At 40.5% G+C, this 140,362-nt stretch overlaps 11 protein-coding genes across 16 annotated transcripts; 6 read left to right on the top strand and 5 right to left on the bottom strand.

Moving 5' to 3' along the window:
- The first annotated feature begins 16,480 nt into the window (after positions 1-16,480).
- Positions 16,481-22,142, top strand: clcc1 (chloride channel CLIC-like 1). Its single transcript, XM_063495564.1, has 9 exons — positions 16,481-16,637; positions 16,723-16,830; positions 18,487-18,597; positions 18,742-18,984; positions 19,248-19,388; positions 19,493-19,592; positions 19,756-19,853; positions 20,504-20,650; positions 20,808-22,142. The coding sequence occupies exons 1-8, from the start codon at positions 16,506-16,508 to the stop codon at positions 20,579-20,581; spliced, it is 1,011 nt and encodes a 336-aa protein (XP_063351634.1). The 5' UTR covers positions 16,481-16,505; the 3' UTR covers positions 20,582-20,650; positions 20,808-22,142.
- A 1,132-nt stretch (positions 22,143-23,274) lies between these two features.
- On the top strand, positions 23,275-37,274 carry mcoln2 (mucolipin TRP cation channel 2). Its single transcript, XM_063495537.1, has 14 exons — positions 23,275-23,378; positions 23,891-24,044; positions 24,521-24,694; positions 25,005-25,161; positions 25,353-25,431; positions 25,511-25,607; positions 25,704-25,803; positions 26,255-26,367; positions 26,527-26,676; positions 28,522-28,623; positions 28,942-29,064; positions 31,405-31,611; positions 32,781-32,914; positions 36,872-37,274. The coding sequence occupies exons 1-14, from the start codon at positions 23,335-23,337 to the stop codon at positions 36,906-36,908; spliced, it is 1,671 nt and encodes a 556-aa protein (XP_063351607.1). The 5' UTR covers positions 23,275-23,334; the 3' UTR covers positions 36,909-37,274.
- A 2,946-nt stretch (positions 37,275-40,220) lies between these two features.
- lpar3 (lysophosphatidic acid receptor 3) lies at positions 40,221-46,115 on the top strand. Its single transcript, XM_063494732.1, has 2 exons — positions 40,221-40,959; positions 45,790-46,115. The coding sequence occupies exons 1-2, from the start codon at positions 40,221-40,223 to the stop codon at positions 46,113-46,115; spliced, it is 1,065 nt and encodes a 354-aa protein (XP_063350802.1).
- Positions 46,116-59,645: 13,530 nt separating this feature from the next.
- On the top strand, positions 59,646-70,351 carry LOC134643900 (afadin- and alpha-actinin-binding protein-like). 6 transcript variants are annotated; one of them, XM_063496587.2, is made up of 14 exons: positions 59,646-59,745; positions 61,123-61,237; positions 61,457-61,608; positions 61,850-62,053; positions 62,252-62,362; positions 62,495-62,630; positions 62,761-62,836; positions 65,604-65,784; positions 65,940-66,090; positions 66,405-66,541; positions 68,527-68,697; positions 68,818-68,935; positions 69,134-69,266; positions 69,371-70,351. In XM_063496587.2, the coding sequence occupies exons 2-14, from the start codon at positions 61,219-61,221 to the stop codon at positions 69,504-69,506; spliced, it is 1,725 nt and encodes a 574-aa protein (XP_063352657.1). In that variant the 5' UTR covers positions 59,646-59,745; positions 61,123-61,218; the 3' UTR covers positions 69,507-70,351. The 6 variants fall into 6 exon arrangements, with proteins under 6 accessions (XP_063352657.1, XP_063352659.1, XP_063352656.1 ...); XM_063496589.2 differs by having other exon boundaries at positions 68,524-68,697; positions 69,137-69,215; XM_063496586.2 differs by having other exon boundaries at positions 68,524-68,697; positions 69,137-69,266.
- Positions 70,352-71,345: 994 nt separating this feature from the next.
- Positions 71,346-83,550, bottom strand: LOC134642640 (vitellogenin-like). The gene is made up of 33 exons (XM_063494514.1): positions 83,496-83,550; positions 81,421-81,584; positions 81,083-81,334; positions 80,844-81,005; positions 80,614-80,762; positions 80,378-80,540; positions 80,130-80,287; positions 79,884-80,049; positions 79,662-79,787; positions 79,349-79,567; positions 79,047-79,264; positions 78,858-78,955; positions 78,644-78,768; positions 78,474-78,575; positions 78,244-78,363; positions 77,962-78,151; positions 77,658-77,751; positions 75,983-76,168; positions 75,777-75,897; positions 75,494-75,698; positions 74,733-75,402; positions 74,483-74,525; positions 74,260-74,334; positions 73,983-74,186; positions 73,736-73,878; positions 73,521-73,656; positions 73,320-73,443; positions 73,053-73,233; positions 72,883-72,977; positions 72,649-72,743; positions 72,360-72,525; positions 72,104-72,265; positions 71,346-71,437 (listed from the first exon to the last, which is right to left on the bottom strand). Exons 1-33 carry the CDS (start codon positions 83,548-83,550, stop codon positions 71,346-71,348), a joined length of 5,259 nt encoding a protein of 1,752 aa, XP_063350584.1.
- A 17,124-nt stretch (positions 83,551-100,674) lies between these two features.
- Positions 100,675-109,571, bottom strand: LOC134642642 (vitellogenin-2-like). The gene is made up of 33 exons (XM_063494516.1): positions 109,505-109,571; positions 108,933-109,084; positions 108,589-108,840; positions 108,326-108,487; positions 108,087-108,235; positions 107,849-107,999; positions 107,603-107,760; positions 107,361-107,526; positions 107,155-107,280; positions 106,853-107,071; positions 106,527-106,744; positions 106,335-106,432; positions 106,123-106,247; positions 105,890-105,994; positions 105,660-105,779; positions 105,389-105,572; positions 105,198-105,291; positions 104,920-105,105; positions 104,662-104,821; positions 104,373-104,589; positions 104,058-104,280; positions 103,536-103,682; positions 103,226-103,268; positions 102,928-103,134; positions 102,702-102,844; positions 102,376-102,514; positions 102,142-102,271; positions 101,856-102,039; positions 101,663-101,757; positions 101,475-101,569; positions 101,184-101,349; positions 100,881-101,042; positions 100,675-100,784 (listed from the first exon to the last, which is right to left on the bottom strand). The coding sequence occupies exons 1-33, from the start codon at positions 109,569-109,571 to the stop codon at positions 100,675-100,677; spliced, it is 4,953 nt and encodes a 1,650-aa protein (XP_063350586.1).
- A 3,433-nt stretch (positions 109,572-113,004) lies between these two features.
- ctbs (chitobiase, di-N-acetyl-) lies at positions 113,005-119,364 on the top strand. Its single transcript, XM_063494515.1, has 7 exons — positions 113,005-113,170; positions 115,542-115,680; positions 116,529-116,737; positions 117,026-117,197; positions 117,295-117,392; positions 118,216-118,377; positions 118,911-119,364. Exons 1-7 carry the CDS (start codon positions 113,057-113,059, stop codon positions 119,097-119,099), a joined length of 1,083 nt encoding a protein of 360 aa, XP_063350585.1. The 5' UTR covers positions 113,005-113,056; the 3' UTR covers positions 119,100-119,364.
- A 201-nt stretch (positions 119,365-119,565) lies between these two features.
- Positions 119,566-125,380, bottom strand: spata1 (spermatogenesis associated 1). The gene is made up of 13 exons (XM_063495415.1): positions 125,194-125,380; positions 124,077-124,291; positions 123,842-123,948; positions 123,315-123,432; positions 123,072-123,125; positions 122,555-122,963; positions 121,744-121,909; positions 121,604-121,664; positions 121,365-121,482; positions 121,168-121,293; positions 120,773-120,948; positions 119,879-119,977; positions 119,566-119,748 (listed from the first exon to the last, which is right to left on the bottom strand). Exons 2-13 carry the CDS (start codon positions 124,134-124,136, stop codon positions 119,593-119,595), a joined length of 1,650 nt encoding a protein of 549 aa, XP_063351485.1. The 5' UTR covers positions 124,137-124,291; positions 125,194-125,380; the 3' UTR covers positions 119,566-119,592.
- Positions 125,381-125,906: 526 nt separating this feature from the next.
- LOC134643902 (guanine nucleotide-binding protein G(I)/G(S)/G(O) subunit gamma-5) lies at positions 125,907-127,500 on the top strand. Its single transcript, XM_063496592.1, has 3 exons — positions 125,907-126,106; positions 126,250-126,401; positions 127,218-127,500. The coding sequence occupies exons 1-2, from the start codon at positions 126,026-126,028 to the stop codon at positions 126,373-126,375; spliced, it is 207 nt and encodes a 68-aa protein (XP_063352662.1). The 5' UTR covers positions 125,907-126,025; the 3' UTR covers positions 126,376-126,401; positions 127,218-127,500.
- A 131-nt stretch (positions 127,501-127,631) lies between these two features.
- rpf1 (ribosome production factor 1 homolog) lies at positions 127,632-132,515 on the bottom strand. The gene is made up of 9 exons (XM_063496590.1): positions 132,205-132,515; positions 131,335-131,391; positions 130,868-130,948; positions 130,682-130,777; positions 130,149-130,302; positions 129,906-129,988; positions 128,516-128,697; positions 128,294-128,420; positions 127,632-128,077 (listed from the first exon to the last, which is right to left on the bottom strand). The coding sequence occupies exons 1-9, from the start codon at positions 132,430-132,432 to the stop codon at positions 128,036-128,038; spliced, it is 1,050 nt and encodes a 349-aa protein (XP_063352660.1). The 5' UTR covers positions 132,433-132,515; the 3' UTR covers positions 127,632-128,035.
- Positions 132,516-136,009: 3,494 nt separating this feature from the next.
- Positions 136,010-138,596, bottom strand: LOC134643819 (deoxyribonuclease-2-alpha-like). The gene is made up of 7 exons (XM_063496389.2): positions 138,580-138,596; positions 137,726-137,823; positions 137,486-137,648; positions 137,310-137,391; positions 137,061-137,219; positions 136,787-136,978; positions 136,010-136,590 (listed from the first exon to the last, which is right to left on the bottom strand). The coding sequence occupies exons 2-7, from the start codon at positions 137,812-137,814 to the stop codon at positions 136,214-136,216; spliced, it is 1,062 nt and encodes a 353-aa protein (XP_063352459.2). The 5' UTR covers positions 137,815-137,823; positions 138,580-138,596; the 3' UTR covers positions 136,010-136,213.
- Positions 138,597-140,362: the final 1,766 nt, after the last annotated feature.

The raw sequence follows: 140,362 nt of genomic DNA, 5'->3' as shown, positions 1-140,362 counted from the left end.
AAATTTTGCCAGTGGTAGTTCACTCTTTGCAACATAGTACGCTGTTCTAAACAGATTTTTCAGGTTGATTTTTAGTATGTTATTTGCAGACTGAGCAATAATCCCTTTCTTGCATTTCTCATGGGTTCTAATGGGGACCTTTCTTAAAACTACTGGTCCCAGTAACAAAGGCACTTGTGGACTCAGAAATCGAGGGAAACCAACAGCACACCCGGCAGAACATTATGTTATTTACACGGGTGCACATAAGTGGTCCGCATGTGCGCATTCGCTGTAAAAATAAAAGACGCGCACCAGATAAGAAGTTGCAACGCGTTTGCGTCCATATAAAAGGCACTGTTTTTGTCCGCTAGAGTGGGATTTTCATGGCACATTCTGCACCAAATCTCTGTGCGTTCATCATTTGTTTAAAGCCAGCTCACCTCCTGCAACCACTTTTCCTAGAATACGCGCTTCTTTTGTGGTTCGGACTCCATCTGACATTTCTTTGGAGGTGGAGGAACACCAAAGTAATTGCTCAAAGGAGCTTCTTCGACATCTTTAAGAGTTCTAAACAAATGTCTGTCCTCCTCCAGAAAATCTTATGGACGCAAACACGCGTTGCGACTTCTTATCTTGTGCGCGTATTTTATTTTGACAGCGAATGCGCACCTGCGGACCACTTATGTGCACCCCTGGTTATTTAGCTTGTCATATTCCAGCCACAGAAATTCTTTTGTCCATGAAACCAGAAAGCTGCACTTTCTTTTTGCCTTATAGTCTGATTTGTCATAACTTTTCCGTTTTGTGGTAAGCTTTTCTTTGGCTGTCACTTCTTCACCCTGACCGGTCTTATTTGGCTCAGCAGAACTAAAATATATATCCTGCTGCCTTTATACACGCACTCACATAACGCTCAGCGATTCTCTGCGCGATCAACCTCTCACATGTTTAAGCTTCCTGCGAGAGATTTCACTTGTCATGTTTGCATAGTAAACTAACGATTGATAAGACGATGTCAGAGGAATTGGTGCGCAAATTATCGTCACTCACCAATCAGTACTGTCGCTCTCTATACACAGTTCGCGCGATTGCAAAGTGAAAGCAAAAAACAAGCGCAAATTCAAATGCGATTTCAATATGTCACATATAGGGCTGCTCGATTATGGCAGAAATGATAATCACGATTATTTTCACTGAAATTGAGATCTCGATTATTTGATGATATTTATTTAACAATAACAATGTATTGAATAATGGCTTTAAAGATTGTCAAAAATAGTATAAAATAGTGTGCAAATACTGATAACAGTGCAAATGTTTGCAATATAAAAAATAAAATGTAAACATCTATGTTTAGTGAACTTTGCCATGTCGCTCTGTGGTGCAGCTACGACACCAAAGTTTACACGCTATGTCTACTTGATCCACGTCTGACTCCGCGAACCCATAATGTTTCCACACCACTGAAGGGTTTTTTTACCTCTCTTTTCAGCCAACGGCAGTCACTCTCCTCTCCAAATAACTTCTGCTTAGCTTTCCGAGCTTCTCTCTGTTAGCTCCTCTTAATTGTTGTGCCGCGTGTTCGAAACCCAGAGAGGTGCGCTCGATTTGCCACACGGAGCAGCGCGAGAGTAAAGCACGAGGGAGGTGCTAATAATCGGCTCAGTCATTTTTAATGATCTTTGAAAGCCCAGATCGTAATTTAGATTAAAATTCGATTAATTGAGCAGCCCTAGTCACATATTGACAGTGGTTCACCGATGCCAATGACATATTTACCCAGCTACATTTCCGAAGGAATGCAAAACCATTGACATATATTTTTCCTTCCTATGATAGCCCGACGGGCAGGGCAGGGATAGATTCTGGTAGCCCGACTGGAAAAATCGCTAGCCCCGGGACGTCGGGCTAGCGATTTTGCGATCCCTGCATTTCAATCCTGCCAGAGGTGTGAAGCAGTTGTACCAGCTGATAAGTCAGACTTCATTATCAGTGTCATTGCCTAGGCTGGCTGAAATCTCTATTCATCTAAAGGGTGTAACAAAAAGGTTAAAACACAATTTGTTGCTTGAATGAATGAAAATCACTGCAAGCAAACTAGTGACAAAGATCATGGAGGGAACATGAATGTCTGCACCCGATGTAACTTGCACATGTATTAAATGGTGCTAAAGCTATCCACTAAAGAAAGAGAAATATATGTTTGTTTTAATTTTGTTTCATTTTTATTTGTCTTCTTCTTCCTTCAGGGATTTGGAAACAACAAGTAAAGTATACATATTATACACAAAAACAGACTTAAATGAAGACACTGATCTGACACATGTAAAATGTAGCCAATTGTGTTTATTGTTATCATTTTATTATCATCTCTCTACCCTGTGTTCTCAAAAGTGAACACAGGGTAGAGAGATGATGGAGGAAATGAAAAAGAAGAGATTAAAGGACAGGTAGAGGGGGGAGGGGGGGAGGGGAAAAGGAGGGATAGACAGAAAGAAGGAAAGAGACAGGGCAGAGAAAACCCAACAATCATATGACCCCCTATGAGCAAGCACTTTGGCGACAGTGGGAAGGAAAAACTCCCTTTTAACAGGAAGAAACCTCCAGCAGAACCAGGCTCAGGCAGGGGCGGCCATCTGCTGCGACCGGTTGGGGAGGGGCAAGGAAAACAGGATAAAGACATGCTGTGGAAGAGAGACAGTGCAGAGAGGTCTATTAAACATAGTGGGTGAAGAAGAAACACCCAGTGCATCATGGGAATCCCCCGGCAGCCTAATGCTGGGCATACACTGTGCGATTTTTGGCCCATTTTGAGCCGATTTTTCAGTCGTGCGACCGTTTTGGGGATCGTCCCGAGTTTGGCCTTGATCGTGTGTCGTGCATCGTCTACACGGGGTAACGAGGAGCGATTAACACCTCACGACCAGCTCCCGATCATCAATCGTTTGCTCGTAAGAAAATCAAACCTGTTTGAAATCCCGTTGGTCATCCTGAGGGCGTCACCGCAGCGTCTCACACTGCGCACGCGCAAACGCAGAAATGAGAGTGAAAAGACGGAGTAGAACGGCAGTGCGGCGTGTGATCTGGACACAAGCAATGGAGGCACAAACTTCTCACCCCTGCGAGTCAATCAGTTTGAGCAGGAGCTGAATAACGTGACTGAACAAATCGCAGCACAGTGTATGCCCAGCTTATTGCAGCATGGAGGATTCAGGGTCACCTGAGTAGGCCATCAGCCTACTAAAAGGATACTGAAAAAACCCATCGAAATAGTCTTAGTCTTCATCACTGCTGCTGTTGGACTCAATTGAACACCTCCGAAATTTGCACACAGGCAAGTATTCCTCTTCTTCCTCAGAATCCTCTCGGGAACACTTCCTCGAGCCTCCACTTCCACGGTTGTCAAGCTCTTCGTGTGCATCTTCAAAAAGTTCATCACTGCTGCTCTCAGAGTGGTCGTACACAGCTGAGCTGGTCCCCGAATCAGAGTGTGCAAGCCTGGATTTTTTGCTATTACGCTCTTGTTGGTCAACATCTTCCTCTCGGGACCTTTTCGTGGATCCACCAGGCTGCGGTTCTTCTTCTGTTACCTGCTGATTGATGTCCTCATTGGCAATATTACCAACATGAGGACAGCCCTCGCTATCAGTGTCACAAGCAGAGAAGAAGTCAGAGTCATCATCAGAAAACTCCTCGCTCCATCTGATTCTTTTGTTTGGTTCCACATCTTCTTCTTCATCCATCTCTCTAGACCTCCTCCTGGATACACCTGGCTGAGGGTCCTCTTCTGGGATGTGCTGGTCAACATCCACACAGTCTTCAAATGCCTCATCCGAATCCTCATTTTCAATGCCAATAACAACCACAGCATTATGATCCTCATGCTGTTCATTGTTGTCAGCATTGGCATTATTGTCCCTCACATTAATATTTTGAACGATGACATTGTTGTCATTGTCATCATCAATGTCATCGTCATCGTCAGTGTCATTGTCATTGTCATTGTAAAGGTAATCGTCATATTGTTCCAGTACTGAAGCTATTAGCTCATCCAGCATACAACAAATATCATTGAGAAGAAAATAAAGATCGATCAGGAAGCCCCGGAGTCCACCAATAGGTTCGAAAGCTGGTCCATTAACTGGTTCATCAGCTGGTTCATTAACCGGTTCATTAGCAGGTTCCTGATCTCCACTTGCAATTGATCGTGGGTTAACCTGTTGGCCTGTAAGATCATTTAATCTTTTAATTAGCATCCATAACTATCTGCTGAAAATCTGTTTTTCATCAATTTCAAGACTGAGCACATGTGCTTACCGTCACGATTATTTTGAAATCCATCTCCACTTCCACTCATTTTGACTACAAGGAACACAAAACAACAATGATCACTAAACCTCAACTCAGAGTGTTCAGAGAATTTGCTTTTTTGGTGATGACTTTAGGCTGCGTCCGAACGTACACAGCTATGTTTGAAAACGGACGTTTTCCTTTTTCGTTTAAAAAAAAAATCCAGTCCACATGTGCAGTTATGAAAAAATATCTCCTTTCACATGTAAACGCTAAAAACAAAGTGAAACGCTGTCAAGAACACGCCAAATCTTAACCGTGTAGAAATGTTGGCCAATCAGAAGTCTAGAAGCCTTCTGAAGTCTACAAAACCTTACGTACTTCTGAAAAGTTTTTGTCTTTTTCTGGAAAAGCAGCTCATTTGTGTTACTTTCACGTGCCTTCATCGTTTCAAATGTTAATAACTAAAGACAGCATTTTGGCTGGAACAGACTCACAACTTTGGAATGGACAAAATGCATACAGCATACATAAATGTAACTTTTTTAACTACATTTATTCCAAACCGACGTCAGGATTTGGGTTGTGAGAGCGTCTGTGTTGAATGCAGAAGCCACGTCTGATGCTCACTCTGATGCCTCTGTGTTTCTAAATGGAGGCACAGTAACTGTGTGTGTATATGTAAGCGTGTAAAAACTGCAGATACTAAGATTAACAGACACAGTATGTTGTCTACATCCGCCATTGTAGAAATTGATCTCACGTAAACACTAACGTGGCCACAGCGTGACGTCAACAGTGGCGCACACTTTTGACATTGCCTGAGTAAATGTCCGTTTTCCTCGTCCACACCTAAACACAAAAACGTCGTTTTCAAAAATCTCCACCCTGGCAGGAGTTTTTAAAAATCTCACCTTTCAGTGACTCAATCTGCTGCTTAGGTGTGGACGAAAGGCCCGAATGCAGAGACAAAGCTGCGCTTTCAAAAACAGCCGTGTACATGTGGATGCAGCCTCAGTTTCTCACAAATTCTAATAGTTTGTCTCTATTTTCCTAAATGAACAAAATCATCTCAGAAATAATCGTGTTAAAAAGAGCTTCTGTCACTCTAAGATATGATTAAGAACATTTTCTAATTTATGTATAATTTGTCAAATATTACATCAGCTGACAAATAGTTAAGTCTTCATTTGTTTTCCTGAATAATAGATCCACATCATCCTCTCTATGATGGAAAATATAGTCTAGTCTTGCACAATGTAAAGTACATAAATACTGTCCTGGCAGGCAGGAAAATCAGGCTTTATATATTTAAGTAAATGATCTTAAGTTTATAAACTGAAATTTAAGCTTACTTTAGTTCTTGGTAAATTACAGAGCAGTTAATCCTCAGGGAAACGTCGAAATGTCACTAAATAGTGGTCTGCTTTCATACGGTTGCAGTGTCTCTTCAGTTTTGTGTTCATATGCTGATGTTTTCATTCAAAACATGCTTAAATGCTGTGATGTCATTTTAGCATCATAGACTGCAGAATGTGCAGAGATTCTTTTTACATCAAGTTGTTTGCTCAGAGTTTGATGTCTTTTAAATGGAGACAAAAAAACAGACAGAAGTGAATCTGAAAGACTAAAGCAGTCAATGTGTTATTATTTTTATTTATTCTAATAGTTCCTGTAAAGTTCTCCTCTAAGAGATTCATCGTGGCCTTCATGCAGGATTAAAGCTCAATAATGAGGACACACACAAAATATAAAACATTTCTTTATGATTGTTAGGCAAAGTTATCAAAGCATATATCCACTAATATGGTCTCATTCTTGCTCTGCTCCCTAATTTTTCCCTGGAGGCATTGCTATGGCAACAAAACAACATGTTCCAAACAACAACAACAACCAAGCTGTTTCCAGTGCTTAATATTTAACATGTCTTTGTTATAAACTTTATTTGTACAAATCTGTGATGTTGATGTGCACAACGTGGGATTCAGACCTCGGAGGGTTAATCAACAAATCACGAAAAATTAGGTTTAAATTTCTGTTCATGACGGTGCAGATTTCTGACATTTTGTGTACTTTAAGCATTTAACAATTTGATTGTTTCTAATAAAAACTGTGTGAAACTCAAGTTAGACCTGTGTTTGTAAATGAACCGCCCCATGTTGTGTAGCTTTCTGGCTTTTATACTTATTGGGCTACATATTAATTTATTATACAGGCTATACAGTAGATAAAATCTAAACTCACATGTTTAAAGTGTTTAATCAAGTGGGCTACAGACAATAATGAAGTTATGGACTATATTGATATGAAAAACGTGCATACTTACTGCATTTGAATCATTTTAACCATATGTAACCACCTGCGTATGTGTTTGAAAAAAAAAGGCTTTGATTTTGCCACCCCATTTGATTTCTTTGCCACCCTCATGCTGCCCTAAGAAAATTTCTCTAGATCCGCCCCTGTCGAGACTTTCAACCCCAGGTAGGCCAAGCAAGGGCGTAGATTTGGTTTTGGCATTGGTGGGGACGGCTGATTCAACCACCGAACCCTGCCCTGTTTCTTTTTTTTCCTTTATGTCTATGCTTCTTGATAAAAAAAAAAAAGGGGAAATATACTACCCTACATATCCTATTCTACATGCTTTTAAACCATTTAAAATTACAATTCATAGTTTTATATGAATTATATAAACAAATGACTAAGTATTTTAGACTTTAGTTTACTTCAGCCCTATTCCATATAAATCAGGTATCATACAAAAATAAAAATAGCTTCAAATACAGTCATGACAATAAAAGAATATGACTTGAAGGACTTAACAACATTACTTCAGTTATAGTGCACCAACATCTCTGACACATTAGCACTAAGGGAACACTGAATGACCTGGTGGTTTTTGTCCATAAAAGTACTCATCTAAGATTACCACAAAGTAAAAGATCTCTCAGCAAAATTATGCAACATTTTAGGCACTATTGCCCCGATCAACTCAGTGAGCTGGGATTTTTTATTGTAAACATGAACTACTGTTACAACAACAGACATGGACTACTGGTGCCCCACACAACAACTCACTATGTGAAGGAGCCAAACACATGCCTGTTCCTCTCGTTAACTGAGATAAACTGCTGGCATATTTGTTTGACAGCTATACTGTCCTCTCCTGGTGGATATGACAACACGTTATTCATGGTTGCATACAATTTTAGACTGATGTGGGCCAAAGCCTGAAACGACGTGCCGGGAGCTTGCTGTTCTCCCCGGCTGGCAAGCTTTCCAGCACAGAGCCCGACACAACACAAGAGCAGAGAGAGCAGAGTCTTTAAGCATCGAGCCGTGATTGGGGATGACGCTCATGTTTGACGACCTCTCCCTGCAGCGGCACTGCAGGCCACGCCCCGCCATACACATTAACCGGGTAAAATAAATATTTATGCAGATATTTTGCATTTTTTAGGCGCATAGTGCTTTTTTCCAATTATTTTTAAAATTCAGGTCAAGGTTCTGCAACAGGCTCCGAAAGCCCAAAGGCATATAAGGATGACTGCTCAGTTTTTGTTTGCTAAATGGATAATTTAAGTTCTGCCACGGTCTGGCTGGCAGACCGTGGGGATGTGGGGAAGGAGGACCCAGTCGCGGTACTCTGCGATGCAAACAGTGCGTTTATTTACAGTGATGGAAACAATAACAGTAAATCCCCGTGCTCTCCCGTGACTCCCGTGTCGTGTCTTCCCAAAAAGTCCGTGCTCCCACTCTCGTGTGTCCACACACACCCCGTGCCTGCTGCCCTCGGATGTTCCACGCTCCTCCTGAGGGGAAAATAACAGAGGCAGTCGTCAAGACATTTAATTCCAGTAGGCATACACTCACAGACCTAACTAAGCAGAAGACTAACGTGAAGTCTCATGGAATGATCCCGCGCCGGTGGGAGCTCCAAGACTCTCCTAAGTAGCTCCCCCGACGAGCCCTGATCAGCGGCAGGTGTGTAGCTTCGGGTGTGGCCCTGGCCACACCCACCAGGCCTGAAGGCACCTGTAAACCAGTGTACATACACACCTGCATCCATACACACACACACACACACACACACACACACACACACACACACACACACACACACACACACACACACATGTCTGGTTTGCTATCTTCGTGGGGACATCCCATTGACATAATGCTTTCCCTAGCCCCTTACCCCAACCCTAACAATTAAAAATGACTGCCTAACCCTAACCCTTACCCTAAACCTAACCATAACCTAATTGTAACCCTGACAGTAAAACCGCATTTTGAGTGTGAAAATTGCTTTCAACCCCGAGGGGACCTGGATTTTGGTCCCCACGGTGCAGAAAGTCCCCACCAGGATAGTAAAAGTCAGATTTTGGTCCCCACCAGGATAGTACGAACCCGTACACACACACACACACACACACACACACACACACACAAACCCACATCTACAAGCATGGAAAAGAGCAGCAGCAACACCAAAAATACATATAATATCACCAGTCCATGACTGCCCAGGGATCCTGGGTCGCTCAGACCCAGGACCCTGACAAGTTCAGCTTCTTAATTCATTTAAAAGAGACCTTCAACTGGTTGTTTTTCTTTTTGTGATAATTTTTTAAGAGTTCAAAATGTGTTCATTACATAAATAAAATTTCATTTTCTTTGTAGCACTTCATGAATTTCATAAGCAACACGCTATAGTTGCTTATACAAAGCATAACAGTAAAAAACAATGTATGCAATGTTATCTTCATTTTAGATGTCAAAAAGTATTTGCGACTCCCAGTGTTTTCTTTTCTATGGAAACTGGGTCCAAAAGGTTGCTGACCCCTGTACTAGCTTTTTAGCAGCTGAGTTAGCCATAGGCTAACACAACGAACAATGCCGAGCGCTTTGTGAGACAGGTTAGTTAAAGCAACAGTCTTTATCTAAAACTGCGGCTATCATAGTAAATCACACTTTATGATGGCCAGGGGCGGATCTAGAGAAATTTTCTTAGGGTGGCATGAGGGTGGTAAAGAAATCAAATGGGGTGGCAAAATCAAAGCCTTTTTTTTCCAAACACATACGCAGGTGGTTACATATGGTTAAAATGATTCAAAGGCAGTAAGTATACACGTTTTTCATGTAAATATAGTATATATATTTTTCTATACAGTGGAACCCTGACTTACGAAATTAATCCGTTCCCGACGGTCTTTCGTAAGTCGAAAACTTTCGTAAGTCGAAGCACCCATTTTGACTGAGACGATGCTGGCTGTTGACCAAGTTCTTGGTGGCGGAGGTGGTGGAGGCTGAAGAAAGCATACGTATGCATGTATACATACAGCACCACCACGGGGAAAACTGGCATAACATTAGGGTGTAAAGTTCTTGATTTTTTAATTCAAAGATTAATCAGGCTTTAAACATAAGGAGGTAGTGCAACAGACACTGAAGTGCACGTTAAAGACCAAAGAAAACATTATTTTCATTAACAAAAATTTTTAATCCACCAACAGCCCTGGCATCTAAAAACACTACAAGTAAAAAAGAAAGGCAACAAAAAACAATGTATTCATTCAGACATTTTTACACAATTATTAACACTTCAACTTTCTTTGTAATGTCTGCTTGTATTTTAAGAAGTATCGCATTTGGGTAAAAATATTACCAATAACTCAAAATTCGAGGAATACGTGTATATATGTGTCAGCTGTATGCATGCATGCATACGTATGCTGCATGTAAATAACATTCTAAACATTCTAAACATTAAAACTTACATATTTTTTAAACTTGTATATTTTTTTTAATTTTCTATTTTATCTTTTTTTTTAAATATTTTTTGTGCATTTAATGTTTTTTAACTAATCACTACTGCTACTTTCATCGCTTTTCGCCTTCTAAGGCACACTTTCACCTGAAGGTTGACTTGTTGCTGGCCTCTTTGTGAAAAATCTATCCAACGATCTGTCTCTGTCTGAGTCTCTGTCTGCTTTTCAAAATGGATCTGAAGTGGGAGAGGCAGACGTCACCAAAATGCTCTATAGCACGAGCGGTAAAGTTCTTTTCAGGGTGATTTTTTTCGACAAAATCGGCCACCGCGGAGAATGTCCTTGAAAAGCGCAGAGAATGTCCTTGATATCGGCCGATGATATGACAGCCTCCTCCTCCTCCTCGCTGAATTGTTCCTGTACTGATGAGTGCTGCATCGCATCCAACTCTTGCAGCTCTGCCGTTGACAGCTCCTCTTGATGTTCATGCACAAGGTCGTTTATATCCTCCTCGTCAACCTCCAGTCCCAGGGCGGTGCCAAGATTTACGATATCCTCAACCTCGACATCAGGTTGCGGTTCCCCCTCCTCCCCCTCAAAGCCTTCAAAATCTCGAGGGGCAACAGCATCAGGCCACAGCTTCCTCCAAGCAGAATTTAACGTTCGACGACTCAACTCCCGCCATGCCAAAGAAATCAACTTGAGGCATGCAACGATGTCGAAATGATTTTTCCAAAACTCCCTGAGGGTGAGCTGCGTACTCTCTGTTATGTCGGAACACCATGTGAACATGTGTTTCGTGTACAGTTTCTTAAAACTAGAGATCACTTGCTGGTCCATGGGCTGGAGGAGAGGGGTTGTGTTGAGAGGGAGGAAGAGAACCTTGATGAACAAGAACTCCTCCAGAATGTCGTCCTCGAGGCCAGAAGGGTGGGCGGGGGCGTTATCGATGATCAGCAGGCACTTCATGGGGAGATCATTCTCCTCGAGGAACTTCTTGACAGCAGGGCCAAAGACCAAGTTGACCCATTCGACAAAGAACTGTCGGGTCACCCAGGCCTTGGGGTTGGACCTCCACATAACCTCGAGCCTCTCCTTTAAAATTTTGTGTTTCTTGAAGGCACGCAGATTTTCTGAGTGATACACTAGATGTGGCTTGACCTTACAGTCCCCACTGGCATTAGCACACAGGGCGAGGGTAAGACGGTCCTTCATGGGCTTGTGACCTGGCATATTTATTTCCTCTGCGATGATGTACGTATGCCGCGGCATTTTTTTCCAGAAGAGGCCAGTCTCGTCACAGTTGAATACCTGCTGGGGATGTAGCCTTCTAGATTTATAAGTTCCTCAAATTTTTTAACAAATTCTTCGGCAGCCTTGTGATCGGAACTTGCTGCCTCGCCGTGACGCACAACAGAGTGGATGCCAGTCCTCTTCTTGAACCGATCAAACCACCCATGTGATGCACTGAACTCTGGGGAGGTTGGGGGTGCCTCCTGCGAGGACGTCGATGCCGTTGGCTGCTCATTGGAAGCTGCCTTACTTACTAAATCATTATAAATTGAGGACACCTTCTCGCAAATGATCGTCTCTGTGAGGGTATCGCCAGTCTTTCCCTTGTCTTTAATCCAAACAAGGAGAAGACTTTCCATCTCGTCGTGTATGGGGGTCCCCCTTTTGGACATGATGGTGGTGCCCATTGAAGGTTTACCTGCTTTGATGACTACTTTTTGTTTTAGAATTGTTCCTATGGTCGAAGGATTTCGGCCATACTCACGTGCAATAGCACTAAGTTTCACACCTCGCTCATATTTATCAATAATTTCTCTCTTTGTTTTCATCGAGAGCACTTTACGCTTCCTCTTTTCACTCGCATCACTTGCAGGCCTCGTTATGGATGAACGACAGGCTATAGGCTAATTGCTAACTGCGTCATTCAAGTGGAACAGCGAAGCGCAAGTACGGAAGCCAAGGGGTTGTCACATGATTCGGAAGGCAAATTGTTAAATGCTTAAAGTACACAAAATCTACACCGTCATGAAGAAAAATTTAAACCTAATTTCTCGTAATTTGTTGATTAACCTCTGAGGTCCAAAATATAATTGGCCATTTTTGACTCCTTTTGATTTTACATTTGTATTTCACCTTAATCCAAATTTAGAAACTGGTGTATACTTTAACATCCGAACTTTCAACACGGGCTGAAAGTAATACATTTGAAAATTCAATTCAATTCAATTCAATTCAATTCAATTTTATTTGTATAGCGCCAAATCACAACAAAAGTCGCCTCAAGGCGATTCATAGGTACAGAGAAAAACCCAACAATCATATGACCCCCTATGAGCAGCACTTTGGCGACAGTGGGAAGGAAAAACTCCCTTTTAACAGGAAGAAACCTCCGGCAGAACCAGGCTCAGGGAGGGGCGGGGCCATCTGCTGCGACCGGTTGGGGTGAGAGAAGGAAAACAGGATGAAAGACATGCTGTGGAAGAGAGACAGAGATTAATAACAGATATGATTCAATGCAGAGAGGTCTAGATATTCATAATTCATAGATAATAATTACATTTTAGCATTAAATATATTATTCTTATTGAAGCGCTTAAGCAAACTAGTGGATTAACCATTATAGAAATATAAAAAAAGATTTGGGTAATTACCAGTACTGGGGAGCGCAACCTTAGACTTGGTGATAATCTAGTAAATTTGTATTCCTCTGCGTTTATGCTTATTTGTTAAAAGGCTTTGAAGAAAATCCCTGTCATAGGGAACTGTAGTCTGGCCTAATTTGTCGAACAATAGGGATTGCTTTCGTTCCAGTTAATAAGTTAGTTGTTTTTTTGTATTTTTTAAAATCCCAATCAGTGTGGATTAATGAGAAGAGTTTTTGTTTGTTTGTATCTTTGCCAGGTTCAGTCTCCTCTCAGTCCTCTCACTTCATCTTGCACTTCATTACTCTCCTGGCCTCAGGGGCGCTCTTAGCCTGTTTGGTGCCCTGGGCGAAGACTCGCTCTGGAGCCCCCACCGCCACACACACACCCCACACACACCCCACACACATACACATAAAACATATAAGGTTTGTACATTAACATATTTTATTGTAAAAACTGTTGTTGGAACCATCATCATCATCACCTTTTTTTTATAAAGCAACCACAGCTGACATAGGAACTATATAATAAAATTACATAAGATATAAATAAAAGCCAAATAAAAGAAAAAGTAAAATAATTAATGAAATAACTAATTTTATTACAAGAGAAAACTAAGTCTCACTGAGGTTAAAAGCCAAAGAATAAAAGTGGGTTTTAAGACGTGATTTAAAAGTGGACAGTGTAGAGGCCTCTCTAACGTGCCAGGGCAAATTATTCCATAATTTAGGACCCACGACAGAAAAGGCCCCTCCCCCTCTGTGCTTCCTCCTGGAGCTCGGTACCTCCAGGAGCAGCTGGTCAGCTGACCTGATAGACTGACAGGTTGTGTGGGGATGAAGAAGCTCAGAGATAAGGCGGGGCAAGACTGTGAAAACATTTAAAAACAAACATGAGAAGTTTAAAATTGACTCTAAAAGACACAGGCAGCCAGTGCAGAGAGGCTAGCACGGGGGTTATATGCTCTCTTTTACAAGTTCCTGTTATGAGTTGTGCAGCAGCATTTTGAACCAGCTGCAGACGTGAGAGCAACGACTGACTGACCCCCACATAAAGTGCGTTACAGTCGTCCACACGGGAAGAAATAAAAGCATGGATCACTGTTTCAAGGTGCTGCTTAGAAAGAAAAGATTTCACTCTTGCCAGTTGCCTTAAATGATAAAAACTGGACTTCACCAGTGCTCTGATTTGATTGTCCAATTTAAAATCACTGTTCAACTTAAAACCAAGATCAGTAACAACAGGTTTAAAATAAACTTCCTGGGGTCCCAAATCTACAGAGGAGGACTTGCAGGGACCACTGGGTCCAAACACCAACAACTCTGTTTTTTTTTTTTAATTAAAATTTAAAAAGTTTAGAGCGAACCAAGCTTTAATGTCATCTAGGTCATCTAGGCATGTCAAGAGAGGTTTTATGGAGATGCCAGCCTTCTGCTTCAGTGGCAAATAAATTTGGCAGTCATCGGCATAACAATGCAGAGAGAGCTTCCTTCTAAGGATGGAACCCAGAGCCAATAAATACAGTAAAAACAGCAGTGTTGTGTTTTTACTGTCTGCCGCTGAATATAGTGAAGATGGAGGGTTTCAATGCAAAATGCACTGGATTAAAGAAAATGGATTAGATTGACAGTTGGAAAGGTATGCCACTGCCAGTGTTGAACAGACATAGCATTGGTATTCTGTGAAAATCTCCTATATCTAAATTATTAACTGGCTGAGAAAAACACTTCTTTTACACATATTAATCATGTTTAGCGCATAACGTCTGCCTAAGCTTAGGCCTGTATTTGATTTCCTGCAGAGTGGTTTAGAAGCACCTGGACTCTTCAAGATGACCCCTGTAAGAAATACTATGAAGTTCTTATAGTTGACCCTCTTTTGTTGGTATCACCAATCAAGGTAGGTCACTCTGTTCAAGTTATTGAGGTCTTGCAGACACATCACTACTAAACACATGATTTAAATTTGTCTACCATTCTGGACATGTGACAAACATGTTGATAGTGTAGGACAGGGGTCAGCAACCTTTAACACCCAAAGAGCCATTTGGACCCAGTTTCCATGCAAAAGAAAACACTGGGAGCCGCAAATACTTTTTGACATCTAAAATGAAGATAATGGATCGCATTTATATAGCGCTTTTCAAGGCCCTCAAAGCGCTTTTCAATTCCACTATTCATTCACTCTCACATTCACAGACTGGTGGAGGCAAGCTACAGTTGTAGCCACAGCTGCCCTGGGGCAGACTGACAGGAGGGAGGCTGCCATGTTGCACCATCGGCCCCTCTGGCCAACACCAGTGGGCGGTAGGGTAAAATGTCTTGCCCAAGAACACAACGACCAGGAGAGAGAGCCCGGGGATCGAACCGGTGACCTTCCGGTTACAGATACGCTTCCCGCCACACAGGGGATGCAGGGGACGCACCTGAGCGGCACCCGCAACCACGCCTCACCGCCTTAACGTCTGCCGTGATATGTTTACAATGGGACTTCTGCTCCTGAACCTCTGCGCACAGCGTCTGCAAATCGGGGCTGTACGAAGTCACTTTCATCTTTACGCAGGACTGTAAGCTGTCATCTGTGAGGCGTGAGCGGTGTTTGTTTTTAACATAGTTCACGATGGAGAACAGCTGCTGACATAATGTGGATCCGAAGATCCATAATTGGTCTACCTGGAGTTGAAAGTCTCGATAAATGCATGCCGTTTCGGCGAGTATACCGGCTTCCGCGAGTGTGATGCTTATTTTGAGCGGTGAAAAAATAATAGAATATAATTTGATTTTTATATTTCAATATCACAATAATCTTTCAATTTAGAACTACAAGTTAAAAAAGAACTAACATAAATAAAATACACTTAAGCTAAATACTTCTAATTCATTTTCCCAAACCACGCGGAGCCGCACTATAAGGACTAAAGAGCCGCATGCGGCTCCGCAGCCGCAGGTTGCCGACCCCTGTCCTATACCATAAATCAGTAAGAGAAGGTACGACCTCTCTCATGACCTTAGGATGTGTGGGTATGCCAGAGTGCTCTGGGAGGCACACAGAGTCTTTGCAGACTGCTAAGGATCAGGCATCCTATCAATATGCAATTGATTATATAACTCTAAGCATATATGAGTATATGTTTCTAAGCATAAATGACAATCCAACAATATAAACCTATCAGTTTTTATGCTCACTGTGCGCCCCCGTCGCTTGGCAGTGTACATTGATAATGATGCTCCATCCACTGGCACCCATCCATTTTGGCGCTGCACCTCTCAGCTCTTTTTGTAACCTCATGAGTTGCACTGCTGCTGCCACAGCTGGGTTGAAGACGCATTTAAATAACCTTCCAACAAAAGTGATCTTAAGTTAAATAACATACACCATTGCATCTCAGCATTATTTATTGTGCCTACATCCTACATCCTGTGCCTCTGACGCTTTATCCCACCCCATTTAGAGCTTTCTTGGATTTATTTGAATATTTCTTGAAGGCACCAAAACAGCTCTTATAACCTTTTTGAGATGTCAGTCATCAAAACTAAATTAACCATGAGCCTACAAACTTAAATTGCACTCACTTGCATCACGTGGTTGTACAGTAAAGCGATTCCTTTTATGGTCACGTCTGTTTGTTTTGTTTCTGCCTCAGCCTGTTAGACTACCTTTAAGGCCATGTGTGAGTCAGTGAGGCCAAAGCTGCTTTGTAGTTGAGCCTTAAACTTAGCTAACATTGCCAGCTATAGGTGTCCACCTGTGCTTGTTTTCACTGTCAAGGAATTAACACTGGTTAAGAGTCTGTCTTCTCCCAGCCAGGATGCTCCTTATTGCTTTGTTGTGCAACCTGTTGCTCACTGCCGTGGGCCAGCAGGACGAAGACGAGTGGGTCGACCCTTACGACATGACCAAGTATGATGGCAGGACCAAAATGATGGGAAAGCCTACTGAGGTTGGGAGATTTTTACTCTGAGTATAGTGAAGACGTTGTGTTGTCCAGCTCAGACACTTAGTTTGCGTGTGTGTTTGCAACGCAGCCAGCAAGCTGTGACAATCTGGGCACTGAAAGACGAGAGTACAATCAGGACTCCAGCCAGACTGAGCCGACGCCCTGCAACAAGCAAGTGGAGGACTTAGGGAAACAGGTTGGTGTTTCGAGGTTTTAAATAAGAAAAACTATTTTCAAATTGTCTAATTATACACCTCCAGGCTTATCACTCTTCTAACTGGTACACAAAACATGAACGTCAACCGTGTCTATGGAGGCCATTTGAGTAAGGTGAACTCAATGTCATGTACAAGAAACCGGTTTTACATGTTTTGAGCTGTATTCTGTCAGAGCGGTGTTTCCCAACCCTTTAGAGCAGCGGTCCCCAACCCCCGGGCCTCGGACCGGTACCGGTCCGTGAGTCGTTTGGTACCGGGCCGCGAGAGTTGAGGCTCAGGTGTGAAATGTATGGTTTTCAGGGTTTTTATCGGTTTTCAGCGTTATTTCATTATCGTTTTTATCGTTAACTCGGTTTTCCTGGGTCTTTTCACGTGTGTTATGAATAAATCTTCTTTTTTCGGTACCAGTACTAGTTTTATTTTGTTGTATTTATCCGCGACACCTTAAAGGCCGGTCCGTGAAAATATTGTCGGGCATAAACCGGTCCGTGAGGCAAAAAAGGTTGGGGACCGCTGATTTAGAGCCACGTCACATAGAAAAATCACAACACCAAATAAAAATGTCACAAAAGTTATTTATTATAATATATATTTAAAATCTACTCTTAAGTTACATAGTTGTGTTTAGTTGAACACAAAGCTGATATTCTTGCAGGAGCTGAAGGAAGACACACGAAGATCTTCCTCAGCAGCCCTGAGTCTCTGTTTTGGTTTTTGGGTTGTTTTTTTTTTTCTCGTCTTGATAGCAATCATGTTTATAAAACCCATAGATGGGTTGTGGAGGAAGGGAGCAGATCTGAAATAACTTTGTTTGCCAGAAAGGGAAAATAGTCTGTGTTCTTGTTTTGAAGTCTTGGGTGTTTGGTCTAGAAATGGCATTTACGTTTATTGGAACCTTGGCACTGTTTGACAGTTTTTCAGCAGCAGGCATAGTGGAATTGGCTTGGTTGGTTCCCCAGTACTTGTGAATCCAATAGCAAGATGAGTTTCATTGTATTATCTTGAGCTCTCCTTTTGTTTTTTTCTGACCACTGCTCGTGCCTTCAGGGCCTTCATCTGAGTCTTCTCCAGGACTCAGGTCAGATTCACTACTTTTTCTTTTCAGATATTTATCCATCGCTATTACCTGCGGCGCTGTCTCACTGGCAGCATAACAATGTACTTTCGTAGATCTTCTTCTGTTTTACTGGCGGTTGGCAACCCTCTTGTTTTGTGCAAGATGTTGCACTGCCCTCTAGTGGAAGAGAATGGAATTTTTCTGCCTATTACTACATGCTGCTCCCTTAGAATACCCATCTGGAGAAATTGGATAATCTTCCATGGCACACCTGATGATTTCTCATGGCAAACTTCTGTGGGGCTGCACAGTGGTTTGGAAATGCTGTGGTATAACAGCCATCTGTGGGCAGACCGTGGTTAGCAACAAGACTCAGGTAGGCTGAGATGTTTAAATGATGGTGAAGTGTTATTACCGGGCTCAAAGTGTATCGAGAAGATATCATTCAGATCCTTACACCACCAACCAGTCTTAAAACAGAACCTGTGGTCTTTCCCATAAACCCAGAAGCTTTGACTGGGAAATAGGAATTTATTCAGTACAGGCACTTCAGATATTCTGCTTTGTCTTCATTCAGATTGAAGATCATAAGAAGACGATCGAGCTCATCTCACAACAGCCAACATGCAGCCCAGTGTTCAAGAGATTTCTTAGCAGACTGTTGAAGGCAATACAAAGAGCTGGTGTGGTAGGTGGTCATCTCATGTTTTATGTTGAACTATGAGATTTGTCAAACATATTGTGCTATCATATTTACTCTCTGGTTTAATAATTTTACAAGTGTGTTGGAAAAAAATGTGCAATTTAAGACACTTCTCCCATTTCTCCCCAGCCCAGTGACTCCACAGATGTCTTTTATGATGCCAAACTCAAAATGTCCAAACAAGCCATGGAGGAGATCCAGGCACATCTGGAGAGTGAAGACAGATGTAGACCAGGCGCCCTGGACAATGCCATCAGTCAGATACTTGTGGACGTTAAACCGCATGATTATGGGGCCTGGAAGTGGCGATTTGAAGACACCTTTGGGGTGGAGCTGCATACATTATTGAAAGTAACCTCAGTCTTTATTACTGTGAGTCCACTTTCTCTGGTTAGAGGCCAACTCCCCCCAAATCTCTTGTCTAGTATTGTCTCCATGAACAAGAAGGAGAACTGTCTGTTGATTTCATGTACACTCAGTATGGTTACATGAGAAGTTGTCAGTGCCGATATAAAAACAAATGTAGCTTTTACCTTTGACCCCCTTCTGTTTTGACTTTTCTTAATGCGTCTGCTGTGTTTTAATGGTTTCTATTTTCTGTAACCACTTAAACTGTACTCTGCTCTGTTCTCCAGATCGTGTTATTTATCCTGCTTGTAGTAGTCATTATCAGGATCCAACTGCTGACAAAGATCTCCTGGTTTGTGCTGTTCCAACAACTGTTTGCTGTCTGCTTATTCGTCAGTGTTATCTGGAACTGGTTTTACCTGTACAAGGTAAATAGGAGCCCCTGCAGTTTTCAGTGGTTTCAGTTCAACTGTAATTCAGTGTTTTGACTGTAAAATAAGACGTTTTTAATAAATATGTATATTTTGTTCAGATTGCCTTTGCTGAGCATCAAAGTAATATAGTGAAGATGGAGGGTTTCAATGCAAAATGCACTGGAGTGGAGAAAATGGATTGGATTGACGGTTTGAAAGGTATGCCACTGCCAGTGTTGAACAGACATAGCATTGGTATTCTGTGAAAATCTCCTATATCTAAATTATTAACTGGCTGAGAAAAACACTTCTTTTACACATATTAATCATGTTTAGTGCATAACGTCTGCCTAAGCTTAGGCCTGTATTTGATTTCCTGCAGAGTGGTTTAGAAGCACCTGGACTCTTCAAGATGACCCCTGTAAGAAATACTATGAAGTTCTTATAGTTGACCCTCTTTTGTTGGTATCACCAATCAAGGTAGGTCACTCTGTTCAAGTTATTGAGGTCTTGCAGACACATCACTACTAAACACATGATTTAAATTTGTCTACCATTCTGGACATGTAACAAACATGTTGATAGTGTAGGAGTTTGTGAATCAGTTGCCAGACACACAGACCTGGAGACTTGCTCACGACCATACGACAACCACTAGTTGTGAGATAAAAAGTAAAAGTTGTGCCTTTTGAAACATCTTAACTGCAGCACTGAAGCACAACTTTTACTTTGAAGGCAAACCGTCACTTTTTCAAGTTGTGCAACTTCTCGGCTATTAGTTAGCAAGTATTTACAGACAGATGTGAAAACTTACAGCCACTGTGGCAACCGGCTGAAAACCAAAGTTGTCACAAGGAGGTCTGTGGTACAGCGCCGCCTTTGCAGCGACCAGTTGGGGAATACACATTTTTCCCCACCAACCAATGTTTAAATCACATCCGATATGGTTGAAACCTCACTGCTTTGCTTTCTAACTATTAAGCTGACACATACGTTTGAGACTTTTCTACCTTTTTCTAACTGCTATATGTTTTCCATGCAAAGTCTTCCTAAACTGTGTTCCTTTGTATGAGTTTGGACTTTCTGTATGTATGTACAGTTTTATAACGTAGACATGCTTCTCTGTTTAGGCGATCTTATTTACCATCACAACCTTCATCACAGAGCCACTGAAGTACTTCGGTCAGGGATTCAGTGAATTTCTTTGAGTGCTCCTCAAAGATCTTCCGGTTACCCTGCAGATCCCAGTCCTGCTCACTACCATGCCTGCCACTGGGGTAAAAACTGTTACCTTATTCACATTATAGAGCTTTCTATAGATGGATAAGATTAATAAAACAGGTCTCTGTCCAGAAGAGCGCAGTCCTAGGAGCAGAAAAGATGCTGCACAGGACCTTCAAGCTCCAAGGCCTTTTTTATGATTATCTTCTTCAGGTGATTGTGTATGCAAGTGTGCAAGCAGCCTTCCAGAATGGCATCATGGCACTTTTACGCCGCCCACAAAGGGCTCCACCACCACCAGAGCTGAACAGATAACCAGAGATGCTGCACTACTCAGACCTGAGCTCCCAGAAGAGCAGAGTGTCGATGAGGTGACATCCCCCCACCCCACCCCACCCCCCCTTTATAAAAGAATTTTTGTTTAGATTCATCCAACCAACTTAAATATCAAATTAGACACACAATAGTGGGTTTTAGTGGAGACTAATGTCCTTATTATTTAATGCCTTCACTGAGATGAAGGTAAATATTCACGTGCAACATAAATTGGTAACTTAATGTTTAATGAGTACTTTTTATTGATATTTTTGTCTTTTGGTTTTTTTTCTTTGTTTTTGTTTGTTTTGATACCTGCTGAGCTCGTCTTAGTTTTTTTTAATGCATTATTGGCTCTACATTATCATTACTGTTTGTTTCTTAGCCTGCACCTACCCACTCGAACTCTGCGCTCCTCCAGTCAGATGCCTTTATTAGTTCCACGCTCCCAGTTCAAATCTAGAGGTGACAGGGCTTTCTCCATTGCCACCCTGAGACTCTGGAACAGTCTTCCCTCTTTTATAAAATCCTCTTCATCCTTGGAAGTCTTCAAATCGAATCTGAAGACCTAGCTATTTTCCAAGGCTTTCAGATCTCTCTGACACCACTTTTATTCTGTTTCAGCTACTCTGGTCTTTTATCTCACTGGATGATGTTTGCATGTGTAGACACGTATACATGTATTTTATGTTCACATATGTGTGCTTGTGTGTGAATGTGTACATATTATTATTATTTTTTATTTTTATTTTTTTACAAAAATGTATGGATGTCACAATGTTTCTGTTTTCATCTTATCTATTTTAATTCTTTTTATCATATTCCTCTGTTCAGCACTTTGGCCGACACTTGATGTCTTTTAAATGTGCTATATGAATAAAGATGACTTGACTTGACTTTCTGCTTTATATATGCTACATTTCTGTTGCTACCACAACATAGACATCTGTGCAAGAACAGTGGATTTTAGCCATAGTGAGCTTGATGGAGCTCGCTCAGTATAAAAAGCAATGAAGTGGCTGAAATCCAGTGCATGTCATCGACTGTATCTTCACGTCATCATTTCATTTTTGTCATTTGAGGACGATGATTTACAGTTTTCCCTCCTGTCTGCTGGATGCAAGCAGTCGGCTGTGCCAAAATATCAACTTCAGGAGCTCACAGGCGTTCCAGCTCTGATCTGTGGAAGTCATATTTGATATCAGGAAGTTGACTTTGTTGCTCTGTGTTCATCAGTGGACAAATAAAGTTTTGTCACATCCGTCATGTTTCTTTGTCCAACGTGAGGTTTTGGAACAGAAATTAAACACGGACCCTGCGTTTCACATTTAACACACTGTAGCTGTCATCTTAGGTGGACGCCAAGCAGCAAAAAAATATCATGAATGTGCTGGTTTCTGTTTAACATAGGACCCGTCTTCCTCTGACCTCTTAGAGGATATGCTGCATGTATCTGTGAGACTTGGATGTCAAACATAAGGCCTGGCAAAGACACTGTTCCAGCCACTAGATGGCTTTGGGAAAATGTGAAGGATGGCATAAATATTTGGAGTTTAAAATATTTTTTAATTTAGGTTTTATAGCTTCTCCTTCTGATAAAGACTTCCCCCATGGCTATTAATACTATATCAGTTAATTAAATTAAATTACAAAGTACCCTGTTTTTTCACTATTGATCATAGAAACAAAAAATGGCATCTTCTCTGAATTAACCAACTTTTTCATGTTTAATTACAGGAACATCTGGGCACTGAGCTATCAGGGTTTTTTCAGTAATTTCACACATTTCTTTTATTTTGAGCCCAAAGAATCACGCTGAAATATTTCTTTCATGTGCTACAGCACCGTTTCTGTATCATGAAGAAAACCTGAGATGTACCATTGAAACATCTCAGTGGTTAAATGCGTAGTTAAACTTCATTTCATTGACTGAAAGGGGAGTTTGGTGAATTGTATGTTGCGTCCAATGTGAAATGAGTTTGGCATTCCTGCTTTATAGTATCATGTGTGACGTGACCTACAGACTCTTGCCTGTGAAACATAGAAGTATCTTATGTCTTCTGTGGAGTTTGTTCCTTATATCAGTAACTGCTCCAGGTTTTAATCAGTTCAAAGGTTTTACACTGACACACTGATTTTCACATACACAGGAACGTTTCATTATTATTTTATTTTTTCTATTTAAATCTAGTTTCTTAACAATATTATGCTTCGGGCCTTTCCGTGACCACTCGTTCACTCGTAGATTGCGCACCTGTGCCGCCTCAAACCCATTTCCTGATTGGCTGACTGAAAGCGTCGCGGTCTCGCGGAGCACACGCGCGGCAGAGCAGAGTTTTCTCTGACTCTCTGCCGGAGCTGTCCGGCTGACATTTAATAATCTCCCTTCAGTCATTTGGCTTTTTTCCCACCTTGCTTTGCAACAATGGAGTTATTTTCTCGATATTTGGATAGAAGCAATTCAGTCAGGTAAGCGTTTTATGTCTAAATAAGTTGCGTTCAAATATAGTTTTGTTACCTCGTAATTCTGAAATGCCGCATGTTAAAATGTAACAACTTGTGTCTCGCGTTAAAAACAACCGCGAAACTCATCTGGAAGCTTTCATGACGTGATCAGGGTTGAATTTAACGTGGCGTTTTCTAACTTGGAGACTTGGATTTGTATTGTTTATGGTTGACAAACAATTGGGGGAAATGGTGAAAGTACATTTATTGAGCTAACCTTGAACTTCGTACACGGATCTCTCTGTGTGATTGATTACCAGTCTGGTACACCGCAACAACAAGAACTGATAAAATAACTGTTTTTCTTTTTAAGTTTCACTTCTGCATTCTCAGCCTTATGGCTGCTTTCTTCTTCCTTCGTAGAGGAACCGTTTAACTCCTCTCACCATCCGTTCATTTCCACATGTTTTAACTGTGTAGCCCACAGCACTGCGATTTGTTTCTGTCATCTGCATGATGGTTGTGTTGTCTTACAGCTCTGTCATAACTCAAGACATTATAAAAGAGGAGAGCCTCAGAGATGACCTGAGGTATTATTTCATGAGCCCCTGTGAGAAGTACAGAGCCCGAAGACACATTCCCTGGAAAATGGGAGTCCAGATCCTGAAAATCATCATGGTCACCACACAAGTATGTGCACTGGGAAATATGTTGGGAAAGACCAGGAAAGAAGCAGCACTCAGAAGGGGCTTCCTGGAACTGTAATCTGTAATCGAAGGCATGCAGCCAAGAGCAGTGTGTATATACACATGCTTACACTGAGGGTCCTGCTTAAAATGGGAGAATAAAGGAATATATTTATGTTTGTCTTTATTTTGCTGCTAAATTTGTATTGTTTCAGAAGCACATGGCCCTAAAACAACAAAAACATCTTTAAAGCACCTTATCTCACGTAACAGTTTAAAACTACTTGTAAATGCGTAGCTGTAGGAGATTGCGCAATAATCCATGTCCATAATGACTGAAGTTTGGGATAATCTCCTTTTAAAAAGGCCCAACCAACTGAGTGGTATGTCAGAAATGTAAAGCTACTATAACATGTGTTTTCCACCTCAAAAGGAATAAGACGCGTATATGTTCAATCTCCTTTCTTGTTTTCCCCACAGCTCGTCCTTTTCGGCCTCAACAACCAGCTGGTGGTTTCCTATAAGGAAGAGAACACCATGGCGCTCAAAAACCTTTTCTTAAAAGGCTACAGCGGGGTCGATGAGGACGACTACAGTGTTGCCGTCTACACAAAGCACGACGTCTATGAAAGTCTGTTTTATGTCATGGATCAGGCAAGTAACAGTGACTTTTTTACTGTAGTATTATGAAGTGTATGTAGTGTTGAGTTTTACTATAAAATACACACATCAGGAACTCCAACACTGTGATAAGAGGACTCCAATCCAATGTTCATATAAACATATCTGGTGTCATTTAAGCATCACATGAGTTGGAACGGCTTTATTTTTTGAATTTCTTGTTTTATCGTGTTTCACTGCGATATTCCAGTTTTCAGCTTCTTTATATTGTCTCGTCACCCTGGAATGTTTTCTGTTTTGTTTTTTGTTTTTTAATTTTCCTAAAATTCCCTGTTGTGTACAGTACAGTCAGCTGGACCAGCTCTCCGTGGGCCCGATCAGTTACGCAGAGGATGAAAATGGCAAGCTGCTGCCCCTCACCATGTGTAAAGAGTACTATAGGAGGGGCAGCGTGGAGCCTTCAGATGAGACCTATGACATCGATGCTCAGCTGGAGACGGGTGAGAGGGAAAATTTGCATGTCAGTTTGCTGTTATACACGGCGAAGTTGGTTTCAGATTTGCCATTTAGATAATTAAGATCATAGTGTTGTTAAAATTTAAAATTTAGTATAAGAACTAATTTTGAGAGGGAAACAAAAGCTGTGTCTGTGTTTTTTACACACCACATATATGTGATGGGTTTTCTTCAGTTTGTATGTCACACGATCCAAAGACTGCAAACCTGTGGAGAACAGAGAATTCATCCTTTTTTAATCTGGATTTTTACAGGTATGCTGTGCCCGTTTAAAATATTTACATTACATGCTGGCATCCCCTTTTTAAATCAAACATTTCGCTGCTCTTTCAGACTTGTCGACATCAAAATAACCTTCCAGTTGAAGGGAATCAACCTCCAGACGGTGCGTTCGCGAGAGTTACCCGACTGCTACTCCTTCTTTGTTACGGTATAAATTTCTTGGCATTATTAACGCCATGTAAAAGCAGCAAACACAGCTGGATTGAAGCACATATAAACACCTGGATCCCTTTTGATTTGATAGATAACGTTCGATAACCAGTGTCACAGTGGAAAGGTGAAACTATTCCTGGACATAGACGCTGAAAGCAGCGCGTGCCGAGACTGGAAGATATCGGGGACGGGTAAGGTGAACTTCTCTAACCAAAGCAAAGCAAAAATGAATAATTAATGGTAACAAGTGAGAGAGGAATGAGACAGGTTATGGCTTTGAAAACTGTTTTTCACATTTGAGTAAAACAACAGGTCAGCCTGCAAATGCATGTTTGGAATATTTGTAAAAATATCAAAATGTTGTCAAGTTTTGAAGAATCAAACTAAATAAAAATAAATCTTATTTTGCGTGAGACCCTTGTGGTCCAGTTTATTTTGTATTGCAGCAGCTTGTTCACCACATTGTTAGTGTGTGGAAGGATTTGTCTCCAAACTTGTACTAGGACTGGGCAGTTTCCTGTAACTGAGGCGTTTGCTTTCAGACTTGTATTATCAGTGTCAGAACTGTGAGTGTGAGGGAGTTGAGAGTGATAAACCCTCTCACACCCACACTTGTTCTTTTTGTGTGTGTGTGTATTTCAGCTCAGAAGAACACACACTATCTGCTGGTATTTGATGCCTTCGTTATTCTGATGTGCCTCACATCAGCCGTGCTGTGCACTCGCTCCATCATACTGGCCGTCAGGTTACTCCAGGTCAGCAACACCATGCAAGCAGTTACCTTTTCTTTTTTTTACATTAACTTAAACATCGTGGATAAAGACACATTCATTTCAGGAATTGTGCGGGTTTTTTTGTGTGCGTGTTTGTTTAGTTTTTTAAATTGACTGAATTTCCATTGTTTTATTTTGAAGAGGTTCTCCAGATTCTTCCATGAAAACTTTAATCGGAAAGTGTGCGAGGACGACCAGAGGGAGTTTCTGAACGGCTGGTACTTGCTGGTCATCGTCAGCGACCTCTTGGCCATAATTGGATCGATTCTGAAGATGGAGATACAAGCAAAGGTAAAATGAATAATCCCTTTCTTTCTTGCAATGGTGTTTAACCATACCCCCCATAATTCAGTTGTCATTTAAAATGTGTCAAATAATTGCAGAAGATTTGAAAATATATATCTTGAAGCTGCTACTTCAATCATGAAACTGATCAGTGATCAGCTGATCGGCTTTTCTGTCGCGAGTCCGTCTCTCTTCTTTGTTTTTGGCCCACTTTGCACCAGAAAGAGGAAACCAGCGGCTGAACAACAGCAGCACGTTTAACCTTGATAAGCTGTTGTTAGAATTTATTTAATATTACTTTCTAGACCAGGATCCTTTTCTGCGTAGCTGACGGCTGGTAACTGTGCAGGGGCGGATCTAGCAAAGTTTAGCCAGGGGGGCCGATAGGGCATTAACAGGGAAAAGGGGGCACAAAGAAATACTTTTCTTTCTAATTCTCATTTAAAATGTCTAGCTTTTAATAAATAATTATCTGAATCTTACAACCAAAGTTTTAATCTGATGTAAAATGTATAGAAGTCCATTACTGTATATAGTAACTGTTAAGTCTAATATACCCTAGTAAGCTATAGTACTTTTTCCTTTGGGAAGATACCATCTGTGCAGTCTGCAGTTCTGTTGAAGAAAGATGTTGAATCTATTTAATTATTGCAGAAAAATAATTGATTTCTGTGCATTTTTGTTTACACGTGCATTTGATTAAGGTTGATTACGTCGATTAAGCATCATGAGGTGGAAGGCGTGGTTCCCTTTTCTTTTTTTTCTTTTTTTTTTTTTGCTGGGAGTTTGCAACCCTATTAGTTAGGTTGTTTAATATTTCTGCTTAGTACTCTGTAAAACGCCAGAATAGGGAGGATAGAGGATTTAAGTTTATTAGATTGATCAGTGTTGCTGAGCTATGAAATATTTTGGGTGCCGTGTATTTTTTTTGCATACAGGTATAACTGAATAGCTTTAGTGTTTGTTTGTTTTTTTTGTTTGTTTTTTGTTTGTTTTGTTTTTTTAAACGTGAGTATGAACTTTTACAAAATGCAGCAAGATATTTTAAAAAAATGTTTTATTGATTAAAAAATACACTATATCGGATTCATATCGGTATCGGCAGATATCCAAATTTATGATATTGGTATCGGACATAAAGTGGTATCTTGCCATCTCTAGTGTATAGGCAAATTTTTATCATATTTCATTATTTTGATTTTATTTTAATGTTTTATTTATATCCACCGATGTGAGTGTTTTAAAGAGTTAGAAACACTCATTTATGACCAACTTTACTTCTTTTGTATAATTTGTCACTGTAGGTGAAGCTCTACTATTATTTACTACAATAACTTTTCAGTGGAGGTTAAGTTGTCTGATTGCAACATTAATTCACCAGTTAGGTTTTAGTATCTTATAATTACATTGTTAGACTTATAAAGGACAGTTTGGACCTTTAATCAAACATGACTTTAAATTCCAAACCAAATTTCAGCGTGACTGACGATACTTTGCACTGCGATTCGGACGTTGATGTTAACTTTGAGCGGTTGGACACAATCAGAAATTGCAAAATCAGTGAAGCCGTCCTTTAAGAAACCTGGAGTTTACATTTATAGTTTTCTTCTCAGTGCACATGCATTAAAGCATAAAAGCATGTTAAGGTTTATCGTTCCTTGGCTTCACATTCACTTTGTACTTTGAACCCCAATAAAATAATCATCCAGACTATGTCATTTACTGCAATCATACAGCAAAACCAGCTTTACTGTAATATAACTTATGTACACTGTGTGTAATTATGTAACAGAGTTTTCTAGAACTATCATTTCATTCCTAATCATGGACTTTCTCTGCTCTCTTCTGTAGAACCTTACAAATTATGACGTGTGCAGTATCTTCCTGGGGACGTCTACATTATTGGTGTGGGTTGGAGTGATCAGGTACCTGGGATACTTCCAGAAATACAATGTGAGTCCATGCTCAGCACGACTGATGTAAGGCATTAATGTTTTACATTTATGATCTCGAAGTTTGAAGTCTGTTTCATGTGAGAACTTTCAATGAGGAGCCGCAAGATACTAAGCAGGAGCTCACCTCATTAAGCTTAATGCAACAGTGATGGAGAAACTTGTATTAATATGCTGTGAGAATGATATATTTATTTTAATTCTCATCATGCACATGTGTATACCTGTATCAGTCCATTCCACCCTCACATAAATCTTTATTTGTTGTCTCATAAGGTTTAAAATTCACTTAAAAACAGTATATTTCTTTCAAGTTTAGGTGCTGATCCTAACCATGAAGGCAGCCTTTCCGAAGGTCCTGCGTTTCTGCTGCTGTGCTGGCATGATCTACCTCGGCTATACTTTTTGTGGATGGATTGTACTGGGACCGTACCACGAGAAGGTAACTTTCTAACTGGTTTTGAGGAAATCACTATGATGGGTGTGACAGAGATGCAGGGGAAACAATCCAGGGTTTATGTTTTTTCTTTCTCACGAAATACTGCTGACGCTACAGATATTGAATTAAGGAACTCCCAAAAGTGCACATCTTTTAAAAAAAATTGACTTACAATAGTGTTTTAGGTGATTGTTTTTGATCGTGTCCCAGATTCAGACTCTGGATGACCTGTAGATGAGATATTCAGAGTTTGAGTTTGATGAGTTTTATGAGATTTGCAAATCAGTGATTTGTTTATTTGACAGTTTACTTTATGTTTTATTTACTTCTTTGGAACTGTGGTTGTACGTTACTTTCATTTTTATGATGACTGTCAGATTGGACTTGGAGAATTTAAATTTTAACTTCCCCATCAGGTTTTCCAAGCTGTTTCTTTCAAATTGCTATTTCAGCATGTTGCTCTTCAAACTGAACAAAGTGTACACATGGCCTTTGGCTTCCCTGTACAGGAGCAGCTAGAGTTCACAGTGCATTTATAAGACTCTAAATAAAACTGCCACTAGGTGTCAGTGCATGATAATGCTTGTTTTGCTTCACTGGCTGCTTTTCGCTGCTTCATTGGTGACCAGGTTTTCAACATTGTACAGTGATTGCTGCCACATTCATAACACTTTCATTTGTACACTGATGTATGTGCACCCGTAGGTGAGAAGGAATGAATCAAATGATTGATGATTAGCAACAGAATTATGCCACATTCAGTTTTGGGCCAACTGCCCCAAAACGGAGCAAATATCTCAAACTGAAAGAGGCTACAAGAAGCAGTTTCCTCCAAATTTATGCATACAAGTATGAAACAAAGTTGAACGGCTCATGTTTTAAGAATTTGTGGAGATTACAGCTGGACTTGACCAACATTTGGAGCACTTCTTAAAATCCTGAAAAACTCTAACCTTAACTGGGAGCTCCCCAGACAGTGATCTGTATGTTTAGCTGTTCTGGCTTGTTAAGATAAATTATTTACGGAAGTCTGAGCAGAAGTAGGCGTCTAAACACGGCAGAGCTCCTAATCTGCAGAGGCAGATGTGGGAAAGCCTGAGAACAGCTGCCTCACATCTTGCATCTCACTGGCTAAATTGTTGATAATCTTGAGCTGAAGAGGAGTAACTACTGTAAATATATTGTGAGCTGATTTTTATGTTTGCCTTTATGTCACTTCACTACCTCCCATGTTTAGGAATGCCTGTCTGTGGAACTAACTAAGCATCCATACGGTTGGTGCACTGAAGGCATTCAAGCAGGTCATTTTAGCTGTTAAGTACACTTTTCTCTGTTTAACAATGAAATAGACTCTTATCAGGCCCACAGGAAAAGTAAACTGTTACCCGACTACCATTTGTGCAACCAGCTCTGCTATGCCAGCGTTTCACGTCAGCCGTGTTACAGTTCTTTACGTTTGCGCAGCGATGCAGTCAACGGAGACTTTTAGGATATTTATGTTGCGGTGTTTCGGGGAGTCCCCCGTAGTGACCTGTAAGCGTTTCCAGGATCCTCAGGTTATTTACAGAAGGAAATCAACAGGGGATGACCCAGACTTTCCTTTCCACACGTCTTCAAGTGCTGTCAGCTGGATCCATAGTGTCTGAGAGTGATGTTGTTTTTAGATCCTATCTCATTCTCGTGGAACATGACTTCTTTCTGTTTTGTGTCTGGCTTTCTGATTGGTTCTTTTAACCAACTGTCTCCCTTTTTTCCTTTATTGCATCATTCCTATCAGTCTTTCAGTCTAACTCATTGTCTTATTATTAAGGTCCAGCGTTTCTTTTAATACAACCAAGTACTTTTGGAAACCCGAAGTTTTCTTTAATCTCTGATCAATACAATCAAGGCACAGTGAAGCTGGCCTATAACTGAGCATTCAGGCTGTTTTCTTAAACACTTCTGTTGCCTGTTTAATATGTTGATGGTAGTAATCTGAAGTGACTCATCTTTCTGTGATAAACTGGGTTTTGACCTAAGACTTAGTCATTGTCATTTGTTACATTAGCTACTTAAAAGATCAAAACAGTCTTTCAGTGTGAAGAATTTTTATTGCAATTTATAAGAAAAATAATGTCATGTCGTTCTTTTGAAGTTGGTGATTAACACTTAATTGCATTTTATGGCATTTTTACAGACCAAATGTATAACATTTTATTTTATTTTTTTTAAAAAGGAAGAAAAACTGCAGTAATGTAACAAATTTCTTTCCATCTTCTCATTTGTTTTGTTTTCCAGGAAATCTCAAATTTATGTGGATTTGTTAACTGCTCACTGCACTGTTATTTCCCTCTTTCTCTGTAGTTTGAGGGCCTGAGTCTGGTGGCAGAGTGCCTGTTCTCTCTGCTGAACGGAGACGACATGTTCACCACCTTCGCCCAGCTTAAGGACAAAAACACCTTGGTGTGGCTCTTCAGTCGGGCTTACCTGTACTCCTTCATCTCCCTGTTCATCTACATGGTGCTGTCGCTCTTTATCGCTCTTATAACCGACGCCTATGAGACCATCAAGGTACTTCTGCGTTACCGAGTGCGAGTCATTTGAAAACTGTGGCATTTTGTCAATTAAACTCTTGGCTCTTGTTAGACCTGACAGGAGTGTGGAAAATGTGGACTAAAACTGAACAACAATCCTTACTGTACTTTGAGCTTTCTGCCAGCAAGACAAAAGGCATGTTCACGTCTCTTCTGACAGAACCACAAAAAAGGGATGTCCCTGTGTGAGATTGCCACTCTTCAACCAAATGCCACATCAGTGTTACAGGTTAAGTCTAGCTACGTGACAAAGAGAAGGGATGATGCAAATTGAGTGCATTCATATGAGAAGTGAAGTAGTGTGTCCTCACTCTAGGTTGGGAAGCAACTCCTTCAAGTTGAAGGAGTTAAAGTGGCTTTAGGGTCCTGTTCATGAGTCGGGGAATGAGCGGGAGATTGACAGATGGATTGGTGCAGCATCTGCAGTAATGAGGATGCTGTAGCTGTCTGCTGTGGGAGGAGATGGCATTGCTTTGTCTATTAGCTGCCGATTTACTGGGTGATTTATGCCCCCCCCCACCCACACATGGCCACAAGCTGTTGATAGCAGCCAGAAGGAGCTTCCTCAGTAGGGTGTCTGGGTTCTTTCTTAAAAAGGGTGAAGACCTTAGTTATTTAAAAGGGGCTCAGTAGAACGGTACTTGGGCATCTAGGGTGCCTCCTGCATGAATCCAGGTTAGTTGTTTGTGGTATGACCACTTGAGTGGAGATCGTGTGTGTGTGTGTGTGTGTGTGTGTGTGTCTGTGTGGGCATCGGTGCTTACGATGAACCAAATAAGCAGCAGAGGAGGGGGGGGGGTTGGTTAAGTGCATGTTGTGCTCTTCTTACATCTTACTTCCTGTCTTGCTTGTCCCTTAGGCAATAATGTAATTGCATCTTGCTGAGAGGAGACAACAATCAGTGAATATCACATCTATATAAAATTAATTTATTTCATATTTAAATTATGAAGAAAAATGTGAAGAAACCAGTCACAATGTTTCTCAATCCATGTTTCAGTCATTGCGGTACCTGTTTGTAGTTTTGTGGGCTTGAGTCTACAATATGCATTAAATTGGTGTGCATTTCTCAAATCTAGCATGGAAAAAGTTTTGTCCTCTGACTTTGAATGTGATGCATTTTGGACTTTTTCTTTTTGCTAACAGAGTTACCAGAAAAATGGGTTCCCGCAGACCGACCTGCAGAAGTTTCTCCACGAGCCGACAGAGCTGCCTAATATAGAGGAGAGCGATCAGACAGACGTCAGCGTCAGACACTCTGTACTCTGCTACTGCCAGCGGTATGATTCTGTTCACAGTCATGTTGGAATGCTGGTTTAATATTTAATCTCTCTTCACACACTCAGCCACACCTGGAACCTGTTCTCTACAAACATCAATGTAACATAAGAGGTATTGTGTTTTAAATACCTGCTTAGAGTTTGTTAGCCAGTGAGATTTAGGATTTTATTATAGTTTGACGGTTGCTTGTTGACTATTAGGGCTATTACTTGGCTTAGCTTATTACTTAGGTCTTAGCTTGAGAAGAAGATGTAGTCTTAACCTCTTAATTCTTGGCCATCAATCAATATCTAAATCAACTGATGGTCAAAACAACTGTCACTTTTAGTTACTGTTAACATGAATGCTGACGGTCATGCTGGCAGAGTGAAACACATCTCTGGTTCTTGGGAAAGATTCATTAAGTCTTTGGAAAAGAGCTGGCACCAGCATCAAAAGTGAGTTGATCAGAGAAATGACGAGGAAACGCCGTTACATTCTCACTCTCCCTTTCAGTCGTGTACAAATAAACAGGATTCATGGTAACATTCAGAAATGAAAACAGAGTTTGTGTCGCTTACACCTTGTTGCCATGATATACGGACACCGTACTCCTCTGTATGTCGGTGTTTTCTTCTCATTCCATTTCCATGAGCCAATCTCCATCATCGGCAGGCAGCAGACTGCAGCGGAGTTTCCTCCACGCTGCGGTTTGGCTTTGTCTTACGTGGTTTGAGAGCAATGAAATTAGTGGTGGGAGCTATGCTGACACACCCAGTGATGGGCTGATTACAGAGAAACTGAGGGCCTCCACACTGTGAGGAACACCCCTGCCCCCACCTTCCCCTTAAACTCCCAGCCGTTCTTACCTCTTCACTGTGTTACGTCCCTGAATGCACAGGTCACGGTAAACACTGTGATTCAAAATGAGCTGAAAAGGTTCAGTGGTTAGTCGAAAACGGTTTTGAATGCACTGGAGAGACTGGTTTAGCGGCTGTGTTGTGCGTGGTTTTATTAGAACGACCTCACACTGTGTTCTCTCTTTATCATTTACTTAACCTCTTTTTGGTTGTCTGATAACATGAAGTGTTTAACATGCCTGAGAAATGTTTCATTTTATTTCCCGTTATCGTTTAAAACGGCAGCGCAGTCCCCCGTTTGCGCCCAACAACACTTCCTCCATCACAGTCAGCACATTACTCAATTGTGAAGTTGATGTTTCTGTTCAGGAGAATGTTTTGCTGTAAACGGACACCAGGATTGGTTTCTGTAGCCATCATCACAATCATTCCACTTCAGAAGCACGAGACTGTTTTGTGACTGAGTGCATGAGATGTTGTTTACTCAGTAAAACAACTACTGTTGTATAGAGCTGTGTTTCGCGTTTGCCACCAAACTGTTATTTTTTTCCTGCCAGAGCTTTGAATGTTTGTACACACTGTAAAAATGATCTGTAGCTGTGTACTCATTGGAAAAGTCCTGGCATTGGGAAAAGTTTCCTTTGCTGTATGTGTTATGATGACATATTGGAGCTTAGACAGTCTGTTTCCCCCCTCGGGGCTCTTCAGTCATTGTTTCAGCAGACATTAACACGCCGACTTTGAGGGTTTTGTTTTGGGCTTGTTTTTGGATGTTTGTCAGCCGTTTTCTATCACCCAGCTTTCCTGGGATTCCAGCTCTGGTTGCCTTGAGTGTTTAAGGAAGTCTAGTTTCATTTACAGTGCCATTATGTACTGATGTGTAATGTACATCCTCTGTTGAAATTGGTGACCATCTTTTAAAGTTGGTTCAATTTTCTTATTAGTACTCTTGTACATTTGCACTGACTATATAATTGCATTCATTTGCAGCCTTTGACCTGGCTAAATCTCATTTTTTACAAGCATCCTTATCTTACTGTCCCAGCAAAAATTAGATCAGTGTTCTCAGTTAACGTTTTAATGTCTTACTGGGTGAAATTTCATCTGGATCTGTTACCTTGTTTGGAAAGGAAGTTGGGAAGTGATGGTGATCCTTGGGTTGGATTTAAAACTTGTTTACCAAAAGCGTCAGGTTTGTTATCTCTTGTATATTATGACTCTTGTGAATTCAATTAAATGTAATATAATGTATATGTGTGACAAAGGTTGTAAACTTAACAGTATTTGGACTTAAATCCGTCAGCTGCAGTCCGTCAAAGATTATTCCTGAAAGTGGGTTCAACAAAATGTTGACTCCCATCATAAACTCTGAGATCAGCAACTCAGACTTTTCAGTTTCAGAGCAGGCTGATCAGACTCCACCTGGAGTTTCACATGCACGAGTAGGAAAAAGAAAGCAGCAGTCAGCGGAGCTCCGATACTATGATTCACCGTAGCATTTGGTAAATAAAAAGCAGAGCCTCCATTTTAATCCGGTGTACTGAGGAATATGAATGTGTCAGTGTGGATCATGATGTTTATCTTAAAAACAGGACAGGTGAAGGGAGTCATTTTAATCAGCCTGGGGCACTCTGTCATCATCAGACAGAAAACATTCATGTCTTGTCATTGGTTTCGCTTTGACAGTCACCACCATTGCTAAGCCTCATATCAGAGACATTACATTCATGCAAATTAATTGTATCCTGTGTGGTCAGGAGGAGGGATTTACACTCTTTGTTATGGTCAGTGTTGGGGTTAACACAGAACACTTTTAAGAAAAGTATTGCATTACATTACTGATTTACTCCCAGGAGAAAGTAATTCGTTGCACTGAAAAAGGTCCTGAAAGGCATACACATCATGAAACATCTCATAATTACCAGTTAAAAATGTAAAAACCTGCACAAAGATGGAGTGATTCTACATAGAAGTGGAGTCTGCAGGCTGACTGTGCATCAGTTTGTTACCTGTTGAAGTTCAGGGTCTTTGTGCTGGTCTGGGGTCTGCATTCACTCAGCTTTTACTCTGGGTTCTTGGCTAGCTTAGCATTAGCGTGCTGTCTGTGCTTGCAAAGAGCTGAAATATGTTAGCAGCATAATGTCGTTGTTTCTGTCCTGTATGCAGTCTGCACGTTACCCTCGTGCACTCGTCCTTTTGTACAATAAAAGTTTGTTTGAAAGGAGGAGCCACACTGTTCATCAACAAGATTTTTTTTCTCCTTTGACAACAAAATGATTAGATACAACTTCCTTGCTCACTTGGTCTCATCATCATCAAAATCCGGCTCAAAACTGGAATCCTACTGTAAATTTTCTGCTTACAGCAGATCATAAAAATGAAGGAAAATTATCTAAATGTTTAAAAACAAAGTGTTTAAACTTGAAGTTTTCTTTGGTGGGTTTACTTTGATACAGTGAAGTGTGCAAATCTTTGCTTTGTGTTACTATCAAACCTGCGTGAAGGTGAAATTACAGATTGGAGAACAAGCCCTTAATGATGCGTGTATGGGAATTATCCCAAGAACATTACCACGATAGTGTTGCAAGATTATGCCCTAAAGTGAGAATTCCTGTCTGCTTGTGTAACACGTTGGATGTATCATCCCAACATAATATTGATACACTTGGGAATAAGTGTTGCCTTGGTTGCTACATTTAGAATGGCATGTACCCTGGATTTGAACAACCCGTGTAGCTTTAATAAAGCTGGAGCACATTTGAGAAAACCTGGGACATGCAAGGTGATTCGTATACAAGCATGTAGGAGTCCCATAAATAGGATACTGCCATTATTTAAGATCGTACACTGCTTGCTTTGCTTGAAACTAGAGGAGGCCGATTTTGAATACCAGTAGAAACCACCTATTTTTCTTTGTTGAACTTGGTTCATATCATTTATGAGTAAACAAAGTTTCAAGGGGATTTACTGTTAACATATTGGTGCTTTCTAAAGAGAAGCATTAGTTAACCACGTAATCGAACATCTGAGTGAAAAGAGGCCTGTGCTGTAGTTTGTCATGATGAAAGGTTGGTGGTTTTATGGGTTCTTTCTCTCTCCTTCCCTCTCCCATTACAGAGTTCCAGCAAATGATGATGTCATACTTATCAGCTGACGGCTGCCCCGCCTCTGGATGAGACAGTTTAGGGAGGAAAATGCTGGGAACAATACTTCACATGTCTGAGACAAACTTCTCAACGCTGAAACACTGAAAAATCCTGGAGAATGTAGACTTACCTGAACAGGTGTAATATCCCGTGAGGTGCAATAAGAAAGGCCACATGAGTTCCCTCCACTGAACGGGAGTCAGGAGCTCAAGATGCGGAGCTGGAACTGGGACTAAGAAGAAGTGGTTGCTTGGATTAATTGTATACGTTTATAATACTGCTTAGATGTTTATTTGGTCAAGGAGTTTGGTTGAGTGCTGTTGGGGAATGTACAACATTAAAGTTAATTTATTAAGTGTTAAGTAAAGATTGCAGCAAGGCTAATCTTCCTATTTGTCCCTTTTTTATTTAAATGTAATCATGTCACTGGTGGGAGTGGGGGGATGAGTTTTCTCTGAAGTGCACAAACATGTTTCCAGCAGAGTTGTGATTGAGTAAGACTAGTTTTGAATGAACACACAACGATGATTCAGCTCGATCAGTGTAGAAACCAGCAGGTTAAAGGTAAAGACAAGCTGGAGCATGACTTCTGTTGCAGAGCTGTGCTCCTAGTTTGATAAGATCAAAGCATCACATTTCTCTCACATTTTCTCAGCTACGCTGGCCAATAGGTTGCCTTTTCTTTCTTTTTTAAGTATTTTATCATTCAGCTGTTTAAAATCTTCAAAGCTAGTTTACAAATGAGGCAAAGAAGATATCTGCAGACTCTTAAACGTGCCTGGATCATGAAGTTACAGACCCCTGGACAAAAATGTTCGATGAGCCCTCGCTCATTTTTGTTTTGTGTTTTTTATTTCCTCCTTCCTCTCCTCCTTCTCTTCCCCTTTCTTCAGTAATCAGATGCATCATACAGGAATGTGTGCATATATGTTCACAGAACAGTTTTGAAATAGAGAGCACTGCACCTTTTAGTGAAGAAATATCAAAATACAACTTTTGTAAAAGCTGTATTATCCTTACACTAAATGAAACAGCCAGAGATTGTTTAAAAAAAAATGATGCTATGTTTTCGTGCACAAGCAGCTGTTATCATCTTCGTCTTGGTTTCTGCCCCCAACACACCACAACCCTCAAGATTCTTGCCAATCTCGCTCATGGATGATTGTTCATTGTTGTAATGGAGAGCTTTTCTTGGGAAAAGGCACGTTTGGCATGTGTCCACTGAAAAAGGAACTTTTTTTTTTTCTTTGGTGGGGGAAAAAAATCCTGCAGGTAAAACAGAACTATTCCCTGGATGCTAAAGGTTTCAGGTCATCAATCCATTGTGATTAGCTTGCATGTCATCTAACTGACATCTCAATAACTTGATTGCAAGGTTTTCATCCAGAATTATTTACAAAAATGAGTCAGGAACACACATTTATTCACATTTCCTCTATTGTGCCCATGGATTTGGGAGTACCTAATCCACAAGATATCTAACTTTGGGAGAGCCTACTAGCCTCGGCATTGTAGGGGAGAAAAGGGGCAGAAAAAATACATACTACTATATTCTATCAATTATGCCATCCTGGTATGATATAAACAAGACAATATGGGTTAAAAATCTAACGTCTAAGTTGATACAGTTTGGTATTTCTTTTATACGCCTCTTGGTTGGGGCCCCATCCCTACGAGAACCCCCGGGCACAGGCCCTGAATGGCCATTGGATAACCTGAGCCTGCTTCTTGAAACCCCAAAGGAACAAATCCCTTCCAAGGATGATTTACCAGAAAATCAGGTAATGGTGCTAAACTGCAGGTTAATTGGTTTCAACTTTTTTCAGTGCTGACTCTAATCAGTTTTCTGACTCAAGTAAAGTTGCATTAAAACTAGTTTAAGATACTGTTGTGTCAAAAAGAAAAGTGCCTATGCAGGAAAAATGCCTCACCTGTAATTAATATTTTATCAGACATATTTATTATTATGTCTGTATTGTTGTTCAAGGTGGAGCTGCTTCTAGCTACCGCACATAGTCTTCTGTAGCTCAATCTAGGAGCTGGAGTCCTTCCAGCGCTACGGTTCCAGTGTATATGAGACGATTACTAGAGAGCAAGGGTCAAAAAAAAAAAAACAGGTTAAACGTCACATTTTACCCGTGTGATGCTTATAGGAATGAAACCAGATGAGTTTAAAGGAGAAATGTATTTGTGACTGACCTGGTAAAAATTCATGGACATGTTAAAAGTGACAGGGACTCCAAATAAGACGTCACAATGTTAAGATGGAACTGTATCCGCAGCTGTCACGTAGTCTACCTGATAAACTGCTGGTTCATTCAGATCACTGACTTGTTATCGGTTTCGTTTGGTCATCGTGCGCTCGCGGGGTCTCGTCCAAAGCAGCAGTGAGCGTGGGTGGCTCCACGCTCACGCCCTCTGCGTCACGCTGCTGAGACCTGGGGAGGAAGACGCTCTGCTCTCACTCTGTCCTGACAGCGGCGCAGTGAAGTCACCTCCCTCCGTCCTCAGCCGAGGACGCACAGCGCTACAGGAGAAACATGTTCATTAAGTCCAACTGAGGATTTCGCAACTTTAAGTCTGCTGACGCACAAAGGACAAACATTTCCCACAGGTAAACTCACCTGGCTGTTTTTTTCCCTTCTACTCGATCTCCTGTAATTGCCTTTTTTGTTAACTTCTTATTAGTTTCGACTAGTTTTTCTGTGGTTTCTCCAAGTGCTTATCATTTGTCTGTCCCGCTGCTAGAATCTCCTCCCCTGGCTTTGCTGCCCACTGGTTTCCAAGTCGGACCGGTTGTAGTAAAGTTTGAGTGAACAAAGGAGTCATGAAGAAAAGTGTACCTTGCACCGTATTACAGTCAGCTCTGGTTTATTACCATGTATGCAGTGTTTACCCTAAGAAATGTTTGCATACATAGAACTTTCAGATGGGGTCCATATGATTTTCACTCTGATTTTTTAATATATGGTCATGCCCTTCAGCTTTAGTAATGAGGGTTTACTGTGAGTTTAGTTTTGTACAATCAGAGCGGCTCCCGGTAAACAGGCTGTGGCGTGTGCGCTTTGGAGTCAAATGAATGAATCTCTTCCTAGGCTTAGGAGGAGAGAAAAAAACTCAGTCTAGAGATTTCATCACAACAAATTTGTAGAAGACTATAAATGATATTAATGAGTTGTGCTTTTTTATAGCTGGTAACTAAGACTGCATAGATGCAACATGAGACAAAAGGTTTAAAGAGTCCATCGTATCGACGTGGATAATGAAAAGTTCTGCTTTTAACGTCTTGGTTTTCCCATTTCACAGACCTGCCTTTTAAAATGGCCGAACAGAACACCTGTCATTACAATGAGACGATGAAGTTCTTTTACAACCAGAGCGGAGGTGATGATAAATGGGACACCACTCAGCTCATCCTGGTCCAGGTTGTGGGCTCCATCTTCTGCTGTTTCATCCTGGTCTCCAATGTTATGGTCATAGCTGCTGTCATTACCAATAAAAGGTTTCATTATCCTTTCTACTATCTCCTTTCCAACCTGGCTGCCTCGGACTTCCTCGCAGGGATAGCGTACGTGTACCTCATGTTCAACACGGGCGAGGTGTCACGGCAACTTACTGTCACTGGTTACTTCATCCGCCAAGGTCTTCTGGACATCAGTCTCTCAGCTTCACTGGCAAACCTGCTAGTCATAGCTCTGGAGCGCTACATATCTGTTATGAGCTGGAAAGTTCACAGCAACCTGACGAAGAGGAGGGTGACGCTGCTTATTGTGCTGGTGTGGGCCATTTCCATCTTCATGGGGGCTGTGCCCAGTCTGGGCTGGAACTGTATCTGCAACCTGAACACATGCTCCAAGCTCGCTCCCATCTTCAGCAGGAGCTACTTGATCTTCTGGTCTGTCTCTAACCTGGTGGTGTTCCTCATCATGGTGTCCATCTACCTGAGAATCTACGCCTACGTTAAAAAGAAGACGGCGATGCTCATGCCACACACCTCCGGCTCCATCAACCGCAAGAGGACACCCATGAAGCTCATGAAGACGGTCTTGGTTGTGCTTGGTAGGTGCTACTCATAAAGTAGTTCCCCGAGGAGTATCGCTGATCAGCGGATCATAAAAACACTATTGTGCTTTTTAAAGTTGTCACAAACTTTAGGAACTATTTAGAGTCTCTGCTGAAGATACTTGATTATAATCTATATGTTCCTGACAAGATGGAAAAGCAAGTTATAAAAGGGGCAAAAAAAATATTAGAAAGTGAATCTCTGAATTGCTGCGTTTGCCCAGACAGCAGCCATTCGGTGCCCTCACATCTGAGAAGCTGTAGCCTCAGAGTGTTTAGAAATAATAAGAAATAACTCTTAACTTATTTTTTAACCGCTGGCACATAAATTCATGATTTAGTGGTACAACGCTTGTCATAATACCTTCTCCCCTTCTCAGTCGACTCCATCTTAGACGAGGGCCTCGGATATCATTACTTGGCTCCCTTTGTTGGCGTTTTGCAAGAGGATACCTTTCAATAGAGGCTCAGTAATAAAATCAGACCCTTCCCAGTGCTTTCTATTGTAAACGGTACAATAGGAGTGTACAAGGATATTCTACTGGAGCGCAACTACAGACCATTAGAAGTTACACTGTTTTAAGTACAGTACTGTGAAAAAGTCTTGAGCCACCCCCCACTTCTGTACTTTGGCTTAGAAAATGGGCGGCAATTCATTGAAACATGTGCAAACGTGCACAGAGATATAGAATATGAGTCAAAAACAGAGTTAGTACAAACTTGTAAGTCAATTATGTGGTATGACCACCTTTATTCTTCAGCACAGCCTGAGCTCTCTTAGACAAGCTTGTCATTCCTTTAAATGGTCTTCAGGAATAGTTCACCAGACTTTGAAGGACATTTGAAGCTATTCTTTGGAAGATGCCTTTTGTTTGAGGCTCTGGGGCGGCCATTGTGTGCTGTTTTATGCTTGTATGCTTTTACTGCATTGGCAGCATGTTTTAGATAACAAGTACGTCACTGCCAATTTGATATTTTCCAGATGGTTGAATGGTTGATCAAAATCTGAAGGTATTTTGACATTTTGACAAGATTCCCAACACCATTGACTGACATGCAGCCTTAAACCATGGCAGAGCCTCCACCGTGTTTTACAGATGGCTGTAGACACTCGCTGCTGTACCTCTCTCCCGACCACCTCCTCCACACCACATCCTTTCCCCCCAGCTAACAGCTCTTAGTAAATCGCCTTTGTGGTCCAAACATACCATTTTATCTCTGTCAAACTGTGTTATCATTGTTATTTTACATAGATTCAGTTCAGGAATAAACTGTTTTTGTGACAGGCTGTTGGCAACAAAGTGCCTAAAGATACAATTTAAAATAGCTTCTTTATGCTTGACACAACAATAGTTTATCCCTTGAGTTAGCTGCCTCAGTGTTAGTTGGCTTAATAAACAAAACATTCCTTTGAAAATGGTCAGGTACGAGGACTGGAATGAACTGATTGAAAAAGCAGCCAGTGTCCAAAGACAAACTGTATAACACAGTCTATGTATAGTAAGTTACCAAAGCTAGGAATGCAGGCCAGACTGATGCATTTCTGATAGCGCTGCAGGTCAGACGAGTTCCTCAGAGTTCAATATGATTGCTTTTTGTTTTGTGTGCTCTTCAGATAAAAGAGAAGGTTGTAGCGTCACACTACAGAGAAATGGTCTGGCATTGATCTTTCTCAGCTCACGCAGCCAGATATCTCAGTGCTGAATGTAGTGTAGAAGATGTTTGTCTGTTTAGACACTTTATTGCAGATGGCTGTGTAATTATCTCTTCCTGCAAGGACACTGCTTCACAGCCTGTGTGGCGTACCATCCACCACACCACACTGGTTTTCAGTGAACGTCCCCTCCTCCCTACCCAAAAAAGGGAAAAAAGAAAAAGAACCTATACTTGGGGACTTCGGCGATTGCTTTCAGATGCACTTCTCCATAGCTTGTTGAAGTGTAATCACACAAGTGTAGGTTCGTCCCTTCAGTATGTTAATTTATCTTTTGATTTCCTTCTTGCTCTAAACCTGTCTCAGCTTTCATAGGGCGAGATATGGTATACATCTCCTGTCTATCACAGGGCTAAAGCCCTTCACCTCTGCTCACAGTAGCAATAAGCTTCAACAGTTAACACAGAAACTTACTTACTTAAAACTGTAGCTGGAGAGTATGTAACACAATTATTTTTAATGATTATGCTTTATGGGAAAAAGTTAATGAAGCTCTTATGTAAGAAACAATTGGACTATCAAAACCTGTAGGGCATGGAGTCAGGTCCAAGGTAAAGGGAAATCTGCTTGTGCAGACAAAAACGGCAACAGGGCAAACCAGTTCAGAAATGCATACGAAGCACACATGCTTTGTTAAAACCACTAAAATAACTGATTGCAGAAAGACTGGAAATGGCTATGGCCTTTGTCACACCAAAGAATGAATATGCTAATGCATAAAATGTCCTTTAGAAGTAAAAGGAAACAACAGGTGTCCCTGTTTCCTCTCAGTGTTCGGCCTGTAACAGGTTCGAAGAAGTTTTTAGGGTGTTTTGTTTTGGTTTTTTTGGTCATAATCTTTCCGACTTCATACAATAAATTCACTCAAATTTAAAACAAGTAAGCGTAAGGAATCACTGTTCTTGTTTTTTTATAATTCCACTTCATGGCACTAGTTTGTCAGCATACAGTTGTTGTAGTTTGAGCATACATCTGTTTAAATGTAGCACATCCCAGTGTGTTGGGGCCTGCTTTTGAAGTGAAGCATCGTAATACTCCCGGCAGATTTGTTTTCATTCTTTAAGCGTAACCACAAATCGACAAATGAATAGCAAAAGGAGCAGATGTTCAAAACATGGGTTTCTAAAGCCTTTTTTTTATTTGTAAGAGATTTAAGAGGAAAAAAGTTTGAGCTTGTAGAATACATCAAAAACTGCACGATGAAGTCCATTTAATGGAATCTCAGTTACAGTTTGGTTCACGTTTGGACATCAAAGATGATGAAAACAAAGTCAGGCAGAAGAAGGCTGCATATAAATAACTCGTTTTTGAGTTTTAGAATAAAAGCTGAGCTCAACCCTTCTCCCACACCCCTCTGTCTGACAAAAGAAATGGTGAGCTGTAAAAAACACCAAGAAAAAAACATGTTTTTCTCCTGCTGTTGACATAAAGCTCAGAGATGCTGTAGTAAAGCGGACAGGTTGATGCTTGTTGGTTCTTTTTATTTCCAGAAAAGTTTTAGTTGCTTCGCTTTGTGCCCAAACATGTTTGAAGTAGATGGCTGCTTCAGTGCCTCCATGACCCACCTCATTAAATGCTACACACACAGTTAAGTACTGAGCACAATAATGGCATTGTGTTTCCAACCTGCGTCTACTTGTTTCTCGACTAGAATAGGCTGAATTTAAACATAAGCAACGTGGTTCTTTTACATTCTGTGCTTTAACTTCAGGAGTGAAGTTTGTTAACACATAATTCCATTTGTGTAAAATATAACTTGTGCACAATTCCTGATCTCCACATATGCACAGCAATCGGACAGTTTGAATGTTTATACAGAGCATCCAAAAATCTACAGGCTGTGGTTATGTTAAACCTCTGGTTAATGTAGGTCCGATCATGACGTAAGGTCAGGCAGAAGCAAATAAATAAATAAAATATATACAAGCGGCCCCCTCAGCCCAGCAACATTTATTATGCCAAGAAGATACTAATGGAAAAATGCAGACTGGCTTCATTTTGGAGTAATAAAACCTAACTATCACCTGACCCCTGCATCATCTCTGGCCACACAACCTCAGCAACCATCTTTTTTTCATTTTCCTGCTTCCTCTGCTCACCTCAGTCTGTCTGCTAAGCCTTTACATTTATTCGTCACAAACTGGCTCTTAATCCAAGTGAAATGCAGCATCCTGCAAACAAAAAAAAACCATGAGAGGAATTAATAAGAGTAACCAAACTAAAAGTTTAATATAGTCTGAAAAGAAGATGGAGCACACCGGTGACCTCAGTAACATAAAAATGCCTTCAAGTCCGCAGAAGAGAGAAGTGAATGTTCGCAGCATGTATTGTAAAGAAAAACCACTAGAAAGGAAAGATTAGAGATGACCAAAAACAAACACAGCTCTAAAGTGGCGTGTGGACAGATGAATCGGAGCTCGGGCTGTACCAGTTGCTCTGAAAGAAGTGAACTGTCAAACATGGCGGAGGCAGTGAGATGACGTAAGCATGCACACCCTCCAGAGGCAGTGAGTTTATTGATGATGTGCCAGAAGACAGAAGCAGCCAGATAAACTCTGAAGTGTGCAAAGCTACACTTTCTGCTCTTTCAGCTGAATACACCAAAGCAGTGAAAATGATCATGACCCAAAACATACTGCAAAACGACCCTTTTTTAAAAAAGATAAAGAAATGAAATGATCTGCAGTGGGAGAGTCAGTCACACCATGTTAACCTGATTTATCACTTGCTGATGATAAAATAGTATGATAAGGCAGAACAAAGAAGACTGTTTGCTGTTTGTTTTTGCCTTTTCAAACTGTTCATGGTGAAGTTTTTAAAATATGGAAACAAAAGGACTTAATTCCTCAATCTTTAATGCAGTTTTTTTGTTTGTTTGCAAGGATCAAAGTTGAAAGTCACCACTTTAGACCAATTTTCATCAATATTTTAGTTCATATAATAAATGTCCAAAATGTCTTGTCATAACTTTATAATAAGACATTTATTATTTAATTTTCATCTGCAAAATGTTGAAGATGCGACTTTTCAGACTGCCTTTGTATAAAAATTACACACATTTTTGAAAGGAAACGTACTGAAGATAATGACGTAGTTTGCTTATTTCTCTTTAGGGGCCTTTGTAATCTGCTGGACTCCTGGCTTGGTGGTTCTGCTGATGGATGGCCTTAACTGTGAGAATTGTCACGTCATGAAGTTAAAACGCTGGCTCCTGCTCCTGGCTGTACTCAACTCTGTCATGAATCCCTGCATCTACTCTTACAAGGATGAGGAAATGTGGGCAACTTTTAAGAACCTCATGCGCTGCATTGGCAACGGCACTCGTCGGCAGAGGTCAACAAATGCCAACTCCAGGCCACTGAGCTCTGGGCACGACACGGGCAACAGCCAGCCTCCCTCAGAAGAGATGAAGAATGATGAGAGTATACTCAAGAACTGAAAACTTTTTCTTTTTCTTTTCTTTTTTTTGAGAACATATGTCCAGATCTGAATGATCTTTCTGAAAAGAGACTGGAGCTGACTTGAAAGAGAAGCTACATATGTCTCCAGTTGGTCTCAGTGGGTTGTGTTTGTCCTCAGATTAAAAGCAGTCTCCTGAAGAGACATTTCACGCCAACTCCTCCACTGCTAGAGTTGGTTCGATGGAGATAAGGGATCTTCATGCACTGCTGTTTCCCCTAATGAATGCAAACGAGCTGTTCTGTCAGGGTTTGATCATGTTTGGACACATACCTCCCATTCTTCCATAATGGGAATCATCCTGTGTTTTTTTTATCATATCCTCTGGGTTGCGTAAGCACGGGTGACGCTGCACTCGAATGGCTGATTAAAACAAGTCGGCGTGGCGTACACGGCTGTACATTTCCCCTTTAAGCCTGCGAGGGAGTAAACCAAATGAAGTGTGACATCAATATGATTTTCTGTATATCTGCTTGATTCTTCCGTTAAGTTCACTTCCTGGTTAGCTTTTAAGGAATGCTGTAGTGGAAGAACTAGTCAAGAAGAGTGACATTTTTTTCCAAGTCGGGCACTGTAAAGCTGTGGCTTAGCTTGGGCAGGACGCAGTTTTATGTTTATTTTATGCTTTCAATAGATCCAGCAAAGCATTCTTGAAACTATACTGTGCAGAAAATATGTACTTGGTGTGAGAATTTCAGTCACTTCTTGTTGAGTAGTTTGGCCTCTGGTGGACAGTCTGTCTCCTTTTTTCAGTTCACCTATGCAAAACTATGACCTGCAGCAAATCACTCAGACAGACTTGTTGTGTAACTTTTCTTTATTCAAACATCCGTTTCAGCTTGCTGAGTGGCTGATGCTGCTCTGATGAAACAGCTGGTCACCAGTAAAAGAGCTGTAAAATGATGTTGCAACACACTGGATTCCAGCTGAAGGTTTGGCATACAGTGGGCTCTCAGGACCTGAAGAGGATACGACTGAATAGACTGCACCTCCCTTTGTGAACACGAGCGCCTGCAGGCTGATTAGGAAAACTTCCTGATCAAATCTAAACCTGGGCTGAAATGACTTTTCTTTGGTTGTAAAGTATTTATGCCATGTCTGTTGTAAAGGACGTCATTAAAATTGTAAATTGAGAGACAAGTTAGTGGAGCCGTTTACACCTTCTGTGGTTTGTTTGTTAGGCTGAGATGACCTGTGTTCCTGTGTAGTTTTGGACTTTTAAAGCCATAAAACTTTAATGTCTTTTTAAATATCTAAGGACATTCTTTTTTTTAAAAAAATAATCAAATATAAGAATGTGTACAATATTTCTTTTATGACATGATATAGAAACCTTAAGTTAATTTCAGAAGAATATGTAAAATATATACATTTTTATATCTTTCAGCATTTCTTATATTTTCAGCCATGACAGCAGGCTCATGGAAATATTACTTGATTGGTTGGTCAGTCTGTTTTTGCGTTATCTTCATTTCCAGAGGACTAATGGTGGTAAATATGCTCCCCCCCGCCTTGACATCATTACACTGACTTTGGTGGTTTTAAGTCTCTTAACAACCATCAGTTTGTCATAAAGTTTGCTGCTGGGATTCATTTCCTACTCGTGATCAGTTGTCATACTGTAACTTTCAGACTTTCCAGCTTGACTCTAGACTGTAGTCTTGTTAAATGTTGCACACACCACCCATTTGGCACCTACACCAGTCAAAACAAGCCATGCAATGCTTGAAAATCCAGTTCGACTGAAGCAAAGTGTCTATAGATTTTAACTCAGATGATCAATGCTAAGTGATGACTGATTATAATACTATAAACCTTTGCAGAATTGATTGCACTAAGAAGAAGCGCTAAAAGGACCGTCTGTAATGAAGTACCACAGCTTGAGAGCACTTTGGGATGATTTGTTTTGTTTAGGCTATTTAATGGGCCTCAAGCACTAAACTCTTCCAGTCAATTATATTATTGGGCAACGAGTCTGATAAAAATAAGTAAATCCTGTGTGGATCGCACTGTAAAAATTGGACAATATGAATTAAGTATAGATTTAGGCAGTTAATAATAATCATTAAATGCAGGCTGAAGTAAGAGCGAACTATTCAAACCCACTCTCTAGATTTCTGTGCATAGAGATGTAAATTCCTTTCTTTCCAAAGTAAACACTCGATACTGTGTATTATAGATGTAGTTCTTGTTCTCCCCAAAAGCCCTGTTTAAGTGTCAGGTCTCCCCTCTAATTTACAAAAACCAACATGCTTGAAACGAAAGCCTATTGTGTACTCTTAGCAACCACAAACCCACAGCCATTTTTATTTTTCCACAAGCCGGATGTACTGTTTTTACTGCATTAAAATCCTTTCAAGCTTTAAAACCTCACACGGCGGTCTGAATGTATTGCCCTTTGCAGAAGCAGAAGAGGTACATGTATAGCTTGTCTCAGGTTGTAAATGGCATCCAGTTTCGTTTCAGTTGTTTGAGATATGGGTTGACTCGGGTCATGTGGTTTGCATGTACATGATGCTGCATGGCAGCGCACATTGTATGACCAAAGCAGAGTCCTCTGTAGATCTGTAATTCCTGCTGACTGTCATGCTGGTTCAACCTTCTGAAAAACATGAACTGTTAACTGCGTGGTGTGGCAGTCTTTTTCTACAGCTGTGCTGTAATTATGCCTTCTTGAAAAGCCAATTAAATTTCACATATGTTCAGAAATGCCATCTTTTGGTTTATTCTAAATGTTAGGGCAAACAGATGTAAGCACAGATGGGAAATGTTGCATAAATCGTCCCTTTTGCTCTAAAAATAAGGACTCATATCGCATATGAAGGCCAGCTTCAAAATTAAATCAGATTACAGACTTATTCAGCATAAATCAGCAAAAGATAAAAATAAAAGGTTTGTCACGTATTCACTTTATATGGTTCTCACATCCAGAGAGAACCTCAACGTACTTTATTAAATACATCTGTCTGACTGCAATTAAGTGCAAATTACATCGTATGGCTACATACACTACACTTGTAGGAAGAAAGGTGATTTAGGTGACTTTGGAAGTGGCCGAGTTGTTGGTTCCAAACAGGTTTATCTGATATTTTAGAAACTGTTGATCTTTTGGGATTTTCCCCACACAACCATCTTTAAAACTGGCCTGTTACCTGAGAGAAAATGCCTTGTTGATGCCAGCGTTCACAGGAGCATAGCATTTTTTGAAGAAAACTTCAAAAAATGCTCCCACGAGGCTCAATTTCTGCTGCAACATTTGGATGATGAATGAAACAAAACAAAACATGAAAGCATGGATCCATCTTGCCTTGTATCAACGGTTCAGGCTGCTGCTGGTGATGTAATGATTTTTTTTAGCACACTTGGTCCCTTTGGTACCAACTGAGCATCATTTAAAGGCCACAGCCTGCCTGAGTTTATTTAAGACTCTGTTTCAAACACAAATGACAGACTGTAACCAAGTATGGCAACTTAGTTTGCAATGTTCAGGCTTTTGTGTAATGCTGAGGAACCCAATTACTTTTGCTGTCCTCTCAAAAGGTGTAGAGATTTTTATTATAATGCGTTAGCAGAGTGCTTTTGTTGATGCCCACTGCTGATTTTTTTCCTTTATTTTTGGTGCTCAGAACCAACTAAGTTTTGCAGAGTTAAAGATGTGTCTTAAATGAATGAACATTTCCACTTTACACATATGTGGCTGTCGTGTCTGCTAGGATCTGGACAACACAGTGCTCAACAAAGTAGATCAGACTGCTGGCTGATCAACAAACCAAATGACCTATGAACGTTTGTCCACCCCCAGCTCTCTGTCTTGCACTCTGTCTCTTGCTGTTTTCCAAAGTTTATGACAGGTTTGGAAAGGAAGGAGGAATTTCAGTGTCTTTAGAGAAACTAGGGCCTCTATAAATCATATCTGTTTGTGAAATGTGCAAATATTGGATATAGTATCCCTGCCTTCAAGCGTATTTACACTGTTTGAATGCAAATGCTCGGGAGACAAACCCATGTGTTGTCACAAGTCAGGCCTCGGTACATTACCCACGAGTAGCAGCAGCTATTGGGGAAGAGTTCAGTGTCATGCACACAGTTACAGCTTCAGACTCCTACGAATGCAACGTCACAAACAGGATTTTCCAGCTCAGGTGAAGATCTGCCGTGCCCAAAACACACACATACGTATGCAAACACATGCTTGGCATTACACTGAATCAGTGATTGTTACTTTGAGAGATGCTGCTGGGAAAGACAAAAATGAAAGCGCCTGTGTTAATTACACATTTGTGTAGCTGGACACAAATACTAGAAAAATCACACAGCATCTATATAAAAGGTGACTATTCAGAGAAAGCTCTACAACAAGCAATAACAACATCACATGTGAGGAGTTTCAGCTCTGTTTCGTTTTGTGGCGCTTCTGCATTTGAAAAACCCACACAGACTGTCGTGTTGACCGCGCGCTAACTTTCACTTCTAGTAGTGCGTCCGAGCATCTGTCATGAACGTGAGCCTGTCACACAGGAGTAACACTAATGACACAAACTGCTCGTGTATCAAATCAGGGGCCACAACTGACACAACAATATGTGATGCACATCATAATGACAATGCTGAGCTGTTTCATTATCTGTTTAATTAACTGCTAATATATTTCATATATTTATATTACTGACAGAAACACACACACACAGATATTTGCATTGTTAACTTCCTTTATAACCAAGAGAAATAATACAGAAACATCATCTTCTTGAGTCTGACTTAACAGCTTCCCCAGGATTCATCTGAAAATATTTGGTACTTAAATGCTCGTGTGGTGCTTCTCTTTACTTTCTAATGACTGACTTACTGCGAGCGTACGGTTGTGAATGGCTTAAACTGCAAGACTCGAAGCATTGTAGTGATAAAGCACATAATTCTCTTTGACTCTCTCTCAGCTGGCACACCCAGAATATGCTTTGTGTAAAAACCTTTTAGATTCCTTTTCAAAGCATCATAACTTTATCTAATGTCGCAGCTCTGGTGGAAGATACTTATGAATGAATCCACATGTCTGCAGACGTGAACAACTAGTGTAGAGGAGTGAAAGCACATTTTGGAGGAGCACTTCTGCAAACTGTCTGTTGAAAAAAAAAAAACCCAAGGTGGACTGTGTGACCACTGAGTGTCTGACAGTGGTAAAAATAGTGACTCACAGTGTAACCAAAGCAGGAAGGATGACTCAGAAATACTGGACTTCAAAGGTAAAGCAGCACAAACAAACTACTAAAAAGCGCTGCTTATGTTACGCCGGTGTTGTGGACCGGTGTGACGTTGTGTAACATGAATTTCAGACCTGACGACATTTTACTTTTATGTCTACTGACAAAATGCAGCTCTTAAAAAACACACACGTGCTCACAGAGATATGCAACAATGTGAGAACATGTTTTCATTTGCTCAGGCATGTCGTCTAACAGCCTACTCACTGCATATTTGTACCAGATTAGAAGCTGGCATACTTTGGATTGTGTCATACCTACTGAGTCATGGGATTAGTTTTTAATATTCTGGGAAAATATTTTTTAATATGATTAGAAAATAAACCTATACATCCATACCAGGTTTTGCAGCTCCACATCCATGACGTGAATCTCCTGTTCTACCACATCGTAAAAGAGCTCTGCTGGATTGAGAACTGGTGACTGTGGAGGCCATTTAAGTGTCATGTTCAAGAAACCAGTCTGAGATTATCTCAGCTTTGTCACACGGCTTATTATCCTGAAGGAGGCAGCCATAAAAACATGGGCACACTGTGGTCGTACAGGGACGGACACGGTCAGCAGCTATTCCCAGGTGTGGTGTTTAAATGAAGTTCATCTGGTCCAAAGGGCTCTGAAGTGTACTGAGAAGAATCCCCTACACCATTATACTGCCACCATCAGTCTGAACCATTGAAACAAAACTGAAAGATCAAGGTTTTCATGTTGTTTATGCTCAGTTCTGACCCCACCATCTGAATGTTGCAGCTAAAATCAAGACTCATCAGACAAGGCGGAATTTTTCCGACCTTCTTTGGTGAGCCTGTGTGACATGGAGTCTAACATTCCTGTTCTTATCTGACAGGAGTGGCACCCGGTGTGATCTTTTGCTGCTGCAGCACATCTGCTTTATTTGCATTGCTGCTCCCTTCCTATCATCTCATACCAGTCTGGTTTTCTCCTCTGGCCTCTGGCAAGAAAGCATTTTCACCCTCTCACTGGACATTTTATCAGTTTCGGGATAATCTCTGTATACCCTAGAGACGGTGTGGGAAAATCCCAACAACCATGCAGCATTCAGAGTCACTTAAATCACCTTTCTTCCTCATTCTGGTGGATTTCAGCAGAAACCTTTGACACTGATGGCATGTTTAAATGCCTTGATTTGCTATCATGTGATTTGCTGATTAGATATTTACATTTGTGAGCAGGTAAAGAGGAATACTTAAGAAAGTGGGGAGTGAGTGTAATTTTAATGTCTATCTCAGTTTTATTAAATGTTTATCCAGCAGTTTTTACAGCAAAAACACATTAAATGCAGATTTATGTAAAGTTTCTGTCTGTTGCATGAAAAACAAATGATTTTGACTGAACATGGGGATGTAGTAGACGTGCAGTGTGTTTCATTCACTGCTAGAAAACTACATTTACTCCAGACTGTATTTAAGTTTTGAAGCGTTTGTGTTTACGCCACTTGTATTTTTACTCTACTGCAATTAGTTGCTTGTTGTTTGGTAGCCTATTAACACAAAATATGGTACAGAAATAAGTTATGATGCATTTATATACAGCAGGGCCATGTTAGATAAAGATCCCAGTGGAAAAACTATCTGGGTGCAAAGTAGTTATATGTAGTAATATGATACACAACCATCATCCTCTTCTCCTTCTTCCCAATCTTCATCAGTGTCAAGGTGGGCCTTGGGCTTCCAGTCACCCCATTCAGCGATGACTTCATCCTAACCATGGTGGTCAAGCTGTGCACTACACATGCAAACACACAGACACACAAATAAATGCATGTGACTCATGTGTTGATGTTTATCTTTTCTTCTCCTTCCTGCAGTGGCTGCAGTACCAGAAACAGAAGATGTTTTGGGCTGAAAGCTGGATCATCAACTACAAGATCATAATATTTGGTAAAAATGTCTCAAAGATGCAATTTACACATACACATGCATTTCCACAGAAAACACAACTCACTGGAAACTCAACAGTTTAACTTTCTTCTGAGAATTTTATTTACAAAAGCATAAAGAGAACAAAGTGTGAAATAATAGACCTTGATTGATCTTTTGCATACTGAGTTTTTATTCATATTGATGATGAGTGACTTTTGTCTTTTAATAAGAGCATTTTTCATCCACACACACTAGACTCCTCTCAGGATTTGGAGATCACGTCAATGTAAAAGCAGCAGGGGTCAACACTTCCTTCAAACAAGGCTTCACACAGCCTGATATATAGTGAGATGTTTTCTTTGTCTTCTTCTTAAAATTTAGATAAAAACCAGTGAGTCAGAAACATTCACTAACCTTAAAAGGACTGTTGCAGACTGTAGCAGCAATCTTAAGTATAACCAGCAGCACAGCAGCATTATAGTGAATCCTGCCATTTAAATTTATTTCTTTAAAGGTAATTAATTATTTCAATCTATTCCTGGCAAAAACCCACCTGATTGGTCCCTCGTCATTATACAAATATACTGTACTATGACAGCTGTTGCTGAGCTCGTCTTCTATATTCACTATTTAAGTAAAAAACCTTCTTGTCTTGCAGAGACAGAAGAACAGCAGCTCTTAAACACGTCCACGTTAAACATTTTATCCTGTCAAGCAGAAAAGAGAAGTCATGTGACACACCAGTGCAAGATAAAAGAAGAAGAAGGATCAAAAATTGCTGACATAACTGATGTCATTTTATTTTGGCCAAGTAACTGGACCAGTCCCAGTCCATGCATGTTCATGGACTGTGTGCTAATGCACTGTCCCAGTGGAAGCCTGGCTTATGTCCTGCTGAACGATGACATCCTTATTAACTCTGGTTTTAAGTGGGAAAAACTCACATTTACAATATTCTGATAATTTACTATTATTATGTTTTCAATCTACTTTTAACAATAATCATGTAGCCACTTTAAAAAAAATTCTACAAATGGCTACAGATACAGACTATATAGTGGAAATGATCTTTGCTATAAGAAATATTAGAAATTTATGTCAGTCATTAAAATTAGTAAATACTACTAAATAATACTAATAAATATTTTGAATGACCAGGGAGAAAACCTTCCTTTCAAAATTTCCTCATCTTAGCATTATGAAATGCTAGCTAGAAGGCTTTTTTGTGTTTGTTTGGGTGTGTTGCTAACTTTGGTTGGAAGAAAATGTGCAAAACTCAAAATCTCAGATCATCTCATACTGGTTTCTCAGTAATGCTAGTACTGGTATGTCTTTTCCCTGCAGGCTTTTGTTTGTCACCGGTATCACCCGTAGGATGTCCAGCACAAAATGTTTCATGAGACACTTGAAACTGTAACAGGTAACAATATGTCATCATAAATTACACAGTGAGTCATGATTATACTGGCAAAACACACAATTTGTGTTACAGTAGTCACACTTACTCACCTTAGCCCTCATAGGAGTCATAGCACTACACGCCCACACCCTACAACAGCAGCATCGTCCTACTTCACTGAACCCTTGTGCTTTTCTGTGTTCGGCCTCAGATTGTGGACTCTGTGCCTGCAGAAAGGAGAAATTTGACAGCTTTAATTTAGGGCATGTAAACCTCATATACGAAACTCCAGAGGTCCTGCCGGCAAGCAGCTCCACAACATCAGCAGCAGATGTGTATCGGTGTTTTAGAGAGACACACTATAAGCAGTTAGTGGTAGTTAAAGCAGCAAAATTGGATTATTGTAGTATTTGGATCATGCAGTTACTCCGTATAGTTAAGCTGAAGACTTAGATTTAGTTACTGAATCTGTCTGCAGTGAAAAATCATGTTCTCTTTTTTTGTGCCTTTTCTGCAGCCATGACTGTAGTTGTGATTGCAGCTTGTTCTGACCTCATTTCAGCAAGTATGATAGCCCTCTAGATTACAACCTTCAGCATCCTTTTGATCTTTGTTTTGTGACCAGCAGGAACAGGCTGAGGGACTGAGGATGTGGCGTCCCCCCCTCCCGCCGCCTGAACTCAAAGCAGAAGACAGATAATAACTGTCGTAGTCCCCAAACACTATTTTGAGGTCTGTAACATGTGCAAATATAGCTGGGAATATATGATTTTTGTACAAACAAAGCAGCTGGTAATTTTAAAGTCGTGTGAAAAGTTTTCACGGTGCTCTATGCTGTCCTGTGAAAAACTAACGCTACCCCGAGTGTTTGCACAGGAATTAAGAGGGTGGGTAGCAGCTTTCTGCTGATAATCAAATACATTCGACTAATTGGTTATCAGTATGAGCGCCTTTATAAAAGCAGAGATTCTGACAGTTTTCTGGTTTGGAGCATTGCGGTGTGTTGACACAGTGTCACAGTCTTCCCAGAAAATTCACCCCAAGGTCAGACCATGCAGTGCTCAAACCCAGGAGCTATATTTGAGACTCTTCGGGCTCCGGCTAACATGTTAAATGGAAAAGTTCATGACAGTACAGTTAGAAAAAGACTGCACGAGTATGACTTGCTTGAAAGTGTTCACACGAGAAAGCCTCTTCTCTCTCAAAAGAACATTGCAGCATGGTCTGTGTTTGCAAGTTTCATCCAAACAAACCACAATACTTCTGGAACAATGTCCTTTGGATGGACAAGACCAAAGGGAGATGTTTGGCCTTAATGCACAGCGCCACATTTGGCCAAAATATAACAAAGCACATCAGCAGAAACACTTCATTCCAACTGTTAAGCATGGTGGTGGAGGGGTGATGATTTGGGCTGATTTTGCAGCTGCTGGATCTGGACACCTTGTGGTCTTTGACCCTATCGTGAACTCCTCTGTATGCCAAAGTATTCTAGAGTCAAATATGAGGCTATCTGTCCAATAGCCAAAGGCTAAAAGTGGCTGAAAGTGGGTCATGCAAGAGAACAATACACAGCAGCAAATCTAAAACAGAATGACTGAAAACCAAACTGAAATGTTGTTGTTGAAAATTAAGAGAGCTCTGCATAAACAAATGCCCACAAAGCTAACTGAACTAAAGCAGCACTGTGCAGAAAAGTGGGCCAAAATTCCTCTGCAGTGATGTGAGAGACTCGTAAAGTCATACAGAAAACAACTGCTTCAAGTTATGGCTCCTAATAATTCTTCTAAAAGTTATTTAACTATAGAGTTTAGTTGTTCAGATGATTGCACAGTGTCCTATGAAAATGTTCTTTTTCACATGACTGTATGTTTTTGTAAATTCTAACTTTTGATTTGTTATAAGTCACTCAGTGTTTTCTTCTCTGTAAAACTTAGCAGCTCATTAAGGGGTGTTGGTCACAACGAAGCCCAGGTAATGCTACGAAGCATGTAAAGAAGATGCCTGAAAAGATGAACCCCTACACAGTCAGCCCTGTGAACACAATGATGAACCTGGTAAAAAGAAAGTTACATTTGAAATAATTACAGACTGTTATCTTTAAGAAATCTGGGTTTCTGTGAGTTTTAGACTCTTTGGATATTTTTTCAGCTGCAGATGGAGATGTATAGGAAACATCTGGTGTCCTTGCAGGAAGTCCACTAGATCTTCTTCAAGAGAAAGTGAAGACTGATTGATATACTGTAAGAAAAACAATGAGGAGAGATGGAAAGGGTCCACACTGCTTTAATGAGGATTATGAGAAGAGAACACACTAATATATATAGGCCAGCAGAACTTATATTTATATAATAGGTGGTTAGGAACAGTAAAATATTGTATTACTACTACTTTGTATTTCCGCTGTGCACATTTCACAGTGAAGCATATGAACAAAAAAACCAACACTTGAATTGGGATTTAAGGACGTAATGAAATGTACTCACTGCCATCTGGTGGAACATTAGAGACAGTTATTGCTCCAAATACAGAGTGAAAGCACCGTCAGCTGTGAAGTCTTTGTGCAGGTATGCTACCAAAGCTAATGGCTGCACAACATTGGACACAATGCTGTTTACTTCAGCTTTGTGTCCACTGAGCTTGTTTCCGAGTGGATATTATTTAATCTGAAAATAATACGTCTGAAAGATTTATTATCTAAAGGGTAATTTATCAGTTTGCTGTCAGAGATTGTCTAATTGTTAGTGGAGCTGTTCCTGTATTTCCTCCATGGCAGTCTCTTGGGTCCTTGAAGAAAGTGGCATCAATCATGCTGGAGAGGAGAGATTCCCAGTATGGCCCTGGATCTTGAGTGCGTCTGGCCCACAGTTCAGATCAATCCTGACACACAGATGAAGATCCCCCAATCTGCTCCTGTGGTCCTCTTAAGCACATCCATCATCCTTTTAACAGTTAGTCTCACCACACAAACTACTGTGCACCATGTCATAAATCAGACTGTACATAAAAATAATCTGACATGCAGATAAAAAATAATATAAAGACTATAATGAAACCACGAGAACAAACGTCAGCTTTCTTTTTACCTAAACACAGTGTTTGCTTAGTTTATTGGGATTCAGTCACCCTGCACACAGGTCTGATCAGGACTCATAGTATTTCTTTTTCAACTTTTACTCGCGTGTGCATTTCTGTGGGGAAATACATTTACAAACACTCCAGAAGGGGGCGATCTTCAGCACATTCCTGGCCACTGGCAGCGTCGTTGCTGCAGTGATTGGATCTTTTGTGGCATCTCGATGAACAAAGAGGATCCCTAAACCCACCCAAGTTAAACCTAATTATGGTGGTATTTCTTGCATACCATGACATTTGATCTTTTATGTATTTTGAAGGGAAATGGATGCTATAATAACAGATAAGCCTCTGTCATATTTGAAACTGACTGGAAAACACATTTATAAAGCCAGGGAAACTTCACTCCAAATATAAATGGGTGTAACAGATATTTGTACTCATTTCCCATTATCTTGTACATTTCTGGCTTCTTTTCACATGGTAACCTAAAACCTCTTTTTATGTGGGTGGTGCCAGTATGATTACCGGGGAGTGGTTAACATCTCGGTCCCGGGGGACAGGGCTGAAGAGCTGACATTGATGTCTTACTCAGATGGAGCCTCAGCTGCTACTCTCTGCCATCAAATCCTAATGGCTTTATTTAAAATTCAAAGGGGAGACACTCTGCAATATGACTCTCTTCTCTCATTCAGCCACTCTCATTTTCTTTCTCTCAATACAACAGGGAAAAGGTTGTGCATGAATCTTCTATTTGAAAGTTAATGTGAAGTTAGAGTTGTGATAGTTTTGAATTCTCCAATAATTTTTATTCATTATTATTTTTTGACATTTTGACTTTTTTAAATTAGTTTCTGTGTTTAAAAAATATGATTATTATTTTTTAAAAGATTAGCTTTTATTTTTGTCTAGAGGGCTTATGCCAGATTTATGAAAATCAGTACAGGTGTTATAATAAAAACACAGAACTTTTTGAAAGCAGTTGACTCACAGACTTGTAGACATCCAAAGTCTCAATAAACATGTGCATCAATGCCTCATTGGGCATTATTAGTTGTAATAACACGGTTACCAAACCAACAAATACTAAAACTAAAGATATTTTCTTTATATCTATATTTATATTTTATTTTATTTTTGAAAGCCTTTTTTACGTTTTAGTTTAATTAACAAAACGGCCTTTTTCACCCGGTTACTATAGTTAACTAAAAAGCATTTTAGTTAGCTATAATAACCTTGGTCCCAATTTCAATGAGTGACTGATTGCTTCCTAAAACTACAGAAAACCAGTGTGTGAAAAGGCTGTGTCCTTGCAGGCTGTTTAGAGAACAAATATGCAGATAGGACAATAGGATGAACAAATATATCATTATTTAGTTATTAATCAGGATTAACACTTAATCAGGATTGGGTATATCATATATTACAAAAATAGTGTCTGACCCAAACATTGCTTTTGTAATATAAGAATGTCTGTTTTGTCGTTTTGATCACTGTGACTACAATTTGGAGTATTAATTCTACTTTTCCTATAGACATTAAAGTTAATGTGAAGTGATAATTTTGTTCTTACGATGGTGAATGCATCTGATTACAGAATAATCCCACTATTCACGAAAATGTGCTCCTTCTATATTTAAATTTCCCTCTTATTGCTGAACACTAAATTACTAAATAATAATGATATATATATATATATATATATATATATATATATATATATATATATATATATATATATATATATATCACTAACATTGTATATTATAATAAGTGTAAAAAATAAAATAAATACTTGCTGTTGAAGCAGATAAAACGCTTTACAGCCAAGAGCCAATCACAATAAGCCATGTTTGGTTGCTAGACAACGAGTGGGCCAATTAGCGCTGTGCTTGGAGTGCTTGCGGTGGCGTACACTGTCATTAGGAACGACGGGGCTCAAGGAGGCGGTCTGGTGCGAGCTGCATTGGAGAAATACGTTGCAAATTGCATCGTAAGGTGAGTAAGTTTTGTTTCCTCATGATGTAAACATTTAAAACACCAACTGTCGCGGCTACCCAACTTGTTCGTCCGGCTGTGGTAGCCCTCCGGCTTCTGTTTTCACTGAGGTGGTAGCGCTCCGTGGACAACGTTAGTTCAGCGCTGACGGCTGGTGAGAAACCCGAATAACATTTGCTTTATTATGCTTTATTTGTTTATTTAATTTCATCGGCAAACCTTAACGTTAGCTAAAATAATGCGTAACTGGATGACACTTTACTTACCTGGGATTTTTGAGTTTCCACTAAATTAGGAACACCGACTACGCAGTTATGGTGTAATAAATCCTTCATTCAAACGGCCAATAATCTTCATTTCCAATTTAATTAATTTTAGAGATGTTTTTAATTTAATATAGCTGCCAATTTTATAAAGGGATGTAGCTGAACTTTTAATTATATTATATTATACTATTATATGAAGGAAAGATTTACTACAGAGAGCTTTAGCTTCCACCCGGTAAACATAAACAGTGCGGCTTAGTTTAGTTTCTGCTGTGATCCCATCAAGTTCTCATGTTTGAGGATGCGGTCTAAAATTTCAGTGACTATTTTATATTATTTCACCATTACACTGTAAACACATTCTGCCAGGACTCAGTTTGTGAATGGTGACTTAATGAGCTGAAGGTTAATACTTGTTGAGTCTATATAAGCCGGGCCCATGCTCCTCAGGCTTTGTGGCTGAAGGCTTGCCATCTGTTTCTGCAGACTGATTAAGTATCACTGAAACCAAAGGTAGGTCCCCTAAAAGTCACACTTCTCATAACAGATGCAGATAAGAGGGAAAAATGTCTGAGTAAGATAAATATTTTTAGGTCTCACTCTGGTACAGTAGCTGATGTCTTGTGAAGCGCTGTAAAAGGATGTTGTATGTTTGAAGTAGTGTCAGTGCACACTGTTTATTTTGTTAGAAGGAAATACTTTCCTCACATTATTTTTTTCATTCGTGTTTTTGAAGGTGATTGCCTGCAGACAAACAAGCATGTTGTCTGTCTGGGATTAGTCTAATCAGCTGATAAGCACATTGAGATGAGATGATCTCTTGTGTCCCAAAGTGTAACCTGTTAGATATTCAGCCTGCACTGACAGTGGTTTGATAACAAAAGCTACATCGTTAGATTTGAAGCTAAACTTTTTAAATAAACACACTGTGGGGTAACTGCGAGTGCACTGTATGTTTTCTGTGTAGCTTGTTGCCACTGATAAGTGAATAAATCACTTATCCTCAGACCGTGCTCTCTAGCTTCATGCCTCCATCTCTCACCACTGCCTCCCAAATCCCTGTAATCCAGACGAGTTGAATCGCTGCTGTTAATCTGATCGTCTATTTCAGGAGCAGGCTGCGTAGGTGGATCCCGTGGCAAACTTTGCCTGTCCTGCAAATGCAGTAGATGATCCAGAGACAAAGCCTGAGGTCTGCACTGCAAACATGCCAGAGTCCTCCCTGGGTGAGTTTTGACGTCTTTAAAGGCCACTGAATATATATCACTGCAGTGTTGTACCTTCAGTTCTGAATGTCGACCTCAGCTTTGCAGTAAAGAACACTTAATTGATAAATATGATTGATAAAAGCCATTTTTAGTGACACCTAATAAATGTATTGTTAGACACTGAATCAGCGTAGAGTAATGTACAATATTTAACAGGCTTCTTTCTTTCTCCACAAGTCAAGGACGGTCGCAGCAGCTCTGTTGAATATGGAGCATCCCCCTTGAGACAGTTTAGCCAATCATCACTGCTGCTGCACAGAAACTCCTACATGCTCAGTACCTTCTGCACAGAGCACAATGTCCAACAATGTCTGTCACACATCAATCAGGTTGGTAGCCTTGCACATTTCCACAGCTGTCACTGATGTTAGGTACCCTATTGAAATGTAAAGTGTACATAACTGCAGTCTCCTGGGTTTGTCTCGTACTTGTTTTTCTCTGCTAAAACAAATTAGCCTTTAAAGAAAATCTTTATTTGAATGCATGTTTTCAGGGACAAAAGACAGAGATGAATTTGTGTCAGTCCTCCTTCACACTTTTCCCTTTGCTTTTTTTTTTTTGCCTTTAAAGGAAATATCTTCTCTTGGCCTCCCACCAGTTTGGACAGAGTCGGGCGACAGCTCAGAGCTGAATATTGTGGCTGTGCTAAATTGCATGTATGACCTGATTCAGCTGCAGCGCCGGGGCCTCAGAACCCTTGAAAGCATGGAAGTGGAGCAGCTTAAATCTAGCAGCAATATCGATCACCTGCAGCTCACCATCACTCGTCTGAAGGTACACTAGCTCACCTGAAAAACACAGGTAGCATTATCTGTAATAAAGCAACGTGCTGTTGGTGAATTGGCATTAGAGTTTTTTTCTTCCTTTTATTTCTGAAAAAACAACTTTACATTGTGATGTGCATCCTTTTGTTAAGCTCTCCAAAACACTTCTGGTCTTTTACTGAGTCTCTGCCCATTGTATTATTTTTAGGAGCAGCTCGAACTCTCTAAAAGAGAAAACACGGGACTTCTTGAGAGAGAACGGCAGCTACAGCTGAAAGCAAAAAGTTTGCAGAGCTGTCTGAAGAATGAAAAAGAAGAGGTATTTTTATTAAGTGCTGCCACAGACAGTGTGAAACCAATCTGTGGCTTTCATGGCCTCGTATTTGGGTTTCAGGAGAAAGGGTGCCAATTTTAATAGAAGTCACAGTTTCTTTTATTCACAATCCCCTAGGTTCAAAAGCTTCAGAACATTATTGCAAGCCGGGCCAGCCAGTACAATCATGAGATGAAAAGGAAGGAAAGAGAATTTAACAAACTGAAGGAACGACTGAATCAGCTGCTGGTTGACAAAAAGGAGAAGAAACAGGGTAAAATCCTCTTTACATCATTCGTTGCATCAATAGTTAATTCAGTGTCTTATGTGTGAGAGGTGAAAATTCTTTCCTTTCGAGTCTCAGAATTTCTTATTTTCCCACATTTGTTCTCCTGGCTTTTCAGCCATTGATGTATTAAACAACATTGGGAGAGCTGATGGGAAGAGAAGCCTTTGGAAAACTGAAAAGACAGAAGCAAAGTAAGTTCACTTCTTTTATATGTCAGTACAAATCTGGGTTTTGACTGCAAAGAATCAATTTAGGGTACCAAGTTAAATTACTAACATTTAACTGTTAGTGTGAAGATGCTTTTATTTCTTGACAGTATTGATTGTATGTGTCAAAGTTATAAAGGTTCAGTCTTATACTGCCTTAGTCACATGATCCTAGAGACTGGGGAAAATGCATATTCTCCAACTAATTCTTGAATAGTTGCATTTTTTTTTAATTTACTGGTTGCAGTGGCGAGGCAGAACTTTTACTCTGAATGTCAAAATTCTCAGTTTCCAGTTTGTGTTCCACCTTCCACAGTTTGACTAGCACTCGGTGAGTAGTTGGCAAGTGTTTGCAGACAGCATGACAGCTACAGTAACCATGGCTATCTTCTAGTGACCAAATTAATCATAAGGTGGTCTTTGGTGTATCACTGCATACCTCTTTGTGATTATGTTCACCTATTCGCCAGCAACCTCCAATAACCACTCGCCTAGAGACACTGGTGTCTAGAGCTGTGTGACTAAGATGACTGGAGAGTGGAAAGTTGGCATTAGAGAAGTGCCCCCCTCTGCTCAATCGTCTTTGTTGCTTGCATAAAATGGTACTAAGGGTGGCCAGTGGCACTCTGAGAACCCTAGATATATAGGTGAACCTTTTTTGGATCAGAGAAACTCCTCTATGTTAGTCACTATACTTTGGAGCCTCAAACAAGAAGCAGATTAGTGCCTTTGTCAGTTTTCTAGGTCACTCTAATGCAGCAGTCCCCAACCTTTTTTGCGCCACGGACCGGTTTATGCCCGACAATATTTTCACAGACCGGCAATAAGGTGTCGCGGATAAATACAACAAAATAAAACTAGTGCCGGTACTGATAAAAAGAAGATTTATTCATAACACACGTGAAAAGACCCAGGAAAACCGAGTTAATGATAAAAACGATAACAAAATAATGCTGAAAACCGATAAAAACCCTGAAAACCATACATTTCACACCTGAGCCTCAACTCTCGCGGCCCGGTACCAAACGACTCACGGACCGGTACCAGTCCGAGGCCCGGGGGTTGGGGACCGCTGCTCTAATGAACATTTTTGGCAGCATGAACCTCAAACATGGCTGGCACCAATGTTCCCTCTAATTTTTCATGTGTCTGAGCGAACACACAAACTCCCTGAGCGGTCCCTTGGACCACTGTGAGCAACAGCAGACGTGTGCACTGTGGTCACGCCAGCATCGAATCCATCCAAGTTACATGGTTTATTAAAATAATCAAATTACAGCATTTACATTTATGTTAGACTACTTTTAATTAACTGCTTTAGCCCACTGACAATGAAAATTTAAAAAAATCTTGTTCATGACCTGTGTAGTATGTTAACACTATTGGAAGTAAAAATAACTTGAACTCCAATTTTGAAAACACAACTTTCTTTCTTTTTTTAAAATAAAGCTCTGACTTGTATTATGAGTCTGAGTCTGTGGTCTGGGAGAGAGTCCTGTGACTCTGTCTGCAAAATACAGGATATAATGACCAATGTTGGGCAATTAATTATATAGTTACTTCTTCAAAAAAGTAACTGAGTTTTGCAAACAAAGTTTTTTGCAGCTGTTTACCTAAAAATGCAGCCAAGGCGTTTTTTTTTTTGTTTTTTTTTTAAATAAACATTTCAAACTATTTACAGAACAATCAGCTGTTCTGCATCAAATCTGATGCCACACAAATTATTTGTGCCACTCCAAAAAATAATTTCTGTCCACTATGAGATAAAGGAGAACAACAGCCTGATACCTGCAGGCCTGACAACAGGAGATGTATCACTGCTGTAACACCTGTAACATTCAGCAGTCGCCTCATTGTTCTGACACACACAACAAAACTATTGACTACACTACACACTAACTACACACTAACTACACAAGATTTGCGCTAAACGTCGCAAATCTCTCACATCTCAAAACACGCCGTCACTCCTAAAACTTCCCCCTTCCTAAACAACTAAATGCCATGTTGCCATATCGTTTTTTGATTGGTCCACATGGTACATTTTTCCACCAATAGGAAAGGCTGGGGTTTTTTGGTTTTGTTTTTGCTCACAGGCAGAGAGCGCTTTCGAGCGTTTTCCTTATAAAACGCAGTTTTTCTTCCCGCAGTAAATATAAACAACGATAGTATTCAGGAAGAAAACCAAACATTGCAGATATTTTTATCATAACTCTGGTTTTACGTGGCCTATCAACACAATTTAAAAACTGGTATAAAGTCCACACTTTTTCCATCAGTTGTTCCGTCTGTCCTGCTCACATCTCCAATGATTGTACACGTTGTCATTAACGTGGCTTCACTCCACATCAGCCACGCCGCTTTGCTAGCTGAAACACCGGTGTCGGCACATAAGGACGCTGTCATAGCCTGTCAACCACGTTGATTAGCTGCGTATACGAATGTGAATCGCATCATTGGCTGGACTATGGGATAAGGAGGCATCGTTCTAATCCCATACGGGAGCAGCCAGTCACTTACTGACTAACACTGCAAAACAGAATTGTTAACATATTTATTTTAATTTCAATTCAGGGTAGATTTTTTTTTGTGCGCAACACAGATTTTCTGTGTGCAGAGACCGTGCCAGCAGTGCGCAACTGCACACGCGCGCAGCTTAGAGGGAACATTGGCTGGCACTAATCTTGGATGTTTCCTCTTAAATTGAGCGCAACTGTCTAACTGATAAGAGACCTGTGTTTCTCTTCATAAGGCATGAAGGGGAAATGTATAAGACTCTGCTGAGCGACTATGACGCTCGCCAGAGAGAGCTCGTGCTGGAAAATGCAGAGCTGAGGAAAGTGTTGCGGCAGATGAAAAAAGACATGATGTCCATTCTAAGTTCAAGAAAACCAGCTCTGAAAAGCGACAAACCTGAACACAGTGACGTACAGGTAGTGTTTGATCACCTTTTTTTATACTTTGTATTTTTCTTTTGCGACTCTTCCAGCTGGATGGAAGAGTCTCTGTTTCACTTAGTCGTTCAAAAATGTTTGTTAGATGTGCTACCAGCAGACTAAAAAATGTTTTATTTATTTATTCACTCCAGGCCACATCAGAGGAGGAAGAGGAAGAGGTGTTCGATTCCAGTAAGGAAAGTGTCGAGCTTTATTGCTTTCAGGCCCGGGAGAAACTGACCAACAGTATTCGTCTCCAGTGGAGAAGACTTAAGAGCCACGTCGAAAGACTGGACAGCCAAGGTAAAATACTGTGACATCAACGATTCCTCACTAATAAATAATTGTTTAAATTATGAACTGAAGCCTCTGCTGTGATTGCTCAAAGAATTAAAAGTCAGTATTCACACATGGACCTGTTATGTTTTTTTGTCTGTTAAAATCAAGAAATGTTATGAGCTGATTGGAAGCGAAAGATAATGTATGGTTTGAATATTTTATATACAGCGGCTCTGTCACTTTGTGTTTGATGTTTACTTCTTGTTCCTTCTTCTTGTTGAATTCAGTATTTATAAGACGCATTTAAATCTGATTAATTATTTGGGCTTTTTGCTTAGCATCCTTGGTTCAGATGGTGGAAAGCAAAAACACTGATGCTGTTCCACAAGAGACTCAGGAGGAAGAGATGGACAGACTAAAGCTGGAGATCCAGCAGTGCAAAGACTTTATTCAAACACAGCAGCAGCTCCTACAGGTACGGGTGAATTAGCCCTGAGCTTTTGTGGATTTAAAAGGTCAAGCTGAAATTTGCACAGAGAGAGAAAGTGTCTTTAATATTCAGGGCTCTAGAGTGCGACCAATTTGGTCGCAAATGCGACCAAATTTTTTAATGGTACAACTAAAAAAAATATTTGGTCGCACCAGTGCGACCAACTGTTCGGGTAACAAAAAACCCCCCAAAAAATCTCTGCAACCCTCCGTGTGGTCAACAACAGACACACATTATGCCCCTATCGTGGACTAAACCAATCAGAGATAGTCAGGGGCGGGACCTCTCTGATTGGCCGTGGTCCAGTTGAAAGTGCAGTTGGAGGTGAGCAGCTTGAATAAAGCGATATCGATTCATTAAATCCTGAATTGACTTTTAAATATAACTGTGTTTTGCCAGAAACACCAGATTCTCAGATTAAAGCTCACAAAACTATTTCAACAACAACCAAACAGCAAATGAGAGCAGCTACACGGATTCCACACAAAGACGTAAACACAGACCCGACGCATCAGAATCAGCTTTGTCTTTCTCGGCTTTCTCACCCGACGGCCCGTAGACGGACACGCCGTCGGAGCTCACCGAGCCCACCATCCGCGCTGTGTTTACGTCTTTTTGCGCTGATTCTGAGCTGCAGGTTTTGTCTCTCCAACCAAAATTCGCCGAGCCAGCAGCAAAAGAAGCAGCAAACTACGCTTCACATTTGATCAATGTCGTCATGAGTTTTGCTGTTTTGCTTCCACCACGATAAAAATCACACTTCATGCACAGCTCTCTCTCTCTCTGTACTTCAAGAACAGTTTCCTGTCTCAAATCTCTGTTTTCTGCATTATTCATTCGCTTATTACCCACCAGTCTACCGTTGTTTACAGCGCTGTCTTTTTCTTTTTTCACTTAAATGACCTCGGACAAGAAAGCCTATTTTTTTCTGCTGTTCAATACTGAAGAAATTTAAACTTTGTAAAATTGTGCAAAATTACAGAAAATTGCAGAATATTTTTAAGGTTATCTGCTATAAAAAGCCAGGCCAGGAAAATCTCCTTCATGTTTTTCTGTGTTTTATTCTCAGTTACTTTCACACAAAGGCATCTGCTGTGATGTTCACAATTCTGATGAAGTCTCACATGTATCAGTACTGATAAATGATCAGAATTATAATATTTCTGACTGTCTGAGGCTAAATTGAATCGAATCAGGACTTTGAGAACCGGAATCGAATGGATTATAGAAATCAGTGATGATACCCAGCCCTAGTGAGCAGCCTAGGCCCGACAGAAGTGGATGTAGCTGTAATAAGAAAAGAACTATTGATAACTTTTTTGTTATGATCCTTCTGAAATTCATAGCCAGCTCTGACATGGTGTCATCAATCTTTGAATGCTGAAAAAGCACAGTGTATCCAGGAAACACATTATATGCTGCAATAAATGCACTGCCCAAGTGTCCCCTCTCCCCACTGCCTTTCAGCAGCAGGCAGCAGCAAACAGGTCGTCAGAGGAGCCGATGTGATGATTAAGTTTAACATTTTCTACAATATTGACAAAGCACTTTAAGCACAAGTTTGTTAGTTAATAATTTAGAAATGAATATTGTCTGTATGGACAGCAATCCCCCCCCCCCCCCCCCCCCCCCCAAAAAGTGCACATGTAAAACTGAGGTGTTAAGCGATGCGGTTGAAAAATTTGAGTGCGCCTAACTTTTGTGCCGGTACGCCTAACTTTTTAAAGTTAGGCGTACCGGTGCGCCCATGGCAAAAAGTTAGTCTAGAGCCCTGATATTTATCTGTGTTTAGTGAAAAGTAATATGCATTTACCAAAAACAGGATCAGAGATGTCTGCTACTTCTCACGTTACCCTGTAATGAACACCTGATTTACTGTTGTTTGTGTTTTGGTTGAAACTCATTTTGTTCTATAAATAATCGATAAATTGTTGATTAATCCATCCACGTTCCTTTCTTTCCTATAGCAGCAGCTAAGCTCTCCATGTGATGAGGAAACTGCATCCCTGCTAAGCAATTGCTACATGCTTCAAGAGAAGGAGCGCCTCGGGGAGGAGTGGAAGACTCTGGAGGAGCAGAGGAAGATCTTTGAGAGGGAGAGGAAGAACTTTACAGAGGCAGCCATCAGACTGAGCCACGAGGTGATTAAAAACAAATATTAGTTTAGATCTTGTGCAAAGTTGTGTGCATCTGACAGGTTACTGACTTTAGTTAAGATGTTTGAACTGTTTTTAAAACCTTTTTTTTGGTTCATTTTGCAGAGGAAGGCCTTTGAGGAGGATCGAGCAACATGGCTCAAACACCAGTTTTTAAACTTGAGTCCATTTGCAGACTCAAAGAAAACCCCATTGTTAAAATCTAAAAGTGCCTTTTTGATATGTGAGTCTCTCAGTTTTCTATCAATTTCCCTAAAATGAAGAGCAGCAGTTGCTTTAGATGGTTTGAAAATGTTACATATTAACAGGAGTTGAAAAAAGGAAAATATATCCAAGTAGACTTATGACTAAGTTTCTTTTTAAGTGATGAGTAATTTCCATCAATTCCAGCAGTCATTAAATCAGCCTCTTTTTTTCCCAGCAGCTGAAACAGAGGCGGCTGCGACGGTGGCTCCAGAAAAGCTCATCAAATGTCATTCAGACACAGCCTCCCCCACACCCAGGTGTGTCCCGCTCACGTCAGCTTCCACGCTTTGCCTTATCCCAGAAAACAGGTGTGGTTGCTTTATGTGTACCACAATTTCTGAATTATTAATAAGCATGGCATAATGTACCTGCATGAACTTAATTTGAAGTTTTCCCCTCAATGTGATTGCAGCTCAGTGCAACCAAAGACAAACGAGGAACTTGTGGAGGAATCGAGCATGTTTTGTGGAGATGTTTTCGTCCAGCACCAACAGTGGGAGTACAGCGAGGACCACACACTCTCACAGGAGAAGAACAGCTCCATCTGAAGCCAAAAACTCCCATCGCTTGAATCAGACTTATCATTAATGTCCAGTGTTTATGTCTCACATATGCGTCTGATGGGTGGAGGCCAAAGGCCCACAGATGGACTGTAAAATGATTAAACAGCTTAAGAAGGAAAGAGCGTTAAGAGTGACGTTCTGGTTTGCTGGATCTGATGGTTTCTTCTGTATTAATGTACTGCATATAGTATGTAGTTAGTTTATTTATTTATGGTACTGTAAATCATGAATTGGCATATCTTACATTTAGATGCTGCTGATTCAATGCAATATGTGACTGGGTAAATCAAATCAAGTATGCCGGCTCTCTGTTTACAACACTGAGAATGTGACTGAGTGACAGCTGCATTTTTCCAGTAAATGTTGCTGTTAGGTTTATAACAGGTAGTATATCTGCTGCTTTTGAATAGGAAGAATGTAACATCTTGCACAATTTACATATTATGTAGAAGATAGTGACTTTAGACCACTGTGATGTTAATATGATTTGTCATGAAACAATTTGTTTCTTTAATGTCACTTTTCTTTTAGGAGCTTTGTGTTGACAGGTGGCCATAATTTACCTCTCAAATGTTAAATGACATGTTCATGTTCACGCTCATTATAGTTTTACAGACACAAAAGGTTTCTGTCATTTGACTTCTGTCAGTAAAGTAATCACTGATTTTTTTTTTTTTTTTATCATCACTGCCTCTCCTGGTTCCCATTCCTCTGTGGTGGACTGAGACTGGAAAACAAAATGAACTATAAAAAGAATACCATGGCACCAATAATTATAGCGATTCAATGGGTGTGTTTATTAAGAGGTAAAATAAAGTGCTTAATCTATATGAATAGAATACACTTGTTTTTGTATACTAAACACGGCATCATTCATCGTGTGTTTCAGTGTTCTTCCTTTGCACAAAATGAGTGCATACAAAACTTCTGTTGACTTTAGGACATCACTATGTGTGTGTGTGTGTGTGTGTTTCTTTTTTTTTTTGTGTGTGTGTGTGTGTGTGTGTGTGTGTTTCTGAATCACTAGTTCATTTGAAGTCAACAGTAGAGGTGGACGGATTGATCCAAATAGTTTCGATACCAATGCTGGTATTGGTATCAGATCAATACTTTGTTTCTATCCTCTTAAGTTCAATTTCATTTATAGCCTAAAGCACATTTAAACAACAGAAGTTGAGCCAAAGCTCTTTGGAGACAGGCATATTTACATTCCATGTCCAAAAAAATGTTTCAAAATACACAAAAAGCTGAACGGTGTGTTTTCGTGTTGAGTAATTATTGTGTATAGTAAAAATCACAGTAGAAGTCTTTAAAAGGCATTCAGAATTTGCAAAATGATTATGATGTATCTAATAAATGACAACACACTGCTCTTCTCTACATAAGCTGCCTTTATACGTTAATAGCACCACTATCAGTGTATGGATTGATACCAAAATTTGGAGAATCACACAGCACTTGTCATCTGGCATGTGCAAAGTAATTGCAGTCACCATACTCCCAAGCTCCTGTTTCACCGTATAAGGGAAGCATTTATGTGGATGATATCACAGAAAGCAGGGAAGTGGATGGAGAATATGGATCACTTATTTAAGCCAGAAGGAAAACTGGCAATTACTGAATTTATATGGGTGCGTTCAGCTTCACACTTTATTTCACTGATGATCTCATTTCTATTGTCTCTGCGTTACAATAAATGTAATAAACAGTCTTATTCAGTACGGATTGTCCTTTTTTCAGCTCAGTAAGTTAATCTGGAGATGCACTTTATTTAAAATAACATTCAAAACATACATGCAATGTCTGAGACTGACAGTGCTGTTGTTAAGCACACTGAGCAGTGCAGGTGCAGGCGAGGTGACTCTCCGTAGTTTCCATCAGGTCCACGCTCTTATGCATGCTGGAGGGGCTAGAACCTGCAGATGTGAAGGGAGCAAAAATGATTAGAAACTCAGGCTACGTCCACACGTACCCGGGTATTTTTGAAAACGCAGATTTTTCTATGCGTTTGCACCTTTCGTCCACATGTAAACGGCGTTTTCGGTCACTGAAAACGGAGATTTCTAAAAACACCTGCCAGGGTGGATATTTTTGAAAACTGCGTTTTTGCATTTACGCGTGGATGAGAAAAACGGAGAATACGCAGCGTCAAAGATGTGCGCCTTTTTTTGACGTCACACTGTGCGCCACGTTATTGTTTCGGTAAAATGAATTTGTACAATACTGTTACTGTTAATTGTACTCTCTGCAGTGTTTAAATGCTCACATATACACACAGTTACTGTCCCTCCACACATACGACTCAGTTCTGCTTCTTTGCCTCATCTTTGTTTACTATTTCCCACCGAGGCTTCTAGACTTCTGATTGGCCAACATTTCTACACGTTTAGGAATATATCGCCACCTGTTGCTTTGGCATGTTCCTAGCAGCGTTTTCCTTCATTTCTGTGTTTACGTGTGGACGGGATTATTTTTTAAAACGAAAACGGAAAATCTCCGTTTTCAAAAATACCCGTGTACGTGTGGACGTAGCCTCAGTGTTTTTCTCTATGTTGTTGCATTTTTAGTCTTTGTAGACTCACCAGCTGGAAGGCAGTGGAAGCCAACAGTGACGTTGGTGGTGCGCACAGGGAAGCACCCAGGCATGCAGCGCAGTACAGGGTCGACAGAGTAGCACTTGGAGTTCTGAGCTTGCATGTTTTCCTGCTTCTCCAGCTGCACCGATTCATGCCTCATACGGCACTCTGTAACACAGCAGGGATTTTAGGGTTCCTGATAGATTCAGTATATTTTTGTTTAGAAGACTTGCCATGATTACATCAAATATCTTTGTCTTACCAGTGGCATCTCTGCAGTTCTCAGCTGGCAGAATCCAAGAATGAGCAAAGCTCACTGCTGTCGTGGCTATCCATCCAGTGGGTGTGCGATACTCCTGCATGGTCTCGCCGTCAGCCTTTCCGCAGAGCCCACAAGTCTTCCCCTTCATCCAGTCCACAACTTTAATCTGCATCGTAGGATCACGTGATTAATCAGACGTCAATTTTAACCGAATTTCCATCTCTCTTGGTCTCTTTGGTTTTTCCTGGGCTTTTAAGTTAAAAACCAAAGTAATCAGTTTTGCTTTTACCTTCCATGACTTCTTGTCAAAGTAGACTTCATGAAGACCATAGCTAGCTGCATACACAGAGATGCCTTCGCCATTTTGTTTGATCTGGATGTCAGCTGTAAGACAAAAAGGTTCCATGATTACTCTCGTTTTTTCAACAGAAAGATCTGGGATAAAATTTGATCGTAGATTTGATTATAGTTTGCACAATCAGATTAAATGGTTAAAGTCAAAGGTTTTAGACTGCATAGAAACCTCGGGGATAATGATATGGCAGGTTGCTCGTGGGTATTTCCAGCCCGTTCACATTCACAGTCACACTGGTTCTCCTCTGATAGAGGTCAATGTCTCTGCACGAGAAGAAATAAAAAGACTCAGTTTTATCAAAAACCAGAGTTTCTTTCGTGTTTTTAATGAAATCTTACATGTGAGCAACTTTGACACTGATCTGCTTCTGTTCAGTGCGATCCTTCCTCAGTAGAACGATGAATTTCAGCTCGTCTGTGCCATCCTGTGCCAGAACCTGATAGCAATTTGAGGGCATCTCGTTCTTTAATTTCTTGTTGTTGAATGTGGTCAGTGTATTGCCGGTGAAGCTACATTCAGCTGAGGAGGGGAAAAAACGTACATTTTTTTAATTACAGAAAAGGACACAGCCTGTCCACGTTTAAATGACAGGCACGAGCCATTACCTGCGCCAGCCGCAGCTAACAAGTGCTTGACCTTTCCAGAGACGCCACTGAAGGAAGTAAGATCTTTGATCTCGTTACGTGGCAGAGTGATGGGAAGATGCAAAGCCCGCTTATGAACAGTGCTCTGTAAACAGAATAATTATTGTAAGAAAAATCAAAACACATGAGTCTATTTTGAAAGAACAACTTCACTGATCGTACTCTCGGTGTTTTCCAAATCAGGTCGATGATCTTGTCAGATACTACAGCCACAGTAAACGAGAGCTGCTTGTCACTGTTTCTGTCCTTTTCCTGAATCAAGCCGGCAGTCATGTGAGCAGAAATGTACTTATACATCCTGCAAAGGAATTTACAAATATCAGATGTTTTCATATTGTGTGTATGACATGCGTGACAGTGTCTGTGAAGTTTCATACGTCTTTGCACGGTGCTTGAGATCAGACGGTAGCCGATTCCAGTCCACCTTCAGCCGAGCTGCAGGGTTTCGACCGACAAGACCAGTTTCCGCTGTAATCGCGGTGTCATATTGGTTGCATTCTGCTCCCCAGTTCATTTTAGCCTAGAAAGAACAAATCAAAATGACACAAGGCAGAAAGGTTTAGGGTTCGTTTTTTCGTGCTATGCTTAGTTTAACATCCAAAAATAAGCCTGACAGTGTCTCACTTTGACTTTGTGCATGCTCAACACGGCTCCATCAGCACAGAGCCTCCAGTTGTTATCAGGAACAATGTCATCTAGAATGATTTGAAGTCTGCTGGTGGTTTTGTCCATGTAAGCAGTGAACTGGTAGCCCTGCTTCTTCTTGTCAGCTTTAACAGCACGGAAGATCATGCCAAAGACAGCAGCTTGACTGTCAAGGAACCGCTTCTGTGGGGACAATTATTCATGTGAGTGCATCCATAAAATCCCTCACCGGAAAGAAGATTTGACCGGATTTGACCTTATGTTGGATAGCGTCCAAGCTTGAGCCACTGCTTCTGCTTCTAAAAACCTCTGACGATGTGGCTTTAGAGGTGGGATGCTACAAGAATGCCATATAGTGCCATGCAAAAGACATAACACAAGTTACCACCTGTGCAAACTGTACAATGTGCAGTATTGTCATAATTTCAAACATGGTGTAAATGGGTTCTCACTGGATTCTTGTGGTCCTTGTGGTTCTTCTTGTGTTTCTCTTTGTGCTTCTCCTTCGATTTGTGGCGATGACTCGCAGGTTGCTATGAAGAAACATTTTGTCAGCAACCACAGTGGCCATAATCCATTCTGCTGTCACTCAGACAACTATGAGATTTCAAATTAATTAAAACCATAGATAGAAAATAGAATATTAATAAAATGCTGACTTATAGAATATAAATATTCAAACAGTAGTAGTGGCAGCTCAAGCGGCTCTTTGTCTGAATATAATACAACATGTTTACCTTTCTGTGGTGCGCACTGTAGTGAGAAGAGCTTGAACTGAGACTGAAGAGCGACGCGAAGCTCGATGCAAAGCTGGACTTGGAAGTACTGACAGAGGTGGAGAAGCTGAAGCTGCTGCTTCTTTCGCTTGTGCTGCTGCTGCTTCTACTTATGCTTCTGCTGCTGCTTCTACTTATGCTTCTGCTGATTCTACTACTACTGATACTGCTGCTGCTTCTACTACTACTACTACTGCTGCTACTACTGCTGCTGCTGCTGCTACTACTACTGCTGCTACCACTGCTGCTACTACTGCTGCTAGTACTACTACTTCTACTACTGCTACTACTACTACTGCTGCTGCTGCTGTAACGTCTTTTCAGCAGCTGGACTTGTTGAGCAGTTGCATCAATGGTCTTCCTGCTAGAATGGGATGAAGAGCTGGAGTTAGAAGAAGAGGATCTGACATGAAGGCGAGAGCTCCTGGAACTGGAGGACGAAGAGGAGGAGGATATGGTGCTATTCTTCTGGGTAGAGGCCAGGATTTTGTGGAGCTTCATTAAGACTGGTGTTTCCTCAGGGATTTCTTCTTCTCTAAGGGTGATGTGTTTGATGATCTTCTGCGCAGCCTTACTTCCAAGTTGAACCTCTAATTCCAGTCTCTCAGCAGCTTCACCTTCGACTGAAAGCATCATCAGTTAATGCGGTTAGCAGCTAATTTCTGCACTGTGTCACTAGAAAAAGCACAAAAGTGCGGTTTTCTAAGTTCTTACTTGGTGTGACAGAAAAAGCAGCAGAGTGCTTTCCAGCCAGTTTATACACTGCAGCATCCCCCGTGTAAGCAGTGGCAATCTTGAGACAGGCCTTGAGTCCAGCGTTAACACTCTGAGCGCAGTACTTCTTCTTACTCTTCACCATTTTAGATTTGATGTGCATGCCAGCTTTCTGACGTTGAGAAATGAACTCTTCGGATCTTGACTATGAGGAGAAAGATGTGTTAATTACATAAAAAAGACACAGATATTTTTTATATATCTAAAACAGTTTAAAATTCACCTCACTAGCAGCATCAGAAGAAGTATTATTCAATATAAGAACCTGTCTTGGGTTGGCAGGTATCACAGGAGTGATTCTCTCTCCTGAAGCAGGATTTCTTACCACAGCAAAAGTCTCAACCCTGTTAAAGAGAAGCAAGGATGTACCGTAATCATGTTTAAGAGATGTTTAAGAATATGCAATGAATTAAAAATGCCATGGCTTACTCCACAGCTGTAATGTTTTCAGGCACTGAAACAGGATGAGCTGTGAAGTTTAAGTAGCCCTCATTGATGTTAAATGTGACTTCAGTTTTGGCAGGTGCGATGGAGTAGAGTTTGGCTCTTGATACCATGACAGCCTGGAGTATGGCAGTGTTTATCCCGAACACAGCAAATGTGTTCACAGCGACACTGGAAGAGGAGTACAGTTGAACATTATATTACATTTGTTGGTAACACTTTATAATGCAGCCCACGCCCAAGAGGGTAATTCCCCTAGAAATAAGTGGAATTTCCTTGTATTATACCTGAACTTACAATCTAATTATATTTACCAACAAATACCCAGAGGTAGACACAGTTGCATAAGGGGTAATAATTCAAGTTTTTTACATAAAGAAAAGAAAAATTATACTTTAAGTAATTTTATGCTATGCACACGTACTTTTAAGCTGCGTGTAACTTCAGGTATTTTACAGGAAAGGAGACAAATTATGCAAATTATAATGTGAGTAATTATAAATAGTACATAAATACCTGCACCACTCAGGTCGCTTGCACACAGACTCTATTCAGACCTTTTCTTTGCACTACTTCCAACCTGTTTGCAACTATTTTGTTCTCTAATGTGCGCCTTTACCTTATTTTTGTATATATCCCTCTTGATTGTATATATTCCTGCTGTACACTATTTATATTTTATTTTGGCACAAATAGTGTGGAGCACCCACAAGTTTGTTGTACAGTACATGTACAATGACAATAAATGGCTATTCTATTCTATTCTATTCTATTCTATTCTATTCTATTCTAATATCTTTAAATATTGCTTAAGAAAATTCAAGTAGTGCGTATCTTTGAGTATTTGACAGGAAAAGAGACGCAAATTGTACCTTAAAGTTTCTTATCCATGAATTTAAACTCCTTGTTTTCTTAAAATTAAAAAAATTTAAGTAGTATGTAAGTAATTATAAGTATTGTGTTTCCAGGAAAAGACAAATTGAACTGTAAGCAATTTAAATAGTACAGAAGTAGCTATAATAGTGAGTAAGCAGTGTGTAACTTTGGTTATTTTGCAAGAAAAGAGATGCAAATTACACTGTAAGTCATTTTAAATAGTACATGAAGAGTTTTAAGTAATGCATAAGTAATTTTAAGTAGTGCGTAACTTCAGGTATTTTACAGGAACTGAGGCACAAACACAAAATTAAGCCATTTTCAGTCCCCATCTCACACTGCAGGTACCTGCTGTATTTTAGGTTCTCCAACCATCAAGTAGCTTAACTTTGCCTTTTACATTTTTACTATTCATTATGCTGGTGTGAACCATGGATGTTCCATTATTCCTCTTATTTGACATATAAAAATGTGATGAGGACTGTTGTCACGTTCCTACTTGGAAAAACTAATATCTGTTTTTTGTTTTTTAATTTCTCTTACACACTACATAAAATTATTCACAGTGCCATTATTTCGTCTTTCCTGTAAATACTTGGATTATTATCCCTTTCTGTAGCGTATCTACTGCTAAGTGTTTGTAAGTAAATATAATTGTGTTATAATTTCAGGTAAAATTCTTGGAAATTCCCATTTGATTCCAGGGGTAGAATTAAACCCTTAGTTATGTGCTGTATTATAAAGTATTAGCCATTTGCTATTGTAGCGACAGCTATTGTCCCACCTTGGTGTGACCTTGGTACTAATGTCTATGTCTGCCTTGAGAAGGTGTCTGAGATAAAAGTCTTCTGGCAGAGCTGGAGTTGTGGTGACTTTGACTAAGAAAACAGAACAGAAAGTTACTTTTCTGCACATTGTTATGATATTTTCATATTCATCTATTAAAAGAAAGTTTGCAACTTCTTCTTTTCTTTGAAAAAAGTTAAAAAAAAAATGCTCAAAACCTTTAAAGAATTTTTGGTGTTGATGGAAATATTAGGTCGTTAAGTAACATTAGGTGTTTTAGTTGATTTTTAGCATTTACTCACTTTGACCAGGAACAACAGCCACAGCAGCAGTGTACAGACCGAGCTCCATGGGAAAACCAGCTATAGTAGGCATGATACGTCTCACCTCATTAGCCAGCAGAGGCTTAACAAAGTGCAAAATAGGACCAGACTGCAGAGCCTTGAAAACATCTCTACCAAACGTGTCAGCATTGTTATTGGCAAAGATGAGCTGCAGGGGAAGAATATTTTATAAATATTGCGTCTTGCAAAATTGTGATTAAATTGATCTTTAGGTTGATGGGTTGTTTGTTTGAATCGTACATTAAGGGTGTTGTCAAACCAGTTTTTGTCAAAGTCAACAAAGGCAACTTCTTGTCCAAAGAACTTGACATAGATGGAAGTCAGGGATTTGCTGTTGGGTGCAGACTTCCAGTAAGAGAGCTGTAGAGAGAGAAGATTTGCAGCCCAACTGATCACTAGTCTTCTGTTTCATTTTGCAGATAGCAGATAAGATGTCCTTGTCATTCTTGTAACTTTATGGTGTTGCTTACAGCCTTAATGACATGTTTCATCCTGGTGACCCTGTCAGCACTATCAAAAACCGCTGGGTTTTTCAGAAAAGCCTCCTGTAGTCCCCCAGTTCTTACTCCCACCTAGAGAAAAAGACAAGTAACTTTCAGGTTAGTTATTAAATATCTGGACTGATTTCAGTTTCCTTTACCTCCAGAATGTCAGCAGCAGCTCCAGCAAAGAAAGCCTTGATCCTAGTGGTAATAGATTTGGGCATGATGGTGGCAGCATCATTGATGTAGTAAGCAGTCGCAGCAGCACCAAGCATAAAGGGACCTAACAGAGAGTTTAATGAGATGCAGTTAAACAATATCAAATCAAAAATAAAGATCCAGGTTAGTTAAACCAGGCACGACGATTCTCACTGTTATAGACGTCGACATGGATGGCTTTGCTGAAACGTGAGCTCAGTTTGTCCACGTTTGGGCCCAACATTCTCAGGGCAGCTTTGCATGCTGCAGCACTGCAGTGATAACATGAAAGAGCTCACTGCAGGATGGATCAAATCACAGAGATTTATCTGATTGTGACGAAGGATTAGAAAGCACTCTTACACTGAGGCATAAATAATGCTGGTGCTCCTAGTCAGGGACTTCATGTGGGAATAGGTGAAGCTTGCTACTTGCAAATTTGTATCTGTCTTCACAATATGAACAACAGCTGACACCAAACTCATTGAAGGTTTTGTCTCAAAGAGCACCATGCACGCAAGCATGCGGATCTCTGAATGAAGAGTCTTGTCCCCGTAGAGCTGAAAGGCTAAATACTGGACCTAATGTATAAGAGAACGCAGACTCAGTGTGGAGCTTTGTGCAAAAACTAGAATGATCAGGAAATCTCTGTGTTGATAATTCACCGTTTTAGGCTCCTTTTTGGCGATGTTCCTCAAGGCCATCATGGCTTCAGCATGAACTCTCACTGGCAGTGATGAACCTAATTTACTATGTAGGGGCAGCATCTTTGTGATTTTCTTGAGGCTAGAAGGATGCGCAGCATTTCCCAAAGCCTTCACAAACAGGATGATGTCCTCTGTGTTTCCATCTTTCAGAGCCTGTGCAAGAAGGTCTTGAATGGGCTGCAAGAGCAAATAAGGAAGTAAATCACCCGTTCTCTCATTCTTAAATGTGTGCGTGACTCTAAGGCAGCATATAAGGTCAATGTTATATTACCTGTATGAGCTCAGCAGGACAGGAAGTCCTCTCATAGCAGTGTTTGTAAATCATGGTACCGTAGCCAAGGAACACAATCTGACGCAGAACTGGGTTTCTCGCGATGTTGCTTTCCTTTGTTAGGCTCTAAAACATTAAACATATCAGAGTTAATTCAAAAACTTCCTTTCTTACTCCGGACAAAATAACTTGACTTCACTAGATATGTTGAGATTTACTGACCTCGATGACCTCAATGGCCTCATTGGTTGCTGTCACCATGTGAAACGAAGTAATCAAAGCCTGAACGGCTTCAAACGCAGTTATGGTTTCTGCTAGGTATTTCTCTCTGATAAATCTCAGAGCATCAGGATTTCCCACAGCAGGAATGGCGTCCATGATCCATTTTCTGAAACAGTAAAAAGGAAGTTTGCCAAATTGTGCAAATATCTTTACATGATATTTTAAACATTTAATCAGTGAAATCACCTGTGGGCAGAAATCCCTGAGTGTTTGCTCCAGAGGTTCTCCAGAGTTTCATTGGAGGCTGCACGGAGGAGTTGAACAAACTTCAAAAATTCCAGAGGTGCATCTTCATGAACTCTTTCTACAGCCTGTTTGACCAGGTGATTCAGAGTGTCCTCGAGCTAATGACGCAGGGGTAAACAGGATATCACCGAGCACGGCAGAGGCTTTTAATTCATGTCTTAGGAATAATCTCTTAATTATGACAATACCTGAGACTCTATGTCGTTGATATTGAGGAGCAGAATGGGTAACTGAAGAAGCTCAGTGGAGAATTGATATGTGAGATTTCCACGGTGTGAATACTGAGCCTGGGGTGGTGGTGTAGTGGGTGCATAAGGGGGTCTTCGAACCTCAAGGAGCATCAAGGATTGCCTTGAATGTGGAAAGAAAAGTTCATTTATGTTCTTTGAATCAATTTTTGTATTCACAGTTGTTATGGACATACTTGGTCTCCATATGGGCAGCTCCATGCTGCTCACTGAAAGGTGAGAACTGGATCAGCTCATGGACCGATGCCTCCTTGATCTGGATGCCATTATTGAGTGGTTTCATGATGTAACTGTATGATGAAACTCCTTTCAGGTTTTTAGTGTCCTGTAAGAACAAAGCTGTTGCTTGTTATGCATCCCATCACTTTCACAGATGTTTCCCTGATATAAAATGTGTAAAACCTACCTCCTGGCACTTTCCACATTTCTCTGTGTATGCTAACCCCATGTCTTTAGCTATTCTTTCTTGACAGTGGCTCATATCTCTGGTCTTTCTCAGATAGACACGTTCAGCCTCTGTGTCCTCAGTGATGGAGTAAAGTGTCTTGCACACACCCTGAGTTCCAGCCTACAGAGCAGCACACATATTCAGTAGGGAGATTTAACTTCTTGTCACACACAGGTTTATAAAGATCTTTCACCAACCTCCTGCAACTCGTAGACATTTAGTGTCTTTTTGACGTTGAGCTGAAAGACATTCAGGATACCTCTGTAGATGTTAAGCACTGTTGTTGAGACGGTTTCAGGGGCGAAGACTTTTCCCACAGCACCATTGACATACTCAAACTTAATGGGAGTCGTGAGCTCAGCTTGGAGGGCTGAAGTCAGCTCAGTTGCTGGGATAAAAGGATCCTCAGGCCAAATTCCACTATACTCCTGGAGCTCAGGTTCCTCAAGCTTTCATATAAGCGTAAGGTTTAATTCAATTAGTATACATGTATAAGGTAAAATGACTGCAGCTTGTGCAGGATTTTGATCTTTACCTTAATGAAGTATGTGTTCTGGTCTATAGCATTGATGTTAACTTTGCTGCTGATATTTAGTCCAGCTCTCGCTGAACCTTTCTCTAGCAGGCCCGCCAGGAGCAGCGCCTCATACTTGTACACGTAGGTTTTACCAGCTTCAAAAACAGGATCTGGAAGTACAGCTTCAGTCAGTGAATGTAATTTATATGACTAATTTGTGAAATTATATGAACTATAAACTCTAAACCACAGGTGTCAAACTCCAGGGCTCGAGGGCCGGTGTCCTGCAGGTTTTAGATGTGTCCTGGATCCAATGCAGCTGATTTAAATGGCTAAATTACTTCCTCAGCATGTCTTGAAATTCTCCAGAAGCCTGGTAATGAACTAATCATTTGATTCAGGTGTGTTGAAACAGCGTGCTATCTAAAACCTGCAGGACACCGGCCCCCGAGGCCTGGAGTTCGACACCCCTGCCTAAACCAAGCCTACAGTTTATGTTTCACAATGAAAACAGTATTAAACTTACCTTGATGTTGAAGATCACCAGCTGTAAGAAAATAAGAAAGAAATCAGTAATACAGCAAGTAAAATCTGAAACTATTACAACATTTGAAAATATAGTTTTGCATTTTGTTTTACAAATTAAAACCAGAGGTAAAAGGAAAGCAGTGCACTGTAAATGTTAAAGGCCAAAATTCACACATTGTGATTATGCAAACCACTAATTCAGCCCCAAATCTCTAAGCATGTTTCAAAACTGAGCCACACAGAGACTCAAAGCACAAAGAAGTGAAGAAAAATCTGTTGAAAAAAAGAAAACACACAAAAAAGAATCTGAATCCACAAACAATGCCAAAACATATGAATGGGCTTGCATATGCTTTTCAGCAGTGTTTATATATGTTATGATTTATATTTACTGTGCAAATTACTGCATGTTCGCTCCAAAGACTCTGCTCTGAAATTTCATTATAATTGTGTACAATAAGACTTCTATTTTAATTCAGATAATGAAGTAGTAAAGATGAGCAACTAAACTAATGGATATGCCAAGTTTTGCTGGAAATTCATTTATTTTGTTTGAATGTCTTTGAAAGTTGTGGTGGAATTTTCTGTTAATAAAGTCTGCAACAAGGTCAGCTGTGGTCAGCCTCTTTAATTGCTGCATGCAGGAGAGCAAACACACATCTACAGTCATGAAAGCTTTGTCCTTGCGACGTCACAGGTCTCTTTTATACCCTCACACACAACACCCTGCATCTTTTCAGTTACAACTATTTTTCGTCCCACCCAACTGTTGCTGGGCAGGGAAGACTTCCCACTACCTATGCTCCAGGAAGCACCTGGCCTGGTCTTCTTGGGAATTTTGTCCTTCTACAACCTAACTGTCAGTAGATACATAGTGAAACATCGCTAAGCATAGCTAAGCAGTTACACCAGGTCATATTGACACACACACCCTTCATCTAAGAAACAAAAGGTTATACAAAATCCTACAGTGACTAAACACCTGAATCGAAATGTGAGGATAAACTAGAATTTTCCCCATTACAAAGTCACACTGTACCAAAATTAGCGGTTCTTTGTAAGTAGAGTCTACAGTAGCTGGCAAAATGACCCATGTTAAACTGATCTTGATCATTTGAATTGATTTTAGTTATTAAAGTGAGCTAAAAAAAATGTTTTATTTCTAGTTCTGGGTTTTAGCTCCCTGCTTACAAGAAAAGTTGAACTGCTGGGTCTGTATATATTAAAATTCACATAAAGCACCAAATATGTAACAAACACGCAGCATGTTTTCTGTTACATATGCCTAAAAATGAAAACTTTTTTTTTTTAAAGAGGGATAAACCCAATACCAATTTATAACAAGTACATAACTATAATTTGGCTTTACCTACATTCAACTCAATTCAAATGTTATTTACATATCACCAAATCACAACAACAGTTGCTTCAAGGTGCTTTATATTGTTGGGTAAAGACCCTCCATTACATTGACATTACCATTTAACGCATAATCAATAAAACTCCAAATATGAAATCAGCATTATTTTTGAACATATTTATAAAATAGCAAAGTTTTGCAAAACCATCATCACACTCACCCACAAAGGCCAGAATCAGGGCGAGCACGAGCGCTCTCATTGCTGACAGGGTGGTGCTGGTCTGCAGACACAGGCAGCCTTTTAAAGGGAAATTTGTGCTGACAAACTGCACGAAGGTATGATTCAAACCCCAGGACATTTGATCATTGCACTCATATATCAGTGGATGAAAAGTTAGGGTCACCTGCCCTTGTTCTCTTCAAATATGGCAAGCTAAGTCCTGACGTGATGTGTAGAAATTTTCATTGCGTTTCATTAGAAAGTAAAACTTAAAAATAGAAGTTTTTTCACAACGATCTTATTTTGTTGCAGTGTATTCTCTGATGGGTTTATCTTTTCATTTTTTTCCTGACATATAACTAATCTCCCTTTATCCAAAAGACTCATATAAGAAGAGCAAAAAGGTTCATTAAAAATAAGGTTTCACTGACATTTTCAGTTGTTTACATACATGTCAAGTGTTTGCTTAGATATTATTTGTCTCATCAAATCAAGACAGTGCCATTGATTTATTTATTTTTTTAATGTTGTAACATTTGTGGCATCTATCCATCAAATTATTCAAATGTGGTTTCAAAGTTCAGATAAAGGGGCAGCGTGACTATTGCTGTTTGCTCACTTTATTTGTTGTGGTCAGACGGCGAAGGCTGTGACATTTTAGCAGATCTGCCTGCTCTGCTTTTATCTGCTGTCATGTTCTGACAGAGTTTATTTATTTTTGCTTATTTACTGTTTGTTGCTTTGACTCTGTCCATTTTTCTGCCAAATATTATGATTTATCTGATGGTTGCTTAAGTAAAATTTACTTTGTTTCCATGTTTTTTTATTCAGGTTTTTACTTCTAAATGTTCCCTTTAAAAAATATGAAATGTTGTGAAATATTAGACAGGACCAAAGACTATAAGATTCTATAAGATGACTATATCATACTTTTAATTGACTAACATCTAGCAAATTCAGCTAATTATAAATGCAATGTATGGGGTCACCCCCTTTGCTCACCTTGCAGATCTCATCCCTTATTCCCAGTTTGAGTTTTTAATGGCTTGATCCAGTCCCAGGCCCCATGCTGGATGTCATTCCTTGCTCTCTCTCCCCACCCACCCACTCTGTAGCTGTCACTAGCAAATGAGACCAAAAAACAAAAAAAAAAACTAATCACATGACTTGTAAAACAAATTGATAATCAGAATGATTAACAGAGCTCAAGTTTCCCAACTGCAGAATCAATTAATTATATTCTAACTTCCTATAAAATTGACAGTATAACATTATTGAATACTACACAACATTTTAACCATGGTAAGTACATGGCTGTGTCTCAGGCTTCTCATCAAGAGCCCACTTTCCAAATCCCATCTCATTTTATTAACAATACCTTTTTTGCCATTGATGACAAAATTAATTTAATTCTTAAAGCTTCTCATCCCAATCCTGATATCCTGATATCACCCTATCAATGAAGTTAAGTATAATAATAACTATAATGATCTCACTTTCAATAATTTTGTTATCAGCATAGCTAATATAGGGAAAATTAGGCTGCTGATCCCGTCTTTCACCCATTGCTCAAAAGGTCTTTAATGCAACTATCGAATCAGTCCCATGGCAGCAGCTCAATGCATGTATATGTCTGAGCTGTTGAAGTTCAAATTGAGCATCAGAAGACCTGAGCAGTCTGGGTTGTGATTATGATTGTTGAAATCATTAGAATAGAGAACTCGCACTAACATATTTCTGTTTTTACTGGACTCAAAGACGTGATCATGACGGATTTATCAAAATATTTTGCTAAAATACTTTTTGGGTATCAATGCAGAACTGTGTGATTACTATTGATATATATCACACAAACACAATAAATAATCATTCATCAACCTGTCTTGTGACCTGCCTGACTTTCAAGCTCTCTTGTGGAGAACCATGGTGGCCCCAAGCGGCTGCACAGTCTGCTTATCCCTTTGCATTAACATTAATTTTTTGCCTGGGAAATACACCCAGCGTACCTTTAGCTAACAAACAAATTGTGTGCTAAACTACAGAAGTGGGAACTAAGTACAATGACTTTGCTTCTTTTTTCTTTTTTTGCCTGTCCCGGTTGGTTCTTTAACCATCCGAATTACTGTCTGAAGGCCAAGAAAGATGCCCAACAGATTTACTTTACCTTTGTTATCACGGCCTTGCCGTACTGGTCAATTTGATTGATCTTTGTTATTATTATTTATTTATTTATTTTATTTTATTCAGAAGGGACAGACATGACTGGGGAATGGGAAAGGGAGAGAGAAAGTGTTGGGTCTGCACCTTGCAGGCCCCGCTAGTTCACAGACTTATCACCCGTGAAGAAAGCAAGACAACAACTTAACCGGTTTTTACTTGCTAGCAAGGGGAGGGTCTCAGAGCAGCACCTCTGCCCTCGGTCTCAGTCCACTCCAAAGAACCCAGCTTCCCCTGCAGCCTTTATTCTGTGACACACAGTTTACACAAACACGTAAAACCCCCCTATGGTGCGTCATAAAACTAAGGCACTGAGTGTGTGTGTATGCATGTACGAGCATGCATGTGTGTGTGTGTATGTGTGTGCATGCATGTGCACATGAGTGAGTCTGTGTGTGGATGTGGGTGTTTTTGTGTGACTTCCTGCTGATCACAAAGGGTCATCTCCCCACACCCTGGCTCAACCCCTTTAACGGTCACCCATACACAAGCACAGGTGAGGCCATAAATTGCAAGAAGTAAACATCCTCACTAAATAAGGACAGTAACAGAAGAATGTCTTTGATCATACAGTTTGAACCAAGGCTTACAAATTTAAGTACAATAATGGCAACATTTAACAATTTCACCCCAACAAAAATGGAGAGAAAGAAAAACAGAGGAGAAATGGGACAGTGAGAGAAGACACTAAAAAAAATCTGCTGGATCACCTGTCTAGAGCAAACAAGAAGCAAAAAAAGGGCAACACAATAAACACGACACCACAGCAATAACCTAGGTAACTGTAACTAACAGTAAATACTAAATATTGAATGTTATTGTGTAGCACGCAAGACCGACAGCGCACAATGTGCTTTGAGGTAGCAGCCAAGAAAGGTTTAGTTTGTGTCTGTGAACACCCGTGTGCACACCTGTGTGGATGAGCGCGCTTGTATTCAAAAGGTTTCTCCATGTAACGATCTGCTAGATCACAGGTATCGAACTCCAGGCCTTGAGGGCCGGTGTCCTGCAGATCCAACACAGCTATTTCAATGGCTAAATTACCTCCTCAACATGTCTTGAAGTTCTGCAGAAGCCTGGTAATGAACTAATCAGCGACGTGCCCACAGGCTCTGCTGGCAGCCAGCTGCGCCAGAGTGGACTGAGCCCCAGGCCCAGAGGCCCGAGGGCCCCCCAGTCCCCGAAAGGGGTCCGCCTGAGCCACGGGCGCCAGGCCCCGCCAAGCAGCCACCGGGAGTGAGCCAGTACATACCTGAGCGCCCAACCCTGGACACCAAGAAACACCAACGCACCGACGCCTGAGGGCATCAGCCACCGGCAGGGAGTGTGGTGAGGGGAGATAGGCCCCTATACCTGGGCCTCATAACACATCTCATAACACAAACATATAGGGACTTGGGGGTGAGCACGCTATACAGCGTCCAGAGGACGGTCTGTGTATTCAGGTAGCCTATATTTTGTGTATATGGGGGTGGGAATGCACGTTTGAGTCTGCGTGCGCCTGTTCGTCTGTGTCTATATGTCAGCTTGGGTCTTAGACTCGACCTCTCTGGGAACATCTCAGGCTCTCTGAGGTATGGAGGCCTATGTTCCCTCACCACACTCCCTGCCGGTGGCTGACGCCCTCAGACGTTGGTGTGTTGGTGGTTCTTGGTGTCTGGGGCTGGGTGCTCATGTATGTACCAACTCACTCCTGATGGGCGATTGGCGGGGCCTGGCGCCTGTGGCCCAGCTGGGCCCCTTCCGGGGGGGTGGCGTGCCCTCAGGCCTCTGGCCTCTGGGCCTGAGGCCCGGTCCTCAGAGCCTGCAGGCACGTCACTGCAACCCCCTCTGGCCTCTGCTCTGTGGCTGCTGGGTGACCTCTCGTTTGGGGCTCTCCTCAGCTCTTCCCAGGAGGGTGGCACGGTTGCCCCCCTTGGGTCCTCGTTGGGTCCTCGTATTCTGGGCCCTCTGGATGTCTGGGGCCTGGATCTCCTCCATACCTGCTTCATGCCCTGGGGGACGGGGCTATGGCTCCCCACACTCCCTAGCAGATCGTTACATGGAGAAACCTTTTGAACACAAGCGTGCTGATGCACACAGGTGCGCACACGGGTGTTCACAGACACAAACTACACCTTTCTTGGCTGCTGCCTCAAAGCACATTGTGCGCTGTCGAGCTTGTGTACTGCACAATAACATGTAATATTTAGTATCTACTGTTATCTACTGTTAGCTAGTTTATTGTGATGGTGTTGTTTTTATTATGTTGCTGTTTTTTGTTTGTTTTCTCTTCTGTTTTTTCTTATCTCCATACAGTTGAATCAGGTGTTTTGTTTGTTTGTTTTTTTTCTTCCCCTCTTTCTCACCATCTCTTCTCCCCTCTATTTTTCTTTCTCTCCATCTCTTTCTTTCATTCTTTCTCCCTGTCCTATCCCCCAGTCATGTCTGTCCCGTCTGTAACAACCGAAAAACAAATCAAATAAATACATAATTATAATAAAGGTCAATCAAATGGACCAATATGGCAAGGCCATGATGATCCACTTGGTAAAGTAAATCCGCTTGGCATCTTTCTTGGCCTTCAGACAACAATTCTGATGGCTAAAGATCCAAACGGGACAGGCAAAAAAAAAGCACTTTAGAACACCACACAGTAACACCACATATGAATGGGCGGAGGGAAGCATGGGGTCTTCACACCTCCGTTCTCTCTTTACCATCGGGGCGGGGGGCTGTGAGAAGGAGTTGGCCATCTGATTGGGGTCTGGATGCAGGGCCTCCCTGCTGCTGCGGGACCGTGGGCGGTCTGCTTGTCTCCACCCCAGGGAAAAGGGTAACATCTTCTGGGTCTGGGTACCATCACCCCTCTGGGGGTGGTGGTGCCTGGACCTGGTGTATAGAGTATGTTTGGGGAGTGTGAGTATGTGTACAGTGTCCATTTATGTTTGTCTCCACGTTGGGCGAGTGATGAGTATTTGCATGAGGATGGGAATGTACGCTGTGTGTGCCTGTTCGTCTCTGTCTATGTGTCAGGTCGAGTCTTAGACTCCACCTCTCTGGGAACAAATACTTTGTTTCTGCAGGTCATTTCTTTCAGGTATACGTTCAGGTGTATTGGTGCATTTATTATTCAGAACACTTTTTACTTTTACTACCTACATGGTTACACGAGTATCTGTACTTTCCACTCTCTATATTTTCAAAACAGACATTAAGTTAGGTTTAAGTCTATCAAATATAGCTAGGTGTTTATACTGGGGGGCTAAAGTGGGCCAGAAAGAGTGCAAGTGTTGTAAGTTGTGGTTGCGGTTCATGAGCATCTAGCTAGCCCTACAGAAGAGGAGTGAGGATAAAGGGAGTAACGGGTTTTTTTGTCAGATAATTAGAAATCTATCAATCAGCTTGTCACATATTTTGTTGCTAGCTAAAAAAACAACAGCTGCTGTATTTCCAGGCACAGAAAGAAGTTTCAAGATAAATTCAATAAGAGATGGAGAAAGACGTAAGAAAGGACAGACGTTAGATTTAAAGGTAAGGACTGCTCAGCGGCAAGAAATCTACTGTGTTTTGGTAAATTATGTATTTTCATAATGTGAAACATCCTGCAAAACAAACTAAGGTATTGTGTTATTTAAATGTTGAATGAAAATACTCTGTAGTCTTGTGTAGAATAATCAGGTTAGCTGCAAGCTAAATTCCCACAGTCCTTTTATCTATCTATAGTAGTATAGATTAAAGGTTACATCACTCACAACAGAACAGCAGACAAAAATAGACAATTTCCATTTTTCAAAAAAAAGAAAGGAAAAAAAAGGTCACAGTTTGAACAAAAGAGATAAAAAGGCCAAAATCAACTTTTATGCTGGGGTCTTGTTTGCCTAAGCAAACATCTTCAATTTCATTTGCTGCATCTTTGTACTGAGCCTTTGTCCATCCAGATTCATTAAAATCTTCTGACAAAATTCGAAAGTGTACTTGAGGTCATTTGGATAGCTCAGATCAAGTGCATAAATCAGTCCAAAGAGGACGATGAATGCCATGATTTGTTGATACACAAGCATTTTACTTACTTCACTTTCCTTGAAAAGGGCAGGCCATCTGTTCATGAAATCTTTGATCATCGGCCTCTGTTCCACAATCTCTAGTCGTCTATGGGAGAAGGTTCTTTCCATTTTTGCTTTTATCACTGCTTCATTGTCCCGCTTTTTGATTTCTGAGAGTAGAGCCACTCTTTCAGTTTCCAAGCTTTCAGTGCTTTCACCTTTTGGGGGTAAAGGGACATAATAGACCTCGGCCTTTCTTGTTTTTTGATGTTGGCAGCAGTTTTTCCTTGGCCTTCTCGTTTGTGCTTTAAGGAATTCACACGGATTTCAGGATCACCAAGCCGCCCAAGCTTTGTTCGATAGTTTTGCATTTTGTACTTCAGAGATTGCTTCCATCCCCAAAATCCTGTCTTAGATCCTAGCTGCCCTAAACAAGGATGGGTCCTTGTCAGTGCTGCTGCCACCTCTTCCCATTGATAGTCTTTAGGATATTTTGTGTATTTCAGCATTTCTTGAGCTAATCCATCAAGGATGACTCCCTTCAGTTTCATGCCAGGCTTGAAGAGTGTGCCATTTGCTTCATATTCTGCATTTTTCTGCTGGAGTTCCAATTCCACGTCATATGTGAATTTAGGGACCACAAACACATTGGGCCAGGAAAACTGTCTTGTCGGTTGAACGTCTGGTGACAAATGAGGGGTTGATGTGTATAGGGTATCATCACTGCAGGATGAAACTAAAGAAGGCCCAGGGCTGGAAGTTCCTTGGCAAGTGTAAACACTGCTGTTTGTGGACGTCTCAACTGAGTACAAAGTGATGAATTGTTCCTCAAGTGTGGGTTTAGGATTGTATATCACTTTCAGTGTGCCTTTATCTTTTACATCAGACATTGAAGTTAAGTTCATAAATGCATTAAAGTCTTCATCCATGTACTGGAAACGGAAGTCTTCTTTCAAATCGAGGAATGTCTTTACCAACATATGGAGTTCTGATAATGTTGCTGGAATTCCAGAGTCCAGATGCATTTTCCTGGAGTCTGACACATCCCCAAAGATGATTCTGAGAACAGGGCTTGCCATTATGGGACAACCTTTACTCTGGAACAGAAAAAGCACAGCCAAATGATGGCATATTTAATCAACATAAATACAGCTCTAGAGGGATTTTTATTCCAGTTAGGTTTATCAACATCATGCTCTGAAACCACATACATTTCTAAAACCTTTGTATGATTCTTCTGGTATGCTCACCCAGCAGTGTTATTTTTATTGTCACCTAAGAAAGTGTGCTGCTGGGTCTCCCAGAGCTGAAAGAACCTTCCAGGACGACAATGGAGAGTCTGGCTGTTCCATGCCGGACACAACTATAAGCAAAACCTTCAAAGAGTTTGCTTTCCAGAGCTTATTGTCAGGCATCCTCCAACAGAGGGGTTGCTCTTTTTAAGAATCTTTACAATCTAAATTTAAGAAATCTTAAAAGCTATGTTTTTGAAGAAAACTTACCCTTCATTTTTTATCTTCTTACTCTATTTATCTTTATGTTTATATTGTATCCCATTGTTATTTATTTTATCTCTTTATCCTGTTTATATTCTTATTAGGTCATATCTCCAGTGTTTCCTCAGAGGGGGCTCTCTGCACCGGGGCTGTGATCGACCGTGGCCGCTTGGGCTCTCTGGGTCCTCTTAGCCTGGCTGGGGGGCTTCTTTGCCTCCCTCCTGCTGTGTGCAGGAGTGTGGGGAGTGAGTGGGAGGGTGGGGTGGGCTGCTTTTAACCATGTAAAGCACTTTGTGCTACATTTTTTGTATGAAAAGTGCTTTATAAATAAAGATTGATTGATTGATTGATTGATTCATGATGATGAATCTCTTTAACATCACCAAGCGTAGTCCCTCCACAATGTAGTCCGCAAGGGGATATGGGTCCTCCAAGTCACCAAGCTCAATTATGGCCAGCTCTCTAGTGGATGGGGTAGACAGCTCAAATCCACCATAATGCTCCCTGTACCAAGAACATAGTTCCCTAACTATGAAACAGTTTCTTCTCAACTATGCACAGCTGAATGATCTCATTAAATTTTGGCAGCCCATTTACAGTTCCGTGAACAATAAGCATGCCTTGACTGTAATGCATACCATTGCAGGATACCTTCTTCAACAGAGCAACTTCAGAAATAGATGGGTATCTTTCCATCAAAGCAGACACTACTCTGTCATTAAGAACCTCAACGGGCATAACAGAGGCATGTCTAACTTCCAAGGATGACTTCTTGTTATTAGAGGAATGTGTCTGATGGGCAATCATGAACTGATGTTTAACAGCTAATGAGAAAGGTATGTTTTTGAAGCAGTTTGTATGTCGTGCAACCTGCTTGAAAAAACTATGCTTTGCCTCGAAACTATGGAATGGTCCATAGAGAAATGAGAGGTCCAAAGCATTTAATCATTTGTGGATAGTGCTCCAAATAATGATGCTTTGGCAACAGATTTACATGTGGAAAGAGATCAAGATAGAGCTGCCTATGATCATAGATCTTGGCCTCAAGATAAGCTAAGGTTTCTTCTGTGTGGACATGGGCAACAACCAACTCAACTATATCTTTAAGATGTAGAATTACCTGCAATGCTGGCTCATCAACTGGCAAAAGTGGCCCTATGATTAAAGGAAGCAACCTCAGCAAGGACCAATTTTCATGAGCATTGCCCCCTATTGTGTTTTTTGAAGAATAAGTATGTGGTATGGCATGAGGTCGATTTGTTTTGTCACCAAATTTGTATGGAAATTTCTGGATCAAGGTGTTAAGTTTGTCAAGTGTGAAGTATTTTTTGGCGATTAATAAGCTAATACAACGTGCCAGTTCCATGGGAACAATACCTTCAAAGATATCGTGGACAATATCTGGAGGATATCCAGTGCTGACATGAAAATGTGAGAGATTCTCTGTCAACACACACTGTCTTTTTACACCACAAACAGCAGTTGCCTTTTCTTGAGCACAGCGGACATGAATTTCATGGACCTCTCTGGTTCAAAGTTGGAAAATCCCTGACATTACATCCTGATTCTGAAATTCTGATTTGTCTCCAGTACAAAACCTACAAATGGACCCACCAGCAAAACTCTCAACAAATCCACCAATACCATGAGCTGAAAGATTGTCCGCTATTCACATTGGACAGAGCCTTTTACAAATTTACCAAGCTGAGACACAAAGACACCATGCTTTTCTAAAATGGTCAAGTCTTGAATGAGAGGCTCCAATACTTTCACGAAACCAAAAGCTTTTGTGTCATCTGACTTGCAAAGTACAGCTAAATAAATTGAGGTTAGTGCTGAATGGGAACCTGGTGGTAAATTACCCAAAACCCAATAGACACCACAGAGTTTGTGCTTTTTACGAGATGTCCCAAGCGGGTTACATATCTCAAAATCATCAATATAAAGATTTACAGCAATTCTTAACTCTTCACCACAGAAAAAACTGTTCTGCTTGTAGTACTCACCATCTCTAACTGTTCTGTATTCTTTAGAAGTCAATTGCGTGTTTTGACCCTTCTGAGCTACAAGAAGTTCAAGAACATCTTTCTGAGAAAGCAACTGCTGCAGAGATCGTAATAAAGGAATGTACTGATAGGTCCGATTCCTTTGAGCATCTAGTATGTACTCTATTGGCTCTATAATACCAAAATGTGAACAGTAATACTGTTTTCTTTTATATGCAGTAGCAAGAGGGCCGTCACTTGCAATGGCTACGCAAACAGGACTAGATCTGCAAACAATAGAGGAAATCTCATCAATTAAAGACTCTTCAATCTGTAGCTGATTATTTTGAAATACACCAGAATTAACTGTTTTTGTGGCATGTAAAGATGCCGTACTCAATAAGTAATCGAGTTCAGACAGCAGTTCATCAACAACTGTTGTTGGGACATGAATGACATTTTCTAACTTCAGTAAAAGGCAAGCAATTCTTTCTTCAAAGTAATCTGAAGTAACTAATTCTACCGGTTCATGACAATCTACTTTTTCTTGAAGAGTATCTGTTGTCCCAGCCTTAAACAAATCATCTTCAGAACTCCCTGACTGAATCAACTGATTACGTACACAAATATTATCTCTAAAATCATGAAGGGAGTATTTGTTGTGTTTTCTGTATTTGTGTGTCTGAAATGTACTGTATATATTAGTTTCAAATTCACAATTTTTAAACAAACATTGGACAGTTTGGTGACGCCTGAGATGTGTATTTATGTGTTGGAAAAAATTCCTCTCTGAAATATATTCTCTGCGTGAGCAAATAGCACACTGAAAAATAGATTGTTCTGATTTGTTTTGTGTTGTTTGTTCTGAATGATTTTTGTACGTGTGATTTAACAATTTAGTCCATGTAGTAAAGCTACATGGACAATCTGAGTACGGACAGGGAAAGCGATTAACACCTCTTATATGCCCATGAGCCTGTCTAAAATGTTTCAACAACAAATACCCGCTAGATAATTCTAAACTGCAGCTTTTACATGTCCACATCCAACTACCTGAAAGAAAAAAAGACAATATCAGTGAAAAATAAGTTTATACAATTCCAAAACTGTTTTACACAAGGGAAATGTGTTACTTACCAACACTTAAAAGTTGCCAGATAACTTGGTGACTTAGTGATGTAAAAATGATGATCACGCTTCAGCTAGCCAGGTCCCTGTAGCTGGTGCAGCCGAAGATAGCGTAGGCCCCGCTAGCTGTTTCCCGGCAGACCCCAAGCAGCTGGGGAAAGAGGGCGGCTGGGTGACGGTGAGGAGGAAGCATAGTCTTAAACAGAAGCCCCAGGTACACCACCAACCTGTTCATGTGTCTAACCGTTTTTCCCCACTCGGCGACACACCCGCCGGGGGTCAAACTCTGGTAATTGGTGATTCTGTTCTCAGACATGTGAAGCTAGAGACACCGGCAACCATAGTCAATTGTCTTCCAGGGGCCAGAGCAGGCGACATTGAAGGAAATTTAAAACTGCTGGCTAAGGGTAAACGTAAATACAGTAAGATCATAATTCACGTCGGCAGTAATGACAACCCATCTCCATAGAGACTGTGTCAGCTCCCAAAAAGACAAAAAACAAACCAAAAACCAGCAATAAAAAACTTAAACATAAAAAATCACAAAGAAAGAACAATACAGTATCCACATCTGAACCAAAGAGTAAAACAGTGAAATGTGGATTATTAAATATTAGGTCTCTCTCCTCCAAGTCTCTGTTAGTACATGACTTAATAATTGACCAACAAATCGATTTACTCTGCCTTACAGAAACCTGGTTGCAGCAGGATGATTATGTTAGTTTAAATGAATCAACACCCCCGAGTCATTCTAACTACCAGAAACCTCGAAGCACAGGCGGAGGGGGCAGTGTGGCAGCAAGTTTTCACACCAGTCTTTTAATCAACCAAAGACCCAGACAGACTTTTAATTCATTTGAAAGCCTGATGCTTAGCCTTGTCCAACCCAGCTGTAAAACTCAGAAACCAGTCTTACTTGTTATCATCTATCGTCCACCTGGGCCTTACACAGAGTTTCTCTCTGATTTCTCAGACTTTTTATCTGATTTAGTGCTCAGCTCAGATAAAATAATTATTGTGGGTGATTTTAACATCCATGTAGATGCTAAAAATGACAGCCTCAACATGGCATTTAATCTGTTATTAGACTCAATTGGCTTCTCTCAAAATGTAAAAGAACCCACCCACCACTTTAATCACACTCTAGATCTTGTTTTAACATATGGCATAGAAACTGAACATTTAACAGTGTTTCCTGAAAACCCTCTCCTGTCTGATCATTTCCTGATAACATTTACATTTACAATGATTGATTACACAGCAATGGAGAGTAGACTTTATCACAGTAGATGTCTTTCTGAAAGTGCTGTAACTAAGTTTAAGAATATAATCCACCCACTGTTATCATCTTCAATGCCCTGTACCAACATAGAGCAGGGCAGCTATCTGAACGCTACTCCAACAGAGGTCGATTATCTTGTTAATAATTTTACCTCCTCACTACGTACGACTCTGGATACTGTAGCTCCAGTGAAAACTAAGGTCTCAAATCAGAAGTCCCTGACTCCGTGGTATAATTCTCAAACACGTAGCCTAAAGCAGATAACTCGTAAGCTGGAGAGGAAATGGTGTGTCACAAATTTAGAGGTTCATCATTTAGCCTGGAGAAATAGTTTGCTGCTTTATAAGAAAGCCCTCCGCAAAGCCAGAACATCTTACTATTCATCACTGATTGAAGAAAATAAGAACAACCCCAGGTTTCTCTTCAGCACTGTAGCCAGGCTGACAAAAAGTCAGAGCTCTACTGAGCCAACAATCCCTTTAACGTTAACTAGTAATGACTTCATGAACTTCTTCACAAATAAAATTTTTATCATTAGAGAAAAAATTACCAACAATCATCCCACAGATGTATTATTTTCTACAGCTACTTTTAGTACCATTGATGTTAAGTTAGACTCTTTTTCTCCAATTGATCTTTCTGAGTTAACTTCAATAATTAATTCCTCCAAACCATCAACGTGTCTTTTAGACCCCATTCCTACAAAACTGCTCAAAGAAGTCCTGCCATTAATTAATGCTTCAATCTTAAATATGATCAATCTATCTCTAATAATCAGCTATGTACCACAGGCCTTCAAGGTAGCTGTAGTTAAACCTTTACTTAAAAAGCATCTCTAGACCCAGCTGTCTTAGCTAATTATAGGCTAATCTCCAACCTTCCTTTCATATCAAACATCCTTGAAAGAGTAGTTGTCAAACAGCTAACAGATCATCTGCAGAGGAATGGCTTATTTGAAGAGTTTCAGTCAGGTTTCAGAGCTCATCACAGCACAGAAACAGCTTTAGTGAAGGTTACAAATGATCTTCTTATGGCCTCTGACAGTGGACTCATCTCTGTGCTTGTCCTGTTAGACCTCAGTGCAGCGTTCGATACTGTTGACTAGGGCTGCCACGATTAGTCGACTAGTCACGATTACGTCGACTATCAAAATCGTCGACGACTGATTTAATAGTCGACGCGTCGTTTGAAGCTTTGTAAGATCCCAAAAGACGCAGGAATAAGTAGTAGGATTTAAGAGTGTAATAACGGACTGAAACAGAAGATGGCAGCACTGCATGTACAAGGATGCCAGCTGCCGTTAAACCCCGAAGAAGAAGAAGTAGCTCTGTCCCAGAATTCATAGCGCAGCCCAGCTCAGTTTCCAACAATGGCGGCAGCTAGTTAGTTTTAATATTACTCTTATTATTCTTTCTGGGTCACAAAATAAACGTTTAACATATTTTCAGGCGAGAATGTAACTGTGTAAACCTCAAATATCTGCTCAGTTTATCAAGACACCACATATTTTCAAAAGTGCTCCGACGTTTTCGGAGACGTCTGTTACCCACTAGCTCGATAGCTAGCCGGGGGAAAGGCTCACTAGAGCCCGTGAGAACACCGGACTCCCGGCAAATCGTTTTCAAACCCACCGCCGTCTTTCGCTACTCAGGTTAAAAGTGATATATAAGTCACTTAGATAACTTAAAATGTTAGGCTGTTTGGCTTTTTTTTTAGTATTTTATTTGTTTCTGAGTAAATCGGTTTGGCTGAGATTAAAGTTATAGTTTTTACACAGCTGAATAAACGTCAAGCAGACAACTGATTATCAGAAGTGTGAGATGCTCGAGAATTTACTCCGGTGTCCTGTTATATTTTAGATAGCAAGGAGTTTATTAAACTTCACCGAAACAATCTGCAAACTATCATCTTGTCTTTATTTTTAGTTAGCACATACCTTAAACACTTGTAAGCTAATGATAGTTATATAAGAGCAGATGTTGCTGGTGCAATAAGCTGTACGTTTTACGTCCAATGGATGCATGATCTGATTAGTCGACTAATCGCAAAAATAATCGGTGACTAGTCGACTATCAAAATAATCGTTTGTGGCAGCCCTACTGTTGACCATAATATCCTATTAGAGCGATTAGAACATGCTGTAGGTATTACAGGTACTGTACTGCAGTGGTTTGTATCATATCTATCTAATAGACTCCAATTTGTACATGTAAATGGAGAGTCCTCTTCACACACTAAGGTCAGTTATGGTGTTCCACAGGGTTCAGTGCTAGGACCAATTCTGTTTACATTATACATGCTTCCCTTAGGCAGCATCATTAGAAGACAGCATAAATTTTCACTGCTATGCAGATGACACGCAGCTCTATCTATCCATGAAGCCAGGTAACACACACCAATTAGTTAAACTGCAGGAATGTCTTAAAGACATAAAGACCTGGATGGCCGCTAACTTTCTGCTTCTTGATTCAGATCAAACTGAGGTTATTGTACTCGGCCCTGAAAATCTTAGAAATATGGTATCTAACCAGATTCTTACTCTGGATGGCATTACCTTGGCCTCCAGTAACACTGTGAGGAACCTTGGAGTCATTGTTGACCAGGACATGTCCTTCAACGCACATATTAAACAAATATGTAAGACTGCCTTCATTCATTTGTGCAACATCTCTAAAATTAGAAATATCCTGTCTCAGAGTGATGCTGAAAAACTAGTTCATGCATTCATTACTTCCAGGCTGGACTACTGTAATTCATTATTATCAGGAAGTCCTAAAAACTCGCTGAAAAGTCTTCAGCTAATCCAAAATGCTGCAGTAAGAGTCCTGACAGGGACTAGAAAGAGAGAGCAGATTTCTCCTGTTTTGGCTTCCCTTCATTGGCTTCCTGTTAAATCCAGAATTGAATTCAAAATCCTGCTCCTCACATACAAGGTCTTAAATAATCAGGCCCCATCTTATCTTAATGACCTTGTAGTACCATATCACCCTATTAGAGCACTTCGCTCTCACACTGCAGGCTTACTTGTTGTTCCTAGAGTATTTAAAAGTAGAATGGGAGGCAGAGCCTTCAGTTTTCAGGCCCCTCTTCTGTGAAACCAGCTTCCAGTTTGGATTTGGGAGACAGACACTATCTCTACTTTCAAGATTAGGCTTAAAACTTTCCTTTTTGCTAAAGCATATAGTTAGGGCTGGACCAGCTGACCCTGAATCCTCCCTTAGTTATGCTGCAATAGACGTAGGCTCCCGGGGATTCCCATGATGCATTGAGTTTTTCCTTTCCAGTCACCTTTCTCACTCACTATGTGTTAATAGACCTCTCTGCATCGAATCATATCTGTTATTAACCTCTGTCTCTCTTCCACAGCATGTCTTTATCCTGTTTTCCTTCTCTCACCCCAACCAATCACAGCAGATGGCCCCGCCCCTCCCTGAGCCTGGTTCTGTCGGAGGTTTCTTCCTGTTAAAAGGGAGTTTTTCCTTCCCACTGTCGCCAAAGGGCTTGCTCACAGGGGGTCATATGATTGTTGGGTTTTTCTCTGTATGTATTATTGTGCGATCTACTGTACAATATAAAGCGCCTTGAGGCGACTTCTGTTGTGAATTGGCGCTGTGTAAATAAAATTGAATTGAATTGAATTCAGCGGCTTTATGGCTTTTCCTATAATACCTGGTGGGCCGGTCTCTAGTCAAAATGCCCAGGCCGATTTTTTGTACCAGTTCAGCCCTGAACGTAGTCAAAAATGGCCAATTATATTTTGGACCTCAGAGGGTTAACCCAACAAATCATGAAAAGTTAGGTTTAAATTTTTATTTGTGACAGTGTAAACTTGTGTAAATTTAAGCATGTAACAATCAGATTTTTTCTAACAAAAAACAGTGTGAAACTTGTAAACAAACCGCCCCATGTTGTGTTGCTTTCTGCAACTCAACATACTATACTTATTGGGCTACATATTTATTTATTATACAGGCTATACAGTACACAAACTCATGTAACTGAATTTTTTATGTAGGAAATAATTAATAATTAAGTTAAAGACTATATTTATATGAAACGTGTATACTTACCGCATTTGAATCATTTTAACCATATGTAACACCTGCATATGTGTTGTTGTTGTTTTTTTAAAAAGGGGGTTTGATTTTGCCACCCTATTTGATTTCCATGCCACCCTAAGAATATTTCTCTAGATCCGCCCCTGCATACTTGCTACATAAAGCCGCTTATTTGAAGACCATCGGCCAAAATCTGGAAAAAAAAAAAAAAAAAACGACATAAAACTGCTGTCCCCAGGTCCCTGTTTACGTCTACATTATAAGGATGTGAATAAGCCAACCTTCTACAAATCAAGGAGTGCACTAAAAGGGTCTCTTTCACTTGTACCATGATAAATGTTCCTAAACTGCTTAGGTTGTATTACAAATGTAATTTTAATGCGAGCTCATGACTTCTGTGTTTACATAGATTTCATGTTACTGCAAAATGTGCAACAAGTACATACAAGAAGAGGATGAGCAGATTTCTTTTAGTAATCCATTTTTATCTAGTTTAATCTTACTCTGTAAAATCACTTTGATCTATTTAATTTACATTTTTATTGTTTTTTTTTATATTTATTGCATTTCCTTAAGATTTTAATATTTTGAGCTCCTTACTGTATTATATCAAGCTTTTTACATAACATTTAATTGCATTTGATTTAGATTTATTTTATTTATTTTACCTTTCTTTAATTTTTCTATTCAGTTTTGCTTCTTTTGAGTAGACTTGACCTTACTGACGTTTGTTTGTCATGTTGCATTTTTTTCAAATTTTGGTTTCTGTAACTAACTCTTGGGACAAATTAAGTTGATCTTATTTATGTTTTATTATAATAAAGAATAAGGAAATATAATGAAAGATGAGCACAACAGTTTCATGCTTCACATGCTTTTCCAATTTATTTAAGTTTACAAGTTGAGCCAAAGCTAATTAACAACACCTGCCTAAAACAGAAAACAAAATGTCATGTGACCGAAGGCAATGAGATTAAGCACACTGAGGAGTGCAGCGACAGGCCAGGTGGGCTTCTGCAGTATCCCTCAGGTCGATGCTCTTCTCAAAGAAGCTGCTCAGACCAGAACGGTTCACAGTCGTGTCTGCAACAGTGAAAAAAGAGAAGTGATTGGTGACTGTACGTGATACCAAAACAGAGATAATGTTTTCCGAAGAAGCTCGGCTTTCTTGCAACTCACCACTGGGCAGGCAGTGAAAGCCAACGTTGACGGTAGTGGTTCTCACTGGGATACAGCCGGGCAGGCACTGCAGCACGGGCTCAACAGAGTAGCATTTGGACTCCACACCTTCAAAGATCACCTGCTTCTCCAGCTTCACAGATTCCTGCTTGATGGAACACTCTGGAAGAGTGTAGAAGGTGAAGGTAAGTATTGTATGTGTGCATTGTTTGATGCAAAATATTCATTGTTTGTGTTGTGACAAGTTTGCATTGCTGGTAATGTTCTCTTAGAGAAAGGTCAAGGAAATATTGCAAGGATTACCGGAGGGATCACGGCAGGTGTTTGAAGACAGAACCCAGGAGTGGGCGTAGCTGATGGCATCCTTGGTCACCTGTTCACTGGGTGTGCGGTACTCGTCTCCGACATTTCCGCTTGCCGTTCCACAGGCTCCACAAGTCTTTCCTTTCATCCAGTCTGCAACTTTAACCTGAAATAAAAAGGTTCAGATATTAGTACAATGTAGATTAAAACAGGTATACAAATAGGAAATTGCCTCAGAAAATAATAAATATACGTATTAGATATATGTATTATCAGCATTTATTGTATTACCCTCAGCTCGTTGAAGCCAAGGAAGACCTCCTGAAGACCATGGCTGGGTGCATTGAGAGCAATGCCTTCATTTGACTGTCTGATCTGTATCTTACCTAAAGTAAGTGTAAATATATATAAGCATGGTTTCAAATGGTACAATCTGGCAGTTCAATATTTTTGTTAAATTAAAAAAACAAAACAAAAACCTGATGGATGCAGGTATGGCAGGTTGCTTTTAGGGATTTCAACTCCGTTAACCATCACCACAATAGCGTTGTTCTTCCGATACATGTCCACATCGCTGTTGAGAAGCAGTTCAAATACATGTGATATAAGTGTTTTTTTTGGCTCACAGGCTGACCATTATTTCTTTTCCACATAAATCCTGGCTGCTCTTACATGTCTGAAATCTTAACATTGATCTGGTTCTGATCCTGTATTTGGTCTTTCTTCAGCAGAACCATGAATTTGAGTTCCGGTGTGCAATCCTGAGCCAAGACCTGGTAGCACGAGTGTGGCAGCTCATTTCTAGCTTTCCTGTTGTTGAATGTGGTCAGCGTGTTGTTGATGAGGGAGCATTCAACTGGAATGGAACGAAAAGGAAATCACAAGTCAAATCACAGAAATATGAAATCTGTTTTGTTTTTTTTTGTTGTTGTTTTTTGTTTCATTAAAATATTTTTACCTGCGTTAGCTTTGGTAACTAAATAGGACATCTTGTCAGCCCAGTTGTCCCGGGATGCTTGCAGCTCGGCGGCAGTGTTTCCAATAGGTAAAGCAACAGGTAGACACACCCCACGCTTGTAAACGATCGCCTGGAATATTAAACAGTCAGAAAGTGAGTTAGAAACACTTTGAGTGACAAAGTGCATTGCAAACATTTTCAGTGCATACAGAAGAAGGGGCCTCAAAACTGTACCTTTGGTGTGTTCAGCACAATATTCACGCTTGTCTCAGTAGCAACAGCTACAGTCAGTTTGATCTGATTACGAGGATTCTTGGCCTTTGCGTAGTTTACTCCATATTCTTGACCAATAGGGACAATGGATTTCAACGCCCTAGACAAGCATAAAGGTTACTGAGTTTTTTATAAAGCTTTTATCAGTTTTCAGTACAAACGACAGGTTCGAGAGGATGTCAGAAGAAAATAATTCCTATGCACTTCCATCTGCAAAATGTCTGCAAAAGCTTTTTGATAAAAGCACTGATTATATGCATGAATCGAAATAATGTCCGTAAGTTTACCTCTTTGCGTAGCGCTTTATGCTTCCTGGCAGTTTGTCCCAGGTCAGCTTCAAGCGGGCTGCGGGCTCATGACCCAAAAGACCAGTTTCAGCTACAATCATGGTGGAGTATTGCTTGCATTCAGCACCCCAGGCAATCTTGGCCTATAATAAATTTCAGTGAGTTACATCCTAAGCATCACACCTAATTTTAGTTGGTTACTTCCTCATAAGTTCATGATGTTTACCATCAGCTTGTGCGAGCTCAGCTGCACACCATCGGCACAGATTCTCCAGTTGTCCTTCTCAGCGACTCTGGCAAAAATCAGCTGCAGTCTGTTGGTCTGTTTGTCCAGGTAAGCTGCTAGCTGGTATCCCTGAACCTTGTGGTCGACTCTCACGGCACGGATTGCAATGGACATGGCAGGAGTGAGTGTGTTAGCGAGGTACTTGGCCTAAAAGTGAAGACCAGACATCGATATTAATAATTATGTTTATTCGCAGTTTAATGCGTAACACCGTAAATATCTTCATTTGACTGATCACCTTATTATAGATGGAATCGAAGCTGCGGGCACTGCTGTGACTGCTGCCGCGCTGTGTGGAGATGGCATGCTGCAAACAAGGAAACCACACATTTAGCCTGCTTAAACAGAAGACATGACGGAGCTTTGATGTGATGCCTAATAATTACCCTGTGGACGTGGTTCTTTCTGAACTTCAAGGCAAGCAGTTGTTGCTGTAATAGGAAAAGAATTGTAAAATAAGTGCTCCACATTCTATAAAATTCCACACACTTCTACATGCTGCGAAGAGAGGATGATTCACCTTAGACTGAGCACTGCGTCGAGAGGACCTAGAGCTTGATGACTTGCTGTTGCTGCTCTTGCTGCTCTTGCTGCTCTTGCTTTTCTTGCTACTCCTGCTGCTGCTACTGCTACTGCTACTGCTGCTGCTGCTGCTGCTGCTGCTGCTGCTGCTGCTGCTACTGCTGCTGCTTCTGCTTCTTCTTTTAGATGGGCTGAGCAAGTATGAAGCACTGCTGGAGGAGCTGTTAGAGGCTGATCGACTGGAGGATTCGCTCACTCTGGTGGACGCCGTGATAATAGGAGCGACAATGTCAGCCATCTTAGTTCTGGAGCGAGAGGAGGACCTAGAAGAAGATCTGGAAGATGATCTGGAAGATGATCTGGAAGATGATCTGGAAGATGACCTGGAAGATGACCTGGAGGAAGATCTGGATGATGAAGAGGAGGAAGAGCTTGAGGGAGAGCGGCTTGACTGAGAGCTGCTAGACTGGGACTTTCTGGAGCGAGACCTATGGGAACGAGAGCTGGATGACTGGGAGCTGCTGGAACGGGAACTGGATGAAGAAGACTTGCTGGAGCTAGAGCTGGATGAAGAGGAGCTGGAGGAGCTGGAGGAAGATGATGTGGTGTTCTTGAGGCCAGGTGCCAGTATTTTTTTTATTTTCAAGAGGACATTCTTATCCTCAAGAGCTTCCTCCTCTTCGCTCATGTCAATCGCTTTAATCATATTTTCTGCTGCTTTATCTCCGACCTGAATCTCAACTTCAATCTTCTCAATGACTGGTCCAGAAGCTGAAATATAAATTAAAAAATAATAATTAAAAACAAAAACAGGACTTTTCCACAATCTTTTGCAAATTACTTAGGTTAAAGCTTCCACTTGCCTGGAGCAATCCTAACAGAAGCAGCATGCTTTCCGATCAGAGCGTAGAGAGGGCAGTCTCTGATGTAGGCAGCATTGTGAGATTCAATCTCAGCGTAGGCTTTGAATCCTAGCGTTCTGCTTGAAGCACGAATTTTCTTCCTGTAGGTTTTAGGGAATTTCATTTTCCTCCCAATCTTACTTGGCAGGTCAGCAGGAATGATTTCAGATGACGCAGACTGTAAAGCCACAGCAGAGATCGCCACGTTTATTTCAAACAGTTAAATGTTGAAAATAGGACGCCAGTGAACCAAACTTACCATGCCACCAGTCAAAGATGATGCCATCCTGGAGATCTTTGAGTTGAGAGAGGCCTTTGAAAGCTGTGATGCAGCCTCAGACGAGATCAGTGGTGTGCTTCTTGCGGCTGGGAGGTCTTCCACATTTCTTGCAATGGCAACCGTCTCAGCGCTGTATGAGAGAAAAAACCCCACCCAATAAAAACAGATGCCGAAAAGGACCAAAAATATTTGAAATGCATGGCAATTAGTGACAAGACATGTACATACTGTGCAGATGCAATTGTGTTAATGCCCTGGAGAGACAGGAACTCAACCTTCAAGTTGCCCTTAACAATGTCAATCCTTGCTTTTATCTGTGCAGGAACAGCTGTGTAAACTTTGGCTTTTGTCATCACTGCAGCCTGGATTAAGGCGGTGTTCACACCCATGACTGCATAGGTCTGCATGGCAACACTGCATAAAGACAAAAATATTTATTCTTTAAGAGTGATCTCTGAATTCATTCATTAAACTGCGGAGAAGAAGCTTCTCAAGCTGTTGTGTACCTTGGAGCAACTGTAGCCCTCAGTTGGATATCGGACTCCAGAAGCTGGGAAACTCGGTAGTTGACAGGCAGAGGTGGTGACACAGTGGCTTGGACTAGCAAAAGAACACAAGAGAACAATATATTTTTCATATCAATATCAATATATTTTTTCCCTTCTGTAAACTTGTAAACTGTCCGAATGAAACTTACTTTCAACAGATGCAGCAGTCACAGCGGATGTAATGAGGCTGATCTCCATGGGCAACCCAACAGTGGTGGGAAGGATGCGACGGCACTCACCGAGCAGCATTGGTTTAGCAAAATGTGTTGCGTAACCAGACAGCACAGAATTTACAGCATCTCTGAATACGTTTCTCAAAGGTCCGCTTGCAAACTGTGAAGACAAAGTTGCTTATTAGTTTCAACTTAACATAATGCATCATTACTAAGAAACCATATGAGGCTGTGGGAGAAACCGTACCTGGATAAGCTGGTCAACCTTGGATTTGTCAATGTTGGCAAATGCAATTTCTTGTCCAAAGACCTTCACATACATAGAGGCCAGGGCCTGGCTCGAAGGATTAGCCCTCCACTCAGAAAGCTATTATGGGAATAAATTAAGTTAAAAACAAGTAAAAGAAAAAACAGCTCTCATGAAGAAAACGTGCCTCAGAATCCCATTTTCACTCTTGCCACAGTAGTTCAACTTACAGCTCTCATGGCTTGTTTGATCTTGGTGATCCTGTCTGCATTCTCAGAATTTTCATGTCGTCTTTTCAAAAGAGCCTCCTGGATTCCCTCAGTCCTCACTCCAACCTGAAAAGTACGTTATTGAATGCATTCGAGTGCAGATACTGAAAAATGTATTGTTTACATATTGAAGTCATTGAATTGCATTGCTGAGTGTTTGCTTTAGTTACTTACGTAACATTTAAACATCTTACCTCAAGAGCATCAACATAAGCTCCGGCCATGTAAGTACGGGCTTTGGCCATTATCATTCTTGGTAACACAGTTGCAGCGTCGTTAATTAAGACAGCGCTGGCGGCAGCACCCATCATCCAGGCATCTGGCAGGCAAATGGATAAACATCATCACACCACTTGCACAAATCTAAGGTGTGCAACAGCAAGTTATTTATCTGGTATCTTCTTACTGTTATAGGTATCCACATGGAAGGCTCGGCTGTAGCGGAAGCTCAGTCTGCCTAATTTGGGGTTGAGGAACCTCAAGGCAACATTACATGCTGCAGCACTTAAAATAGAACAAGAGGATATTTGAGATTCATTAGACTAGCATGCATAGATATAAAGCATCTTAGAAACATGAAAATCATTTAGGTTCTTACACAGAAGCGTGGTCAGGGGATGTGGTCTTGGCCAGGGCCTTCATGTAAGAGTAGACAAAGCTAACGACCTGCAGGTTCTTTTCTTTGATCAAGGCGGTGGAAATGCTAGCTGCTAGACCCACGGGGAGCTTAGTCTCAAAGAGCACCATGGCAGCAACCATACGGAGTTCTGCGTGGAGATGCTTTTCCATGAGCAGCTGAGCAGCTATTTCCTGGACCTAATGAGAAAGACCGATTACTTTAGCCCCATCTGAACACCGCACACAAAATAGGTCTCAAGTATACTGATTGTTATTGGTGGTAGGAATCAGAAAATGTAGTCTCACCATCTTGGGTTCCCTCTTTGCAATTCTCCTCAGGGCTAGAACAGCGTCAACCTGAACTTTGAGTGGGACTCGGGCAGCAGCACTGCCAAAGCCAGGCAGGAACTTCATGAGTGTCTTAAGGCTAGCGGGATGTCCAGCGTTATCCAGGCATTTGAGAGCGAGAGTGAGCTGATCGATGTCACCTGTTTCAACAGCCTCTGCAACTTGTCTATGTACAGGCTGTGCAAGAATGTAAAATCATTAAAGTTACTGATGTCAAAACTGAACTTTAGCAGAATAAAACATGTTCAAATAATACATACTGTCACAAGATCAGATGAGCAAGATGGCTGCGCTTTACAGAATCTGGAAATTACAGTGCCCCAGCCCAGCATCACAATCTCGTTGAGCACAGCGTTACGTTTCACTCTGTGGTTCTCAGCCAGGCTCTGAAAAGTGGTGAAGACACAATATAAAACTGATTTCATGTCACTGCAAATATATAGGAAAGCTTAAAAATAAGACTTACTCTGACAAGTTCAATGGTTTTCTGGTCAGCTGTCACAGAGTGCAGACATTCCAAGAGAGCCATAGCAGCTTCAGTCTCACTTAACTCATTAGCAAGAAGCTTCTCAATGAGGAACTTAAGCGCAGCGTGAGTGCGAATGTGGGGGACAGCATTCAGTAACCAGTACCTGGGAAAGAGGAGTACAATCCCATTACACGTCATGTTAGTTTCTTGGGTCTTGGCTGAATCAAAGCTGCACTTACCTGTGATCAGGTCTAGATTTAAACTGAGCCCAGAGGGACTCAATAGTCTCAAATCTGGCCACACGCATCACCTGGATGAGCTCAACAAACTTCAGAGGGGCATCTTCATGGACCTTGGCCACGTTGGAGGCTACCAGGTGGTTCAGAGTGCTGACAATCTGTGAGGAAACAAACAATACAGATAAAAAGGTTTGTGGATACAGGGTGAATTCAGAAAAGACTTTTTCCATTTAAATGCTGCAGTACCTGAGCCTCGGCGTGGGTGACCCTCAGAAGATGGATGGGTGTCTGGAGAATCTCACTGCCGTGCTCGTACTGCAGGGATCCGCGGTGAACATAGGTGTATCTGGCATGATCCACGGGGGTGTTCTCGATATCCAGGAAGGTCAGAATTTGCCTGTGAGGGGAGATAATCATTCAATCAATGTGGCACAATGCTTGTAAGCCTGTAATGAAGCATATTATTTTAGTTTAAACCACATACTTAGACTCCATCTGAGCAGCGCCATTCAAAATGTTGAAAGGTGAGAACTCGATGACCTCTCTAGCGACAGCCTCCATAATCAGAGAACCACTGGGTGCTGGCTTCATGATGTAGTTATAGGAAGCAGTTCCTTTCAGGCTCTTTCCTCTCTGCAATTATAAAACCAACGCAATCTTCAAACTGCCAGCATGAAGACTTCTATAAGAGAGATTATGAAAATAACTAGAAAATGCCCTTACAGCTTCACATTCATGGCATTTCTCTATGTGTTCCAAGCCGATGTCCTTCATGATTTTCTCCTGGCAGTGGTTCAGGTCCTTGGTCTTGGTCAGATGAATGCGTTCGGCCCTCGCGTCCTCCCTGATGACATAGTTGGTCTTGCACACACCGTGAGCTCCAGACTAGATCACAAAATACAATCAAAATATAGATTGTTGTTATTTTCCGTCAGTGTTCAAGCATTTTGCATGAAGGACCTGATGAAAGTGAGTTTTTTTTGTACCTCTTGCATCTCGTAGACATTCTGTGTCTTCTTTACATTCAGCTGCAGGAGGTTGATGATTCCCCTGTAGATATTCAGCACTGTTGTGGAGACCCCAGGAGGTGCAGCCAGTCTCCCGACAACGCCATTTGCATACTCAAACTTGATCGGTGTCGAGAGCTGAGTAGCCAGGGCTGTGGTGAGCTTGGTGGCCGGATGGAAAGGATCTTTGGGCCAGATGCCACTGTACTCCAGCAACTGAGGGTCTAGAAGCTGCAAGAAATAGAGGAGAAAGAGAGAGAAACAATGTTTCAAGTTGTCTGTTTCAATAATGTTTCATTTTAATTCTGCCTAGTGATCTGTACCTTCAGAATGTAGTCGTTGGCACTTGTTGCACTGATCAAAACTTTGCTCTGGATTTTAACTCCAGCTCGAGCCAGGCCCTCTTCAGGCAGGCCGCCCATAAGAACCGCTTCATATTTGTACATGTAGGTCTTAACAGAGGCGAATCCTGGGGCTGTGATAAAGAAAAAGAAACAAAGTGCATTTCTAAGGTGAGGGAGAAGCTTTCTCTATCAACTGACAGTGCCTTTTGTGTTTAATGTAACAGGACAACAACATACCCAAGTTGGACTGGTCCCCCACTGTAACATGAGAAGAATAAATGTTAATTTGGTGTCACAAATGACAAGAAACATGGAAGAGAATTTGTAAAGGGATAGTGATACTAAATTATATAAAATTTATGCTATTTTGCCAGAATGTGCTTAACATTTGGCAGTTAGCATTGTTATATTCTGGCAGCATTAAAATGCTAGCACTGGCAGTAACAATTCTTCTCAGCTGCAAGTCTATTGAAATTCTATTTCTTAGTTGTTATCTAATTCTTAAAAAGGCTGTTTTTTCAGAAGATGAATTTTTAGTTCAATTTAAGAACATTTAGTTGTAAATAATTCCTGCTCACCTGTGAGGGCCACAGCAAGAGCTAGTAGAAGCACCCTCATGGCTGGTGGATGTGAGGATCTGCGGGCAGAGGCGTCCTTTTTAAGCAGATTTTTTGCTGACGTTGCCCATCAAATGTATCATTAACTAAATGGCGGCTGTCTTTGGTGTTGATGTGACCATGCCCTGATCATACAGATTAGACAAAGTAAATAAACTAATAGAAAACATCACAGATGTGACAAGTTGTATTGACCTGGCTCTCACCTTTCACAAATTTCCAGAGATTTCCCAATGTCCCAATTACAAGAATATGTTTTTCTTCTATAGCACTTCACGCATTTTAAACACAATCAGTTTTCTAATCTTAAGCATTTCGCTATTTTCATAGGTATTTTAATTTATGAATGAATAGAAATATTAACATACCAATATTTCAACATCCTGTAGAATTAGTTTTATGTGTCCACTGTTTTCAGTGAGTGATTTAACTCAAACCATTGATTTTTTGGTGAGATGCTTTAAACAACAATTACTGGACAAAAGTTAAATAATTATCTCACACAGATATGATTTGTTTCCACTTAATAATTCAGTGAAATGTCAATGTGCCCTGGCACGCGAGTTTTTCACAGTCATGTCATCTTGCTCCTGCGACTGGCCATGACCAAGAGCACCTTTCAAAAGTCAATAAGCCAACACATGTTGACTTAACAACCACTGTCACAGGTTTTTTTTAAGAATCATAAAATAAATTATCTAATTTAATAAAAATCAAATGAGTAATAAAAAAATTTTATATTGAAATTGTGAGTTCTGTTTTGTCTTGGGGTGGATTTGGGATGCCAGGAACAGCTTATAAGGCATCAACAGATATAAAAGCTCATGCACACGTTTTCAGAGGCTATTAATATACTTAAAAAATAAGTGAGAGTTGAGTGACAAATTCAAATGCAGAGTAATTAAAAAAAATTAAATACAAAACGGCCATGTTTTTTTTTAATGTGATTGATAAATATTAGAACAAGAAACAAAAAAGCAATAAAACTCATTAAAAACCCTAAATTTAAATCTACTAACAGAAAATTCAAAAAGGATTCAGACCACAGACTGGTCAGGACTTATTGAGGCACTACTTATCCACATGTATTGATGGCATTTTGTAACTACTTATTAACTGATCTGTGTTTTCTCATTTAGATGTAAATTGTTTCATTGAAACACATTCACACTTCATGATTTTGTGAATTGCAAAATTATTTTGCAGATAATACAAAACGAAGAATATTTCATTCAGATTTTTCATGCACCACTATATTTATTAACAAAGGGGAAAAGGTAAAGGTTCACGTCTACAAGCATCAGACACAACTTGTGACAATGAAATCCCCACACCTATTCTTCTACATCACACTTCTTATCATCCTCAGTGTAAACGAGCCCTGTCCTGTTTGTTGGTACCTCTTTCATTTGTCTCTATCAGTGAATGAGGACGAGGTCACGTTTCCCAGCTATTATGAGACACAGGCTAATTTCAGGTCTGCCCCCCCCTCCCCTCCCCTTTTTGACTTGTACACACAATAAATTTATAGTATTTTAAATGAAGTTCTACAAGCAATTCACATGTTCCAATAATCTGGTATCCCCCACCCCAACACCTCTGATTGTTTTTAACTTAACGATTAATTGTGTGTGTTTGTGTGAGTAAACTGTGCAAAATTATTAATCCAAGTGTTACAGGGTTATTTATACTGTTGAGATACAATTATTATTCTATATACAATTGTAAAGAATAAATGAATAAATAACGATGCTCAGCAATGCTGGATAAAACTGTAAGTAGATCTGAATCTCTGCCAAAGAAAAATTATTTGACAAAATGATTTCACCAGCTCATTTTTATATTTTCAATTATTAAAATCAGGTAGAACAAAACATCAATTCAGCTAAATGTATTTATTTATTTTTGCTTTTTAGAGATATTCAGTGTTTTGCTCATGACCAGCTGTTCTTGAAGCCAAACAAAAGCTGCAAATTTCACGTTTGAACAAACACCACAATTTGTAGTGTTCACGTAATGCCACATTATTACACCCTGAGTACAAAACACATCATCGTTTCATCTGGTGCCCAACATCTTTAGCAGGTTAGCTTTTGCCAAAATGTCAGACAGTTGTTCATTCAGATGCACTAAAAACTGGACACAGCGTGCTGATTGCTGGAAACATCATGCAGAGTGTGACACTGGGAGCAAACACCTCCTCCTCACCCTCACGTACACACAGAGGGTTTTCATTGGACTCCTGACATCTGCTGGCTCTCCTGTGAAGGCCTGATTGGCAGATGGTGTGCTGGTCATCACATGCTGATTTTTGCTCCCCTAACTGCTGGATGCTTCTTTTCTCCTCTCTTTGTTACACCAAAGGTCTTCTCCTCATTTCGACCAGTTAAATTACCTTCAAAATCCTTAAATTCTTCTTTTCTGCTGTTCATGATAATTCAGTGATGTGTAAATACACCAAGAATGAAGGAGAGAAGAGCACAGAAACATAAATAAGAGATGATTTTAGTTCACATGTGCTGACTTTTGTGAAAAGCGATTGTTTTAAGCCTCATCTTTAAAGAAGGAAGGGAGTGCTCTTGATGCAGTGCCCTGGATCAACTTTTTAAGGGACTTTTAAGGAACACTGATGATAAAGAGTTAGGATATTGCTATTAGAGTTAGGATATTGCTATTATTTGACAATTCTGCACACATAAATGAAGACAGTCCTAGAAACTTGCTTTACGTGCATCTTAGAGAATAAATATCAATAAAAAATTACCTCAAAGATGTGTCACAATAGCACTGGAGCACAGCTATATAATAATTACAACAAACCATTCAGACCTTTATGTCTTTAGGACATGTATACTTTTGGTTAAGACACACGGTTGTTGTAATCTGGCTTCACAGATAACTATAACTGGGATCCATCTCAATGGAAATACTGTATATAGTGTTTGGGTTTGTTTTTTTTTTTAAATAAAAGGCCAAAGGAAGCACAACACTCAAAATACCTGTATTAAGTTCCCTTAAAAGCCTGCAAATAAAAAGAGATGACTCACATTAAATATCAAAGCTTTCAAGAGTTTCTTTGTAAAGTATTTATGTGGTACTTTATGATGACCCGAACAGAATAACACTTGACAAAGACACATTTGTGTAACTGATCAAAGGAAGAGAGGGTGATAATGGGTCAAATTGACCCATATCATAATTGGGAAGGTTAGATCAGAGATCATCATTTGGAGATGTGTTCTGCCCCTGAACTCAAATCTGTCAATATTTACCTGGTTTACTTTGACCTCTGTTGGCAGCCTGGCCCACTTTTTCTGTAATATAGAAATATATCTATTTAATTTTTTTCCTAGCGACTTGGATTACTTTGTTTTCTGAAGCTGTACGGATAAATGACAGCAGAAGTTTGTCCCATCTCGCACGCCGTAGGGCAGCTCACAGTCGCACGGGTTCACTCTGCGCTAAAATTTCCTCTTTCTGCTAAAAATGTTGAGCTTTCTTGTGATTTTGTGCTCGCTCCTGGCCGCCTGTAGGTCCAGCGTGTGTCCGTGTGAGAGACCGGAGCTCTGCCAGCAGATCCGCGAGGAGAAAGACTTCGAGGTAAACTTAGTTGACCAACCTGTTGCTGCTAAAACTTGGCCGAAAAAAACAAAAAACCTTTGAACCCTCCGCTCATCGCACGCAGCCAGAGATATCTGAGACACTTTACAGACAGTGTGGTGGCGTAAATCACGTAAGTGTTGGTGCTGTTGGTTTAAAAGCTCATTGGAAACAGGTGAAGTCACGTTGAGGATTTACTCTGATTACAAACAACTGCAATGAGCTAAGGTTGCTGCTTGGTGCTGTCGCTTTATCACACAAGTGCTGCTCGCCACTGTAATAATAAAAGTTGGTCTTATGATGGAGGTGTGACTCAGTAGCTACCAGTCCTCTTTAGTGTCGATTACAGGTGTAAAACTATAAGGCTCGTGGCCCAGATTCGGCCCGGCAAAGACTTCAGTCCGGCCGCTGGATGGCTTTGGAAAGTATGAAGAAGGGCAAAGGTTAAATACAGCTTTTAACTGTATTTTTTTAAAAAAAATAAGTTTTACAGTTTTTCCTACCAGTTAGAGACCTCTATTGTAATTCATGCTACACCAAAGCGATTAAGTAACAGGAAAACAATAACAAGCAAACCACAGATGTACTATAGAAACATAGTGGGCCCATTAGGCGTGGGAGTGAGCTTTTTCAGTAACATTTAAATGTGTAGTTAAAATTCTTTACACTTCACCCTGGTTCAGCCCACTTCAGTTATGTGGCCCGTGATGTAAACTGAGTTTGACAACCCCGCTGCAGATATAGACAAAAACATCAGGTCTTTAACTTTTTTAAAGAATAAACGAAGTTAAATTGATTGTCTACAACTCTCTGGTTTCAAACTGCTGCTGCTACTCCTGTTTGTTCATGCAGGCAGTGTTATATTTGAATAAGTTCCCCATTTTGAGGCCCATCTGGCCTGAAGATCATCCGCTTTGCAGCATGTTATAAAAATATGATTCAGCTGTTTGACAATATCTCTTAGAGACCATCCTCAGGTGAAACTAACAGGGCTGCTTTCCAGTTAGGCGAGCTCCCAGCTCTGTGTGTGTGTCCAGGGACCAGCTCAATAGTCCGCACACACACTGAACCTCGTATTGGTTTCCAGATAATCGCAGTCCTGCCCCATGTCATCACACACTGTTCTCGTTACGCGCTCTCAGGAGAACACGGTGAATGTGTGGCCCTTTGAAGTTTGTGTTTGGTTCATTATTTCTTTGTTGTAACAGTGCTTCTAGGCAAAAAATCTAATATTAATGAAAAGCATGATTGTTTCCTCATAAACGGTGCCACATTTGTAGGGAAATTTGTGCATTTGTGGGTTGTGCCCATGAAAAACTTGTCAAATCTTCTCCACCAATACCAAACAGCTTATTCTGCTATCGCACAAACACAAAATTCCTTACTGTTTGTGCTGAGTTTATATAAATCTGGGTAACATAGTCTGTTCATTTAATTTAATTTAATTTTATGCTTGTGGTTAATGCTGCATCTATTAACCACAGGCCATTAAAAATTAAGAAAACACCCCCAGAATTTTTTTCTACTTAGGAGCTTGAGGAAACTTCAGTATTCCCCAGTAAGGGTAAAAAAAACAAACAAAAAAAACAATCCCACCAACACTTTATTTTGTTGTTGTTGTTTTATGCCATAAAACATATAAATAGAACTTTTTAGCTCTTCTGTTTCTTCCGTGCTGATAAGAATGTGTCCATACCTGCCTGGAGGTCGCCCCTGTTGGAATAATACTCTAAACACATGACAGTATTTTCACTTCCCATTTACAAGGCACATCAAAGCCCTGCTGGAACACCAGGGGCTTTTCTGTTAAAGCTAAATATATTCAACTTCATAAAGTTCCACTGTGAAATAGTGAAGTGCTTTCTATAAACATGTATTTATGCTTGCTCTGCTGAATGCAGGATTTTGTTGACCAAAAATCATTCGGGCAAATAGTTTCAATAACAGTTTATTTGACATCAATCGTACAGAAGAAGTGCAGAAGAACGAGGATGGTATTTGTCTACATTTACCTATTTAACCAGGAAGTCTCCAGAGGTTAAAATCTGGTTTTCAGGGGAGGCTTGACCAAGAATGAACACCATCATAAGGTTACAAAATTATACACTCGACCATATAACTCTCAGATAATCAGTAAATCCCACTTTAATCTTCAGTTTCTGATTATTTTATTTTTTTTAGACAGCTGTTCAGTAGGCATACCAGATGTTCCTTTACACATACAGTACTTAACAGTTCTGACCTGACCGTACTTTCAGTAAATCCTCATCATTAGCTTTGCTATTATGCCACTGTATGTGTTTTAATTTTGTGTGTGTGTGTGTGTGTGTGTGTGTGTGTGTGTGTGTGTGTGTGTGGTCACTCTTTTCAGGTGTTTATATTTGACGTGGGTGGGAAGACATGGAAATCCTACAACTGGAGCATGGTAACAACAGTGGCAGCGTTTGGAAAATATGATGCTGAGCTCATGTGTTACGCTCACTCCAAAGGTGCACGGGTCGTCCTCAAAGGTAAGATAACTTTCTTTATTATACTAAGAGCTGACTGGAGTTTACCTACATGTAATCAAATATCTCTCAATACTTGCACTGATGTTGTGATAATTCCATATTTCATTTTTCCATTTATGTCTATTGGTATGAATCCTGTGACTGTTAAGTTCACAGCAGCACCCCTCACTGCTTTTTATTTTAATAGGAAATTTATTGAAACATATGCAAACATACATGGAATCACAATACACAAAGAAAAAATAATTTTTAAAATTCTAACAAGCTTGAAAGTCAACATTCGGTATTACCACCTTTATTTCTCAGCAAAAAAACCTGAACTTTCTTAAACACGATTTCTTTCTGTCAACAATCACTGCTCTACACCTCTCCTGACCTCCTCCTGTACATACCGTTGATGATTTGAAGCAAAATACAAATTTCAAATTTGGATTCATAGTTGTAGATAAAGAAATTAGAACAATTTGTGCATCTTTGTAACAGATTGGTAACAAAGTGCTTAAAGATAATATTTAAAATGTGTTTTTTTTTCTGACAAATTGTTATGTGTAGACACAACCCTGGTTCATCCCTTGAATTAGCTGCCTTTTATGCCCGAATGATTCATAGGTCAGCGTCTAAACAAAGAAACATTCCTCTGAAAACGATCAGATACAAGGACTGATGAGTGAACAATCAGCCAATGTCCAAAGAAAGACTGTTGCTCAAGACAACTTAAATAAATTGCAAGAAAGTCTGGATATAAAGAAACCAGGGCTGGCTCAATACTTTTGCACAGTACTGTATGTGGTGCTTCTTCTCATTGAGTTTTTGTACATTTGTCTATCTTTTTGTGTTATTGGGTAAAGGTGATGTCCCCCTCTCCTATATTGTGGACCAGGACAACAGAACTGCGTGGATAACAGACAAGGTCATGTTGGCCAAGAGTCAGTTTATGGATGGGATTAACATAGACATTGAACAAGCTGTGGAAGAGGGCTCACCAGAGTACTATGCCTTAACATCTCTGGTCAAGGAGACCACTGAGATGTTTCACAGGGAGATCCCAGGTTCTCAGGTAAAGCGGAATGACTGGGCACTCGGAGACAACGGTAATTTTCCAAGGCCAGTCTCTCAGTTTGAAATCCATACTAAACCCAACTTCACCAGTCTTCACAAGACGTGCTTATTTTTCTATATCGTTACAAACACATCACCCACTATAATTATTTTATCTGAGCTGAGCACTAAATCAGATAAAAAGTCTTTTGGCAAGACTGGGTAAATGAATAAAGGCCTATGAGCACTTTCTGAGTGATTTTAAAATCATCATCCCGTTGATGTTTACCTTTTCCTGATTCCTCAGGTCTCATTTGATGTTGCTTGGTCACCAAAATGCATTGATAAGCGCTGCTATGATTACGTAACCATTGCCGAATCCTGCGACTTGCTGTTTGTGATGTCCTACGACGAGCAGAGCCAGATCACCGGCGACTGCATTGCAATGGCAAACGCTCCTCTCCGTCAGACACTCGATGGTTTGTGGTCTGGTTTTATAGTAGAACAGGAGAAAAGTAGATTTACAACAACATGCCTAAGACAATGACGTGAAATACTTGGTGTCTTTCTTTGTAGCTTATGACCAGTATTTGAATCTGAAGATCAGTCCAAAGAAGATAGTGATGGGAGTGCCATGGTACGGCTATGACTATCCATGCCTCAACTTTTCCCAGGTAGGAGATTGTTCATTAAAAAATAAAAGTGAGGATTAGTTTGTTGTTGAAGGTTTTTGAAGACTAGCGATTTCTCTTCTGAAATATCGAAACATCTTCTGCGTGGATCTGCTTCAGACTGGACTGTGGCAGTCCTCTGACTTCTCTCACAGTGCCACTATAATGTCGGTGCTTTTGTATATAAAATGTCACAGCAACTATCAGACGAACTGCAGTTAAACTTGATAAACACACTTGCGATCCTTTAAATGCTATTATTTATTTTACTTTGTCTCAGACTGTCATTCATTTAGTCCATAGTTTAACTGGACGTCACACTTCTGTATCATGATGCTATGATGATGATCTCTTCTTGTTCTTCCAATCTTGCACATGCTGTGCTGTTACTGGAAAACCTCATCAGCTCAAACAGAGTCAAACAGATAGTGTGGGACACAGACCCCCCCGGCCCCGTCACAGCAGCATTTTTATTTATTATGAAGAAAAAAACAACAACAAAAAAACTGCAACATATTTTTCTCCTGAGCCTTAAACTCTTATTTGCAATGCATATTAAGTTTCTTCTAGATATTTATTGAGATTATTTGAAACTGATAAGTACAGAAACTAGGAATCACCTTTGAACAGAATGTTTAAAAAGGTGTATCCTCGAATGGGGACACGATGTTTGTTCATTCAGCTAAACAAAGCGGGATAATGACATTTTTATAGGTTATTAGCCGATAGCATTACTAACCTTGCCCAGTGTGGGCCATATGTGATATAATATGAGGTCACTTCTGCCTGTTATTATAACACACCGTCATTTCTTTTCTCACACCAGGAGGGAGTGTGCTCTATAGAGAAAGTGCCTTTCCGTGGAGTTCCTTGCAGCGATGCTGCTGGAAAACAGAAACCTTACAAGTGGCTCATGAAGCAGGTCGACAGCTCGATGTCAGGCAGGCTCTGGGACGACGAGCAGCAGGCTCCCTACTTCAATTACAAGGTGCTCAGTTTTCTTTCATATTTTAAGGATAAATTCTTTTTCTTCTTGAAGTATACAAAAGCATGGATAAGGTGTTCAATTAATTATAAAATTAAATGTGTATTTTATCAAATATTTGGGTTTTGGTTTTTTTGCTTCCAGGCGAAATGTTTTACGTCTCAGACCAAAAAGGCAATATGTGCAAGAAAGGATCTGTGCACTGTTCAGCTCCAGTTAATATTTAAAACAAATATTAATATGCAAACCAAGATTTCAACTCATGATCATCTCTTCAGGCTTGTGTTCTTTGTATTTTGCCAAGTTTAAGTTTGACTAGCTTCATGCCTGTGTGGCGCTTGTATTTCAGGGAAGAGCCGTTTATCTGGATGCACTTTTAAAGTACAGCAGTGTCACTTCCCAAACGGAAGGAATTAGCCTTCTGAAACAACTATAAACATTTCTGCTATTTGCCCTCAGGGTGGATGGACACATCTTTTCAGACCACAAGATGGCGCTATCATCAAATTTATGTTGTTGCTTCTTTCCCCCCCCAGGACCAGGACGGACAAATCCATCAAGTTTGGTATGATGACCCACAGAGTATTTGCCCAAAGGCGGATTCGATGATGTCTAAGGCCCTGAGGGGTATTGGCATGTGGAACGCCAACATCTTGGACTACAGTGATGATCCGGTCGCCAGGCAACAGACAACAATGATGTGGAATGCTCTTTTAGGATGCTAGCCATGCACATGACAAAGCTGCAGAAATGTCCACCATCCCAGAGCCCGCTTCGTTTGTTGCCAAGTCAACACCTCCCTTTGTAGCAGTAAAGGGGGTGTTGTGGACTCGGGGAGGCATACTTGCACTTGAGGGTTAATTGTTTCTTTTATTGCTGCTGCCTTTGACTGGGTTACATTCCTCTTTGCTAAGCGAAATAACTGTGATTCTCTAAAAAGGAAAGCCAGTCTTTAAACGTCCCTACACTGAGCTTACTGAGATTTATGCACTTTTATAAATAAATAAAACTTGTTTCTAATAAATCTTTGAATGAAATTACAGAGTAAGCAGTGGTATTTTGTTATCTCAGCACATCAGAGTTTACATCATCTGAGAAACCCAAACTTAAATCGACATTATAAAACAATGCAAACTATTTTGGTCCAATCAAATAACATAACTAATTAAAAGAAAGACACATTCAAGTCCAAAATAATTAAACCAGAAAACGGGTTTTTCACGTGCAGTTTATTCTGAACAGGGTGGCGCTGCTCTGGACTTGTGCTCCGTGCCGTGGAGTATTTCCCATCAGGCCAGGATGAGATGACTGACTCTTCTTCTGAGCCAGCTCAGCCTTCAGGGCTCTGAGCTCAGTGGCAGCCTGTTTTCTCAACTAGAAAAACATTCATAGGAAACACAAGAAAATGAGCTCTGCTGTGCTCCGTGATTAGATGACTTTATTGATGATATGTCTCTTGAGCAACCAGCTCAGCTATTTTAACAGTTTTCACAGTATCACTTACCTTTATCTCCGTTACCAGCTTCATCTTGGCATCTTCTACCTTCCTCTTCAGGTTGTCAATCTCGTGGCTCTCAGTCATGATCTGAATGATGAGCTCATTCTGTAACGGATAGTCCGTCATTAAGTTTATGGGTGGAAAACTGTTTATGGACGAGTGGCCATTTGAATTAGATACACCTGTTCAACTACCCGTTAACACAAATATCTAAATCAGCCAATCATATGGCAGAAACAGTGCGTTTAGGCATGTAAGCACGGTAGAGATGAGCTGCTGAAATTCAAACTGAGCGTCAGAATAGGGAAAAAAGATGATTTATCATTTACTACCTGACTGCTGGTAGTAAGACAACAAATTGTTACTTTGATATGCTTGGTTGAAGGCTACAGCAGCAAGAACGCCACACCGGCTGCCACTCCTGAGGGAAGCTGAGGCTACACCAAAATGGAAACATTAGACAATTGGAAAAGTTTTGCCTGGTCTGATCCAACTCTATTTCTGCTGCAACGCTCGGATGGTAGGGTCAGAAACTGGCCCCTGTTAGTACCATTTCATCATTTTTTTAAATACCACGGCCTAGCAGAGTGTTGTTTTTGGGATGTGATGGAACAGGAAATTCAAATCATGGATGTGCAGCCGATAAATCTGCAGAACTGTGTGATGCTATCATGTTAATATGAACCAAAATCTCTGAGGAACGTTTCCTGCATCTCGTTGAATCTGTGCATAAAGAATTAAAGCAGTTCTGAAAGCAAAAGGGGGTCCAACCCAGAACTAGGTGTAAGTAATGACTGGTTCATTGTACAGACCTGAAACTGAGCCACTGAGATTTTAATATTAATACTGAAGATGCATTTAAAAAAAAAAAAAGAAGGGAATTGTGTGGTTAGATTGTACCTTTATGGAGGATCTTCCTTGATGTCTGGGCTTTGCTCTGTTGTCTCGGGCCTGCAGCTGATGCAGGACTTTGTTGTAAAACGTCTCCAGTTCTTGTCTCAAGTTTCTCAAGTTCTCGTCCAATGGCGCTGTGGCCTTCTTGGCTTCAAAATATTTCTTTTTCCAGCTGTCACGTGCTTTATGTTAAAAGGATGGAGACAAATTGGTTAACAACTTTAACAAAAAAAATTTCACTAAATTGTTAGCGCTTTAACTCATTTTCAGATTGGAGAATAATTAAAAACCTCTGGGTTTATCCAAGTTTTAAAAGCAGCAAAAATATAAAAACGTCCTGAGTTTGAGATGTTACATGTTTGCAGCAGTGCACTGCTGACAAACTGATGACTGGTGCTGACCTTGGTTCCTGCGGTGTCTGTTCTGGGCTAACAAGTCTTTCCCCTTTCGCAGGAGCTCTTGTCGCGTCCTCTCCAGCTGCTTTCTCTCCTCCCGTACCAGCTTGATTTCACTGATTAGTTCTTCCCCTTTTAAATAAAAAGCCCGTCAGTTGTACTAATAACAATTAGCATAAAGCCTGCAGATACGTCCGGCTTACTGTTTGTGTGAAGGACTGGAGAAGCAGCCGTTTCATAGGTGACTGTGGCCAAGTCTAAACCTGAAGGTGGTGATACGCATCTGGCAGGCTTAGACAACGGAGCTAGACTTTCTGACAGCTTAACAGAAAAACATCAGAAGATTATCCTGCAAAGTGTTTTACAAAGAGCACTGAAAAGGAGATGATCATGTAACCAACCCAAGATATATTTTGTGTTTTTTCTAAATGTCACACGTTACCCCGGCTGTTCGATTGTTTCTGATGGACTTCAGCGCGTGTTCCTCTTTTGATTTCCCAACCCTGAAACACACATACAGGTAGTTTCAGCCGTGTCCATGGAGTAAGAAGTTTTCAGGTCAGTATGCTGGCTGCTCGGTACCCGTCTGTTAGGGAGAAGCCTGAATCTCTGTCCTCCAGGGACTCGGCTACTCCTGAATGTCTGGCTGCTCTGTTTCCTCTTTGGTTATGTTTCTTCTTTCTGCAGGTTTCTTCTTTCTCTGGCAATTCCTTCACCTGAGCTGAATCAGCCACACACTGCTGGATATCTGTAAGTAGAAAAACTGCATCTGTCTTTTCTAAGAGTTTCAGCACATGGAGGGATATTTTATTGCATCAAATACAAGACAACGACTTCTTCTTTTGGCTGCTCCTTCTAGGTGTCACCACAGCGAATCATCTGCCTCTTATTTCACCCTAGCATCCTCTTCTGTTACACAACCCCTCTGCACGTCCTCCTTCACTACATCCATGAACTTTCTCCGAGGTCTTCCTCTTTTCCTCCTTTCTAGTTGCTCCACATTGCACATTCTTTGTCCCATATATCAACTGTCCCTCCTCTGAGCATATCCAAACCATTTTAGCTTTGCCTCTCTAACGTTGTCTCCAAACTGCTCAATCTGGGATGTCCCACTAATGTATTCATTTCTAATCTTGTCCGTCTTTCACTCTTGCTTTCATTGTTCTGTCACAAATGGCACTTGTCTCCACCCACTCCACCCTGTTTGCACTCTCTTCTTCACCTCTCTTGTGCACCGTCTATTATTTTGGATGGTTGACCTCAGGTATTTAAACTCCTCCACCTTCACTATCTCTACTCCTTGTAACTTCACTCTTACACCTTTCTCCCTCTCATTCACATGTTTTCTGTCTTGCTTCAACTGACTTTCATGCCTCATTTCTCCAGAGCATACCTCCACCTCTGCAGCCTTGCAGTTGGGGTGTGTGCAAAGCAAGCTGGGGTGTCATTTGCTCCTGCCCTCGAAAACACTCCTGCTCTGCTCTCCTGATGAAGGAGAGAGTTTCACCTTCCTTCTCCCCACCTCCTTCTGAAGAGCTGTAGCTCCTATCATCCCCTTCTTCCTCTTCCTCCTCCTCCTCTTCTTCTAGCCGGTGTGTGGGAGGGGGCTGATGGGAATACTGGGGGATATGGGGGAATTTGATGGGCTCCTTTGTTCCTGTTGCCCGGCTGCACGTTTTGGGAGGGTGGTAATAGATCTGGTGGTCTGGGGAGGTGCTGGTGGTGTCAGGGGTGAGAGACCGAGAGCAAACACTGCTGTCATTCTCCACAGCGGGCAGCAAGTAAAGCTCTGGCTGCGTGGCCTGCCGACAGGTGACAACAATGTGTTACTGGAACCAACCCACTACATAAAAAGAAGCATCATCCGATTAAATGTTTAGATTTAAGTATGCAACACTGACTCTACATACATAGGGTGGGGCGAACACTTTCACTTTCAGGTCTTGCTCCTGTTTGCTTTTGACCTGCAGCAGACAAGAATTTGGAAGCTGTAAAAGGCACGGCAGTAAAAAGTGTGTTCCCCACTCGCCCGCACACACGTTTTACACCCTTTAGTCCGAGCAGTAAACTGTCTGTGCAGTTTCTCTCTATTGTGTGCCTGGTGAAATACAATCAGCTCTACAAAAGAGCACTAAACAGCCAGCTGCACTCACCAGCGCCAGACTGCGCCCCACACATTTAAGGAAGGAGAATTTGTTGACGCTTCTCTGTGCACCAAGGAGAGCGCCCAGCTCACTCCTAAGAGTTTTCAGGGTAACATCAGGATAAACCCTAAGGTCACAGAAAAGGAGAGGTGGTGTCCACGTTAAAAAAAGAATGATAGTCAGGATTGATCAAGAAAAAAGCTACATGTCAGCTATCGCGTGCTCAAATAAATTTGATTTATCAAGTTTAAAAAGCAAAATGACACGTTCAGCAACTGTAATACTGTAATTTTTCAACTGAGACTTGGAAAAATTGTATCATCGCAACACTTTTAAAGCACTGAACAATGTTAAAGCAGTCTGACATTGTTATCAGACAATTACATTACCGAATTTCCTAAGAACAAAGCGTAAGTAATACAACATATCTCAGTATCTTTTATATGTGTCTGCACAGTGGACGTGCAGTCGAGAAGTGTTAAACAATCCTTATCTTGAGTTTTCTATATTAAAACAAACATTTGCAGCAGTTTCACCTGATGAAACCGGCTGATATGAAGCTCTCTGTGGCTTCAGCAGGGACTTTATTGAGCTTCACATTCCACTGGTCAGCTGGCACAAACAGCACATGGAGCTCCAGAAGCTGCACACGAATGCAAACATGATAACACGGTCGGTTTGCAGTATCAGGCATGTGTCTGCTTGCTTGAAAAAAATAAGTTTGTCATTTTATTTCATCCTTAAAAAGAAAAAAGAAAGAAAAGAAAATACCTTGCAGCTGTGAGGTCTCCTGTCCTCTATATATCTCGCTGACGCGCAAGACAGCTCCATTAGAGAAGAAACAGAAACACTGGAAGATTTCTGCTTTTGAGCTCTGAAGGCGTGCACTGCTAAGTTCCAGTCTGTAGTAATCAAACACACTCAGTTGTCCAGTGAAGTTTCTTTTATGAGAGTGCCAGCAGTGGTTGCTCTGCTGCGGATCATAGCTGCAGAGAAAAAACATGAAGCCGCTCATCTGCGATGAGCACTACGGGCGCAATTTGTTCCGTATTCAGTCTTTAGGGTTGAAAGTTGAGTGTGTGTGTGTGCGCGTGTGTGTGTGTGTGTGTGTGTGTATATATATATATATATATATATATATATATATATATATATATACACACACACACACACACACGCGCACACACATATATATTAGGGGTGCAACGATACACAAAATTCACGGTTCGGTTCGGTTCGATACTTTGGTGTCACGGTTCGATATTTTTTCGATACAAAAAATGTTCATGCTTTTTTAATTTGTCATTTATTAAAATTATAAATATATATTTTAACTCAAAAGTACAGTTTTTTAAATTTAATGTTGCTGAAACGACAAAGTAATAAAAACATAAATATCTCATGGAGAAATCCCTCATCTTTGGAAAAGAGAGTTTATTACAGAGAAATGGCTCTTTCCAAAATAAAAGCTATACTATACGCTTCTTCTGGGGTATACTCTCAGCAGCATATTAAACATATCAGGTCCCCATAAGGAGAATCATGTGCTAACGGCTGTCTAAATGACTCGGGTAAAGTTTGTATCATGCGTGCTTGTTGTTTTTGTCTGCTTCCACTTGTCTTTGCACTAGGATGATGTCGGAGTAAATGTGCAGTCATATTCGTTGTGTTCCCACTAGTGCTGTCAGCGTTAATCTGAAATGACATTAATGCCACAACACGGCAAATCTCCGTTAACGAGCTACCGCGGATCGCCCCGTGCGTGGGGCTGGACAGCGTCAACACGTTAACGAGCAAACTGCGCTAACGCACTAGTTCCCACCCATGTAATTGAGCATTGCGTGGCACATCCGACATACTGTTTTACTTTTGTCCATGACGCGCTTACCTTCAGGGTCATACTTCACATGAAGACCAAAACAGTTCCAAAGGCCAGATCTGAATGAGGGTGGGGGAGGTTCAATTTGCCATGTTGCAACGAGCTAAGCTTCTGTCTTGCTAGCTTGCGCTGCGCTCAGTGGATCTGCGCTCGACAGTGCAGCCTAGGCGGAGTAGTCGAACGCAGATCCACTGAGCTCTCAACACAGACAGCATCGTCAGAAGAAAAGTTGATAAAATAAATTAAAAATTTTGTATTGTTCGATACACATGCGTACCGAACCGAAAGCACTGTATCGAACGGTTCAATATCGATACGAGTATCGTTGCACCCCTAATATATATATATATATATATATATATATATATATATATATATATATATGTGTGTGTGTGTGTGTGTGGAAAGGGAAGCGTTTTCAACACCAGGGGGCGGAATTTCCATTTATCTGGCGCTCCTTTCTGGTATTTGTGGGAGTTGTAATTTTTAAAACTTAAATTGAACTTGTGTTGTTGGTGAGTATCAGAGAAACCGTCTGGAGATCCATAACAAAGGTGATGATTATATGCTTTATGAATCTCGTTTTCACTACTACAGTTTTCAAAGTAACGAAAAACTATTCTACTATGAGGTTTCTATTGTTTACAAAACAGTGAAGTAAAGAGATCGAAAAGTTGAGATTTTCGAACTTCACGCGAAGGCAGCAGTACTTGACACGCCTTTAAACAAAACCGGAAGCTCGTTGTTGATGAAGTAGTTAGCAAGTGAGCTAGCAACAACCAATTTTCTAGGTAAAACTTTTAAATTCGCCGCTTAAAGCCTTAAAACGTTCAACTCAGCAATGTCTGGATCGGCCAACGTCGTAGCAATGAAGAAAGTGGTCCAACAGTTACGCCTTGAAGCTGGCATTAACAGAGTTAAGGTAACGGTTAAAATTGCTACGTTACTATTGTAGGGCGTGTACTGTTTCTCTGTCGTCTGTTAAAGGAGTCTCTCTTCATTTGAATAGCGATTGTAATTGTAGTTACACAGCAGTAGCTTGCCTCAACTATTTCCCAACTACAGGTGTCCCAGGCCGCTGCGGACCTGCAGCAGTTCTGCCTCCAGAACGCCCAACAGGACCCTCTGCTCACCGGCATGTCGTCCAGCAACAACCCTTTCAGACCGCAGAAAGTCTGCTCCTTCCTATAGCACCAACAGGCCGACCCTCCGCCTGTGTGAGTACAGCTGGTTCTCAGGCTGCCTCTTTTTTGTATTTTTGTACGATTAAAATAACCTCTGTGGAGAATCCATAAAGTACGTTTTGATGTTTTGTACGGCCAAGAGACATAACGTTGAGTAATGGCAACAAGTTACGAAACTGAAACCAGTACAAAATGCACTTTCTTAGAAAGTAGGCTAATTTTAAACGATTAAAATCAAGCGCTTATAATTCAATGGTAGTTTAAAATTAACTCTAACATAAAATATCAGTTATTAACTATTTCCAGTCAGCTTGTCGAGGCTTCTCTACTATAGTCAACTGAAGATCATTAGAGTTACAGTGCTTGGACTCGCACCTTTAATTTCTAGACTTTTCTCACCTGTAAAGTTCAGGTAGAGCTTTAACGTTTGTCCTCAGGCCATCACTCACGTTCAGTGAGTGATGGCGTTCATTTATAAGCAGGTCGGAGTGGTTTAACTTTGCTTTTGCAGTAGCGCTTATAAAATACTGTGCATTTCTGCATTGTTTACATTCTTTGCGGCCTGCTTTTTAGGGAAAACAAACTTTTCACGCCCTCAGCCTAAATGCTGTGGCGCCTATAATTTGCCCTTTGTCCCATCTCTCTGATTACCCTGATTACCCTGAGCCCCGTTCTGTTAAAAGGAAGTTCTTTATTATCACTGTCGCCAAGTACTTGCTCATAGAGGGCTCGTCTGTTTTTAGGGTCTTTACCTTACAATATAAATCACCTTGAGTCCACTGTTGACGTGAGTTGGTGCTGTATGAATAAAAATTTTTGCATTACTAATGATCGTAAACATTTCTGCAGGTGTTGGACATTGTGGTGCTTTGTGGAACGAGGTTTCAGGATCAGGATCCTGCATCATGGACTGGAATCGACTCAGGAGCGTTAGGGAACTTGGGCCAAACGACTGACTTTTTTTTTTTTTAACTTTTGCCTTTTATCAAATCTAACGTGGAAACCTTTCCAAGTGGTTTTAGCACAAATGCGTCTTAAGCTATTTGCATAGAACTAACCCATACTAACATGTGCCTTTTGAAATGTGTATTTTTCATGCCTGAACAAAAATAAATACCTTTATTCACAAAGACACAGTAAATGTTTTATTAGAATAACAATATACACACGTCTTATCCAAGATGATTTTTGAGAATCCTGTTGAATACAGAAGCATCTGCACTGTGCCCATGTGTTAAATATAAACAATTTGACCACCTCCAGTCACACAATGCACTTTATTCAAAGCTCCTTCTATCAGTCGCACAAACCAGGATGGACCAGGTGTATGTTTGCATATATGTGGTCAGAGCAGGTCACATTTTTAAGGCTTTTAACACACAGGCAGCATTTACAGAGAATCAGGATGCTGCATGTCTTCTCTGGCATTTCACGGTCCAACAGAAAATTTGTCCAACAATTAGACTCAGCCCTTTGATGTCCATGAGTAGGTCGTGTTACGATAAAGAGTTGAAATGATACTTTTAAGGGGAATTTGAGCTGTTGTTGAAGATTTAACAGTTGCCAGGGCATTGTAAAGTCAATCTGAGCAAGTCCACAAACAGCTGAAGTATCTTGGATAACAGACGAGATCATTCCCATCTGACCAGGAAAAGATTTTTATTTTCTCAAAGCTGGAACTTTCGTCTGCAGGCTTCCATCTCATGACGCTGAAATCAAAAAGGATATTTAAGCTTAGTGGGAAAAGCTTGTGTGACAAAAAACCGATTTTTCTTTTAATCTTCCACATTTAAATGTTGAACTAGACTGTAATAACATAACTGGCAAAGTAGAAACTAACAGCAAATAGGTTAGTTAAAGGCAAATGTGCATGTGGCTTGATGACAGTTTTACTGCAAAAACAACCATCTGTGAGGAGGACTCACCTTCATCACCCACTCGTACTCTCCGTACTTTGAGTCGAACGTGCCTTTTTGTAGAGATCGGAGTTTGAGGGTGAAGCGTGGTCCCAGCTCCTGAATACCAACTTTCTTCTCATTCTTGAAGATGTACCTTTTACAGATGATTTTTAGAGATTTATTTAGCCTTTTAAATTTAAGATTTAAAGAAGACAGATGTGTTAGTATAGAAGGTTGAAAAAAATTTACCTGTGAAATCTGAAAAAGATGAAGTCTCGCTGGTTGTGGAAGGTGGCGACCTGTCTGCCAACGAAGTGTGGCTCTTGTGGGAAAAGAGCTGCGAACAGACGGCCGATGGTGTGTCCCAAACGAGTGGTGAAATTGTTGAGGATCACCTCTGGGTAGTGTTCAGTTGGATTTTTGCCTCGTCTCTGCGGGACAAAGAAAAGGAGCCAGATGATCTCAAATGACTAAACTTCAAGAAAGCGTGTCCCACTGTTTGGAATAACATACAGATACAGAAGCAAAGAAGAAATACCCCCCCTTTCAGTTTCACCTCTTCAACCTATTAAGTATAAAACATGATAAAAATGACTTAGACTGTACCGGGTTGTAAAATAGTTTTAATATAATCTCAAATGAACAACACGTGTCATAATACAATGTGTTGTTATTTTTTTTAAAGAAACCAAAATGCAGAAGCAGTGTGTGAAACACCGCGTGCACCACATGATTCAGTGTCTTTTAGCAGCAGTAACATGAGGTATGTATTTCTACACGACTTTATCAGTCTCTCACATCATTGTGGAGGAGTTCATACTTGTTCAGTCTTTTTCTAACTGGACTGTTTTGGACTTCAAATGTTTTACTAACCAAGGCTTGCAGTCTGAAATGTAGCTTTTGGCTTTTTTGCAATGAGTCTGAGCATCGCACAGTCTGACCTTGTAGTGAATTTGCTGGGATGTCACTTTCCTGGGAAGACTTTGAACCCTCCTGAACGTTTCTACTTGTGAATAATCTTTCTCACAGCAGAATGATGGACTTGTATAGTCCTTCCAAAAGTCTTGGGCAGCAACAATTTCTTCTTTAAGGTCACTGTTGATGTGTTTTGGCATCGTGTTAACACACATCTAAATGCTTCTCCTTTTATAGGAGTGCCCACACTTACTATTGATCAGTTAATCAAGTGCATTTTATCAGCTGCACCTGCCTGCAGGTAACTTAACCCCTGTACAAACAGTACACGGTGTAGTCAAAGGAGTTTGCAAAGAAAAGCGTCTGGACTTCTTTAAGTTGCTTGAAGACGTTTCACCTCTCATCCGAGAAGCTTCTTCAGTTCTAAGGTCAAATGGCCGAGAGTCCCAAGCAACTTAAAGAAGTCCAGACGCTTTTCTTTGCAAACTCCTTTGACTACGATGACCTGGATGACTGAGAACCTTCACAGACAGTACACGGTGTAATATTACGTGCTGTTCTTCATCTGAGATTTTATCTCCTGCTGAAGACCAGATTAAATTTTTACTATGTCCTGATGTAAAACCTCAGAATTGAAAGAGGGTGTACTTTCCTTTTCACGCGTTTATAGTATAGGTGAGTAAGTAGGATCATTTTGAAAAAGAGTTTGGACTTATCATCTTGCCTTCATCTCCTTGCGTAGTCGAACACTGCTGACTTTGAAGTGTGCAGTCGGCCCGTTAGGTAAGTGACAGAGAACCATGCCATCTTTAATTAATGGTTAAGGATCTCTGCATTAGAAAACAGCTGACTGCATCAAAGATTTCCATGGTTTGTGCAACTTTCATAATTATCAGCAGTATTTGGTCAAAATGAGACTTTTGACCAAAGAAAGAACTAGAGCTTGCACAGCTGCCTTTAAGGATACTGGGCACTTGTCGATCCTCATTGATGACCATGAGATAGGTGAAGTTCCTGGCGACGCACTGCGGTATGATCCTCTTCAGGGCCAAACCTCTTCTGTAGTATACGTGGGCATTTGGGATGACTGTGGCCAGCTGCTCGCAAAACCTCACCGTCCTCTGCAAGACACAAATCAGATGATGTGGCACAAATCACTGTGCGTTCAACACTTTAGGTGGAAGAGTGGTTAGCACCAAGAAGGCTGCCAAACTATTGTTAACTACTATGACAGTAAATCCTATTTTAGTGCAGAAATTAAACTGTAACAACAAAACCAGCTTCAAACGCTTACACAAAAGCTAAAAGTAAGCTTGTAGCCTCTGTTCTGCTCGATTTTGCAACAAAGTCAAGAATATTCAAATATGTAAAGAGATTTTTAGAAAATTCTTTGTTCTGCATAATATTCAAATGATCCAAAATCTACCAGCAGATTATAATTTTTCAGATTCTGGATATTTAATGATAAAAAATGACTGTAATGACAGCAGGAGCCCTCACCCCTCTGGGTCTGTCTGATGTTGTGATGAGCACTTTAGGATTTGTCAGCCCGTTGAAGTAGGCGGAGAATTCATCAGTTCCCTCGTCAAAAGCAATCTGTATATAACGTACACACACATATGCATCTTAATCCAAATTCAGAAATAAAGATAACAATAATCTGATGAAGCTCAGCCCAGTTCATACCTCCTCATCCTCTGGGTCGACTGTTGTCTCGTCATACACCCTCTGGTTTTCTATTGTTTTGGGGACCTCCTTTGGTGGTGCCTAGATCAGGGACAGAATAAAATAAAGTACAAATAATAAATATTACAGCTGTTGCCTTATTTTATCCTTTCACTCTCTGTCACTGCTGTCTAAGCATAGAAGCCCAGATCGCCCTCTTTCCTGCCATCTCCTAAAGTTCATCCAGGGGGACACAGAGGCATTCCCAAGCCGAAACATAATCTTTCCAGCATATCCTGGGTCTGCCCCTTGGCCCCTCCCAGTAGGACATGCCTCACCAACTGCTTCCTTTTAATTTGGAGGATTAGTGGCTCTAATCTGAGCCCCTCTTTACCATCAAATCCCCATGACAGCGATTTATTGGTAGAATTAACACATCCATCATAAAATATAGTCATAAGTGAAGAACAAACAAAGAGAAGACTCACCTTATCACCTAAAGCTTCCCGTTCTTTTCTTCTCTTTTTCCTCAGCTGCATCTTTTGCTGAAATACAAATTTAGACGTTAATAGATCTTCAAGGAGGTTTTAAAAGTTAATAAAGTGATTTATTAATTACTCCTGCTAGAACTGATCTGGATAAGCAGTGATGTTTTAAATAAAATTATAGATGTACCTTTTTCTGTGTGTCACAACTAGTAAACCTGGCCATTTGTTACCTCACATAAAATTTATTGTGACTCCATACAAGTATCATCATAAGCTGCACCTAATTATAATATAAATAACAGTATTTAAAAAAAACTTAAAAATTCTAAAGGCCTCACAATACTGACACAAAATAAATAGGTAACTAGATATTTACCAGTCTATTTTTAAGTTATTAACATTAATAGGTGTGCTTAATATTTAGGGATGCAACGATTATGGTCCAACTTTAATATTAGCAAATGCTGATCCTAATGATTTTTGTTTGGTTGTTTTTTTCCCCTCATAAATAGAAGTACAGGAAGACCCACCGTGACTATACATCACTTTAATGAAATATTATTAGTGGTGAGTTAAGCAGCACATAAGGAGTCATAGTCTAAATAAACTGGACCCAAGCAAAACAGGCAGCCTAACGACAGACGTAACATGGTGACGTTTAATGAAAAAACACATGCTAAAACGAGACATTGACATTTTTATGTTGATCACTGTATTCTCTTACATTAACAGTTCTACTGAAATATACTGGAGTTTTGCTAATGTAAAACGGTGCAGTTTTAACGCACCGCTGTACCTAATAAACTGGCACGCGAGTGTCCCAAGTACCGGAAGCTCCCCCCATTACCAGCCATGACCCAGTATCCTTACCTTTCTCTTCTCCTGCTTGAGTTTCATGAACATGAAGTGTCTTCGCTGTTTATTCTTGATTTCTGACACACTGAAGGTGGGAGGAAAGGCAACAGCCAGCTCGCTCTTCACCATCTTCTTCTCCTCCCCCGCGCTCCCTTCCCCATCAACCTCCGCGCTCTTCTTCTTCGCTTTCTTGCCCTTCTTCCCTTTGGCGTCCTGACTTGTTGAGACCTCTGTAATGTCCATCTTGTATCTGCTGTCTGTTTTGGCTTGTTTCTCACGTGTGTGTACTGGAAGCAACAGTCCCGTTCGCGTATTCACTTCCGGTGGGACAGGAAGTGGCCGAATGAAGACTCGGTGAAGAAAAAGTGTGACCTCTAGTGGTGAGGAGGAGTCCCACTGTGAAGTAGGGAAATAGAGCAGAACCTAAACACTGCCGTTTTTTGCAATGCCACAGCTTTATGTAATGTTCTGTCAGAAACCCTCCTGATACTCGTCCTCCACCGACTCCACCCTGCCTACACTCTTTCAATCTCACCTCTCTTGTGCACCGTCCATGGCTTTTTTTGACCCCAGTTATTCAAACCTCTAGTCCTATCATCTTCACTGTTAACACCCGTCTCTGTCTTGCTTCTACTGGCTATCATTCCTCTGCTCTCCAGAACATACCCCCACCTCTCCAGGCTTTCATCCACCTACTTCATACTCTCACTGCAGAACACAGTGTCATCTGTGAGCATCACAGTCTACAGAGACTCCTGCCTGACCTCATCTGGCCATCCATCCATCCCCACTGCAAACAAGAAGATGCTCAGAGACGATCCCTGGCGTAATCCAAACCCATCTGTCACTCCTACCACACACCTCACCACTGATAGCTGTCCTCATACATGTCCTGCACCACCCTTACTTCCTCGTACAGTATCACACCCTATCATATGCTTTCTACAGATCCACAAAAACATCACACGGCTCTTTCTACACACTTCTTCCTCAGCACTCTCAAACCAGACATTTAATCTGTAGCTCTCTTTCTCAACATGAAGCCATGCTGCTGTTCCTTAACCTAACTTCAAGAACTCTTTCTCGTATCTTATGATATGGCTCATGATCTTTATACCTTTGTAATTGCTACGTCTTCACACATCACTCTTGTTTCTTGGAAAGCTGTTATAAATGACTTGTTGACCTATAATCTGTCAACCATATCTCTCATGAATGATATCAAGTCATTTAGAGCCAGAAAAAACATTCCTCAAAGGAGTTGGAAGCTGTAATCAGTGTAATCTGTAATCTTTTTTATCCAAGTAAAAAGTCTCATTGATATTAAAAATGTCTTTTTCAGGAGTGAACTCGCCAACAAGGCAGGAGAAATCACTAAATATATAAACTCACAATCCTATAAAGACAATTTAAGTGGCTAAAAAAGACTGAATTGATTTTTTTGTTAGAGCAGGTAGAGGCTTAAAAATAAATAATAACATACTCTACTATGTTTTTCTGCTTCTTTAAATAAACTCATACATTTGAAAATTCATGGATAACAATAATTATATTTTAGCATTAGAAATATAATTTCAGTTAAAGATCTAGCTCATAGTTAATCATTACAGAAACATAAAAAAATGATTTTGTAATTACAAAAACTCTTAATTTAGGGAAGCCGTGGCATAAACCTTACATTAGGTGGGGGCACAAATAAAAACTGCTGCAAATGCCAGATATGGCTCGATGGCACGCCAGTATATGAAGGCATCTAAACTGAAACCTCAAAACTGGTGAAATAACAGTGAAACTGTGCCTGTTCATATCAGTGATGAAGGTCTAACCATCACCTTCAGGACTAAAGGAGGAAGAGGAGGCTGTGATCATTTGACAGCTTAAATACAATTAAACGAAGCCAGAAAGAGACAACACGAGCTTATCTGCACCAGGAACCACAGAAGTGATCATTAACACATCAGCACATTTTTTTTAGTGTTTCGCAGTTAAAACGAGTGAACACAAAGTTGCATTTATGAAGAATAATATTGTATTTGTGATTCAACAAATACAATATTACAATATTTGTCCTACATCTTTAATCACCTGCCTAAAAATTGAGATTATACTGTATGGATTGAAGATATGTTTAGCCTATTTTAGAGTTTAGAAATGTGTTAGATAGGATGTAGAATTATTGTAGAGACACTGACACTGCCCTGGATGTAATAAAGGTCTGAGTGTGTCATAAACATAGGAGTAGATTTCTAGGAGACCCTCCCCCACTTTGAACTGTGAAAGTGAGACAAAGAGAAGTTAATGTTGAGTGGAAATTCCCCAGGGGATGCAGAGTGGGGGTCTCAGTGTTTGTAGTATGTTCACTCTGTTTTCTATGTTGTGTAGAGGAATTTGGTGTAGCTTGGGTGAGGAGATTACTTTTATGACCGGCAGGAAGTCACATACACAGAGACACACACAGTGCTTTGACTGTTACACTCACACACCTACATGCACACACTCACTCACGTGCACTCACACATACACACAGGTACGCGCACGCAGTCACTCACGTGCACTCACATAGACACACGGGTACGCGCACACACAGGCACTCATGTGCTCGTGCATACACACACAGACACAGAGTTTGCAGCACACCATGGGGGATTTATGATGGGGTCACTTCTATAAAGCTGACTGTAACAAACAAAGGAGTGAGAGATTTTGCAGAGGGACACCGGCCTTGCACGTCTCCCCTTCTAGAAGGTGCATGCTTAACTGAAGATGAATAAAGATGAATAAAGGTTTTGTGAAATGACTACTGAGTTCCGGTGCTGTCTCTGGATGCCCGAGGAATAAAAAGAACTGGGGTGAAACTGAAATAATTACAGTAATGTAGGTCTTTAAATTTAAACATGATAGTGTAACATAGTGGTGTGAACAGGAAGTTGTGGTTTGGGCAAGGACTGATCATTTTATTTTAAAGAGCCACTTCCTGGAGTGTTAACATCAAAAACTGCAATTAAGACACTTTATTGTAAACTTTAGAAATAAGAACATTATTTTTGTCAGAAATGTGCACAGTTTTTGCACTGTTACCAAAAAGAAAGGTTTTTCTTTTGTTCACCTCAACTCTAATGACAAGATGTTTTGCATTTAACACATGAAGATTTTTGCATAAAACACACCGCATCACAAAAATGAACAAGCTGGAAAGATTCTGGAAATTAATCTACAGGTGAAACATTTTGGTGCCACAGAAACAGCTGAAAGCTGAAAACCTGTTGCAAGCAGACGCTGCAAAGGAGGATAAGAACCACATTTTTACATAAGTGGCGAGTGGAAGTTGCTCAGTGTCAAAATCAAAAAATAGAAATGAAAAAATAGAAAATAGACATGCACAGACAAACAAAGCCACAAACACCTTACTATCTGGCATTCCACCTGTCCTTCCACTGGAACGTCAACATGCAGGGGCAGGGTTCAGGGTGTACAAAAGGCTTTTCAATGTGTGGAGTTGCAGCAAGAGCTTGGTTTGCACAGCTGGCAATAAGTTCCAAGTGGGCGTTAAATCATTCACATTTAATTCATTTAGTTTGAAGTAACAGTGCACGGAGGACACTGCAGAGGACCCTGAGGTCGAAACTGTTTTTCTACCAGATACAGAAGTTTGTGTAATAAAATCAAGTTTTTAATAGTCCATCGATTTTTCTTAATAATGATAATGCCTTTATTTATATAGCACCTATCAAAACAAAGTTACAAAGCGCTTCACAGGACATGATAGGAAATAAAAACAAAACTTAATAAGAGATTAAAAAAATGAAATAACATGATAAAGACATTTAAAAACTCTGATTGCTGCATTTTGGTCCAGTCGTGCGAACAATGAAGAGACAAAAGCAGGCACTCTGTAACCATCTCTAGATTTCTTTTAGAAAAAAACTGAACCTAAAGCTGCATGAGTCAGGACTGGACAGCTGAACTGATGTGCTTATTTAAGCGGAGGTTTTTCTAATATTGGTCCAACACTCGGGTTGTTCCTTCACAGCTCTCGTTTACCAACAGTAGAGCGTGGATCTTTACATGGTTCAAAATTGTGTATTAGTTTATAGAAAGCCATCCCAACTACTCTGTCATTAGTGCATATTGCTCCTCCACCTCTTTTCATCTGACTCTCCTCTCGGTTCATATCAGCGATGCAGATCCAGTCACCGTCTGCAGTCACGCACCACTTTGAGTGATCCACAGTATCACTGAAGGCCTTCCTGTTTGGAAGCTTTACTTCTTTCACGTTGTACACATGGTTAGGGATGCTTTTACTGCAGTTAGAAGGCAGACTGCGATTGTGGTGCATCTTTCCCCAGCTCTTAACATACAGATTCCCCTTAATGTTTTTTGTAACAAGACCAGAGTAAAGATCTGCAATAGTATGGAAAACAAAACAGGAAAACAACACTATTAAGAGTGCGCTCTGCCCGTACTGTGGAGAGTACAGTGTGTTTTATTGTCAATCTACAGGGTGAATTGAAGACATGCTCTTATCTTTGTATAATCAGAGTTTTTACAACATGAATTCATCCCTCCTGAAGTATGTCTTCTTTCTGAAAACACTTACCATCACCAAAGCGTGTGTATTTTGCAAAGCTGATGAAGTTACGGCCGCTTGAAGAAGTCAGCGTCGCCTGACTAAACCAGGGTTCCTTTTTTGGGTAGCAGTCTCGCTGTGCCACACATCGGAGCTCATTGTGAAAGGTTGTTGGGATTTCAGAGTCATACGAATAAGCATGGATGTACTTGAGCTGCACTCCTAAGAATTCAGATACAAGTTGTTAAAATGCACTTTCACTAGTTCTATGAAACTGATTTGAGCTGTTTACCTGTTTACATACCTATTTCTTTGAATTGGTCATACGGGTAAGTCACGCACATAAATGCTTGAGCGTTTGCATTTCCATTATCAGGCCAGAAGGCTTTACTGCGATATGTTGGAAATTTGGGTGTACTGTGTGAAAGCCAAATTCCAGACTCTTTGTCCAACAACACAACTCCTGTAGAAAGATAGAAACACAAACTGAGCTTTGCTACATTTGGATCTTTCAGACAGAGAACGCCATCAGCTGAGACAATGTTGTGCCCACCTTTACTGTGACCAAACGATGGAGGAGCAACATACGGCTTTGGAGGCTGGTCACTGTAGAGCATGTATCCAAAGCCTTCGATCTGGATAGACGAGCAACACCACAACAACTCTGAAATGGTATTCAGATTATACACTGTGCCACGCTAATGAGACATATATCCTATAATACCTCACCTTTCTGTCATAGAAGTCAAAAAGAGGTTTCAGGGTGTTTGCGAGAGTGCCAGAAGCACTGTTGATGCTCTCTTTGCTGAGTATCCATCCGTTGGTGCTCTCATCCATGTAAAAGTATGACAATCCAAGTTTATCCTCATTGGGACGCTTGTACAAAATATACCTAAAGAATGTAGATAAAGATGTTTTCTTATGCATTTAGATTAAACCCATTGGCAGGAATTCAAAATGTCTACAAACCAGGCAACTTCGTCTCCTTTGTCATTCCTGCATTTTACCGCTGAGTCACACCCCTGAAAAAGGATCCCAACACTCAAGAGGAATCCCATCACACTTGTCTGAAACAGTCAAACATAACCGTTGCTAGAACCACAAAAAACAGGAGGCTGTCTGCATTCAACAACACCGTCACAAAGCAGAAGGTCTTTAATACAGTGTAACATAATTAAAGCCACCGGCAAACCTGCAGCTTCTGTTTAAACATAGATAAACTTTATCTGACTGACTTAAACTTATGTCAGTTACGTCTTTACTTCTGCAAATCCTGCAAGTTACTTTAGACAGACGACTTAAGTTGCACCACTTACCACACATGTAACATGTCTCACTCTGCTCACATCATTTACCAAACACAGCCTCCCAGTATGGTGGACTTTTAAGTTACAAATTTTCAATTTCTCCTTCTGACATTTCCGCCCCCCCAACACGCTTTAGTTTATAAAATGGTGAAAGATGTATCAGTTCATCATAGCGGCAATACAATTCAAGATCTATCGCCATCATTCAGTTTCGAGTAACACAATATAGACTCTAAACATCTCTAAATACATATATAAATCTGATAATAAGTTCTCCAGATCAATAAATGCATCAATACTAGTTTCATGTTGTAATATTCTGTTCACATTGTGTTTGATAAGCTATGATGTGACACACTGTACTCATGTACTGTATTTTTATACACAGGATAACTATGCATTTACTTTGTGTTCAGTCTGTTTATGAAAATAGATAATCTCAGTATTATGCAACACACCCGGGTCAGTTGTTATTATTTGTAGAATATATTTTGAAATATGTAAACATTTACTTACATATCTATTTGTTTCCATTTTCTTTCTCAGTGAGCTTTAGATCTGTTTCACAAAGCTGCTTTGTCACATCTACTGCTAACTGAAACCGTCACCCATATCTACATTTGATGTGTCAGCAACAACTTCCTTGTTGCTCAAAGCCGTCACCATAGATCTTCCTTTTTTGTTTTTTACGATGTTGCCATGCCTGTTTTGACCAGGTGACGCTGTAACGAGGCTTTGTCTCCTTTGAGCCCTGCATGTTCCAGTTTGACTTGCTTTTTGAAAGAATATATATGTGACTTTGTTTTTCTTATGTTTCTGAGAAAGTGTAGTCATTGTGAAACTGATGCATGGTTTAGCACAATCTCAATTACTGCAACCACATGGCAACATTTTAAGCATCCAGATCCTCAATCAGTTAACAAAATTGTTTGCTGTGCTGGTAGAACCAGTGTTCTCATGCACATAGTGTATATGTAGAAATATATCAGAGTCAGGTGAAAAAGAAAGTTCAGTTCAAGTAAAAAAACAGACTTAGACCCTTAGCTTGTCTTATCATTATATAAATACAATTTGAGATGAACAAGAACATTTTTTATTGAACTAAAACAAAACCAGAATTCGGAAACAGCGTGCAAGAAAAAATAAATTCTCCACCTTTACCAGCAAGAAGTTGATATAATCATTTTCTGTATGACTTTATCAGTCTTTCACGTCACTGTGGAGTAATTTTAACCCACTTTTCTTTACAACATTGCCTCAGTTCATTGAGGTTTGCGGGCTTTTTCAAAGTCATGCCACAGCATTTCAGTCAGGTCGACTGCCTGGATTGAGATTTGGCCACCGTGATTTATTTATTTATTTTTTACACTCATTCTGTTCTTGATTTGCTGCTTTGAATATGGTTGTTGTCCTGTTGCATCTCAACCTAGTCCAAGCTGTCAGGCAGACGACCTCAGAGTACTTTGGTATCAAAAGACTTCATCGTCCACTCGGTGACTGGAAGAAGTCCAGATCCTGCCATCACCTGTCTACCTCCATGCTTGATAGGTGACATGATCTGTTTGTGCTGATATGCTTTGGTTTTTGCCAAAAATGGCGCTGTGCATTATGGACAAACATGTCCACTTTGGCCTTGTCTGTCCAAAAGGACACTGTTCTAGAAGTCTTGTGGTTTATTCAGAGGCAACATTGTAAAGCTAAGCTGTGCTGCCATGTTCAGTTTAGAGAGAAAAGGCTTTCTCCTGGCAACCCTTCCAAACAAGCCATACCTGTTCAGTCTTTTTCTAAGCAAGAAAACGACTGAATGTAGAACTTGTATTCATGGCTTGCTGAGCAAGTAAGGCTTGTTTTCTAACTGTGCTGCCATGAACTTTAAAAATCTCCCATGCTAACCGAGGCCTGCAGAGCAGGAGATGTAGCTCACGAGTGTTTTGCAGTTTCTCTGCACACTGAACAGTCTGAGCTTGGGGTGAATTTACTTCGATATCCACTGTTGTCAACTGTCTTAAACATTTTCCACTTTCTCACTGTATAATTTCTTATATCTCTTCCCAGATTGATGAGCTGAAACATTTGCTTCTCTATCATTGCTGATGTTTTCTTTCTTGCCATTATGTTACCTGATCTTACCTTCTTAACTCCTATGAAAGCATTAAGAGCATACTGAGTTCTCCATTTGCTGTTTCTGCATTTTGACTTAGTTTTCTTCACCTTTGTTCATCCGACACAGTATTAACTTAATTTTAAGACCTGCTAAGGACCAGATGTGTTTTTTAAATATCCCCCTGATAAACAAAAC

The sequence above is a fragment of the Pelmatolapia mariae genome, linkage group LG15 (genome assembly GCF_036321145.2).
Source record: "Pelmatolapia mariae isolate MD_Pm_ZW linkage group LG15, Pm_UMD_F_2, whole genome shotgun sequence".
In the NCBI taxonomy this organism is placed as follows: domain Eukaryota; kingdom Metazoa; phylum Chordata; class Actinopteri; order Cichliformes; family Cichlidae; genus Pelmatolapia; species Pelmatolapia mariae.
This window is presented reverse-complemented; position numbering and strand designations above follow the sequence as displayed.

Bases quoted from the DNA above. Each gene is read 5' to 3' on its own strand.
- ctbs (XM_063494515.1), top strand. From the start codon at position 113,057: ATGTTGAGCTTTCTTGTGATTTTGTGCTCGCTCCTGGCCGCCTGTAGG. The intron at 117,198-117,294 runs GTTTGTGGTCTG...CTTTCTTTGTAG, and splicing joins TCTCCGTCAGACACTCGATG to CTTATGACCAGTATTTGAAT. The intron at 117,393-118,215 runs GTAGGAGATTGT...TTCTCACACCAG, and splicing joins CATGCCTCAACTTTTCCCAG to GAGGGAGTGTGCTCTATAGA.
- LOC134643819 (XM_063496389.2), bottom strand. From the start codon at position 137,814: ATGGGATTCCTCTTGAGTGTTGGGATCCTTTTTCAGGGGTGTGACTCA. The intron at 136,979-137,060 runs GTATGTAAACAG...CTGAATTCTTAG, and splicing joins TGACCAATTCAAAGAAATAG to GAGTGCAGCTCAAGTACATC. The intron at 136,591-136,786 runs GTAAGTGTTTTC...ATACTATTGCAG, and splicing joins ATACACACGCTTTGGTGATG to ATCTTTACTCTGGTCTTGTT.
- lpar3 (XM_063494732.1), top strand. From the start codon at position 40,221: ATGGCCGAACAGAACACCTGTCATTACAATGAGACGATGAAGTTCTTT. The intron at 40,960-45,789 runs GTAGGTGCTACT...ATTTCTCTTTAG, and splicing joins GACGGTCTTGGTTGTGCTTG to GGGCCTTTGTAATCTGCTGG.
- LOC134643900 (XM_063496584.1), top strand. The intron at 62,837-65,603 runs GTAAGTTCACTT...TCTCTTCATAAG, and splicing joins ACTGAAAAGACAGAAGCAAA to GCATGAAGGGGAAATGTATA. The intron at 68,698-68,817 runs GTGATTAAAAAC...TTCATTTTGCAG, and splicing joins CCATCAGACTGAGCCACGAG to AGGAAGGCCTTTGAGGAGGA.
- spata1 (XM_063495415.1), bottom strand. From the start codon at position 124,136: ATGGAGCTGTCTTGCGCGTCAGCGAGATATATAGAGGACAGGAGACCT. The intron at 120,949-121,167 runs GTCAGCACCAGT...TTTAACATAAAG, and splicing joins CAGACACCGCAGGAACCAAG to CACGTGACAGCTGGAAAAAG. The intron at 119,749-119,878 runs GTAAGTGATACT...ATGTTTTTCTAG, and splicing joins AGCTGGTAACGGAGATAAAG to TTGAGAAAACAGGCTGCCAC.
- mcoln2 (XM_063495537.1), top strand. From the start codon at position 23,335: ATGGAGTTATTTTCTCGATATTTGGATAGAAGCAATTCAGTCAG. The intron at 24,695-25,004 runs GCAAGTAACAGT...TGTTGTGTACAG, and splicing joins TGTTTTATGTCATGGATCAG to TACAGTCAGCTGGACCAGCT. The intron at 25,804-26,254 runs GTAAGGTGAACT...TGTGTATTTCAG, and splicing joins CTGGAAGATATCGGGGACGG to CTCAGAAGAACACACACTAT.
- LOC134642642 (XM_063494516.1), bottom strand. From the start codon at position 109,571: ATGAGGGTGCTTCTACTAGCTCTTGCTGTGGCCCTCACAGGTGAGCAG. The intron at 108,000-108,086 runs GTATGTGGTTTA...CTCCCCTCACAG, and splicing joins GCTGCTCAGATGGAGTCTAA to GCAAATTCTGACCTTCCTGG. The intron at 104,281-104,372 runs GCAAGTGGAAGC...TTTATATTTCAG, and splicing joins TTCTGTTAGGATTGCTCCAG to CTTCTGGACCAGTCATTGAG.
- rpf1 (XM_063496590.1), bottom strand. From the start codon at position 132,432: ATGGACATTACAGAGGTCTCAACAAGTCAGGACGCCAAAGGGAAGAAG. The intron at 131,392-132,204 runs GTAAGGATACTG...TTTGTATTTCAG, and splicing joins TCAAGCAGGAGAAGAGAAAG to CAAAAGATGCAGCTGAGGAA. The intron at 129,989-130,148 runs GTATCCTTAAAG...CATTAATTAAAG, and splicing joins TGAGGATCGACAAGTGCCCA to ATGGCATGGTTCTCTGTCAC.
- LOC134642640 (XM_063494514.1), bottom strand. From the start codon at position 83,550: ATGAGAGCGCTCGTGCTCGCCCTGATTCTGGCCTTTGTGGGTGAGTGT. The intron at 79,265-79,348 runs GTGAATTATCAA...CTTATACATTAG, and splicing joins CCAAAAAGGAGCCTAAAACG to GTCCAGTATTTAGCCTTTCA. The intron at 72,978-73,052 runs GTAAGATTTCAT...CTTCTCGTGCAG, and splicing joins AGTGTCAAAGTTGCTCACAT to AGACATTGACCTCTATCAGA.
- LOC134643902 (XM_063496592.1), top strand. From the start codon at position 126,026: ATGTCTGGATCGGCCAACGTCGTAGCAATGAAGAAAGTGGTCCAACAG. The intron at 126,107-126,249 runs GTAACGGTTAAA...TCCCAACTACAG, and splicing joins CTGGCATTAACAGAGTTAAG to GTGTCCCAGGCCGCTGCGGA.
- clcc1 (XM_063495564.1), top strand. From the start codon at position 16,506: ATGCTCCTTATTGCTTTGTTGTGCAACCTGTTGCTCACTGCCGTGGGC. The intron at 16,831-18,486 runs GTTGGTGTTTCG...GTCTTCATTCAG, and splicing joins TGGAGGACTTAGGGAAACAG to ATTGAAGATCATAAGAAGAC. The intron at 19,593-19,755 runs GTATGCCACTGC...GATTTCCTGCAG, and splicing joins TTGGATTGACGGTTTGAAAG to AGTGGTTTAGAAGCACCTGG.